The following is a 144,179-nucleotide window of genomic DNA, read 5'->3' on the forward strand; positions in this document are numbered from 1 at the left end:
GTTTCCAAACTAAACATTTTAAATCATGAATGCCAATAAAGTATTAGATGAGGCTCTTCTAAAATGCAAATAGTTTAAAGAGTAAAGTGTTGTATATATACAAACACTTATGATAAGAAAATTAATCTTCTTGCCTTAGGCTTGTTTGTATGTTTTACATTTACTTCTAGCAGCTGGTAAGTTATCCTTCTTAGTTACTGAATGACCAATACAAGGCTGGATTAATTTCACACAGATTTTATTCATGAGGCAAGGAATTCTGAGAGAGCAGCCAAAAACTTGAGAAATAACAAATTGATCAGGGTTCCTCATGTATTCTGGGTATGATAGTCTTCATTATTTTCCTTTCAATGGAATACTTAGTGTTTACTATAATACTTTTACCAACATAGTATGATATTAATGCATGCAGGATTTGACTAGCAGGCAAGTCCTAACAATGCAGTTTTATACAGGGCGAAAGGTATGTTCTGAATAATATCTTTGTTGTTACACCAAATTGCCAGGGACATTTTTGCTTTGCTGATGTATAACTACATGAATCATGATTCATTTTTTGTTGTTACACCACTACTTTGCCATTACCCTGTTAAGGTACATACCTTGTTAAATTAATAGTTTTAATTTATTTTATTTTATTTTATTTTAATTAATTAATTATTAATTAATTATGGTCCTGCTTTACTTTTGCTGAAATCATATGCCTCTGTGAATGTGATAATGATCTTTATCTACATGTAAGGAGAACAAACCCCATGTGCATAAGATTTTATACTCTATTAGTGGTGCATGAATAATGCATTTCCTTTTAGCTTCCTCTGACACTTTATCGATGCTGTTAATAATTAACTGCCTTCAAAGTTGCTTGAAAAATAGCTCATTATAGAAGGCGATGAAAGAACTTTAATAATTTGTGTCTAATTGAATTTCGTTGGCATAATTTTGACTCTGATCTACTTTTATTTGTAAGCTTGAAAATATATTTTCAGATGCATACTCTAATAGATAGTTTACACAAAATAAATAAAGTAATAATATAATGTTGATTAATGACTTGTTAAGCTGCTATTTTGTTATGGACTTATGGCACTGAGTGTTTTGAATTTTGAATTTGTGATAAGTAATTTGTGATTTGTGATTAGTGATTTTGTTATGCTGCTGGTTTGAATTAATTTAGGGGTGATTATTTGTTATGCTGCTATATAGAAAATTTTTTAAATCATGTATAGAAAATTCTTGTTATGCTGCTGGTTTGAATTAATTTAGGGGTGATTAATTCTTGTTCACTGGTGTTGATTACTTGATTTGTTTGATGGGCTGGAAGCTAATAATAGTATTTCGGTATTACCTTATTTTTTAAGCTTCTATTTTGGTTGTGGTTGTTTCTTTGTGCTGGATTTTTTTGAGTTTTAAGCTACTTCAACAGGGGAGTTGAAGTTCCACTCAAAGATAGATTAAAAACATATAAACATTACCAAATGGCTCAAAACCTTAGAAATGCTCCTTGTTATTTAGTGGTTGAAATTTTCATGTTTATTGACTTATTTAACTTGTGTTCCATATTCATTACTCAACTGTACTGCATGCATCATCAAAAACATTTTTGTTATCTTCTAACTTCTTTATTTCTTTTACTAAAAGGAGGACATGATGTGAAGAAAATATGTTCTATACAAATATAAGATGGGATGGGTCTTATAATGATTTTGGTTATCTACCTGTATTATTTTGATGTGTTCTTAACATTTTGAAAAGAGACTTTATCCAATATTACATGTAATGGATAAATTACACCCTATTTTGATTAGTATTGTAATGGATATCTAGTTTTTAATGAAAATTTTATGGTTTACATTTATTGAATTTCTCATTCTTAGATTTATTTTGTGATTATCATCATTTTGGAAAGTGATTATGATTTAACAAAAAATTTCATAAAATAAAACAGGTTACCATAGATAAGTTATGGCCACGGTGAAAACTGTGACCATAGATAAGGATATAGTCACGGCGAAAAACTGTAACCATAGATAAGGCTACGGTCACGGTTTTAAGGAAGGGTGACTATAGATAAGCTATGGCCACGGTGAAAACAGTGACTATAGATAAGGCTCACGGTTTTAAGGTGGGGTGACCATAGACGCTATGGTTATGGCAAAAAACCGTGACCATAGATAAGGCTATGGTCACGGTTTAAGGAGAGGTGACCATAGGGGCAATGGTCACGGCCAAAACTGTAACCATAGATAAGGCTATGGTCACGGTTTTTAGGTGGGGTGACAATAGAAGCTATGGTCACGGTCAAACCCGTGACCATAGATATGGCTATGGTCACGGTTTTTGGTGGGATGACTATAGAGGCTATGGTCACGGCCAAAACCGTGACCATAGATAAGGCTATGGTCACGGTTTTGGGAAGGGGTGACCATAGAGGCTATGGTCACGGTCAAAATCATGATCATAGCACTACAAGAAAAATGGCCTATGGCCACGCTTTTTTTTTGCCACGCTTTAAAAGCGTGGCCAAAAGTGGTCAATGGCCACGCTTTTGTGAGGGTGGCGATTGAATAGAGATTTGGCCACGTTTTTTCTCGCCACGCTTCAAAAGCGTGGCGAAAAGGGTCAATGGCCACGCTTTTGTGAGAGTGGCAATTGATTAGAGATACGGCCACACTTTTTTTCTGCCACGCTTCAAAAGCGTGGCGATAGAAAGAAACAGAAACGTTTTGAAAGCGTGGCAATAGGGTTTCATTTTGGTAGCGTTTATAAAGCGTGGCCAAAAGTTTTTTTATAAAAAAAAAAAAACCCCTAATTACCCACCCCCAACCCAATAACCCTCAAACTTGGCCATCCAAATGCTTCGATCCTGTTCCTGACTCTCTCACTCTCAACTCTTACCGTCACTCTCATCAATGCCAACCCAGGAAGAGCTCAGATCCCCGCCGTCACCGGCACCGCCCTCGCTGCGCCGTTAGCCTCCCCTCCGCCTCGTCTCCTCGTCGCCTCTGCCCTAGCATCCAACAGCGTCAGCGTCATTAGCCTCTTACCGTCTCCTCGTCGTTTACGCTATTAGCCTCTTACCGTCTCCTCCTCGACCATCTGCTCGCCGGAGGGCAGCAACATCTTCCCGACAGTGCGACTCCTTCTGCAGCTCTAGGGCGGCATGGGAGGGTTCGGATCGCTGCTTCGAGGGCGGCGATGTAGGCCGAAAAAAAAAAGACGAACAATTTTGACGCTTGCAGGGACATGAGTGGGAGAAGGCTGAGGCACGTGAACGCAGAGAGAGGCTGGAGGAGTGGAAGGCGGCGGAGGAGGAGCGGCGGCTGGAGAAGGTTGTGGAGGAGTTTCTGAAGAAGCAAATGAAGAAAGGTAAGAAGGTTGCTGGCGATGGAGAAGCTCACAAGTATGTTGCCAAGTATAGGGAAGAGTCTGAGCGCTGTGTCGCCGAGGTTGCAGAGTCTGTGAAGGAGGCTTTGAAGTCTCTCAATGGTAAGAGAAAGGGTTCTGAAGCTGCACTGGAGAAAGCTGATTCCAAGAAGTTGAAGATATGGTAAATTCCTACTTTCTTCTTTGGATCTTTTTTGTCTACTTGTTTATGTGTAGAATGATTGCGTGATAACTATGCTTGGATGTTTGAATTTGGATTTGGTTTTGATTTTGTATTCTGGTGATTTGGAAAAGGAAATTATTTATTGATAATCTGATATTTATATTTATGGTTTTTTGAATTTTCTAGAATGGGGAAGAGAAAATTGAATGAAAGTGATAGTGACTTAATTCATCAGCTCTAAATTCTTATTGATACTTTGATAATGTAGAAATTTTCATGGAACAGTTTGTTGTGTATAATTATATGCAGAGCTCATCCATAAAAATTTCAACCCGAACCAAACATACCCTGAGAATTAATTGGAAGTCAATCCTCGTTTGGTGAACTTACAATCATGTTTCAGGTTGGAGCAATGAGCATCTCAGTATTGCGAAGTGTGTGGCAAATGTTCTGGCTATGCGAGAACTGGGATGGCGAAGTTAGTGTCTGCAATCAACTTGCTAATAGCCTTATGCAATTGGAAGACAGGTTTGATGATTTCATTCAAAAGTTGAAAGAAGCTGGTTGCAACTTGCTCTTAGTGTGATTGAAGCACCCACTGGCAATGAGGAAGATAATGACCTTGAATTTGAAAACTTGTCCTCAAATGGATCAGATATGGGTAAGTTTACATTCCCAGCTACTGAACTGGTTACATTTTGCTCAATGCAGTTAGTTCACATGATTTATTGTTACATCATCTATAGTTTTAAGAATCATTCTCTCTTTTATGAACTCATTTTCCAAAGTATTCTAAACTTTTCAGCTTCTATGGGTTAAAGAAAACTTGCAAGAGTCTTGGTCTTTGGTTAAGAATCACCTTCTTCCTCCTACTCCATATTAATCAACCACACGAGAATACTCCTTTTTCAGCAATATAATCATGATTCATGAGTGCATAAAAAATGATCATTTCTGTAATTGTAGTAAGTTGTAGATAAGCTCGAATAACCTGCAATATTAAAGTAATAATTAAAGTGTGTTCAGCACTGTTGAAACAATGTAAAATCATCTAGCTAGCCCATATATCCGTACGGATCATTAGATCTTATCTTATATTTAGGCTGTTCTTATCTTAATTCCGCCTAATTGAAAGGAAAAAAACAGTTGAGGAGAGAAAAATTTAAAGTATAATCATGTATAATTGAGTGATTAGGTTCTGTTATTGTCAAAAGATTCTTTCCATTTATATGTTAAATTTTTTAAGACCAATGAAAATGTTGAGGCTTGACCTACACACATGTTTTTGGTCTCTAAATGCAAGTTCCAGGTTCTATCTACTCCAGTTTTCAGACATTGACATGTTCTGTCTACTTATTGTATTGGATTAACATACATGTGATATCTGAAGTTTGACCCAGGCCAACTATATATATAATATAGTAGAATAAGAAAGAAGATCTATTTGCCAGGCTGGATTGTCTCCATAGAAGTGGAATTTCGTTAGAATCACTCACTGAACCACTCTCTCTAATTCTGTGACCAATGCAAGTTTAACTGATTGCTTGCTTGCTCCTCTTGACATACATCATTAATTTTGATATCAGTCCTTTAATTTATCTTATGCATGGATCTAAACTTTGTTCTCACTTTTATCATCTCTACATGTATATATTCATTTCCTGTGATGCATGCAGAAGCAGCACTATACTCACCATACTCTCTTCTAAGGGTACCTAGCTTCATGGGGTTATTTTTTTATCGTTTTTTCTTCAACCTGCGATTATCCCTGGTAGGAGCAACATGGCCATGTTACTGTATAAATTGGTAGGGAAAAAAAGGAAGCATATGAATGGATTTATTACTATAGTTGAACATATTTGGATTTTTTTCTGTACCCAATTCTTATTCTAATGCCGGTACCTTTATCCAATATTTGTTTGGTGGATATATAGACTTTCATAAGAATAATTGAGTTGGTGAGATAGGTTGATTTTTAGCTATAATAGCTGAATGGCATCAATATCTTTAAACTTCATAGAATACTCTTGTAATAATCAATTTTTGTGTATTATTAAATATTAATTAGAAGCCATGTGATCTTGCACAGTTGCTATATCTGGACTAATTACAAAAGCATGGTGAGTTTCATGGGTCAGAAATGTAAATCCTAATGCCTAGTTGCCTACACATTGGTTGAATAGTAATCAACTAATCACTTAGTAAAGTGCTATTTAAACTTTAAAGCTGACAGAGTTAAAGGGTTACCTTTATGTGACATGATATCTAACTTTCATCACCTTGTTTTGGCAGAATTCGTTTTTACTGTTTTATTTTTGGCAGAATTTGTGTGTATATTGATTGTATAGAGTTAGTGTAGTTTGTGTTTTTGCACAATTTAGTGTAGTTAGTGTACTTATTGCTTGTAAATTGCAGTGGCATTATAACTTGTAGGCATTAATTAAAATTGAAGGGATGGGGGGCCATAAAGGTTGAAGTTAAAAGGAAAATAGAACTGGGTCCTAATGCATTTCCCCACCAGGTTCTTGGCCTCAAATCTTTTCTTGTTTCTTATTCTGTATTCAGTCCACCTTTCATGGTTGTTTGTTTGTTTGTTTATGCAGTTGTGCTGGACCTTAACTTGAGTTCTCAGCTTTTTTGATTGTAATCTTCACACAACAAACAAGGATTCAGTAATTGAGGAACCTGTTTCTAGCATGGGAGTTTGTCTGAGTGCCCAAGTTAAAGTTGAGAGCCCCTACAGCACTGGTATTCCTTCCTTAATTCTCTTCTTCTTTCCTATGACCCTTTTAAGTGGAAATGCCTTTTACAATAATTGAGTTTGGATATTTGTGCTTGCATGTATATCATCCAAGTTTGTCCCTTTATTCTCTTTCTAAGCTTTTGGGCAGAGCTTTGACAAAAAGGATCCAAACTGTATTGTGGAGATGCGTGGGAACACAAGAAAAGCGTGAATTTACAATTTCAAGAATTTTATTCTTTAATCTTTTTCTAAAGTTTTTTTACAAGATAACACATGTTTTGGTTTGCGACTTTGAGTAATAGGCTAAAAGAAAATAAAGCTAGTGTTGTCAAGAATGGAAAGTGAAGCTTCAAAATAATTTATCAATTTTGTATCTATTTTTGCCATCTTTTGCAGGTAAAAAATTCACAAATGTTTCCGAAACAACTATGTATGATTTAAAGGAAGGAAGTTTAAGAGGGCTAGAGGAAGGAGGAACAGCAAAGGACTTAGGATTTAAGTTATATTGTTTCTGTATTTTTTTTCAGTTTTTAGTTTTGGAATTTGAACTCGAGATTTATTTTGTATTTGAATATTAATTTTTTAATATATAAAACAATTATAGCAAAAATTTTGTATGTCACTAATTATTATTTGATTTGTCTTGTAATAAAAATTGCATACTATATTTATAAGTTTGGTAATAAAAAAGAACTGAAAAATTTATATTTTGTATCGATGAAGGTAAAAATCAGTAAAAGGATTTTTTTTTTATTTTTATAAGGCTATTGCCACGCTTTTAAAGCGTGGCCGTACTTCTGGATATGGACACGCTTTAAAAGCGTGGCCATATCTCTTTATCGCCACGCTTTGAAAGCGTGGCCATATCTATCTCTATCGCCACGCTTTGAAAGCGTGGCCATATCTCTCTCTATCGCCACGCTTCAAAAGCGTGGCCATATCTCCCATATGGCCACGCTTTAAAAGTGTGGCCATATGTCTCACATACAGCCACGCTTTAAAGGGTGACCATTTGTAAAAAGCGTGGCAAAAGAAAAAGCGTGGCGATAAGCCACCAAAAGCGTGGCGATAGAGCAACCGCCACCCTTTCATAGGTCACCCTTTCAAAAGCGTGGCAGTAGCTCAAAAAGCGTGGCGAAAAGCTATCGCCACGCTTTTTTCAGTTTTTCGCCACGCTTTAAAAGCATGGCAATAGAGCTGTTTTCTTGTAGTGTAGATATGGCTATGGTCACGGTCAAAACCGTGACCATAGATATGGCTATGGTCACGGTTTTGGGTGGAGTGACCATAGAGGATATGGTCACGGCCAAAATCGTGACCATAGATAAGGCTATGGTCACGGTTTTATCGCGTCACCATAGATTAACCTATGGTCACGGTAAAAAAACGTGGCCTAAAGTGCCAGAATTTGAACATTACAACTGTGACCATAGAAATTGTGACCATAGATAAAAAAACGGTGACCATAGGTCTATGGCCAGGAGACAATAGGCCTCGGTGAAAAAACCGTGACCTTTTTTTGTAGTGGAGAGATTGAATCACCAAGGGATTGGGGTTCAATCAATCATGATTGCCAAGAGGTCAATGAGTTGCATGATTGAAGATGATATGAACTGGATTTAATCCAAAGAGAACAACATCTCCTGATCTCAATGAATTCCCCTATTCCTATCTTCCACATTCTTTATAGCTTTCTTTATATTCTGCAAATCCCCATTCCCATTTACAATTAAGTCATTTATGTTATTTATGTTTCTGCATTTTACATTATTGTCATTTCTTTTTCTACACTTTACTGCTTTTCTTTACTTTTGAGTCATTTATAATTCTGCCCATTTACAATTCTACAATCACACTCTATTTTGCTAAGCTTGACTAATTCACCAATTGATTAAAATTGCTCAAATCTACTAATCTCTGTGGATACGATCCCACTCCACTATGGGTTATTACTTGACGATAATTTTGGTGCACTTGCCAAAAGAACGGATTCATCATTTTTATATGGGGAGTGAATTCCGGTCCATCAATGCTTTCTTTGGAAAACGTCTCTAGCCATTGAGATGCCTTATCCCTCAAAGAGAATGGAAATAACAGCAACTTGTAGATATTTGGATGCACACAATTTGTCTTGATTGTGTCACATATCCTCAGGAAGTCAGATAAGTGTTGATTCGGGTCTTCAAGAGGACCCCTTCCATAAGAACAATTATTTTGTACCAAAGTGATAAGTTAAGGCTTCAACTCAAGTTATTGGCGTGAACATTTGGAGTGAGTATACTGATCCCACAGTTTCTTGGGTTGGAGAAGGTGTAAGAGGCTAGAACTCTCCTTGGAGGTTGGCCATTGTTGTTGGCCACTTCCTCTGGTGGATTAGAGAGATTATCATCCATCTCTTGATCTCCCTCTTCTGACTCTTCTTCTCCAATCACTCCCTTCCCTCTTGCTTCTCTTCTTAATCTCAAGAAAGTTCTCTCTGGTTCTGAATCAAAATAGGTGGATGCACCTCTTCTTCCTCCTGGCATACAACACAAACAAACAAAAAGAAAAGAAAAACAAAAGTAGGACACTCTATTGCTAGATTGAAGTTGCTGTTAGCAGAAACAAAATCTCAAACAGTTACTGTGCTTAGTAAAAACAAAAAAATGCTTAATCTAGATTATCACTTACTTAATCATTGTCAATCTAAATTAATCATGTAACACCCTAATTAGCCTAAACTTTACCTCACGTCATAAAGCAAAGGTTAACCAGAGATTACGACAGTTCTAAAGCTCATACATATAATATATAAAAAAGAATAATATAATCTAGAAGCCCGATAAAAGATATAGCTCAAATTTTTTATTTGAAAAGGGCAAAACGTACTAACAAAGCTACTATCTTAAGGCACAAGAGACAGATAAGATATAACAAAAGATAAGTATATAATATCATAGGAAACTAGCCACGGCTCGCGGTGTTTAAGCCGGCTAGCCATATACAAGTATACAGAACCATACAGTGAAAATAGCTTATACAAGTTTTATTCTCTCAAATGTAAGCATCTAGGCAAAACAAAATACAAAAGGAGAGATGTATAAACAAATTAAACCAAAAAGACTCCAAAAAATCCAAGGTCCTCTGCTTCTGTCACCATCCAAAGCAACTCACCGAGGTGGGTTGCGACCTGCATCTGGAAAACACAAAAGAAATATGGTATGGGAACCGGAGGTTCTCAGTATGGTAACATTTCCCAGTGATGTAGGATAAAAGACCCCGGGACGCCAACGGCAATCCTAAGCTCCATATCCATCACAAGATTCAACTTAAAGCATTCTAAAACAAATAAGCATAATCATATCAACCTTAACTTAAATAAAGCCGATAATCTATCTTAGGGGATTTCTACTCTAACCAAGCAACGCTGTCCCACAGTCTTCACCAACCTATCGTCCATGCGATCCCATTGCCACTGCCTTCCGAACCTCCTCAATCCCAGTAGAAAACATAGGTAATATACAATGCAAGTAAAACACAAGTAGAAGCACATAAGGCAATAATTCAAATAAAAAATAGGCATGTTATACAAATAGGCAAACCATTTCAAATAGTCAAAGCATGCAAACAAATAGGAAATGCATTTGATGAATGCCTGCCCTACTGGCTGTGATATCACATTGTCGGTTCAACTGCCAACCCGACACATCTCCATGGAGACGTCGCCCTTTGGAATTCTCATATGGGAACCCCCGAGATATAGTGCTCAGATCACTGTCCAGGTACCGGCGCCTGCACGCTCTATAGATCCGAAGGGATGCGAGCGGGATACTCTTGCCACAGACCTCACATCTTAACGTAAAAGGGATGAACCACCGCCCTTACGCCGCCGCCGCTACCTCGACAGGCGGGATCCAATCGCCATCCCTACCCGGCGCATAGCGTCTCATAATCTCAATATAAAATAATGGTACAGTGGTTTTTAGAAAACATTTTCAGTATAAAGTGGATCCATCAATGTCACTCAGAGTCCTCGACTCATCTCAACCACCGTCAATCCGCAATTCAGTTTTCGAACATCAACAATTCATAATTTCTCATCTCATATATCAATCACCCTTCTCATGACATCAAACCATCCTCAGCCCACCAGAAACCTAGGACTCCGTTTTCTAAGTTTTCCAAATAATCATCAATTAAAACCTTTAGGTTATATCCCATGTTCTCATACTCAAAAACCAAGTCCAAAAGTCTTAAAATGGTGTTATTGTAGCTTACAACCTCGTTGGGAAGGTGGAATAGTTAAAAATAAAGTAAAATTTGAGAAAACAGGGCGTATGCGGCCGCACAGGGGTGTGTGCACGCGTACGCTCCGAAGAGTTTCTAAATGTGTGCGTACGCACAGGAGTGTGCGTACGCATGGTGCACGAAATTGTGATCTCTGGTAATGGCTCCAAAAACTTGGTGCTCTAATCTCAATTCATAATTTGTCATAACTTCGATACAACTAACCAGCAAGTGCACTGGGTCGTCCAAGTAATACCTTACGTAAGTAAGGTCGAATCCCACGGAGATTGTTGGTATGAAGCAAGCTATGGTCACCTTGTAAATCTCAGTCAGGCAGATATAAAATAGTTATGGAGTTTTCGAAAATAATAATAAAAGAAGGATAGAAATACTTATGTAAATCGTTGGTGAGAATTTCAGATAAGCGTATGGAGATGCATTCGTTCCTCTGAACCTCCACTTTCCTGCTGTCTTCATCCAATCAGTCTTACTCCTTTCCATGGCTGGCTTTATGTAAGGATGTCACCGGTGCCAATGGCTACTTTCAATTCTCTCGGGAAAATGGTCCAAATGCTCTGTCACAGCACGGCTAATCGTCTGGAGGCATCACCCTTGTCGTTGGTTGCATCCTATTCCTCTCTGTGAAAATGGTCCGATGCACTGTCACTGCATGGCTAATCATCTTGGAGGTTCTCGATCATACTGGAATAGAATTTACTATCCTTTTGCGTCTGTCACTACGCCCAGCACTCGCGAGTTTGGAGTTCGTCACAGTCATTCAATCCCAGAGTCCTACTCGGAATACCACGGACAAGGTTTAGACTTTCCGGACTCTCATGAATGCCGCCATCAATCTAGCTTATACCACGAAGATTCTGATTAAGAGATCTAAGAGATACTCATTCAATCTACTGTAGAACGGAAGTGGTTGTCAGGCACGCGTTCATAAGGAATGATGATGATTGTCACGTTCATCACATTCAGGTTGAAGTGCGAATGAATATCTTAGAAGCAAAATAAGATGAATTGAATAGAAAACAGTAGTACTTTGCATTAATCTTTGAGAAACAGCAGAGCTCCACACCTTAATCTATGGAGTGTAGAAACTCTACTGTTGAAAATACATAAGTAATGAAGGTCCAGGCATGGCCGAGAGGCCAGCCCTCAAACGTGATCTAAGATAGCATACAACTGATCAAAGATATCTAATACAATAGTAAAAGGTCATATTTATAATAAACTAGCTACTAGGGTTTACAGAAGTAAGTAATTGATGCATAAATCCACTTCCGGGGCCCACTTGGTGTGTGCTTGGGCTGAGCTTGAAGTTTACACGTGGAGAGGTCATTCTTGGAGTTGAACGCCAGCTTTTGTGCCATTTTGGGCGTTGAACTCCACTTTGCAACTTGTTTCTGGCGCTGGACACCTGAATTGGGCAGAGAGCTGGCGTTGAACGCCAGTTTGCGTCATCTTAACTTGGGCAAAGTATAAACTATTATATATTTCTGGAAAGCCCTGGATGTCTACTTTCCAACGAAATTGGAAGCGCGCCATTATGAGTTCTGTAGCTCCAGAAAATCCATTTTGAGTGCAGGGAGGTCAGAATCCAACAGCATCAGCAGTCCTTCTTCAACCTCTGAATCTGATTTTTGCTCAAGTCCCTCAATTTCAGCCAGAAAATACCTGAAATCACAGAAAAACACACAAACTCATATTAAAGTCTAGAAATGTGAATTTAACATAAAAACTAATGAAAACATCCCTAAAAGTAACCAGATTCTATTAAAAACATACTAAAAACAATGCCAAAAAGCATATAAATTATCCGCTCATCACAACACCAAACTTAAATTGTTGCTTGTCCCCAAGCAACTGAAAATCAAATAGGATAAAAAGAAGAGAATATACTATAAATTCCAAACTATCAATGAAACATAGCTTCAATTAGATGAGCGGGACTTGTAGCTTTTTGCCTCTTGAATAGTTTTGGCATCTCATTTTATCCATTGAGGTTCAGAATGATTGGCATCTATAGGAACTCAGAGTTCAGATAGTGTTATTGATTCTCCTAGTTCAGTATGATGATTCTTGAATACAGCTTCTTTATGAGTCTTGGCCGTGGCCCTAAGCACTTTGTTTTCCAGTATTACCACCGGATACATAAATGCCACAAACACATAATTGGGTGAACCTTTTCAGATTGTGACTCAGCTTTGCTAAAGTCCCCAATTAGAGGTGTCCAGGGTTCTTAAGCACACTCTTTTTTTTTGCTTTGGACCTTGACTTTAACCGCTTAGTCTCAAGTTTTCACTTGACACCTACACGCCACAAGCACATGGTTAGGGACAGCTTGGTTTAGCCGCTTAAACCAGGATTTTATTCCTTTAGGCCCTCCTATCCACTGATGCTCAAAGCCTTGGGATCGTTTTTATTTACCCTTGCCTTTTGGTTTTAAGGGTTACTGGCTTTTTGCTCTTGCCTCTTGGTTTTAAGAGCTTTTGGCTTTTTCTGCTTGTTTTTTCTTTTTCTCTTTTTTTTTTCTGCAAGCTTTGTTCTTTGCTACTTTTTTTTGCTTCAAGAATCATTTTTATGATTTTTCAGATTATCAAATAACATGTCTCCTTGTCATCATTCTTTCAAGAGCCAAAATATTTAACATTCTTAAACAACAACTTCAAAAGACATATGCACTGTTCAAGCATTCATTCAGAAAACAAGAAGCATTGTCACCACATCAATATAATTAAACTAAGTTCAAGGATAAATTCAAAACTCATGTACTTCTTGTTCTTTTGAATTAAAACATTTTTCATTTAAGAGAGGTGATGGATTCATAGGACATTCATAACTTTAAGACATAGTTACTAATTACTAATGATCATGTAATGAAGACACAAACATGGATAAGCACTTAACATAGAAAACGAAAAACAGAGAAAGTAAGAACAAGGAATGAGTCCACCTTAGTGATGGGTGCGTTTCTTTCTTGAGGAACCAATGATGTCCTTGAGCTCTTCTATGTCTCTTCCTTGTCTTTGTTGCTCCTCCCTCATTGCTTTTTGATCTTCTCTAATTTCATGAAGGATGATGGAGTGTTCTTGATGTTCCACCCTTAATTGTCCCATGTTGGAACTTAATTCTCCTAGGGAGGTGTTGATTTGCTCCCAAAAATTCTGTGGAGGCAAGTGCATCCCTTGATGTATCTCCGGGATTTCTTGATGATGAGCTTCTTCATGTGCCTGTTGAGATTCATGAATGTGCTCTCTTGTTTGCTCCATCCTTTTCTTAGTGATGGGCTTGTGAGATGAATGTTTCCATCTCCCATGGCTCAGAGGTGGAAGCATTTGTCTTCTCTTTCCTCTTTCTTGAGGTTTCTCTGGCCTTAGGTGCCATTAATGGTAATGGAAAACAAAAAGCTTATGCTTTTACCACACCAAACTTAGAATATTGCTCACCCTCGAGCAAGAGAAGAAAGAATAGATGAAGAAGAAGAAGATATGGAGGAGATAGAGGGATGTGTGTATGGATGTGAGTGGTGAATGGAAAATAGAAGGGATGACCATGAATGGAGAGAGAGAGGGTGAGGTGGGTGGGGATCCTGTGAGATTCACAGATCCTGAGATGATCCTGTGGGGTCTACAGATCCTGAGGTGTTCAAGAAATTACAACCTTGCACCAAATTAGGCATGTAAAAAGCCCTTGCACACAACTCTGGGCGTTCAGCGCCAGGTTGGTGCTCATTTTGGGCGTTCAATGCCCATTTGTTGCCCATTTCTGGCGTTGAACGCCAGAACCATGCTTGTTCTGGGCGTTCAGCGCCAGCTCTTCTCCAGGGTGCAATTCTGGCATTCAAACGCCCAGATGCTGCCCATTTCTGGCGTTCAGCGACAGAACCATGCTCTGTTCTGGCGTTAAACGCCCAAAACATACTTCTTACTGGCCTTTAAATGCCAGTAAGGTCTTCCTCCAGGGTGTGATTTTTCTTCTGCTGTTTTTGATTCCGTTTTCAATTTTTTTATTTATTTTGTGACTCCGCATGATCATGAACCTAATAAAACATGAAAAACACTAAAATTAGATAGATAAAAATTAGGTTGCCTCCCAACAAGCACTTCTTTAATGTCAATAGCTTGACAGTGGGCTCTCTTGGAGCCTCACAGATGTTCAGAGCATTGTTGAGACTCCCCAACACCAAACATAGAGTTTGGATATGGCAGTTCAACACCAAAATTAGAGTTTGGTTGTGGCCTCCCAACACCAAACTTAGAGTTTGACTGTGGGGGCTCTGGTTGACTCTATTTTGAGAGAAGCTTTTTATGCTTCCTCTCCATGTTTACAGAAGGATAACCTTGAGTTGTAAACACAAGGGAGTCCCCATTCAATTGAAGGACTAATTCACCTCTCTCAACATCAATCACAGCTCTTGCTGTGGCTAGGAAGGGTCTTCCAAGGATGATGGATTCATCCTCATTCTTCCCAGTATCTAGGACTATGAAATCAGCAGGGATGTAAAGACCTTCAACCTTTACTAACACGTCCCCTACTTGTCCATAAGCCTGTTTTCTTGAATTGTCTGCCATCTCTAATGAGATTTTAGTAGCTTGCACCCCATAGATTCCCAATTTCTCTATTACAGAGAGGGGCATGAGGTTTATCCCTGAACCAAGGTCACACAGAGCCTTAAAGATCATGGTGCCTATGGTACAAGGTATTATGAACTTTCCAGGATCCTGTTTCTTCTGAGGCAATGTCAGTTGATCCAGATCATTTAGTTTATTGGTGAACAAGGGAGGTTCATCTTCCCAAGTTTCAATACCAAATAATTTGGCATTCAGCTTCATGATTGCACCAAGAAACTTGGCAGCTTGCTCTTCAGTAACATCCTCATTCTCTTCAGAAGAGGAATACTCATCAGAGCTCACGAATGGCATAAGGAGGTTTAATGGAATCTCTATGGTCTCTAGATGAGTCTCAGATTCCTTTGGTTCCTCAAAGGGAAGCTCCTTATTGATCACTGGACGTCCCAGGAGGTCTTCCTCCTTGGAATTCACGTCCTCTCCTTCCTTCACAGGTTCGGCCATGGTGATTAATTCAATGGCCTTGCACTCTCCTTTTGGATTTTCTTCTGTATTGCTTGGGAGAGTACTAGGAGGAATTTCAGTGATCCTTTTACTCAGCTGGCCCACTTGTGCTTCCAAATTTCTAATGGAAGACCTTGTTTCATTCATGAAACTTATAGTGGCCTTGGACAGATCAGAGACTAAGTTTGCTAAATTAGAGGTATTTTGTCCAGAGTTCTCTGTCTGTTGCTGAGTGTATGATGGAAAAGGTTTACTACTGTTAAACCTATTTCTTCCACCATTATTAAAGCCTTGTTGAGGCTTTTGATCCTTCCATGAGAAATTTGGATGATTTCTCCATGATGGATTATAGGTGTTTCCATATGGTTCACCCATGTATTTTAACTCTGCTATTGCAGGGTTCTCAGGATCATAAGCTTCTTCCTCAGAAGATGCCTCTTGAGTACTGTTGGATGCAGCTTGCATTCCATTCAGACTCTGAGAAATCATATTAACTTGCTGAGTCAATATTTTATTCTGAGCCAATATGGCATTCAGAGTATCAATTTCAAGAACTCCCTTCTTCATAGGCGTCCCATTACTCACAGGATTCCTCTCAGAAGTGTACATAAACTGGTTATTAGTAACCATGTCAATGAGTTCTTGAGCTTCTGCAGGCGTTTTCTTTAGGTGAATGGATCCACCTACAGAAGTATCCAATGACATCTTTGATAGCTCAGATAAACCATCATAGAATATATCCAGGATGGTCCATTCTGAAAGCATGTCAGAAGGACACTTTTTGGTCAGCTGCTTGTATCTTTCCCAAGCTTCATAGAGGGATTCACCTTCTTTCTGTCTGAAGGTTTGAACATCAGCTCTAAGCTTGCTCAGCTTTTGAGGAGGAAAGAACTTGGCTAAGAAAGCCGTGACCAGCTTATCCCAAGAGTTCAGGCTGTCTTTGGGTTGAGAGTCCAACCATATTCTAGCTCTGTCTCTTACAGCAAAAGGGAAAAGCATGAGCCTGTAGACTTCAGGATCTACTCCATTAGTCTTAACAGTATCACAGATCTGCAAGAATTCAGTTAAGAACTGAAAAGGATCTACAGATGGAAGTCCATGAAACTTGTAGTTCTGCTGCATCAGAGAAACTAGCTGAGGTTTCAGCTCAAAATTGTTTACTCCAATGGTAGGAATGGAGATGCTTCTACCATGTAAATTGGAATTAGGTGCAGTGAAGTCACCAAGCATTCTCCTTGCATTATTGTTGTTGGGTTCGGCTGCCATCTCCTTTACTTGTTCGAAATTTTCAATAAGGTTGTCTCTGGATTGTTGTAATTTAGCTTCTCTTAGTTTTCTCTTCAGAGTCCTTTCAGGTTCTGGATCAGCTTCAACAAGAATGCCTTTTTCTTTGTCCCTGCTCATAAGAAAGAGAAGAGAAAAAGAAAAGAAGAGGAATCCTCTATGTCACAGTAAAGAGGTTCCTTATTGTTAGTAGAAGAAGAAAAGGAATAGGGGTGAAGAAGAATGAAGAATCCAAACACAAAGGTGATGATAGGAGCAGAGATGTGAGATAAAGAGAAGTGTTAGTAGATGAATAAATAAATAGAAGGGGATGAGAGGAGGAGAGAATTTTTGAAAATAATTTTTGAAAAAGAGTTAGTGATTTTCGAAAATAGTTTTTTTGAAAAAGGTTAGTAGTTTTTCGAAAATAAAAATAAAAAATAAAATAATTAGTCTAATTAAAAAGAAATTTTGAAAAAGAGGGAAGATTTTTTCGAAAATTAGACAGAGAGAGTTAGTTAGGTAGTTTTGAAAAAGGTAAGAAACAAACAAAAAGTTAGTTAGTTAGTTGAAACAAATTTTGAAAAGATAAAAAGTTAGAAGGTTAGAAAAGATATTTTGCAATCACTTTTTTTTGAAAAAGGTAAGATAAGAAGATATTTTTGAAAAGATATGATAGAAATTAGTTTTTGAAAAAGATTTGATTTTTAAAATCTCAATTAATGACTTGATTCACAAGAAATCACAAGATATGATTCTAGAACTTAAAGTTTGAATCTTTCTTAACAAGCAAGTAACAAACTTGAAATTTTTGAATCAAAACATTAATTGATGATGTTATTTTCGAAAATATGATGTAAAATTAAGAAAAAGATTTTTGAAAAATATTTTTGAAATTTTCGAAAATAACTAAAAAAAAATTGAAAAAAAGATTTGATTTTTGAAAAAGATTTTGAAAAAGATAAGATTTTTTTTAAATTGAAAATTTGATTTGACTCATAAAAACAACTAGATTTTAAAAATTTTTGAAAAAGTCAAATCTAATTTTCGAAATTTTAAGAGAGAAAAAGGGAAAGATATTTTTTTTTATTTTTGAATTTTTATGATGAGAGAGAAAAACAAGAAAAATGATACAATGCATGAAAGTTATGGATCAAAACAATGAATGCATGCAAGAATGCTATGAATGTCAAGATGAACACCAAGAACACTATGAAGATCATGATGAACATCAAGAACACATTTTTGAAAAAATTTTTAATGCAAAGAAAACATGCAAGACACCAAACTTAGAATTCTTTAATGCTTAGACATAAAGAATTCAGGAATGCATATGAAAACAAGAAAAGACACAAAACATGCAAATGCAAAGATCAAACAAGAAGACTTACCAAGAACAACTTGAAGATCATGAAGAACACTATGAATGCATGAATTTTCCAAAAATGCAAAATGGATATGCAATTGACACCAAACATATAACATGACACTTGACTCAAACAAGAAACATGAAAAATATTTTTGATTTTTATGATTTTATGATTTTTTTGTATTTTCTTTTAAATTTTTTTTTCGAAAATTATTTGAAAAACAAAAATAAGAATTCCAAAATTTTTAATATGAATTTCAGGAATCTTATGCTCTTTAGTCTAAAGCTCCAATCAAAGGGACAGGCATGGCTTAATAGCCAGCCAAGCTTTAGTATGTAACTCAGACATGACACGCCTAACATGCCCTACAGTCGTGGCTTTACAGCCAACCAGGCTTCAACATGCTTTATGAAACACTAGAATTCATTCTTAAAAATTCTGAAGAAAAAGATATTTTTGAAAACATTTTATTTTATTTATTTATTTTATTTTATTATTTTTTTTCGAAAACAAAGGAGAAAATTTCGAAAGATTTTTGAAAACCTTTTTGAAAAGAAAACAAAAAGAAAGTTACCTAAACTGAGCAACAAGATGAACCATCAGTTGTCCAAACTCGAAAAATCCCCGGCAACGGCGCCAAAAACTTGGTGCACGAAATTGTGATCTCTCGTAATGGCTCCAAAAACTTGGTGCTCTAATCTCAATTCATAATTTGTCACAACTTCAATACAACTAACCAGCAAGTGCACTGGGTCGTCCAAGTAATACCTTACGTGAGTAAGGGTCGAATCCCACAGAGATTGTTGGTATGAAGCAAGCTATGGTCACCTTGTAAATCTCAGTCAGGCGGATATAAAATAGTTATAGAGTTTTCGAAAATAATAATAAAAGAAGGATAGAAATACTTATGTAAATCGTTGGTGAGAATTTCAGATAAGCGTATGGAGATGCATTCGTTCCTCTGAACCTCCGCTTTCCTGCTGTCTTCATCCAATCAGTCTTACTCCTTTCCATGGCTGGCTTTATGTAAGGATGTCACCGGTGCCAATGGCTACTTTCAATCCTCTCGGGAAAATGGTCCAAATGCTCTGTCACAGCACGGCTAATCGTCTGGAGGCATCACCCTTGTCGTTGGTTGCATCCTATTCCTCTCTGTGAAAATGGTCTGATGCGCTGTCACTGCATGGCTAATCATCTTGGAGGTTCTCGATCATACTGGAATAGAATTTACTATCCTTTTGTGTCTATCACTACGCCCATCACTCGCGAGTTTGGAGTTCGTCACAGTTATTCAATGCCAGAGTCCTACTCGGAATACCACGGACACGGTTTAGACTTTCCGGACTCTCATGAATGCCGCCATCAATCTAGCTTATACCACGAAGATTTTGATTAAGAGATCTAAGAGATACTCATTCAATCTACTGTAGAACGGAAGTGGTTGTCAGGCACGCGTTCATAGGGAATGATGATGATTGTCACGTTCATCACATTCAGGTTGAAGTGCGAATGAATATCTTAGAAGCGAAATAAGATGAATTGAATAGAAAACAGTAGTACTTTGCATTAATCTTTAAGGAACAGCAGAGCTCCACACCTTAATCTATGGAGTGCAGAAACTCTACCGTTGAAAATACATAAGTAATGAAGGTCCAGGCATGGCCGAGAGGCCAGCCCTCAAACGTGATCTAAGATAGCATACAACTGATCAAGATATCTAATACAATAGTAAAAGGTCCTATTTATAATAAACTAGCTACTAGGGTTTACAGAAGTAAGTAATTGATGCATAAATCCACTTCCGGGGCCCACTTGGTGTGTGCTTGTGCTGAGCTTGAAGTCTACACGTGGTGAGGTCATTCTTGGAGTTGAACACCAGCTTTTGTGCCATTTTGGGCGTTGAACTCCACTTTGCAACTTGTTTCTGGCGCTGGACGCCAGAATTTGGCAGAGAGCTGGCGTTGAACGCCAGTTTGCGTCGTCTTAACTTGGGCAAAGTATGAACTATTATATATTGCTGGAAAGCTCTGGATGTCTACGTTCCAACGCAATTGGAAGCGCACCCTTATGAGTTCTGTAGCTCCAGAAAATCCATTTTGAGTGCAGGGAGGTCAGAATCCAACAGCATCAGCAGTCCTTCTTCAACATCTAAATCTGATTTTTGCTCAAGTCCCTCAATTTCAGCCAGAAAATATCTGAAATCACAGAAAAACACACAAACTCATAGTAAAGTCCAGAAATGTGAATTTAACATAAAAACTAATGAAAACATCCCTAAAAGTAACCAGATTCTACTAAAAACATACTAAAACAATGCCAAAAAGCGTATAAATTATCCGCTCATCAACGCACATGTGGTAAAACTTACAGAATCTGTTCACTTGCACAACCTGGGCCAGCTCCCTCAACAGACTGGCCTTCCCAACGTGTGTGTGTGCACAGGTGCGTGTGTGGATGCACAGGTTGTAATTCACCCTTAGATATGTGCGCGCCCAAGCTGTGCTAGCGCTGCAAACAGAACGCATTTCCCTGCCTGTGCGTGCGCACAGGTGTGTGCATCTGCACAGATCAAAATTTTTGCAGGGTGTGCGTCCGCACAAGGGTGTGTGCTCGCACATATCAGAAATCATGAAATTTTACAACTTAGCAAAATTTCAGATTTTTAACACAAACTTTGAATGATCATAACTTCCTCTACAAAATTCCAATTTTTTCAAAGTTTATATCATTTTAAAGGATTTTCAAAGATCTTTAATTTTAAACAAATCTCATCAAATTTTGAAAACTGAGGCAAAAGTTACGATCAAACGAAGTTCACCAAAAACCTAATTTTACCAAACTTCACAATTACCACCATTTCTTACCATACACATTCCAACCTATACCAAACCATTCAAAACCCCATTTCTCATCAAAATCCACACTCTAAGACATATTGCACCATTTTTACTACTCTTTCCTTTACATTTCAACATTCTCAACCTTGAATATCAATATCCCACACATCAAGCAATTTTCCACCAACACATTCACAATTTCTCATTTCATCAACATAAATCTTTCTCATCAACTCATTCATACTCCATATTAATGACTAACATACATATTCATACAAGTTCATTATACATCACATTCTAACCCCATTATCTCAATCAACATTTACAACATCAACAACGCAAACAATCATTAACAACATATAAATTCCAAACCTATCATATGGGTCACTAGCCTAAGTGTCCAACAGATTTAATAGCAAAAATTCAAGGCTAAGCAAGGATTACAGCAAACCTAAACATCCAAAATCACAAAAACTCACTTAATCACAAACCCAAAGAACCGAAATTTTGGAGAGAAGAATATAAAAGATTTTGTGGTTACCTCTCCAGTTTCTTATATGGGTTTTGTAGAGCTCTTCACGAGGAACGCGTAGCCGCAAACGGTGTGGCAATCGGAGCTCTCTAGCTCAAGATATGAGCTTCAGAAGATTGAAAAGAATAGTGCCAAGGGTTTCTCTTCTTCCTCTCTTCCCAGCTGTGTGAGTGTGTTTATGTGATTGTTATGGTGGGTTGGGTTCATTAAATGAACCTTTTATATGTTAGACTTGGGCCCAACTTGTGCCCAGTTCAACCCATAAGCATTTTTAGCCCGTTTGGCCCAACTTCGGGCCAAACCTTTAAAATTAACGCCCGGTTTTCCATTTCTAATGTTTTTCTAAGTTTTTTGACAGTTTTCACTTTTTCTTGTATGGTACCGAGCAGACTTGAACCGGTTCAACCGGTTCAAGTGCCGATTCATGGTTTTTCACGGTTTTTCGCAGAAGGCACATTTTCCGACTCAAAAAGACCCACTGAGTCCAAAAATTACCTTTAAATCCTCAAATTCTCACTCTAACTTTTTGGAATCTAATTTGGGTAATATTTTACTTAATTAACCGGTTGATTAGTTGCGGTTCTTATGAATCCCCGACAACGGCGCCAAAAACTTGATGGCAAAAAATTGAATTCCGCACAAACTAACCGACAAGTATACCGGGTCGCATCAAGTAGTAAAACTCACCAGAGGGAGGTCAATCCCACAGGAATTGATGGATCAAGCAATTTTAGTATGGTGATGAGTCTAGTTAAGCTAACAAGTGGTGATTTGAGTGAAATTGGACTAACAGTAAGAAAGTTGCATGAAATCTAAAGTGCTGAAAGTAAATTGGCAGAAACTTAAATGGTAAGAAAAGTAAATTACTGAAACTTATGGAGCAAGAAACTAAAAGAGCTTAATCTTAAATTGCAAGAAAAGTAAATAACTGAACTTTAGAATGCAAGAAAGTAAAATTGCAGAATCTAGATTGCAGGAAAACTTAAATTGCATGAATTATAAAGGGAATTGGGTGCAGGGAATCAAAACAACAATAAACAATTGAAATGGAAGTGAAATTAGAAGGATCTAAATTGAAGAAAATCAAAGGAGATGATTCATCAGGGACTGGAGATATCATAATCCATCATGAATCAATTGGGTCTCAACTCCTATCTCAATCATATGAGTAGATCTATGATGGATTGAAATTGATTGGATCCCAATTCCTTGGCAATCCAATCTCTCTAATCACAATCAATCTTGCCAATTCCTTGATCTAATTGTCATGAGAAGAGTTAGAGCGCATTCTCTCATCCATAAGCCACACAGATTCTCAAAACATCAATTCCTCCCGAATGGTGTTGGTTAGAAAAATTGTGAAGGATAGAGCTCCAATTCAAATGCAAGTGATTCCCCTTTTGAGGCTTACACAAGCATTCAGGTGAATTAAACCCCCTTCCGGAGTGAATAATTCACAATCAAAACAGAAGATATCCTATAGCTACACAAATGAATTGAGAAGAAGAAAAATTTCATTGATTCATTATGATTACAATAGAGCTCCTCCCCCTAATAAATTTGGGGTTTATTTCATCATTGCTCAAGCAAAACAAAAAACAGAAAATTGCAACAAAGTGCAGAAAAGAAAACACAAAAAAAATCAATGCAGGTTTCCCAATTTGGGTTCCTGACTCAGCCTTTCAGATCTGCTAGCCTCTTTCCTAAATCAAATTCTTCTCTATTTATACACTTTCCAATTCAGTCTTCAATTCCTTGGATTGGGCTTTTTGGCCTTGTTGAAGTAAGTTAGAATGGGTCTCAGTGATGTCGAAGAAGGGTAATTGGCAATTCACGTTTTTTATCTACATGAGTGCTTAATTTCACTAAAGCTGATGTCAACATTGGTGCTGAACGTTTGCCAGAAAATATTAACTCAAATGTTTGGCTTGAAAAAGGATTTTGAAAGGAATGAGCGTTGGCGCCAACGTTTGACTCAACGTTGGTGCACCAACGTTTTTCCATCCACGCGTGCGTGTCGCCCACGCGTATGCATCGAAATAGCATTTTGCGTGTGTGCGTCTGATAAACCCATATTTTATGATATATTTTGTACTCAATTTAGGTGATTTATTCAATCCTTCACTCACTTATTCATGTAAATTACATGGTTTTACTTTCCCTTCCTTATTATGTGATATATGTGAAAAACATGTTTCCTATGCTTTAAAAATAATTATTTTAATTACCTTTTATTACCATTCGATGCCGTGATTTGTGTGTTAAGTATTTTCAGATCTCCTAAGGCAGGAATGACTTAAAGGATGGAAAAGAAACATACAAAAATGGAAGGAAAGCACAAAATGGAGTTTTTAAAGAAACTGGCAGCGACACGAACGCATGGACGACGCAGCCGCGTGCCTAGCACGAAAAGGCGGTGACGCGAACGCGTGACTGACGCGGACATGTGCCTTGAGCAGAACACAGACGACGCGTACGCATGACCAAAGCGAACGTGTGACAAGGAAAACTCCCAGATGACGCGACCGCGTGACCCACGCGGACGCGTGACAGACGCCACGTGTAGAAACTGTAGAAAATGCTACCAGCGATTTCTGAAGCCCTTTTTGGCCCAGATCCAAGTCCAAAAAACACATATTAGAGGTTATAAAGTGGGGGAATGCATCCATTGAAAGAGAGGCCTCTAATTATTCACTTTTCATGATTTAGATGTAGTTTATAGAGAGAGGTTCTCTCCTCTCTCTTAGGTTTTAGAATTAGGATTTCTTACTATTTCAATTTATGATTTCAACTCTTTATCAGGTTCAATATTCCTTTTACTTTATATTCTCTTTTGCTTTCAGATACTTTAATGCTTTCCTTTAATTACTTTTGTTGCCAATTTGGCTTATGAACCATTCATGTTTAGATTTGAATATTCTATTTAATATAATTTGAGGTATTTCAGTTTATGATTCTTATTTGGTTTTTTTATATTCTTGGCTTTAATTGATTAACTGGAAGCTCTTGAGTTATCAACCTTATCGTGATTGATTGTTAATTAATTCCTCTAATTGACTGGAATTCCACTAACTCTAGTCTTTCCTTAGGAGTTGGCTAAGACTTGGGAATCTAACTAATTAGTTCACTTGACTTTCCCTTGCTTTCGTAAAGGTTAACTAAGTGGGATTAACTTCAATTCTCATAAGAATAACTAGGATATGGCTTCCAAATTTTCATACCTTGCCAAGAATTTTATTAGATATTAATTTATTAATTCCTACAATTTATTTTCCTTGTTCCTTACTTCCAAAACCCCCAATTTACAAAACTCATAACCAATAATAAGAACACCTCCCTGCAATTCCTTGAGAAGACGACCCGAGGTTTGAATACTTCGGTTATCAATTTTAAAGGGGTTTGTTACTTGTGACAACCAAAACGTTTGTAAGAAAGGATGATTGCTTGGTTTAGAAACTATACTTGCAACGGGAATTTATTCTGAATTCTAAACCGTCAATCATTCGTTCCTCAAAATGGCACCGTTGCCGGGGAATTGCAAACGCGTGCCTTATTATTGGTTATTGTAAATATTTTTCTTTTACTTGTTTATTTATTTTTGTTTTTGTTTTTCTCTTTTATTAGCTACTATGAATTCTCACCCCTCTCGCTTTGAGTTTGGTTCTGAATTTGTTAGAAGGAGTGGAAACTATAACAGGAATAGGCATCAAGGTCTAAGCGATAAAAGATGGATTGCGCCAAGAGGATCTGATCAACCCTTTATGCAACAACACCCTCCAAGATATCATGGGCAAGGACCACTCAACAATGCATACCAAGCTAATAGATATGGTGGACCCCCAAGTATTTACCAACAAGCCCCACCCTGTGCTTATAGACCACCCTCTCAATGTAGCTTTGAACCACCACACTCACAAGTTCCCTTTCACCATTCACCACCGTATGACCCTTATCCACCACAATCCCAATCCAATTACTCCCGAGAACCACCACATTCTTGTTTTGAACCCTCCTCCCCAACCAATGAACCCTCATACCCACCCCAACCTCCTATGGACAACAGACTTCGTGTTCTTCTTCAAGGGCAAGCGAAGATGCAAAGGAGCGTACTGGAACTCACTATTGCCGTAACTGAGGTAGTAAATTTAATAGCTTCCCGACATCTGAAAACTCAAAGTACTCCCAAGGCTGCATGTGGAGAATCAAAAGAAGAGCGTAGCATGAAGGAAACACTAGAAACTTTGGTGGACAATGAGGAGCATGGCTTTGTATTGGAACAAGTAGAGGAAGCCATGATAGTTGTAGAGGAAGAAGTGGTTAAAGATTTAGGAGATGCTGAACCTCCATGGGAATCAAGAACTGTACAGGATTCCGCTGAGAAGTCCGAATTTGATGCCAAGGAGGATAGTGCACAACCTCCAAAGCATATACCTTGTGAAAAATTGGACAGAATAGACCAAGAAGTTGATTCCATAGGCAGTGATGATCATGAATCAAGCTCTCCTGGTCATGAACTTACATCCGCAACTGAACTCCATGAGCCTGACGAACCTTATCCAAGTGAATACGAAGATGACGTCGAGGTAGATTTCTCTCAACCTCCAGCGTATGACTTGAGTGATGAGGAAGACATAGAAGACTTTGATCAGGACGCTGTTGCAGTTGAAGAATTTTGCAAAGAAGTGGAGAAATTCACAGAAGAATACAAGGGAGTAGAGCTTACAGAACCACTGGAAGCACCTATCCCAAGGCCATTACCACCTAATACAAGCTTCAAGTAGGTACAATACTTAACCTTTATCTTTACTTTTCCACTTGAATATGGTTTGCTTGAAACAGATGGCCAGCTTAGAGCTCTCTGCGGCTTTAAGAGTAAGAGGGAACTGGCTCATGCTCAGAGCTGGTGTGCAAGATTCAATAAGGTTCCGCGCTTCAATTCGAAGTGCAAGGATTGGTATCAAGTTCAATTGAATGGGTCTCGGAAGATGTTTGGTCATCTTGGTGAGAATACAATCTCTAAACCGCCCAGATAGAAGAATATAGATCAAGACGAAGGCGGATTTTAAAACAAAGTTTAAGATCCTGGAAAATATTCTGATATTCGTCACCCCGAGAGCCTGAGAATCTGTTTGAAGCTGCTCAAAAGCTTTACAAGCCTAGTTTGGGACCCCGGAGGCTGTTGGCATTCCAAACATTGGTAGAGATTTCTGGATGAATTTAAGCACAAGCCACCATAACAGGAAGTTCATCAAACGTCCAACTTAAGGACTTTAACTAAAAGTGCTAGGTGGGAGACAACCCACTATGGTATGATCGCTCCTGTTTCAGTTTTATTTGGTTTTGTTTATTTTTATATTGTTTTATTTTTATTGAACCTGGATATTATTCGTAGCATTTGCATTAGCGTTGCATACTGCATAATTGCATATATAAAAAAAAAGCACGCGACGCGTAAGCGTCGCTGACGCGTCCGTGTCACAAGTGCATTAGAAAGAGAAGGAAAGTGAACAGAAAGTCACGTGAAAGCGTGGCTAGAGGCGTGCCTTTGCCACGAATTGTTCCACGCGACCGCCACGTTAACGCATTCGTGTCAGTTGCGAAAGATACCTCCCACGCATCCGCGTCACTCACGCGGACGCGTGATCTGGAATCGGCGTAAAAATTCAATGCCCAAAAATCTGGGCTGGAATCGGGCGGCTAGTGTGCGTTTCGCACAAAACGGCCCATGCGTTCGCGTCCCTGACGCGAACACGTCACTTGCAAAACATTCATACCACGCGAAAGCGTGAGCGACGCGTCCGTGTCACGTGGATAAGCATGACACCCTAATGGAGATAGAGAGTTGCGCTGAAACGACGCTGGAACTGTGCATTTAGCACAATTTCCAGCAACGCGGCTACGTGCCTCACGCATCCGCGTCATCCATCTTTTACCCATTCCACGCGTTCACGTCAACCACGTGACCACGTCAACCTCATTTTACCCTAGCCACGCGATCGCGTGTCCTACGCGTTCGCGTAGATTTAAATCCACTAACCCCAAGTCACGTGAACCCTAACCCCATTACGCCCCCATACCCCCCTTCTCCTTCCATTCTCTGCAACTCCCTCCTCTCACCACCTCCGACCGCCGCACCACCCCCAACCACCCAGGCCCACCGCGACGTCCACCCCCCTCTCTTCCTTCTCCCCTCCTTCTCTTCCCGTCTCTTCTCTCCCCTAGGCCACTTCCCCCCACCACGGACCACCTCCAACCACCGCCTCTCACCACCGCCAACACCGCCCCTCCCACCGTCACAACCCCTCACCCAACCTCACCCTCCAACCCAACCTGTTCCACCACCCGCCGCCCTGTTTTGCCACCGCGGGCCATGCCCCCTCCCAGTACCACCACTTCACCACCGCCATCTCTCTGATCCCTACCTCGTTCATACGCATACCAGGTGCCGCCAAACGCCACTTTTCTTTCATTTGTAGTTAGTTGCATATTTTTCAGTTTATGTTCGAACTTAGGATAGTTAGAAATGCATGTTGTAGTGGATTCTAGGTGGTTAGGTAGCTAGGATGTGGTTAGTGGATTTAGGCCTGATAACTGCACTGTTCTTGCTACTTGTTTTATAAATTTTGTAATTCTGATGTTGCTTTGATGATCATATTGTTCATATGCTGTTCTTTCATATTTCATGCTGCTGATTGAGACTGTTCTTTACTGTTCCTATTATTGTGTCTATTTGCAACTTTATTTAAATTCATATGAAATGTTTTACATACTGTTTATTTCCCGGGAACATCCAATTTTAGCCAGAATGCTGCCCAATTTTCTGCAAATTATTTTATTTTTACATTCAGGAATTGGTTTTGGCAATTTTCAATTTTGCACTACTTAGCTACAACCAACCCAATTCATGAATGCACAGGGCTAGCATTCTTTTTCCTTTCAAATTTTTTGGTCAATAAATTGCATTATTGATGATTTGTTTTAATGTTTGCTATTTCTTTATCTATATGATTCATCATCAATAACCTAATTTCCTTGCTTGAATATGAGTTGATTATTCTTTAAATTTGTGAATTTCTTGTTACCTAGGACACATTTATCATGCCACTTACTTTAACTTTCTTTTTCCTAACTCACTGCTTTCCACTTTCTAACCTCTTTTTCCCTTTTCACCACTTTTAACTTTCTAACTTCTCCCTTTGCTTTTTAACTAACCCCTTCAACTTTTTTAACTCATGGCATGATTATTGTTTCTCCTAATTAACAGGTATTCTATTTATAATATATTTTGGATTGTGATTTCTCATCTCAGATTTTTAACTCCAAAACAATCCAAAATGTACATTTATTTAACTCATTATTCTACTGCTCTTTTACCACTATGTGCCTATATTGTTTTTCTTCTATTTGCCCACTTATTTTCCTGTTTTTGTTCTTTCATTATATCCTGCAATTTTTGCTTTTTAGGATGTCTGACCCTCAATGAAAAGGAAAAGGCAAAGCAACCACTGGTAAAAGAAAAAGAGGCGAATCCTCTATGTCTATCCTGGACATTATGCATGATGACTTCTGGTGGGGAAAGCACTTTACCCCGCAGGAGAAGGCTGACCAGCTCCTCACTACCACAGATCCCATAAAATTTGCAAACAGATACTGTGAGCTGAAATATCCGGTGTTTGCCACCTCCAGGAACCTGTACCTGGAGAGAACTCTGAAAATTCCAGAAGAACTACAGCAGTACAGCTCCGAACAGATAAAACAGAGAGGCTGGTTCTTCTTGGAGAGAAACCTGACAGAGGTCAATGCTTCCTGGGTCAGAGAGTTTTACTGCAACTATTTCAAGACTACTTGGATGCAGTGCACCTCAGAGGGAAACAGATATTGGTAACTGAGGAAGCCATTGAGGACATCCTCTACCTTCAGCCTAAATCAGACCAGCCTGACGGTTACCAAAAGGCTGAGGAGGATATGCGCTTTATGAGATTTGACTGGGATGTTGTCAAGCGGAGGATAGCCCTTGATCCTACTGTCCCATGGGTCATGGGAAAGAACACAACCATGCCTAAGGGAATCAAGCTAATGTACCTGAATGATGAGGCTCGGCTCTGGCACCAGATCTTGAGCAACTTTGTTATGCCGGGCACTCATGAGACGGAGCTGCCTGCTGCTATGATCACCCTCATCTGGTGTGTGCTGGAGGGTAAGGACCTGTATCTTCCATGTTTCATCAGGCATTACATGGCCAGGGTCCATGTCAGAGGCACTCTCCCTTTCCCTTATCTGGTCACCCAGCTAGGCCATCGAGCTGACGTGCCTTGGGTGCTTGCTGATGAGAAGCCACCTGCTGCGGACTGCAAAAAGATTATCCCTCACAGTAGAAAGTTTTTGGATTTAGGCCATAGACCTCCATTCCTCCTCGCTTTTGGTGAGGCTACCACATCTTCAGCTGCCCCTTCTTCATCCACTGCTGCACCAGCCCCACCCACTGCACCTCCACCTGCTCCTGAGCCCATTTATCATACACTCATACACTCATCCAGTCTGCAGACCCTCAGGCCACCACAGAGACACCAGCAGCCCATCCTTCCGGTGATGACACTCCTTCACACCCAGCTTGACTGAGCATCGGGGACGATGCTTTATTTTAAGTGTGGGGAGGTAGCCATCTCTGGCTTATCTTTTTGGTGAACCACTAAAGACCCTTTTTATCTTATTTTATTTATTTTTCTGTATTTTTATCTTTATTTTTATTTTTCAGTACTTATACATTGTTCTTTCATGTATTTTTACTTTATTTCTGCATTTTGCACTTTAGTTCATATTTTAGCCATTTAGTTTAGTTTGCAGTTCTAAACTTATTAGTTATAGAATATGTGGATTAATCAGTATAGTTTACTCCTTTTAGCATATAATAGTTTGGTTTAATTGAAAATAAAAAAGGAAGTAAACTAGAGACTTTAACATAATAAACAATCCACACACCTTGTATATATAGCATTACATGTTAGTTAGTTAATAACATTTCATCAAGGAACAACACTAAGATTTTAAGGGCCACCCTAAGAATTACAATGAGAATAATGGGAACTCTTAATTTTTACTTGCATGACATATATAACTGATATATAATTTTTGAGCTGGAGAATACACAGCCTGTGAGTTTTGAGCTTAATTGTATGGTTGTATTCAGACCATAAATTTTATTCCTCTGTGTTTTACCCTTCTTTTTCATTCTGATGTTCTTTACTTTGTTTTAATCTATATGTCCAATTATAGAATATAGATAAATACCAAAGAAATGATTGAGGCCATCATTTGAATTTTTCCTTACTTATCCCAAATTAGCCTACCTTTCACATCACCCTTGTTAGCCCTCTTGAGCTTTCTAAATCCCCTCTTGTTCTATAAACCACATTACTACCCTTAAGCAGAAAAATAAAATAAAAATCCCAAGTTGAATCCTTGGTTAGCTTAAGATAGAAATTGTGTATTATTTAAGTGTGGGGAATTTTATGGGAACATGGGATGATAGAAACAAAGTAGGAATTTAAAAAGAATAAGTTATTTCAAAAACAAAAAAATTTGGGAAGTATGCTCATGTAAAATCAAAACAATTGAATTACCATGTGCATTAATGATTCAAAATAAAAGGAGAGAGATTTTCAAGTATTTAAATAAAGGGGATACAAAAATCTCCCAATTGCAAAATAAAAAGAATCAATGCACATGGGACAAAATCAAAATTAATGCATAAGTTTGCAATAGAAAGTGGAAAAATTTGGGCAAATAGGTTAAAGAAACTTTTGATTTATAAAGTATGTATGTTAGGTGAGATCTTAGACTAAACAAGGATTCACTTATTAGCTCACTTAGCCCTATACATATACCCTTACTTTTACCTTGGGCCCATTACAACCTTGGAAAAGACCTCATGATTTTTGTATGTCTGTATTCTATGATTGTTGATTGGTTAGATGAAAAACAAAGTTATAGAAAGTAAGGATAGAAAAAGAATAGAGTGATTAACCCAATAAACACTAAGTGACTAGAGAGTAAACACAAAATCCAGTAAGGGTTCAATAGCTCATCACCATATATCTCTGCTTAATTGATAATTGTCTTGCAAGTTTGTGAAATATTTTTTTTACCCATCTCAATTGTAAAAGTGCTTTAACATTATCTAAGGTTTGGCTATGCATATATAGTTCCTTGAGGATATGAATTAATTTAACTACATGTAAACTTTATATACAAGTGAATAATAACTGGAATTGCATGATTCATTTAGGTAGTTGCATTTAGAATAAATTGCATTGCATAAGATTCCACCACTTTAACCTTACCTTACTCTTTATCTTGGATTTAGTATGAGCACATTGGTGCACGAAAATTACTTCACACTATGTAATTCCGCACAACTAACCAGCAAGTGCACTGGGTCGTCCAAGTAATACCTTACGTGAGTAAGGGTCGATCCCACAGAGATTGTTGGCTTGAAGCAAGCTATGGTTATCTTGCAACTCTTAGTCAGGATATTAATTAGTAGCTATCATTTGACTTGCAAATGAACAAGAGAGCATGAATTAAAGGTTACTTGTTATGCAGTAAATGAGAATATGTTGGAGTTTTGGAGATGCTTTGCCTTTTGAATCTCTGCTTTCTCTCTATCTTCTTCTTCACGCACGCACGTCCCTCCTATGGCAAGCTGTGTGTTGGAGGATCACCGTTGTCAATGGCTACCATCCTTCCTTTCAGTGAAAATGGTCCAGGTGCGCTGTCACCGCATGGCTAATCATCTGTAGGTTCTCGATCATACCGGAATAGGATTCGCTATCCTTTTGCGTATGTCACTACGCCCAGCACTCGCGAGTTTGAAGCTCGTCACAGTCATCCAATCCCAGAATCCTACTAAGAATACCACAGACAAGGTTTAGACTTTCCAGATTCTCAAGGATGCTGCCAATGGATTCTAGCTTATACCACGGAGATTCCGATTAAGGAATCTAAGAGATACTCATTCAATCTAATGTAGAACGGAGATGGTTGTCAGGCACACGTTCATAGGTTGAGAATGATGATGAGTGTCATGGATCATCACATTCATCATAATAAGGCGCAAATGAATATCTTAGATAGGAACAAACATGATTGAATAGAAAACAGAAATACTGGCATTAACTCATCGAGGCATAGCAGAGCTCCTCACCCCCAACAATGGAGTTTAGAGACTCATGCCGTCAAAAGGTACAAAGTTTAGATCTAAAATGTCATGAGACCCAAAATAAATCTCTAAAAGTTGTTTAAATATTAAACTGGTAACCTAGGTTTACAGAAAATGAGTAGACTATGACAGATAGTGCAGAAATCCACTTCTGGGGCCCACTTGGTGTGTGCTGGGGCTGAGACTAAAGCTTCTCACGTGCCTGGGCTGTTTTGGGCGTTCAACGCTAGGTTGTAACCTGTTTCTGGCGTTGAACTCCACTTTGTAACTTGTTTCTGGCGCTGGACGCCAGACAGCCGCATGGAACTGGCGTTGAACGCCAGTTTACGTCATCTATCCTTGAGCAAAGTATGGACTATTATATATTGCTGGAAAGCCCGGGATGTCTACTTTCCAACGCAATTAGAAGCGCGCCATTTGGACTTCTGTAGCTCCAAAAATTCCGTTTTGAGTGCAGAGAGGTTAGAATCCAACAGCATCAGCAGTCCTTTTTCAGCTTGAATCAGATTTTTGCTCAGCTCCCTCAATTTCAGCCAGAAAATACCTGAAATTACAGAAAAACACACAAACTCATAGTAAAGTCCAGAAATATGAATTTTGCCTAGAAACTAATGAGAATAAACAAAAAACTAACTAAAATATACTAAAATCTATATGAAATTGACCCCAAAAAGCGTATAAAATATCTGCTCATCACAACACCAAACTTGAACTGTTGCTTGTCCTCAAGCAACTAGACAAATAAAATAGAAGACTAATAAGTCAAGAAGCAATAATATCTCAGAGTTTTTGAGTGAAGCTCAGATTCTAATTAGATGAGCGGGACTAGTAGCTTTTTGCTTCCGAACAGTTTTGGCATCTCACTTTATCCATTGAAGCTCAGAGTGATTGGCATCTATAGGAACTTAGAATTCAGATAGTGTTATTGATTCTCCTATATCAGTATGATGATTCTTGAACACAACTACTTTATGAGTCTTGGCCGTGGCCCTAAGCACTTTGTTTTCCAATATTACCACCGGATACATAAATGCCACAGACACATAATTGGGTGAACCCTTTTAGATTGTGACTCAGCTTTGCTAAAGTCTCCAATTAGAGGTGTCCAGGGTTCTTAAGCACACTCTTCTTTTTGCTTTGGACCTTGACTTTAACCGCTCAGTCTCAAGTTTTCACTTGACACCTTCACGCCACAAGAACATGGCTAGGGACAGCCTGGTTTAGCCGCTTAGGCCAGGATTTTATTCCTTTAGGCCCTCCTATCCACTGATGCTCAAAGCCTTGGGATCCTTTTTATTTACCCTTGCCTTTTGGTTTTAAGAGCTTTTGGCTTTTTCTGCTTGCTTTTCTTTTTCTTTCTATTTTTTTTTTCGCTATTTTTTTTTTCTGCAAGCTTTGTTCTTTGCTGCTTTTTCTTGCTTCAAGAATCATTTTTATGATTTTTCAGATTATCAATAACATGTCTCATGTTCATCATTCTTTCAAGAGCCAACATATTTAACAGTCTTAAACAACAAATTTAAAAAGATATATGCACTGTTCAAGCATTCATTCAGAAGACAGAAAGCATTGCCACCACATGTTACTAATTAGAATTTTTCTTATTAAAACTCGAATTTTATTGCCTCTTATTCAAAAGATCTGCTATTTTATTCATGTTTGCTGATGATGAGAAAAATAGACTATAACTTAATTGGAGATAAAATAAAAATAGACACTAATTACTATTATATGACTCCTAAGGTAAACTCCTATAACGGCAACTATCACAGAGTTAAAGCAGAAATTGGAATTTAACAACCTTTGTTCTGGGAAGTGGATGTTCTTCGAATCTGTGGGGTGCTTGGTCCTTCAAGAGATAACTTCTGGCGCTTTAATTCCCTCAAGTCACGCCCTTGCTCTTCCTGTTCTTTAATCAAATAGCAAAGAATTTGACTTTGTTCCTTCTGTTCCTTTATTATTTGTTCCATAGCTTCTTGCATCTTGGTAACTGATGTTTCAAGATACTCCCAATATTCAGATTGAGGGATTTCTGGGAAAAATTCCTGTGTTTTCTTCTTGATGGGGTCATCCTGTGCTTGTTGTTTTTCCATTGATGCTTTGGTGATTGATTTCTCAATTGAGATATACTCATTTATTCCCATCCTTACTCCAGCGTCCTTGCAGAGCATAGAAATCAAGCTTGGGTAAGCCAATCTGGCCTCTTTAGAATTTTTGTTAGCAATTTTGTAGAATTCAGTTGAAATCAGTTGATGAACTTCCACTTCTTTTCCCATCATGATACAATGGATCATCACTGCTCTTTTAAAAGTGACTTTAGAACGGTTGCTAGTGGGCAGTAAGGAATGCCCAATGAAGTCCAGCCAGCCTCTGGCTACTGGTTTGAGATCTTCTCTTTTGAGTTGATTAGGAACACCCTTCGTGCTGGTGGTCCACCTGGCTCCAGGGATGCATATGTCCTCTAGAACCTTATCCAGGCTCTTGTTTGTTCTCATCATTCTCCTATTGAAGGAGTCTAGATCATCTTTCAACTGAGGTAGCTTTAAGATCTCTCTGATCTTGTCAGGGTGGGTATGAATAATCTTTCCTCTAACCATGGTTCGATAGTCATAGATATCAGATCCAGATAGTCTTTGCCTGTCTGTATGCCACATATTAGTGTAGAACTCCTGGACCATATTCCTTCCTACTTTCGTTTTAGGATTGGCTAGGATCTCCCAGTTCCTGATTCGGATTTGCTCCTGGATCTCCGGATATTCGTCTTCTTTCAGATCGAATCTAACTTCCGGGATCACTGATCTTAGACCCATTATTTTATAATAATGGTCCGAATGTTCTTTAGATAAGAACTTCCCTTGATTCCAAAGTGGTTTTGGAACGCTCTCTTTCTTGCCTCTTGAAGTGGGTTGTTTTCCCTTAGGAGCCATGATCTTAGTGATCACGGATAAACACACCAAACTTAGAGATTTGCTTGTCCTCAAGCAAAAGAAAAGAAAGGAGAGGGATAGAAGGAGAGCTAGGTGCAATTGTTGATGGAATGGGAGGGAGGCCGAACCCATATTTAAAGGGAGGGGGGTGGGTTCGAAAATTTAGATAAGATATGATAAAAAAGATTGATTTGGAAAAGATAAGATAGAAGATATGATAAGAGAGGATATAGTTTAAAATTGAAAAGATATGAAAGATTTTTAAAAAAGATAAATCTAATTTTTGAAAAAGATAATGTGAAGATTTGAAAAAGATATTAGTTGAGAAGCTTTTAGAGTAAAAAGATAGATTTGTTTTGAAAATTTGAAAAAGAGTTGAATTGGATTGAAAAAGAGGGTTGGTGCTTATGGATTAAGATACATTTGATATTTTTAAGTAGGATTTTTGGAAATTAGGAATTTTAGAAATCGGGGTTCTTGACATGTTTATGTTTGAAATCATGAATTGAAACATGAAAATCAAGATTAAAATGAAAAAAATATGAAAAAAATGATTTTACCTCTTTCCCACCATCCTGGCGTTTGAACGCTCAAACGCTGCATGTTTTGGGCGTTCAACGCCCAAATGCTGCCTTTCCTGGGCGTTCAACGCCCAGCTGCTGCTTCTTTCTGGCGTTGAACGCCAGGAAGTCCTTTGTTACTAGGCGTTTTTCTGAACGCCCAGAATGCTGTAAATCTGGCGTTAAAGTTCATTGAATCTAGCATTTAATCTGGCATCAAAGTTCAGGAATCTGGTTGCCCAGTAGGCTTTATGTTCCAGTTCCACGGGCAGGTGACATGCCTTACCATAGACCAGTTGGTATGGAGAGGTCCCTATAGGAGTCTTGAATGCTGTTCTGTATGCCCACAGAGCATCATCCAAGCTTCTTGCCCAATCCTTTCTACGGGTATTTACAGTCCGTTCTAGGATTCTTTTTAGCTCTCTGTTAGAGACTTCAGCTTGTCCATTAGTCTGTGGATGATATGGAGTCGCCACCTTGTGGCGAATCCCATACCGGACCATGGCAGAGTAAAGCTGTTTGTTGCAGAAGTGAGTGCCCCCATCACTGATTAGTACTCTAGGGACACCAAACCTGCTAAAGATATGTTTCTGGAGGAACTTCAGCACTGTTTTAGTATCATTGGTGGGTGTGGCAATGGCCTCTACCCATTTTGATACGTAGTCAACTGCCAGCAGAATATAAGTGTTTGAGTATGATGGTGGGAAAGGTCCCATGAAGTCAATTCCCCATACGTCAAACAGCTCAATCTCCAAGATTCCTTGTTGAGGCATGGCGTAACCATGGGGCAGATTACCAGCTCTTTGGCAACTGTCACAGTTACGTACAAACTCTCGGGAGTCTTTATAGAGTGTGGGCCAATAAAACCCACATTGGAGGACCTTGGTGGCTGTCCGCTCACCTCCGAAATGGCCTCCATATTGTGATCCATGGCAATGCCATAGGATCCTCTGTGCTTCTTCTCTAGGAACACATCTCCGGATTATTCCGTCTGCACATCTCTTAAAGAGATAGGGTTCATCCCACAAGTAGTACTTTGCATCAGTAATTAATTTTTTCTTTTGTTGCCTGTTGTACTCTTTGGGTATGAACCTTGCAGCCTTATAGTTTGCAATGTCTGCAAACCATGGTGCTTCCTGAATGGCAAATAAATGCTCATCCGGAAAAGTCTCAGAGATCTCAGGAGAGAGGAAGGACATCCCTTCTACTGGCTCTATCCGGGACAGATGATCAGCTACTTGGTTCTCTGTCCCTTTTCTGTCTCTTATTTCTATATCAAACTCTTGCAGAAGCAACACCCATCTGATGAGCCTGGGTTTTGAATCCTGCTTTGTGAGTAGATATTTAAGAGCAGCATGGTCAGTATACACAATCACTTTTGATCCTACTAAGTATGATCTGAACTTGTCAATGGCATAAACCACTGTAAGTAATTCTTTTTCTGTGGTTGTGTAATTTTTCTGGGCATCATTTAAAACGCGACTAGCATAATAAATGACGTGCAGAAGCTTGTCATGCCTCTGTCCCAATACTACACCAATGGCATGATCACTGGCATTACACATTAGCTCAAATGGTAATGTCCAGTCTGGTACAGAAATAACTGGTGCTGTGACCAGCTTAGCTTTCAGCGTTTCAAACGCCTGCAGACACTCTGTGTCAAACACAAATGGCGTGTAAGCAGCTAGCAGATTGCTTAGAGGTTTTGCGATTTTTGAAAAATCCTTTATAAACCTCCTATAGAATCCTGCATGCCCCAGAAAGCTTCTGATTGCCTTAACATTGGCAGGTGGTGGTAATTTTTCAATTACCTCTATTTTTGCTTGATCCACCTCTATTCCCTTGTTTGAGATTTTATGCCCAAAGACAATCCCTTCAGTTACCATGAAGTGACATTTTTCCCAGTTTAAGACTAGGTTGGTCTCTTGGCATCTCTTCAGGACAAGTTTCAGGTGATCAAGACAAGAGCTGAATGAGTCTCCATATACTGAGAAGTCATCCATGAAGACTTCCAGAAATTTTTCCACCATATCTGAGAAAATAGAGAGCATGCATCTCTGGAAGGTTGCAGGCGCATTACACAGCCCAAATGGCATCCTTCTATAAGCAAACACTCCAGATGGACATGTGAATGCTGTTTTCTCTTGATCCTGGGGATCTACTGCAATCTGGTTATAGCCTGAGTAGCCATCCAGAAAGCAGTAATAATCATGACCTGCCAGTCTTTCTAGCATCTGGTCTATGAATGGTAAAGGAAAATGATCCTTTCTGGTGGCTGTATTGAGCCTTCTGTAGTCAATAAACATGCGCCACCCTGTAACTGTTCTTGTAGGAACCAGTTCATTTTTTTCATTATGAATCACTGTCATGCCTCCCTTTTTTGGGACGACTTGGACAGGGCTCACCCAGGGGCTATCAGAAATAGGATAAATAATCCCAGCCTCTAGTAATTTGGTGACCTCTTTATGCACCACTTCCTTCATGGCTGGATTTAGCCGCCTCTGTGGTTGAACCACTGGTTTAGCATTATCCTCCAATAAGATTTTGTGCATGCATCTAGCTGGGCTTATGCCCTTAAGGTCACCTATGGACCACCCAAGAGCTATCTTGTGTGTCCTTAGCACTTGAATAAGTGCTTCCTCTTCCTGTGGATTTAAAGCAGAGCTTATGATCACTGGAAAAGTGTCACCTTCTCCCAGAAATACATATTTCAGGGATTGTGGTAATGGTTTGAGCTCGGGTTTAGGAGGTTTTTCCTCTTCCAGAGGAAATTTCAGAGGCTCTTTAATCTCCTCTGAATCTTCCAAATCAGGCTGAACATCTTTAAAGATGTCTTGCAACTCTGATTCGAGACTCTCAGCCATGTTGATCTCTTCTACCAAAGAGTCAATAAGATCAACTTTCATGCAGTCTTTTGATATGTCTGGATGCTGCATAGCTTTGACAGAATTCAACTTAAACTCATCATCATTGACTCTCAGGGTTATTTCCCCTTGTTGGACATCAATGAGGGTTCGTCCAGTTGCTAGGAAGGGTCTTCCTAGAATGAGAGTAGCACTCTAGTGCTCCTCCATTTCCAGCACTACAAAGTCAGTGGGAAAGGCGAATGGCCCAACTCTGACAATCATGTCTTCAATCACGCCTGATGGGTATTTAATGGAGCCATCAGGAAGTTGGAGACATATCCGGGTTGGTTTAACTTCCTCAGTTAAACTAAGCTTTCTGATAGTGGATGCAGGTATCAGGTTGATGCTTGCCCCAAGATCACATAAAGCTGTCTTGGTGTAATTACCTTCTAATGTGCATGGTATCAGAAAACTCCCAGGGTCTTTAAGCTTTTCAGGGAAGCTTTTCATAATGACTGCACTGCATTCTTCAGTGAGGAGAACTCTTTCTGTTTCTCTCCAATCCTTTTTATGACTCAAGATCTCTTTCATGAACTTGGCATAAGAAGGTATTTGCTCAAGTGCCTCTGCAAATGGGATCTTTATTTCAAGAGTCCTGAGATAATCTACAAAGCGAGGAAATTGCTTATCCTGCTCCTCTTTCCGGAGTTTTTGAGGATAAGGTATCTTGGCTTTATATTCCTCAACCTTAGTTGCTGTAGGTTTATTGCCTACAGAAGTGGTTGAAGAAGCCTTTTTAGAGGGGTTGTCATCAGTACTTGTGTGTATCTGATCCCTCTCTGGTAATTGAGTGCGAGAGTTAGAAGCTGGAGTGACGTTAGACTCCAACTCCTTGTCTGTTCCTGGCGTCTGAACGCCAGAACTGTGCCCCTTTTGGGCGTTCAATGCCAGATCCTTGTTTGTTTCTGGCATTGAATGCCAGTCTTGAGCATGGTCTGGGCGTTCAGCGCCAGCCTTTCACCCAACTTCTGGCGTTTTAGCGCCAGAATTAATTTTTCCTGGGCTCTTACTGTCCTCAGATGGATTTTGGGTGGTTTGCTCATTTCTTGGTTTCCTGCTGCCTTGAAGTGGGGCATTTAATGCTTTCCCACTTCTTAATTGAACTACTTGGCATTCTTCTGTTATTTGTTTTGACAGCTGCTGCTTTGTTTGCTTTAATTGTACTTTCATATTTAATGCTTTAATTGTACTTCTGAGCTACTTCTGCAAGCCCATAATAGAAGATGTCTAACTGAACCCACTCTGAAAATATTTCAGAGGGGCATTTTCGTAGCATCTCTCTGTATCTCTCCCAGGCATCATAAAGAGATTCATTATCTCCTTGTTTGAAGCCTTGGATGTCCAGCCTTAGCTGTGTCATCCGTTTTGGGGGAAAGTATTGATTTAGGAATTTTTCTGTCAGCTGTTTCCATGTCCTTATGCTGGCCTTAGGTTGGTTATTTAACCACCTCTTAGCTTGATCTTTTACAGCAAACAGAAACAGTAATAGTCTGTAGACATCCTGATCTATTTCCTTATCATGTACTGTGTCAGCAATTTGTAAAAATTGTGCCAGAAACTCTGTAGGTTCTTCCTGTGGAAGACCGGAATACTGGCAGCTTCGCTGTACCATGATAATGAGCTGAGGATTCAACTCAAAGCTACTGACTCCAATGGAGGGTATGCAGATACTACTCCCATATGAAGCAGTAGAGAGGTTAGCATATGACCCCAGAGTCCTCCTGGACTGTTCATTTCCACTTAGATCCATGATGGAGAAAGGGAGATGATGTCAAATAAAAAATTTATTTTTATTTATTTATTTATTTATTTACTTATTTAGAAAATAAATAAATTAAAATAAAGTAAAAAAAATAGGTGAATATTTTCGAAAAAATTGACGAGAGAGAAAGTGGTTAGGAAGTTTTGAAAAAGATATGATTTGGAAAAGATTTTAAATTTTGAAAAAAAATCTGAATTTTTAGAAAATAATTTTCGAAAATTTGTTTTAGAAATAGAGAGAAAAGATATTTTTGAATTTAGTGAGGAAAGAGAAAAACAATAAAATAGCACAAGATTTAAAATTTTTTTAGATCTAATGCTCCTAGTTTTTGAAAATTTTGGAGGGAAAACACCAAGGAACACCAAACTTAAAAATTTTAAGATCAAGACACAAGGAAAACTCAAGAACACTTTGAAGACTCACAAGAACACAAGAACATGAAGGAAGAACACCAAACTTAAAATTTTTTAGAAAAACAAACTAAAATTTTCGAAAAACACAGAAAAATCAACAAGAAAACACCAAACTTAAAGTTTGGCACAGAATTTAATAGAAAAATTATTTTTTTGAAAAAGATTTTTAATAAAACTGGTGCCCAATCATCAAGAACATAAACCAACACTCTAGCCAATTGGGCAATAAATGTAACACTTGTTTTGAAGAAGGATATTTTTTTCTTGAAAAGAAAATAAAAGACTCTGACCCAAAAAACAAAAATTTCCTAATCTAAGCAACAAGATTCACCGTCAGTTGTTCAAACTCAAACAATCCCCGGCAACGGCGCCAAAAACTTGGTGCACGAAAATTACTTCACACTATGTAATTCCGCACAACAAACCAGCAAGTGCACTGGGTCGTCCAAGTAATACCTTACGCGAGTAAGGGTCGATCCCACGAAGATTGTTGGCTTGAAGCAAGCTATGGTTATCTTGCAACTCTTAGTCAGGATATTAATTAGTGGCTATCAATTGACTTGCAAATGAACAAGAGAGCATGAATTAAAGGTTACTTGTTATGCAGTAAATGAGAATATGTTGGAGTTTTGGAGATGCTTTGCCTTTTGAATCTCTGCTTTCTCTCTATCTTCTTCTTCACGCACGCACGTCCCTCCTATGGCAAGCTGTGTGTTGGAGGATCACCGTTGTCAATGGCTACCATCCTTCCTTTCAGTGAAAATGGTCCAGGTGCACTGTCATCGCACGGCTAATCATCTGTAGGTTCTCGATCATACCGGAATAGGATTCGCTATCCTTTTGCGTCTGTCACTACGCCCAGCACTCGCGAGTTTGAAGCTCGTCACTGTCATCCAATCCAAGAATCCTACTAGGAATACCACAGACAAGGTTTAGACTTTTCGGATTCTCAAGGATGCTGCCAATGGATTCTAGCTTATACCACGGAGATTCCGATTAAGAAATCTAAGAGATACTCATTCAATCTAATGTAGAACGGAGATGGTTGTCAGGCACACGTTCATAGGTTGAGAATGGTGATGAGTGTTACGGATCATCACATTCATCATAATAAGGCGCAAATGAATATCTTAGATAGGAACAAACATGATTGAATAGAAAACAGAAATACTGGCATTAACTCATCGAGGCACAGCAGAGCTCCTCACCCCCAACAATGGAGTTTAGAGACTCATGCCATCAAAAGGTACAAAGTTTAGATCTAAAATGTCATGAGACCCAAAATAAATCTCTAAAAGTTGTTTAAATACTAAACTGGTAACCTAGGTTTACAGAAAATGAGTAGACTGTGACAGATAGTGCAGAAATCCACTTCTGGGGCCCACTTGGTGTGTGCTGGGGCTGAGACTAAAGCTTCTCATGTGCCTGGGCTGTTTTGGGCGTTCAACGCCAGGTTGTAACCTGTTTCTGGCGTTGAACTCCACTTTGTAACTTGTTTCTGGCGCTGGACGCCAGACAGCAGCATGGAACTGGCGTTGAACGCCAGTTTACGTCATCTATCCTTGAGAAAAGTATGGACTATTATATATTGCTGGAAAGCCCTGGATATCTACTTTCCAACGCAATTGGAAGTGCGCCATTTGGACTCATGTAGCTCCAGAAATTCCATTTTGAGTGCAGAGAGGTCAGAATCCAACAGCATCAGCAGTCCTTTTTCAGCCTGAATTAGATTTTTGCTCAGCTCCCTCAATTTCACCCAGAAAATACCTGAAATTACAGAAAAACACACAAACTCATAGTAAAGTCCAGAAATATGAATTTTGCCTAGAAACTAATGAGAATAAACTAAAAACTAACTAAAATATACTAAAATCTATATGAAATTGACCCCAAAAAGCGTATAAAATATCCGCTCATCACAACACCAAACTTGAACTGTTGCTTGTCCTCAAGCAACTAGACAAATAAAATAGAAGACTAATAAGTCAAGAAGCAATAATATCTCAGAGTTTTTGAGTGAAGCTCAGATTCTAATTAGATGAGCGGGACTAGTAGCTTTTTGCTTCCGAACAGTTTTGGCATCTCACTTTATCCATTGAAGCTCAGAGTGATTGGCATCTATAGGAACTTAGAATTCAGATAGTGTAATTGATTCTCCTATTTCAGTATGATGATTCTTGAACACAGCTACTTTATGAGTCTTGGGCGTGGCCCTAATGCTACCAGCGATTTCTGAAGCCCTTTTTGGCCCAGATCCAAGTCTAGAAAACACATATTAGAGGTTATAAAGTGGGAGAATGCATCTATTCAAAGAGAGGCCTCCAATTATTCACTTTTCATGATTTAGATGTAGTTTTTAGAGAGAGGTTCTCTCCTCTCTCTTAGGTTTTAGAATTAGGATTTCTTACTATTTCAATTTATGATTTCAACTCTTTATCAGGTTCAATATTCCTTTTACTTTATATTCTCTTTTTTCTTTCAGATACTTTAATGCTTTCCTTTAATTACTTTTGTTGCCAATTTGGCTTATGAACCATTCATGTTTAGATTTGAATATTCTATTTAATATAATTTAAGGTATTTCAGTTTATGATTCTTATTTGGTTTTTTTATATTCTTGGCTTTAATTGATTAACTGGAAGCTCTTGAGTTATCAACCTTATCATGATTGATTGTTAATTAATTCGTCTAATTGACTGGAATTCCACTAACTCTAGTCTTTCCTTATGAGTTGGCTAGGACTTGGGAATCTAACTAATTAGTTCACTTGACTTTCCTTTGCTTTTGTAAAGGTTAACTAAGTGAGATTAATTTTAATTCTCATAAGAATAACTAGGATAGGACTTTCGAATTTTCATACCTTGCCAAGAATTTTATTAGATATTAATTTATTAATTCCTGCAATTTATTTTCCTTGTTCCTTACTTCCAAAACCCCCAATTTACAAAATTCATAACCAATAATAAGAACACCTTCCTGCAATTCCTTGAGAAGACGACCCGAGATTTGAATACTTCGGTTATCAATTTTAAAGGGGTTTGTTACTTGTGACAACCAAAACGTTTGTAAGAAAGGATGATTGCTTGGTTTAGAAACTATAATTACAACGGGAATTTATTCTGAATTCTAAACCGTCAATCATTCTTTCTTCAGCGTCGCTCACGCGTTTGTATGTCTGGCCAAAATCTACATCCACGCGTGCGCGTCATAGACGCGTGTGCATCGATGTAAGTTTTTCAACTCCATGTTTATGGCTTCTTATCGCGTACGTTAGAGGTAGCCTTTGTCTACCAATGTTCCCTCCAACATTGGCTTGGTCACGCGTATGCGTGAATGGTAAATTTTGCCATTTCACGCGTGCGCGCAGCTCATGCATATGCGTGAAGCCTATGCGTCGCCCAAAATTTTCCCAGCTCCAGATTTTGAAAACTATGAAAGACGTTGGAGGTAACGTTAGTTCACCAACGTTCCCTCCAACGTTGGCACCCATTTTACCAGAACGTTTCCTACAACGTTGGTTGACCAACATTAGCCACCAACATTGCATACACCTTTCTCCTTCAACGTTTGAGGTAACGTTGGTGAGCCAACTTTGGCCACCAACGTTACTTCCTCTGCTTCCTTCCTCTGCTTCTTTCTTGCTTCTTTCTTGTTTCTTTTCTACCTATTATCAATCAAACCATTGCATCAAAGTTTGCCATAATCACAAGGTTCTGCATCATTCATAACACAAGTGTAATTTGTATAAAACCTTATGAAAAAGCACATAAACAACCTTGTTTAATTGAATCAAATGATGCATGGAATTCCAATCTAATTACTTACTTTTTGTGCAAGAAAGTGCATGAAACCTAATGAAAACAAATGAAAAATTCTTGTAAAACTAGCATAAGATGATTTGTCATTAGAAGGGACGAAATTGAAGGTATAGGAAGAGGTTAGTATGCCTAACATCAAAAGTTGACATATGAACTGTTGTCTGAAGCTTACGAGAGTGGACTGTTGATTCACCCTGTAATTACCGAAACGTGTCATGAATTCAAAGGAGACATTTTGGGTGGCTTGACGAAATGACATGGCGGCACGTGTGATTATGTAGTTGACATGTTAGGAAATAGAAAGTAACCAACAGAAGCCATTCGAAATGCTACAACCATTGACGGTTCTACACTTAAGGTGAGAAAGGATAGCCATTGATTTCGGAGTAGATTGCCGAGGTCTAGGACAGAAGGTGATGTTGTTAGATAATCGTAGAACAAGTGATCAAGTCCATTCCGTCCATCAGATCAAACTAATTATCGGAGATATTAACGAGACTATACACCAATGAGAAGGTGGGATTTCACAGTGCGCTAGACATCTTGTATTGATCTGAAACTGGAAGTATCAAGCATCGTAGTCCCTGAGTTTGATATTCGAGACAATAAAAAAGGTGATTTAAGATCCTCACAACAAAAAGCCGACATAAAAGTTATGCAGACTAACGGAGAGAGCCTAGAGAGTTTAAGAGAAAACGCTGTGTATTCTTAGAAACTGCTTCGGCAACCGGTAAGAGGAGAGTGATCGACCTAAAGGAGTTTATTTGGAGGACGATGGGCCGTCTAAGGTGCTAGAACAATTTGAACCAATTCAATTCAAAAAGGATATGAAGTTTCTAGTGACCCTAATTAGGATTGATGACGTAAACGTAAGGAACTCTGAGGAAAAGAAATCTTGTTAGAGAGATGACTTGGAAATTAAGTCAGAATGGGGAAACGCATTGAAGAGCTTGAATTAGAAATGGGGATAGACTACCCGCACCTATTTGCAGGTAACTGATTTCGAATTTTGTTGGCAAAATTGCCAATTAGGTGGGTAGAATGTAAAACCTGATTAATAAATGGCTAATTAACCCATAAATTAAAATTTATTCTAGAGAATTAAAAATGTGATTTTTATGGTTTAATGTGATAGAGAAAATTAAAATGAGAATTTTGACACCAATTTTCAAGAAATCGGCCCAAGATTGGGCCGAATGGACCAAACCGCTCGAACCGGACCCAAACCGGGGCCGTGGGCTCCACCCTCCCACTTAATAAAGTGGGTTTAGATCTTCTCTCTCCCTTCTTGCATGCTAAACACGCTGCTGGGCAGCCATGGAAGAGAGGAACACTTCCAAAAACATAAACCCTTGGTTAGTTTCAATCTTTGATGACTTTTGATCCGAAGCTCCGATTGACGCACCGTTTGTGGCCATGCGACCACGGCGTCAAGCTCTACAAATCGAATAACTTTCTTCAAGAGGTAAGGCATGATTTCAGTTTAGTTTCCTCAGCCCTTGAATTCAAATTTTTGGGTAAAAAGTGTTGACATTTTGGGCTCTTTGATGTTATAAGATCCAAATATCTTGAAGGGAAGGCTTAGTCTTGCCTCTTTGATCCTTGGGTAAGGTAAGAGATCTCAAACCCTAGTTAAATTCTAAATTTAAGGTATTGGGTATTGAGTTATTGTTATTGGGTATTATAATTGTGGTTTAGGAAGTGTGTATGTGCATATTGAAGCTTGAGTGATATCTTGGAATGCTTGGAAAGGAGCTTTGTGCTTGGAAATCTGACTGTTGGAAGCCTTGAGAACTTGAAAGTTGAATTGAACTGTTTCGAGTTAGACGAAAATCGGCCAAGGTATGGTTTCGGTTTCCTATATCTAAAATGTAATGTGGTGTGAAAACTTAGAATTGAACTTGAGAATTTGTGATGATGGTTGATTGGTTGTTGGAATTGTTGTATGATTATGTGATTATTGGTTTTTGGAGGGTATGATTGAGATTCTCGATTGATGATATATGTGAGTTTATATGACGATGATACTTGGTATATGCAAAGCTTGTATTGAAGTTGAAATTTGTGCTAGGTAATGATAATTGGTCTTGAATGTTGATCATTGTGGAAATTAGAAATCTTGGTGGTGGAGTTTGATTAAAATGGAAGGTTGGTATTTAATGATGCATATTGTGGATTGCGAACTTGGAATAGAGTTAAAATTGATGAAATAGAGAATTGATATATTGTGGGGTGAATATGGGAGTTGGAAATGTGGTTGAGGTTGAGATGGTAAGGTCTTGGCTGGTTTTAAAGAGGATTTGAAGGTTGTATGTTGTAAAAATTGAATCTTTTTTATTTTGGATGAAAATTGTCGTAAGTTGAGAATTTAGTGAACTTTTGTGTAAATAAATTTTTTTATGAATTTCAATGGATCATATCTCAAGCTATTGTTTTTGGAATTTGATTTTTTTATATCAAATGAAAAATGATTTTACAAGCTTTAAAATGGTCTAAATTTGGTGGAAATCTGAATTTTGTGAAAGGAGATATAATCGTTGAAGGTTGGGCTTGAAATCATAATTCTTTGAATCCTGTAGAATTTGTGATTTCTGGTTTGTGTGCGCACGCACAGCCCTGTGTGCACGCACACCTTGTGGATTTTTGAACCTGTGCACACGCACAGCCTTGTGCGTACGTACACATGGGGACAGGGCTGCTGCTGGGAGTGCTAGCACGCCCTGTGCACGCACACAAACAATAAGGTTTTTGCAAGTTGTGCGTGCGCACAGCTCTGTGCGTACGCACACGTTGGGAATGATGTTCTGTTGATGGCGCTAGCACGCCTTGTGCGCGCACTCAACAATAGAAATTTTTCTTTCTGTGTGTGCGCACAACTCTGTGCATATGTACACTTTCTGAAAACCCTTCTGGGCGTGCGTATGCACACCCTTGTGTGTACGCACAAGACCCTGTTCTTTTATAAAGCTTTTGTTTACAAGTCTTTCACTTTCCCAACAAGCTTGTAACCTTCCAAGACGTTGTCGCATGCTTATAAACCCCCATTTTTCATCCTTTAAATCTGAAACTAAAGTAAAATGCCTAGTGATTGAGAAGAAGCTAGGGAAGGGGGTAACTTGTGGATGAAGAAAAGGGATATAAAGAGGATTTATGACTAATGATGGTATTATAAATTGTTGAGGAGGATGGTGGAGTGCTGTGTATGATATGAGCCAAATGGCTGAGTATGATATGAGCCAAATGGCTGTGTGTGAAGGTGGGTTATGGCTGATAATGAATTATATAATAAATTTTATTTTTAAAGGTCATAGCGCCTTGCCACCTCTGTTTTGCATCCTAGGTGTAAAGCTCTGTGTGGTAGGGTGTTACATTATGGTATCAGAGCAGTTCGTTCCTATAGAGCCTGAGGGACGGACTGACTATGCTTCTGAGCATACTCTGAGTCATGTTTATGTGCTATTTAGGATATCTGCCTGATAGACATAGCATAAAGTTCATGAGCATGCATTTGGAACTTTGAAGTACTAGACCTGCGATATTGAGACTGATCACCTTGATATCACTTGTTTGGTGTGAATAGGAACCAAATGGCGACTCGTGGATGCAATCACGGTCGAGGGAGAGATAGGGCTAGTAATATGGAACCTAAGAATAATCCCACAAACTTTATGACTGCCCTAGAGAACATGGATGCTGCTATGCAGGCTACGGCTGCGGCGTTGGGGAATCAAGCCGGTAATGGGAATGGCGGTGACGGAGAGAAGGGGCCAATGACCTTAGCAACCTTGATGAAGGTAAACCCGCCCATCTTTAGAGAGATGACGGACCCCACAGAGGCAGATAACTGGTTTCAGGCAATGGAACGGGCTTTACAAGCACAACAAGTCTTTGAAAATCAACGTGTTGAATTTGCAACTTATTAGTTAACGACTGAAGCCCAGTATTGGTGGCAGGGTACACGACGCCTGCTGTAGCAAGACGATGTTGCAATACCTTGGAATGCCTCTCAATTGGAATTCTACAAAAAGTACTCCCCTAATTCAGTCAGGACAGCTAAGTAGATTGAATTGTTGCAATTGAAGCAGGGTCAAATGTCTATAGCCGAATATACAAACAATTTTGAGGAATTATGTCGATTTTCCAAGATTTGTCAAGGTGCTCTGGGGGACTTTAAGGAATGGAACTGCATCAAATATGAAGGAGGGCTCCAAAGTGATATACTGAGTTCAGTGGGTCCGATGGAGATTAGAGTTTTCTCATACTTGGTAAACAAGAGTAGGGTCGCAGAAGAGTGTTTAAAGAAGGTTGCTATGGAAAGAAATGATGGCCGGGAATTTCACCGAAGGGAACATAATCAGAACTTCGCACCAAGGGGCCAAGAATTCAAGAGAAAAGGAAAACGTTCAGCGGCTACTTCTGATGATTCAAATTGTCAGAATTGCGGAGGCTATCACCCGAATAGGCCGTGTCATTTTGGTTTGGGCTTATGCTATAAGTGCGGTTGTCCTGGGCATATGTCCTGGAATTGTCCACATGGGAGAACTTAGGGTGCCGATCGGTCACCACGAGGTAGAGGTAATCGCGAAACCGCTAATGTAATTTCAATCATGCTATAGAATATTGTGACATTGCATTTATTTGTACTTAAGATAGAAGTGACAAATTAGGATTTAAGGTAATTAACTTAGAACCAACGTAAGAGTGCTACGTGAGGTAGTGACACCAAATGATAAATTCTTGAAGACAAACAAATCAGAGTGACGCAACAGAAGTGGATTGGATGATATATAAGGGATCGGAAGATTGAGGAATGTGTGGGGTTATTGTTTGAAACCCAATGATAGTGAACTACGAGGATGAGGAACGGAACGGATTCAACCTTTAGTTGCTAATCATTTGAGAGGCGAGTGAAGATGAGACCAAATCACTATTGCGAGAGAGTTTCTGAGACAATCCTGAAAGTGTACCAGAACCTCCATCTCGAAGAGAAAGCGAGATTGCGATAGACTTAGTGTCGGAAGCCGGATCAGTTTTGATTGTACCGCAACTGAAGACACCATTATAATCGGTAGAACCTAGGATCGAGTTAAAAGGAGTATTAGAAGAGAAAACTGTCCGACTAAGTGTTTTCCTGTGAGGGGCACCTGTTATGCCAGTGAAGAAGGAAGATAACAACAGAATCTACGCAAACCGATCAAATCTTCTTTTAAGACCTGCATTGGAACTCTACATGGACTCCTTCTTAAACGACTTGAGCATCTTTCTAGTCTTACTCTTTACGCACATGAATCTTGTTTCTTCCAAGATGAGCTTGAGCTTGTCTTGGTATAACCACGTAATCCTTGAATTTTGGGAACTTGATGTGAGTATATTTGCTCTCATTTGCAAATCATATTCTTCAAAATCAGTTGAGACTTCTTTGAACTCTTTTCTTGAGATGCACCTTGATTCTTCTTCTTGTGCATTTAATTATTTTGGTATGACTCAGTTTGATCATATATAAAGCTTTCTTTTGGTTTCTTGTGTATATCCTTCGTGTGGCTCATTTGTCAATCAGAATGTAATATTTTTATTAAAAATTGACTCGTACTGAATTTTTCATTGCGCACAACTCTTAGATAAAACCATTAAAATGTTAATTCCCTAGAGCAAGACTTTTGAACCCCTGTGGCACTACGAAGAATTTTGGAGCCTTAATTCTTGACAACCATATTACCTGCGGTTAAGTTAATACTTTCGGATGTACCTTTTGTTGGACACCTAGATACGACGAAGGCTGTCAGACCTTGTAAGAAAGATTAAAATCTGTGCCAGAATTCATGATGCTGTTAGATAATCGTGGAACAAGTGACCAAGTCCATTTTGTCCATCAGAGCAAACTAATTATCGGAGATATTAAGGAGACTATTGATGCACGGAAAACTTGTCTCTCAACAAATCTCCCTTCGGCAAGTGTACCGAAGTTGTCGTCAAGTAAAAACTCACAATAGAGTGAGGTTGAATCCCACAGGGATTGATTGATCAAGCAACTTTAATTAGAAGAATGTTCTAGTTGAGCGAATCCAGGATTTGGGTTGAGAGTTGCAGAAAATAAAATGGCGGGAATATAAATAACAGAAAAATAAATGCTAGAATTAAAGGACTGGAAGTAAATGACTGAAAATAAATTGCAGAATTATAAATGGGAATGGGGGATTTGCTCATAAAAGTAAATGGCAGAAATTAAAGAGAATGGGTAAGATCAGAGATGGGGAGTTCATTGGGCTTAGGAGATGTTGCAATTCTCCGGATCAAGTTCATTTTCATCTCTTCCTCAATCAATGCACTCATTGATCTCCTTGGCAATCTTAAGTGATTGAATTACAATTTCTTGCAATTCAATCTCTCAAATCTTGATCAATAGCCAATTCCTTGGTCAATTGCTCATGAGAAGAGATGAAGTATGGTCACTGATTATACCACATGCATTTCCCAAACCAAGTATTGAGAGGGTTATAGTCACATACCCATCCAAACCCAATTTGGTCCAGCATGAGAAAGCATTTCTAGCTTGATCTCTTCATTCCTCTTCCAAGGTTCAAAAGAGATCCAAGTTTGAATAGCTTCTCTTCCAAGATAACTACTCAATTGGATGAAGATCGAAAGCTTTCAAGTAAAATCAAGAGGAAAGATAGAAGAAGAAGAATGAAAATTAGTATTGATCCATTAAATTACAACAGAGCTCCCTAACTCAATGTAAAGAGTTAGTTGATCATTGCTCTACAAAAATAGAAAAGAAAGAAAGTGCAGAAAAGTAAAGATGAAGATTGAAACTGAAAATTCAACATTCATAAATGAAAAGTACAAAGAAAGAAAAGGAAAAGTGTGTGAGGGAAGGGAGTCCGAAGACCCCTCTTCCATCCCCCAATTCCCCAATTTCCAGCCTCGTCTAGCCTAAGATCCTTTCAATGTAAAAACTAAGGCCTTTATATAGGCTCTCCTAAATTACAAAATGAAATTAAAAGTAAATTACAATTAAATGAAAATTCCTATTCTAGATGCTTCTTGTGGCCTTGATTGGTTGACAATTGTGGGCTTGCTTGCTTGAGCTTTGAAGTGGGCTTGAGAGAGAAGTGAGTTAAGTTGAGGTCCAGGTGCTAAAGTTAGTGCTAAAGTTAGCCACACTAACGCTGCAAGTGTGGCGTTAGTGCTAAAATTATTGTGGCTAACGTTGCACTTGCTGCCCAGTTGGTGTTTTTGGGGCTTAAAAGATGTCTCTTGTTTGTGCTCAAATTTCATGCCCACTATTAAGTATTATATATCGTTGAAAAGCTCTGAATGTCAGCTTTCTAACGCATTAGGAATCACCTCAATTGGACCTCTGTAGCTCAAGTTATGCTCCTTTGAAGGGGACATGGTTGCTGGCATATATGCCAACGTTACTGGAAATGTTGATTGCCAATAACGCTAGCGATTTCCCGTTTCTGAAGCTCAAAATTAGTGTCCACCCCATACTATTATATATCGTTGGAAAGCCCTGGATGTCTACGTTCCAATGCCTTTGGAAGCGCATCATTTGGAGCTCTACAACTCGAGTTATACTTCTTGGAAGGTGAAGAGGTCAGTTGGCCAAAATACAGGCTGATACCATGTTCATTATTGCACTTTTGGGGCAGGTTTTCTCCCTCAAATTTAGTGTCAACCACGTAGTTCCATATATGCTTGGAAAGCTCTGGAATCCTACTTTCCAATGCCACTGGAATCACCTCATTTGAAGTTTTGTGGCTCAAGTTATTCTTGTTTGAAGAAGGCATGGTCAGGCTGCCAGGTGGGACTTTTGCCCACGTTAACTACCACGTTAACTAAGTTAACCTGAGAGTTAACGTGGCTCTTTGTGGCTTGTTTTGGTAACGTTAGTGACAATGTTTGGTGTCACTAATGTTGTCGACAACTTTTTCTTCTTCACGTTAACTTCCACATTAACTAAGTTAACGTGGAAGTTAACGTGACTCCTTGGGGTTGTGTGGTTGCTTTCAACGTTAGTGACAATGTTGGGTGTCACTAACGTTGTCGACCACCCTTGCCTCTTCACGTTAGCTCCCACGTTAACCAAGTTAACGTGAGAGTTAATGTGGCATTGTGCACTTAGGCCAACGTTAGTGACAATGTTGAATGTCACTAACGTTTTCTTCCTTTCCCCGTTTTAACGTTAGAGGCCACGTTAACTAAGTTAACATGGACTCTAACGTGGCCACTTATGAGCATTGGCCAACGTTAGTGATAATGTTAAGTGTCACTAACGTTGGCTCCATTTCCTTTCTTCAAAGTTAATGCCACTAACTTTTCTCACTAACGTTGTGGCTTTCCTTCCTTCCACGCTAGTGCCCACGTTAGTGTAACTAACGTAGCCACTAACGTGGCTCTTCTCTTCTTCTTTTGGCCTGAAATCAATCAAACAAATTGCATCAAAGTCTTACTCTTAATCATGGGATCATGCATCATCCAATTTATCATATAATTCATGCAAAATTCTCATGAAATCATGTAAAGTGCACAATGTATGCTTGAATCAAGATGTAAGTGAATATCTACCCAAAACTAGCTTATTTCCTAAGAAAATACATGAAACTACCTTAAAAACAGTAAAGAAAAGGTCAGTGAAACTGGCCAAAATGCCCTGGCATCACAACACCAAACTTAAAGCTTGCTTGTCCCTAAGCAAGTACTGGAACAAGAGAATGATGAATGGAATGTCAAGAGAAATGAGTCATTCTTGTGGAAGTCATGTCGCTGGTTTTATGGTGGTTTCATGCATAGCAACATAGGTTCATTCCTGGCTTTCAGACCTTTATCATGTCCTAGAATACTCACCATGATTGCATCCTATGAGACTTTTATTCATTGATCCTTTTGTTGTCATTTCAGGGCTTATTTGTGTAATTCAAGCTAAGTGCTCTGTAAGGAGGCAACTCTTTAAAATAAGCTTTCAGCCAACACTCCCGAACCAGTTGGTTCAAGGTGCTAGGTGTTGAAGCACCCCTAAGGACTTACTTGCTCAAGTATCTCCCCCATACATACACACCACAAGCATATGGTTTATTTATTTTCTTTTCTTGAGACCTTGGTGTCCAGCACCTCTTTGGGTTACTAAATGCTCTATAGTGAGGGTTACTCTTGATAGTGGACTTTCAGCTGATAATCCCGAGTTAGTTAACCCAAGTTACCAAGTGATAAGGCACCCCAAAGAGCTTATTCATCCAAGTAGATCCCTCACACAGGAGCACCACAGACACATGCCTCAAGATTAAAACCATTGGTGCCTTGCCTTATTGCTTACACTTTTTCTTTTATTTTTCAACCTTTGTTGTTCTTTCCCTTTTTCTTATTAGGATCTTCTTATTTAGCTAGTCTCATGAGGTGTTTCTCAAGCACAGTATTCATGACAGATAGTTGTCTTCCCACCTTCTGGTTGAACCAACTTAGCTAAGTTATGACTATACCATAAACTCATGAACTTACTCCATAGTATGAACTCTACTCTGGTCTTTAAAAACACTCATTCTCTTTTCATTTGATTCAAAGGGACAAGCATACTAGTAAGCAAGGTAAGGATACAGTAATGACATTCAGACTAGAAAACACAACCTTAATCAATAAAAAGTTTAAAAGACAGAACTGACATGCTTATTCACAAGGAGAAAGCACACATACATACAAAGAACATAGAAGACAATCATGCAAATTAAAGTGCTGGAAATAAGTAAGAGGAGAAAGAAACTTTACCACCTTGTATTTTATCTTCATTGTTGTTGCCCTTTTCCTCCTATTCTTCCCCTTCCCACACCAGACATAGAATGATTTCTTATACTCAAGCAACAATTAAAACAGTGGTCATGGGGTTTATGATGGATCATGAAAGTCTTAAAATAAAGTGTGCGTATGCATGTGTTTCAGCAAGCAAGATTATGGATCACAACAAAAGCACAAGAAGTAAAACAGAGACAATGTGATTGCATTAATAAGTGGTGTTGGCATGGTACTTTGCATGAAAGTTAAGTGGCAACACCAAACTTAGTATGCCACTGTCAATTTAGAATGTTGCAAGTACCCAGTGAAGATTAGAAATCAAATTGTTGCATGGCAACACCAAACTTAGAGTGCAATCATATGCCAAATTATTGAAAGTAAACTAAGCAAAGCAAGAAAATGTTACCTACGATTGGGTTGCCTCCCAACAAGCGCTCTTTTAATGTCATTAGCTTGACATGTTGTTCACAACTTTCTTCCTCTTCTTCCAGTTTGTCAAGAGGAATGACCTCAAGAGAAAAGAGGAGCCAGTTAATGCCCCTTGTTTTGAGTGCCTCTCCCCAGCAAGCCTTCTTCTGTTGTTAGCTTGAGTAAACTTGCTTGTTGGGGTGGGGGTGGGATGGCTTTTGGTTGATCTTTTCTTCTTCATGAATATTGTCCTTCTTTTCTTGGTTACCATCCTTTTGTTAGTGTTCATGTTGATTGCCTTTACCACCTTGATTTCAGGATTTGGGTATTGTATGATGGTTGGAGCATCCTCTTCATCAAGAACTTCTTGAATTGGTGGTTCAATGAACTCACCCTCTATGCAACTCTCTGTTTCCCTGGAGTGTGGACTCCCTTGATTGACTTCCTCCATTGTTCTTGACCTTTGAATGAACTCCTCTGTTTCTGGAGAGAGTGAAGTGGTTTCTCTTTGTGCTCTCAGCTCTTCAATGCATTGTTCTTCAGAATAGAGTTGTGCATTCTGTCTCAATTTTTCTTCATGGTCCCTTCTTGCTATTTTCTCCTCTTTGTTTGTCTTTATTATTTCTTCAAGGAGGAGTTCTATCCTAGTGAGTCTCTCTTCTTCTCTACTTCTTTTGAGCTCTTCCATGAAGAGTTCCATCCTAGCAAGTCTATCTAAAGGTGGTTGGGTAGGTTGTAATGGTTGTGAATGGAATTGGTTGTTTTGTGGTTGTGTGTTCTGAAAGTGGTATGACTCTTGTGGGTAGTGGATTGAGTTTTGTGGATGGTGAAATGAATTGTATGGATTTTGGATAGACTTTTGTGCTGAGGCATACTCAAATGATGAAGGATTTAGGCATGTGAAACTTGGAGGTGAGGTTGTATAATTGAGAGGTGATGGCTCTTGATGAATGGGGTATGAATGAGTGAAATCTCTTTGACTTTGATCTTCCCAGCCACAACTTGAGTAGTGATCAAAGTCATCAAAATATGGACCATTTTGTGACCCTGGGAAGCACCCCATTTCATGTTCTTGATACTCCCACCTACCTTGAGCATAGTAGAGTGAATCATTCTGTGGTGGTGGAGAGTTTTCCATGAAATTTGATTGACTAAGATATGATGGATGCTCCTTTCTTTCCTGCAGAAAGCTCTATCTCAAACAATAATCACCAAAAGAAATTGGAATCTCCATTGTCACAGATGAGGAAATTCCTAGTGAGGCAATATCACAAACAGTTGGTTAGCAGACAGATTTGAAAATAACAAAGAAAAACAAAAGAGTAGAGGGGGAAGGGAAGAAGTTTAACTAAAACAAAAAGTAAATCACTCAAACAGAAAATGAAATTCATAAAATAAAAATGCTCAATCTAGTGATCTTCCAATTTAATCATTGTTGATGCACAATCAATCCCCGGCAACGGCGCCATAAACTTGATGCGCGGAAAACTTGTCTCTCAACAAATCTCCCTTCGGCAAGTGTACCGAAGTTGTCGTCAAGTAAAAACTCACAATAGAGTGAGGTCGAATCCCACAGGGATTGATTGATCAAGCAACTTTAATTAGAAGAATGTTCTAGTTGAGCGAATCCAGGATTTGGGTTGAGAGTTGCAGAAAATAAAATGGCGGGAATGTAAATAACAGAAAAGTAAATGCTAGAATTAAAGGACTAGAAGTAAATGACTGAAAATAAATTGCAGAATTGTAAATGGGAATGGGGGATTTGCTCATAAAAGTAAATGGCAGAAATTAAAGAGAATGGGTAAGATCAGAGATGGGGAGTTCATTGGGCTTAGGAGATGTTGCAATTCTCCGGATCAAGTTCATTTTCATCTCTTCCTCAATCAATGCACTCATTGATCTCCTTGGCAATCTTAAGTGATTGAATTACAATTTCTTGCAATTCAATCTCTCAAATCTTGATCAATAGCCAATTCCTTGGTCAATTGCTCATGAGAAGAGATGAAGTATGGTCACTGATTATACCACATGCATTTTCCAAACCAAGTATTGAGAGGGTTATAGTCACATACCCATCCAAACCCAATTTGGTCCAGCATGAGAAAGCATTTCTAGCTTGATCTCTTCATTCCTCTTCCAAGGTTCAAAAGAGATCCAAGTTTGAATAGCTTCTCTTCCAAGATAACTACTCAATTGGATGAAGATCGAAAGCTTTCAAGTAAAATCAAGAGGAAAGATAGAAGAAGAATAATGAAGATTAGTATTGATCCATCAAATTACAACAGAGCTCCCTAACCCAATGTAAACAGTTAGTTGATCATTGCTCTACAAAAATAGAAAAGAAAGAAAGTGCAGAAAAGTAAAGATGAAGATTGAAACTGAAAATTCAACATTCATAAATGAAAAGTACAAAGAAAGAAAAGGAAAAGTGTGTGAGGGAAGGGAGTCCGAAGACCCCTCTTCCATCCCCCAATTCCCCAATTTCCAGCCTCGTCTAGCCTAAGATCCTTTCAATGTAAAAACTAAGGCCTTTATATAGGCTCTCCTAAATTACAAAATGAAATTAAAAGTAAATTACAATTAAATGAAAATTCCTATTCTAGATGCTTCTTGTGGCCTTGATTGGTTGACAATTGTGGGCTTGCTTGCTTGAGCTTTGAAGTGGGCTTGAGAGAGAAGTGAGTTAAGTTAAGGTCCAGGTACTAAAGTTAGTGCTAAAGTTAGCCACACTAACGCTGCAAGTGTGGCGTTAGTGCTAAAGTTATTGTGGCTAACGTTGCACTTGCTGCCCAGTTAGTGTTTTTGGGGCTTAAAAGATGTCTCTTGTTTGTGCTCAAATTTCATGCCCACTATAGAGTATTATATGTCGTTGGAAAGCTCTGAATGTCAGCTTTCTAACGCAATTGGAATCACCTCAATTGGACCTCTGTAGCTCAAGTTATGCTCCTTTGAAGTGGACATGGTTGCTGGCATATATGCCAACGTTACTGGAAATGTTGATTGCCAATAATGCTAGCGATTTCCCATTTCTGAAGCTCAAACTTAGCGTCCACCCCATACTATTATATATCGTTGGAAAGACCTGGATGTCTACTTTCCAATTCCTTTGGAAGCGCATCATTTGGAGCTCTACAACTCGAGTTATACTTCTTGGAAGGTGAAGAGGTCAGTTGGCCAAAATACAGGCTGATACCTTGTTCATTATTGCACTTTCAGGGCAGGTTTTCTCCCTCAAATTTAGTGTCAACCATGTAGTGCCATATATGCTTGGAAATCTCTGGAATCCTACTTTCCAATGCCACTGGAATCACCTCATTTGAAGTTTTGTGGCTCAAGTTATTCTTATTTGAAGAAGGCATGGTTAGGCTGCCAGGTGGGACTTTTGCCCACGTTAACTACCACGTTAACTAAGTTAACGTGAGAGTTAACGTGGCTCTTTGTGGCTTGTGTTGGAAACGGTAGTGATAATGTTTGGTGTCACTAACGTTGTCGACAACTTCTTCTTCTTCACGTTAACTTCCACGTTAACTAAGTTAACGTGGAAGTTAACGTGACTCCTTGGGGTTGTGTGGTGGCTTTCAACGTTAGTGACAATGTTGGGTGTCACTAACGTTGTCGACCACCCTTGCCTCTTTACGTTAGCTCCCACGTTAACCAAGTTAACGTGGGAGTTAACGTGGCATTGTGCACTTAGGCCAACGTTAGTGACAATGTTGAATGCACTAACGTTTGCTACCTTTCCCCCTTTTAACGTTAGAGGCCACGTTAACTAAGTTAACGTGGACTCTAACGTGGCCACTTATGAGCATTGGCCAACGTTAGTGATAATGTTAAGTGTCACTAACGTTGGCTCCATTTCCTTTCTTCAAAGTTAATGCCACTAACTTTTCTCACTAACGTTGTGGCTTTCCTTCCTTCCACGTTAGTGCTCACGTTAGTGTAACTAACGTAGCCACTAACGTGGCTCTTCTCTTCTTCTTTTGGCCTGAAATCAATCAAACAAATTGCATCAAAGTCTTGCTCTTAATCATGGGATCATGCATCATCCAATTTATCATATAATTCATGCAAAATTCTCATGAAATCATGTAAAGTGCACAATGTATGCTTGAATCAAGATGTAAGTGAATATTTACCCAAAACTAGCTTATTTCCTAAGAAAATGCATGAAACTACCTTAAAAACAGTAAAGAAAAGGTCAGTGAAACTGGCCAAAATGCCCTGGCATCAACTATACACCAAGGAGAAGGTGGGATTTCACAGTGCGCTAGACGCCTTGTATTGATCTAAAACTGGAAGTATCCAGCATTGTAGTCCCTGAGTTTGATAGTCGAGACAATGAAAAAGGCAATTTAGGATTCTCACTACGAAAAGCCGACATAAAATTTATGCAGATTGAGAGAGTGAGCCTAGAGAGTTTAAGAGAGAACGCTGTGTATTCTTAGAAACTACTTCGGCGACCGGTAAGAGGAGAGCGATCAACTTAAAGGAGTTTATTTGGAGGACGATGGGCCGTCTAAGGGGCTAGAACAATTTGAACCAGTTCAATTAAAAAAGGATATGAAGTTTTGACTAACCCCAATCAGGATTGATGACGTAAACGTAAGGAACTCTGAGGAAAATAAATCTTATTAGAGAGGTGACTTGGAAATCAAGTCAGAATGGAGAAGCGCACCGAAGATCTTGAATTAGAAATGGGGACAGACTATCCGCACCTAGTTGCAGGTAACTGAATTCAAATTTTGTGGGCAAAATTCCCAATTAGGTGGGTAGAATGTAAAACTCGGTTAATTAATGAATAATTAACCCATAAATTAAAATTTATTTTCGAGAATTAAAAATGTGATTTTTATGGTTTAATGTGATAGAGAAAATTAAAACGAGAATTTTGACACAAATTTTCAAGAAATTGGCCCAAGATTGGGCCGAACGGACCAAATTGGTCGAACCGGACCCAAACCGGGCCCGTGGGCCCCACCCACTCACTTGATAAAGTGGGTTTAGATCTTCTCTCTCCCTTCTTGCATGCTAAACACGCTGCTGGGCAGCCATGGAAGAGAGGAACACTTCCAAAAACATAAACCCTTGGTTAGTTTCAATCTTTGATAACTTTTGATCCGGAGCTCCGATTGGCGCACCGTTTATCGCCACATGACCACGGCATCGAGCTCTACAAAGCCCATAACTTTATTCAAGAGGTAAGGAATGATTTCAGTTCAGTTTCCTCATCCCTTGAATTCAAATTTTTGGATAAAAAGTGTTAAGATTTTGGGCTCTTTGATGTTATAAGATCCAAATAGCTTGAAGCGAATGCTTAGTCGTGCCTCTTTGATCTTTGGGTAAGGTAAGAGATCTCAAACCCTAGTGAAATTCTGAATTTAAGGTATTGGGTATTGAGTTATTGTGTTTGGGTATGATAATTGTGGTTTAGGAAGTGTGTATGTGCATATTGAAGCTTGAGTGATATCTTGGAAAGCTTGGAAATGAGCTTTGTTGGAAGCCTTGAGACCTTGAAAGTTGAATTTGAAGTGTTCCAGGTTAGACAGGAATCGGCCAAGGAATGGTTTTGGTTTCTTGTATCTAAAATGTAATATAGTGTGAAAACTTAGGCTAGTGACCCATAACATAGGAATTGAATTTGTGATGATGGTTGATTGGTTGTTGAAATTATTGTATGATTATGTGATTATTGGTTTTTGGAGGGTATGATGGAGATTCTTGATTGATGATGTTTGTGAGTTTATATGATGATGATACTTAGTATATGCAAAGGCTGAATTGAAGTTGAAATTTGTGCTAGGTACGGATAATTGGTCTTGTATGTTGATCATTGTGGAAATTAAAAATCTTGGTGGTAGAGTTTGATGAAAATGGAAGGTTGGTATTTGATGATGCATAAACTACAAGAAAAAAGGCCTATCGGGACGCTTTTTTCTTGCCACGCTTTTAAAGTGTGCCCAAAAGTGGTCAATGGCCACGCTTTTGTGAGGGTGGCCACTTGTTTGTGATTTGGCCACACTTTTTTGCCACACTTAAAAGCGTGGCCATAGAGAGAACTCGGCACGCTTTTATGATGGTGGCCATTGAATTGTGATTTGGCCACGCTTTTTTTTACCACACTTGAAAAGCATGGCCATAGAAAGAAACCGGCACGCTTGAAAAGCGTGGCTAGTTAGTTTTTCAATTATCACCTTTTTAAAGCGTGCCCATATCCTATGTTTATTTGGGCACCCTACAAAAGCGTACCGATAGAGTTCCCTCCTTCCAAAATTTAGTTTCCCACCCATTTTTTCACACTTAACTTTTTTTTTTTTAATTTTATCTTTTAACCCTATACTAGAAGTGTTGGTTTCGAAAATCATTTTTAACCCTAGCTGGCCGTCACTCACCCTTCTCATCTCTCCCAACAATGCCGCTGTCTCCCTCTCTCAACCCGTCACAACCCATCCCTCTAACCCGTCGCAGCACCTACATCCATCCCTACCTCGATGCTTATGCCCTGCGCCGCCGTCTCCCTCTCTCACACGCGTCGCGCCAACCATCAGCAACACTCGTCAGCGCAACTCATCAGCGCCACTCGTTAGCGGAAACCCGTCATCACCAATAGTCATTCTGCTAGTGTTGACATCTCTGGTGTTTATCCATAAATCAGTGGCAGGATCCGAAAGGAAATGATCGGTGGCGCCTCCATCGAGCTTGGCGTTGGATGCAACGCTGGCGTCGGCGGTAAAGATTCAATTCCTAGTTTAGGGTTTCTCTGAAGTCGCTGCTTGAAAGATTCGATTCCTTGTCCCTCATCTTTCTTGAAACCATCGTCAAGAATTGCAAGAAGGCTTTCTCTGAAGTCACTGCTGAGAGGGTTATTGATGATATGGTTAGGTTAATTGACGATCCTCAAATTGTTGTTATTAACCGCAACAAGGCTTTGATCATGATTAAGGCTTGGGGCGAATCCAGTGGCGAGCTTCGCTATCTTCCTGTTTATGAAGAAACATACAAGGTACTACTACCTTTTTTTCTGATTTCATGCATATCTGCTTCATTGTTAAGTTGAAGTCAAGGGACAATTTCTGATAATCATATCATGCCTAGGAACTAGAAACGCAAAATCCTGGGCTAAATTAAATTGATTGGGTTGGTTACTAGCTCTAGCTATTGAATTTGCTAGCGTGGGTTATTGTTAGTGTTATTGTTGATTGCTTGTTTCCATTTTGTGGTTCAGAGTCTGAAATCAAGGTGTATTCAGTTCCCTGGCCATGACAACGAGAGCTTAGCGCATATTTTCACTCCTTCACATTCGGTGTCTGAGGCTGAACTTGATCTTACACGCCAGACTCAGCATGATGATATTCCTGTGTAGAGTTTTACTCTGAACAAACTAAGGATGCTTTTGATGTTGCTAGAAATAGCATTGAGCTTCTTTTTACTGTGTTGTCTTATTTTCCACAACAAGATGTCTTGCAGGTAAATTTTATATATTTAGTTTCGTGTAATATTTGTTAGTATATATAGAAATATGCGTGATAGTGGAAGAATATGTGCACACAGCAGGGTCCAAATTAATTAAAGGTTCCACTATGGAATTGAAGAAAAAGTAGTCTACTCACCAAGTGGGCCCCAGAAGTGGATCTCTGCACCATCTGTCATAGTCTACTCACTTTTTGTAAACCTAGGCTACTAGTTTAGTATTTAAACAACTTTTAGAAACTTATTTTAAGAGGATGACATTTTAGATCTGAACTTTGTACTCATTTACGGCATGAGTCTCTAAACACCATTGTTGGGGGTAAGGAGCTCTGCTGTGTCTCAATGAATTAATGCAAGTATTTATGTTTTCCATACAAACATGCTTGTTCCTATCTAAGATATCCATTCGCGCCTAACTATGGAGAAGGTGATGATCAGTGACACTCATCACCTTCCTCAATCCATGAACGTGTGTCTGACAATCACCTCCGTTCTACATCAGATTGAATGAATATCTCTTAGATTCCTTAATCAGAATCTCCGTGGTATAAGCTAGATTGATGGCGGCATTCATGAGAATCCGGAAAGTCTAAACCTTGTCTATGGTATTCCGAGTAGGATTCTGGGATTGGATGACTGTGACGAACTTCAAAATCGCGAGTGCTGGGCGTAGTGACAGACGCAAAAGGATAGTAAATCCTATTCCGGTACAACTGAGAACCTGCAGATGATTAGTCGTGCGGTGACAGTGCACCTGGACCCTTTTCACTGGAAGGATGGATGGTAGCCATTGACAACAGTGATCCACCTACACACAGCTTGCCATAGAAAGACGTGCGTGTGTGAATCAGAAGAAGAGGAAAGCAGAGATTCAGAAGACAAAGTATCTCCAAAACTCCAACATATTCTCCATTACTGCATAACAAGTAACCTTTAACCCATACTCTCGTGTTTATTCGCAATTCAACTGATAAATAAAATTGACTTCCTGACTAAGAATTGCAAGATAACCATAGATTGCTTCAAACCAACAATCTCCGTGGGATTCGACCCTTACTCACGTAAGGAATTACTTGGACGACCCAGTGCACTTGCTGGTTAGTGGTACGAGTTGTGAAAAGTGTGATTCACAATTCGTGCACCAAGTTTTTGGCGCCGTTGCCGGGGATTGTTTGAGTTTGAACAACTGACGGTTTATTTTGTTGCTTAGATTAGGAAAATTTTTCTTTTTGGTTTAGAGTTTCTTATTATTGTTCTTGGTTACAAATATCCTTCTTCAAAACAAGTGTTACATTTACTGCCCAATTGGTTAGAGCGTTGGTCTAAGTCTGTGGCAGTTTGGTACACTCTTTTTAAAATCTTTTTCAAAAATAATATTCTCTCTATTAAATTTTGTGCCAAACTTTAAGTTTGGTGTTTTCTTGTTGATTTCCCTTTGATTTTCGAAAATTTTAGTTGGTTTTCTAAAAATTTTAAGTTTGGTGTTCCTTGGTGTTTTCTCTCCAAAATTTTCGAAAACTAGGAACATTAGATCAAAAAATAAAATTTTAAATCTTGTGCTATTTTATTGTTTTTCTCTTTCCTCACAAAATTCAAAAATATCTTTTCTCTCTATTTATAAAACAAATTTTCGAAAATTATTTTCTAAAAATTCAGATTTTTTTTTAAAATTTAAAATCTTTTCCAAATCATACCTTTTTCAAAACTTCCTAACCACTTCCTCTCTCCTCAATTTTTTTGAAAATATTTACCTATTTTTTTTCTTTCTCTTTATTTTTTTTATTTATTTTCTAAATAAGTAAATAAATAAATAAATAAAAAGAAATTTTTTTTATTTGACATCATCTCCCTTTCTCCATCATGGATATAAGTGGAAATGAACAGTACAGGAGGACTCTGGGGTCATATGCTAACCCCTCTACTGCATCATATGGGAGTAGCATATGCATACCCTCCATTGGAGTCAGTAGCTTTGAGTTGAATCCTCAGCTCATTATCATGGTGCAGCAAAGCTGCCGGTATTCCGGTCTTCCACAGGAAGAACCTACAGAGTTTCTGGCACAATTTTTACAAATTGCTGACACAGTACATGATAAAGAAATAGATCAGGATGTCTACAGACTATTACTGTTTCCATTTGCTGTAAAAGATCAAGCTAAGAGGTGGTTAAATAACCAACCTAAGGCCAGCATAAGGACATGGAAACAGCTGACAGAAAAATTCCTGAATCAATACTTTCCCCCAAAACGGATGACACAGCTAAGGCTGGACATCCAAGGCTTCAAACAAGGAGATAATGAATCTCTTTATGATGCCTGGGAGAGATATAGAGAGATGCTACGAAAATGCCCCTCTGAAATGTTTTCAGAGTGGGTTCAGTTAGACATCTTCTATTATGGGCTTGCAGATGGAGCTCAGATGTCTCTAGATTACTCAGCTGGTGGATCTATCCACATGAGAAAGACAATTGAAGAGGCTCAAGAGCTCATTGATACAGTTGCCAGGAATCAGCATCTGTACCTAAGCAGTGACCCTTCCATGAAAGAAGAGGTTAAAACAGCAACTGCTGAACTCAGTCCTGTAAAACAAGCTACTGAATTCAATCAGCAATTGGACTTTCTAACAAAGCAGTTAGCCAAATTCAAAGATAGACTACAAGAGACAAGGATGGTTAATATAAATATGGAAGAACAATTAAAGCAAACAAAGCAGCAGCTGTCAAGACAAATAACAGAAGAATGCCAAGCAGTTCAATTAAGAATTGGAAAAACATTAAATACCCCACCTTAAGGCAGCAAAGAGCTAAGGAATGAGCAAACCACCCAAAATTTACCTGAGGACAATAGGAGCCCAGGGAAAAGTAATTCTGGCATTAAAACGCCAGAAATTTGGTGGAAAGCTGGCGCTGAACGCCGAGACCATGCCCAAGACTGGCATTCAACGCCAGTAACAAGCAAGGACTGGCGTTCAACGCCAGAAACAAGCAAGGATCTGGCGTTGAACGGCCAAAATGGGCAAGATCTGGCGCTGAATGCCCAAAATGGGCACAGTTCTGGCATTCAGACGCCAGGAACAGACAAGGAGTTGGCATCTCACGTCACTCCAGCTTCTAACTCTGGCACTCAATTGCTAGTAAGGGATCAGACACACACAAATGCTGATAGCAACCCCTCTAAAAAGGCTTCTTCAACCACTTCTGCAGGCAATAAACCTACAGCAACTAAGGTTGAAGAATATAAAGCCAAGATACCTTATCCTCAAAAACTCCGGAAAGAGGAGCAGGATAAGCAATTTACTCGCTTTGCAGATTATCTCAGGACTCTTGAAATAAAGATTCCATTTGCAGAAGCACTTGAGGAAATACCTTCTTATGCCAAGTTCATGAAAGAGATCTTGAGTCATAAAAAAGATTGGAGAGAAACAGAAAGAGTTCTCCTCACTGAAGAATGCAGTGCGGTCATTCTGAAGAGCTTCCCTGAAAAGCTTAAAGACCCTGGGAGTTTTCTGATACCATGTATATTAGAAGGTCAATGCACCAAGACAGCTTTATGCGATCTTGGGGCAAGCATCAACCTAATACCTGCATCCACTATCAGAAAGCTTGGCTTAACTGAAGAAGTTAAACCAACCCGGATATGTCTCCAACTTGCTGATGGCTCCACTAAATACCCATCATGCGTGATTGAAGACATGATTGTCAGAGTTGGGCCATTCGCCTTTCCTACTGACTTTGTTGTGCTGGAAATGGAGGAGCACAAGAGTGCTACTCTCATTCTAGGAAGACCCTTCCTAGCAACTGGATGATCCCTCATTGACGTCCAACAGGGGGAAATAACCCTGAGAGTCAATGATGATGAGTTTAAGTTGAACGCTGTTAAAGCCATGCAGCATCCTGACACATCAAAAGACTGCATGAAAGTTGATCTTATTGACTCTTTGGTAGAAGAGATCAACATGGCTGAGAGTCTCGAATCAGAGTTGGAAAACATCTTTAAAGATGTTCAGCCTGATTTAGAGGATTCAGAGGACATGAAAGAGCCTCTGAAATTTCTTCTGGAAGAAGAAAAACCTCCTAAACCCGAGCTCAAGCCATTACCACCATCCTTGAAATATGCATTTCTGGGAGAAGGTGACACTTTTCCAGTGATTATAAGCTTTGCTTTAAATCCACAGGAAGAGGAAGCACTTATTCAAGTGCTAAGGATACACAAGACAGCTCTTGGGTGGTCCATAGGTGACCTTAAGGGCATAAGCCCAGCTAGATGCATGCACAAAATCTTATTGGAGGATAATGCTAAACCAGTGGTTCAACCACAGAGACGGCTAAATCCAACCATGAAGGAAGTGGTGCAGAAAGAGGTCACCAAATTACTAGAGGCTGGGATTATTTATCCTATTTCTGATAGCCCCTGGGTGAGCCCTGTCCAAGTCGTCCCAAAAAAGGGAGGCATGACAGTGATTCATAATGAAAAAAATGAACTGGTTCCTACAAGAACAGTGATGAGCGGATAATTTATACGCTTTTTGGCATTGTTTTTAGTATGTTTTTAGTAGGATCTAGTTACTTTTAGGGACGTTTTCATTAGTTTTTATGTTAAATTCACATTTCTGGACTTTACTATGAGTTTGTGTGTTTTTCTGTTCAGGTATTTTCTGACTGAAATTGAGGGACTTGAGCAAAAATCAGATTCAGAGGTTGAAGAAGGACTACTGATGCTGTTGGATTTTGACCTCCCTGCACTCAAAGTGGATTTTCTGGAGATACCAAACTCGAAATGGCGCGCTTCCAATTGCGTTGGAAAGTAGACATCCAGGGCTTTCCAGCAATATATAATAGTCTATACTTTGGCCAAGAATAGACAACACAAACTGGCGTTCAACGTCAGCTCTCTGCCCAATTCTGGCGTCCAGCGCCAGAAAAGGATCCAAAACCAGAGTTGAACGCCCAAACTGGCACAAATGCTGGCGTTCAACTCCAGGAAGGACCTCTACACGTGCAACACTCAAGCTCAGCCCAAGCACACACCAAGTGGGCCCCGGAAGTGGATTTATGCATCAATTACTTATTTCTGTAAACCCTAGTGACTAGTTTATTATAAATAGGACCTTTTACGATTGTATTAGACATCTTTGGACACCTGGTTCTTAAATCAGAGGGGCTGGCCATTCGGCCATGCCTGGATCTTTCACTTATGTATTTTTAACGGTAGAGTTTCTACACTCCATAGATTAAGGTGTGGAGCTCTGCTGTTCCTCAAAGATTAATGCAAAGTACTACTGTTTTCTATTCAATTCATCTTATTTCGCTTCTAAGATATTCATTCGCACTTCAACCTGAATGTGATGAACGTGACAATCATCATCATTCCCTATGAACGCGTGCCTGACAACCACTTCCGTTCTACATCAGATTGAATGAGTATCTCTTAGATCTCTTAATCGGAGTCTTCGTGGTGTAAGCTAGAATGATGGCAGCATTCAAGAGAATCCGGAAGGTCTAAACCTTGTCTGTGGTATTCCGAGTAGGATTCAATGATTAAATAACTGTGACAAGCTTCAAACTCACGATTGCTGGGCGTAGTGACAGACGCAAAAGGATAGTAAATCCTATTCCAGCATGATCAAGAACCGACAGATGAATAGCCATGCCGTGACAGGGTGCGTTGACCATTTTCACTGAGAGGATAGGATGAAACCATTGACAAGGGTGATGCCTCCAGATGATTAGCCGTGCCGTGACAGGGCATTTGGATCATTTTCCCGAGAAAAGACCGAAAGTAGCCATTGACAGTGGTGATGTATCACATAAAGCCAGCCATGGAAAGTAGTAAGACTGATTGGATGAAGATAGCAGGAAAGCAGAGGTTCAGAGGAACAAAAGCATCTCTATTCGCTTATCTGAAATTCTCACCAGTGATTTACATAAGTATTTCTATCCCTATTTTATTAATTAATTTTGAAAACCTCATTACTATTTTATATCTGCCTGACTGAGATTTGCAAGGTGACCATAGCTTGCTTTATACCAACAATCTCCGTGGGATTCGACCCTTACTCACGTAAGGTATTACTTGGACGACCCAGTGCACTTGCTGGTTAGTTGTGCGAAGTTGTGAACCATGGTATTGGCATCATGTTTTTGGCGCCATTACCATGGAAAGAAAGAGCAATGAATTTTACATAATCAAAGTGTAATCACAATTTTTGCGCACTAAGTTTTTGGCGCCGTTGCCGGGGATTGTTCGAGTTTGGACAACTAACGGTTCATCCTGTTGCTCAGATTAGGTAATTTTCTTTTCGTTTTCTTTTCAAAAATTTTTTTCAAAAATTTTTCAAAAATTTTCTTTCAAAAATTTCTCCTTTGTTTTCGAAAAAAAATAAATAAAAAAAATGTTTTCAAAAATATATTTTTCTTCAGAATTTTTAAGAATGAATTCTAGTGTTTCATGAAGCATGTGAAGCCTGGCTGGCTGTAAAGCCATGTCTAAATTTATTTGGACTGAGGCTTCCAATTTATTATCAAAAGCAAGCTAGTTGGTGCTAATCCACCTACTGCTGATTCATGATCTACCTGTTACATGCTAAAGCTTGGCTGGCTCTTAAGCCATGCCTGACCCTTTGATTGGAGCTTTAGACTAAAGAGCACAAGTTTCCTGGAATTCATATTAAAGATTTTGAAATCCTTATTTTTGTTTTTCAAATAATTTTTGAAAAAAATACAAAAAAAAAATTAGAAAATCATAAAAATCAAAAATATTTTTTGTGTTCTTGTTTGAGTCTTGAGTCATGTTATAAGTTTGGTGTCAATTGTATATTCATCCTGCATTTTTCGAGAATTCATGCATTCATAAGTGTTCTTCATGATCTTCAAGTTGTTCTTGGTAAGTCTTCTTGTTTGATCTTTGCATTTGCATATTTTGTGTCTTTTCTTGTTTTTCATGTGCATTCCTGAATTCTTTATGTCTAAGCATTAAAGAATTCTAAGTTTGGTGTCTTGCATGTTTTCTTTGCATTAAAAATTTTTCAAAAATATGTTCTTGATGTTCATCATGATCTTCATAGTGTTCTTGGTGTTCATCTTGACATTCATAGCATTCTTGCATACATTCATTGTTTTTATCTAAAAATTTCATGCATTGCATCATTTTAGTGTTTTTCTCTCCATCATAAAAACTCAAAAATCAAAAAAATATCTTTCCCTTTTTCTCTCATCGAATTCGAAAATTTGAGTTGACTTTTTAAAAAATTTTTAAAATCTAGTTGTTTTTATGAGTCAAATCAAATTTTCAATTTAAAAATCTCATCTTTTTCAAAATCTTTTTCAAAAATCAAATCTTTTTCAAATTTCTTAGTTATTTTCGAAAATTCCAAAAATATTTTTCAAAAATCTTTTTCTTATTTTTATATCAAATTTTCGAAAATAACAATAACAATTAATGTTTTGATTCAAAAATTTCAAGTTTGTTACTTACTTGTTAAGAAAGATTCAAACTTTAAGTTCTAGAATCATATCTTGTGATTTCTTGTGAATCAAGTCATTAATTGAGATTTAAAAAAATCAAATCTTTTTCAAAAACTAATTTCAATCATATCTTTTCAAAAATATCTTCTTATCATATCTTTTTCAAAAAAACTTGATTTCAAAATATCTTCTCTAACTTCCCAACTCCTTATCTTTTCAAAATTTGTTTCAACTAACTAACTAACTTTTTGCTTGTTTCTTATCTTTTTCAAAACTACCTAACTAACTCTCTCTCTCTCTCTAATTTTCGAAAATATCTTCCCCCTTTTTCAAAATTTTTTTTAATTAACTAATTATTTTAACTTTTGATTTTAAAATTTTCGAAAAAAATTACTACATTTTTCAAAAACTATTTTCGAAAATCACTAACTCTTTTTCAAAAATTATTTTCGAAAATTCTCCATCTCTCTCATCTCCTTCTATTTATTTATTCATCTACTAACATCTCTTCCTCACATCACTCACCAAATTCGAACCCCCTCTTCTATCTGTGTTCGAATTTTTTCTTCTTCTCTTCTTCTACTAACAATAAGGAACCTCTTTACTGTGACATAGAGGATTCCTCTTCTTTTCTTTTTCTCTTCTCTTTCTTATGAGCAGGGATAAAGAAAAAGGCATTCTTGTTGAAGCTGATCCAGAACCTGAAAGGACTCTGAAGAGAAAACTAAGAGAAGCTAAATTACAACAATCCAGAGACAACCTTATTGAAAATTTTGAACAAGTAAAGGAGATGGCAGCCGAACCTAACAACAATAATGCAAGGAGAATACTTGGTGACTTTACTATACCTAATTCCAATTTACATGGAAGAAGCATCTCCATTCCTGCCATTGGAGCAAACAACTTTGAGCTGAAACCTCAATTAGTTTCTCTGATGCAGCAGAACTGCAAGTTTCATGGACTTCCATCTGAAGATCCTTTTCAGTTCTTAACTGAATTCTTGCAGATCTGTGATACTGTTAAGACTAATGGAGTAGATCCTGATGTCTACAGGCTCATGCTTTTCCCTTTTGCTGTAAGAGACAGAGCTAGAGTGTGGTTGGACTCTCAACTCAGAGATAGCCTGAACTCTTGGGATAAGCTGGTCAAGGCTCTCTTAGCCAAGTTCTTTCCTCCTCAAAAGCTGAGCAAGCTTAGAGTGGATATTCATACCTTCAAACAAAAAGATGGTGAATCCCTCTATGAAGCTTGGGAAAGATACAAACAGTTGACCAAAAAGTGTCCTTCTGACATGCTTTTAGAATGGACCATCCTGGATATATTCTATGATGGTTTATCTGAGCTATCAAAGATGTTATTGGACTCTTCTGCAGGTGGATCTTGATGACAAGTCATCTTAGCCTAGTTTCACTAGCCTTTTTCTTTTGTTTTCAATTGAATTATGCACTTTCTTGAGCCAAAAGCAAGCCAATTGGGTAGATTTTCATGTTTCCTTTGATTTAATCAACCATGTATGAATTCATGCTATTTCATGAGGTTTTATGCTATAATTGTCACATATTATGAAAGAATGAATATCTCGTGATTTTGAGCATAGCTTTGATGTGTTTGGTTGATTAATGATAGGTGAAGAAAGCTTGGAGAAAGGTTGAAGCAAGAAGGAATGGCTAGGAGGAAGAGAGGACAAAAAGTTTGAGCAAAAGTTTGCCTCAAACTTTAGCTCAAACTTTTGGAACAAGTGAAAATGAACCAGGGAGCAAAAAGCTGGACCAAAAGTTTGCCTCAAACTTTTGTGCAAACTTTTGGGCAAAAAGCTGGAGCACAAGTTAGCCTCAAACTTTTTGGCAAACCTTTGGCATCACAAATCAACACCCTGGAGAGCAAAAGTTTGCGCCAACGTTAGCCCCTAACTTTTTGGCAAACGTTGGCGCATGAACAACACACCCTGGAGAGCAAAAGTTTGCACCAACGTTAGCCTCTAACTTTTTGGCTAACGTTGGTGCCATGAGTGTGCAAGGGGAGGCCAACGTTGGAGCAAAAGTTTGACCCCAAACTTTTGCCCCAACGTTGGTATCAGCAAAAGAGGGTGGCTGATGTGAAAAGTTGGAGTAAAAGTTTGCCTCAAACTTTTACTCAAACTTTTACTCAAGCTTTCATGATTCCAAACCCGGTTCAATTCGGTTCTTCTCCAAACTCCAAGAGCAATCAACCAAGGCCTCTATCAACCCAATTCCATCAAGAGAAAAGGCCCAATTGAAGGCTTGAAGACCATTTAAAGAAAGTGTATAAATAGCATAGGATTTAAGTTTTTAGAAGAGCTTCCTTTTTAGAATTTTTCAATACTTGCAGCAGAGAGCTCATTTTACATTCTAGCATTGTTATTTTAATTCAAGAGAATTGGGGAGGAGAATTGATCTCTCTTCTTCCTTGTTCTTGCCCAGCACTCTTTAATTTTCTTGCTTCGGATCTTGGGTGGAGAATTGAAGAACTTCTGTTTCAATCTCACCTTGGGATCTTGTTTAATTCTCTACTTAATTGAATTTCAGTTTCTGTTACTTGCTCTCTCATCTACTTTCTCTGCAATTTACATTTCCTTTGCAATTACTCTTGTTGGATCTAGGAAGGCATTGAGATCTAGACTTGGTTATCTAGTCTTTTGAGTCCTGATATCTGAATTCCAATTTTACATCCTCTGTTTAATGTTTTTAAATCTCATTTACATTTTTGTTTTAAGATCCAGTTCGATTCAAGTCATCCTTTACTTCTCTGTTTGTTGCAATTTACTTTTTCTTGTTTAAATTCTGCAAATCCAATTCCCAATTCCCTTTACAATTCAAGCCATTTACATTTCTTGCACTTTAAGATTCTGCAATTTACATTTCTTGCGTTCTAAGTTTCTGCCATTTAATTTCTTGTTCTTTATGATTCAGCACTTTAAATTTCAGTTCTCTTTAATTTCATGCTAATTACCCATTCCCTTTACTTTCTATGCAATTTAAATTCTGCAAATCACAAATCTCTCAACCAAATCTTGATTCGCTTGACTAAATCAACCACTAAACTAAAATTGCTCAATCCTTCAATCCCTGTGGGATCGACCTCACTCCCGTGAGTTATTATTACTTGATGCGACCCGGTGCACTTGCCAGTTAGTTTTGGGTGTTTTGGAGAAATTCGTTTCTCCACAAAAAATATCCATCAGATCCATTCACCTAAAGAAAATGCCTGCAGAAGCTCAAGAACTCATTGACATGGTTGCTAATAACCAGTTCATGTACACTTCTGAGAGAAATCCTGTGAGTAATAGGACACCTATGAAGAAGGGAGTTCTTGAAATTGATACTCTGAATGCCATATTGGCTCAAAACAAAATATTGACTCAGCAAGTCAATATGATTTCTCAGAGTCTGAATGAAATGCAAGCTGCATCCAACAGTACTCAAGAGGCACCTTCTGAAGAAGAGGCCTATGATCCTGAAAACCCTGCAATAGCAGAGGTGAATTACTTAGGTGAACCTTATGGAAACACCTATAATCCATCATGGAGAAATCATCCAAATCTCTCATGGAAGGATCAACAAAAGCCTCAACAAGGCTTTAATAATGGTGGAAGATACAGGTTTCCCAACAGCAAGCCTTTTCCATCATCCACTCAGCAACAGACAGAGAACTCTGAACAAAATACCTCTAATTTAGCAAACTTAGTCTCTGATCTATCCAAGGCCACTGTAAGTTTCATGAATGAAACAAGGTCCTCCATTAGAAATTTGGAAGCACAAGTAGGCCAGCTGAGTAAAAGGATCACTGAAATCCCTCCTAGTACTCTCCCAAGCAATACAGAAGAAAATCCAAAAGGAGAGTGCAAGGCCATTGACATAACCAAAATGGCCGAACCCAAAGAGGGAGAGGAAGACGTGAATCCCAAGGAGGAAGACCTCCTGGGATGTCCAGTGATCAATAAGGAGCTTCCCTTTGAGGAACCAAAGGAATCTGAGGCTCATCTAGAGACCATAGAGATTCCATTGAACCTCCTTATGCCATTTATGAGCTCTGATAAGTACTCCTCTTCTGAAGAGAATGAGGATGTTACTGAAGAGCAAGCTGCCAAGTTCCTTGGTGCAATCATGAAGCTGAATGACAAATTATTTGGCATTGAAACTTGGAAAGATAAACCTCCCTTGTTCACCAATGAACTAAGTGATCTGGTTCAACTGATATTGCCTCAGAGGAGACAGAATCCTGGAAAGTTCATAATACCTTGTACCATAGGCACCATGATCTTTAAGGCTCTGTGTGACCTTGGTTCAGGGATAAACCTCATGCCCCTCTCTGTAATAGAGAAACTGGGAATCTTTGGGGTGCAAGCTACTAAAATCTCACTAGAGATGGCAGACAATTCAAGAAAATAGGCTTATGGACAAGTGGAGGACGTGTTAGTAAAGGTTGAAGGCCTTTACATCCCTGTTGATTTCATAGTCCTGGATACTAGAAAGGAAGAGGATGAATCCATCATCCTAGGAAGACCTTTCCTAGCCACAGCAAGAGTTGTGATTGATGTGGACAGAGGAGAATTGATCCTTCAATTAAATAAGGACAACCTTGTGTTTACAACTCAAGGATCTCTCTCTGCATCCATGGAGAGGAAGCAGAAAAAGCTTCTCTCAAAGCAGAGTCAACCAAAGCCCCCATAGTCAAACTCTAAGTTTGGTGTTGGGAGGCCACAACCAAACTCTATGTTTGGTGTCAAACCCCCATATCCAAACTCTAAGTTTGGTGTTGGGAGGTCTCAACAAAGCTCTGCACATCTGTGAGGCTCCATGAGAGCCCACTGTCAAGCTATTGACATTAAAGAAGCACTTGTTGGGAGGCAACCCAATGTTTATTTATCTAATTTTATTTTTGTTTTTCATGTTTTCTTAGGTTCATGATCATGTGGAGTCACAAAATAAACGAAAAATTTAAAAACAGAATCAAAAACAGCGGAAGAAAAATCACACCCTGGAGGAAGCACTGGCCTGGCGTTCAACGCCAGAACAGAGCATGGTTCTGGCGCTGAACGCCCAAAATGGGCAGTATCTGGGCGCTGAACGCCCAAAATGGGCATCATCTGGGCGCTGAACGCCAGAATTGCACCCTGGAGAGGAGCTGGCGCTGAACGCCCAGAACAAGCATGGTTCTGGCGTTCAACGCCAGAAATGGGCAACAAATGGGCGTTGAACGCCCAAAATGGGCACCAACCTGGCGCTGAATGTCCAGAGTTGTGTGCAAGGACATTTTACATGCCTAATTTGGTGCAAGGTTGTAAATCCTTGAACATCTTAGGATTTGTGGATCCCACAGGATCATCTCAGGATCTATGGACCCCACAGGATCATCTCAGGATCTGTGAATCTCACAGGATCCCCACCCACCTCACCCTCTCTCTCTCCATTCATGGTCGTCCCTTCTGTTTTCCATTCACCACTCACATCCATACACACATCCCTCTATCTCCTCCATATCTTCTTCTTCTTCATCTATTTTTTCTTCTCTTGCTCGAGGGCGAGCAAAATTCTAAGTTTGGTGTGGTAAAAGCATAAGCTTTTTGTTTTTCCATTACCATTGATGGCACCTAAGACCGGAGAATCCTCTAGAAAGGGGAAAGGGAAGATAAAAGCTTCCACATCCGAGTCATGGGAGATGGAAAGATTCATCTCCAAAGCTCATCAAGACCACTTCTATGATGTTGTGGCCAAGAAGAAGGTGATCCCTGAGGTCCCTTTCAAACTCAAAAGAAATGAGTATCCGGAGATCCGACATAAAATTCAAAGAAGAGGTTGGGAAGTTCTAACAAATCCCATCCAACAAGTCGGCATCCTAATGGTTCAAGAGTTCTATGCCAATGCATGGATCACCAAGAACCATGATCAAAGTAAGAACCCGGATCCAAAGAACTATGTTACAATGGTTTGGGGGAAATACTTAGATTTTAGTCCGGAAAATGTGAGGTTGGCGTTCAACTTGCCAAACATGGAAGAGAACGCACGCCCCTACACAAGGAGAGTCAACTTTGATCAAAGGTTGGACCAAGTCCTTATGGACATATGTGTAGAAGGAGTTCAATGGAAGATTGACTCCAAAGGCAAGCCGGTTCAACTAAGAAGATTGGACCTCAAGCCTGTAGCTAGAGGATGGTTGGAGTTCATTCAATGCTCAATCATTCTCACTAGCAACCGGTCTGAAGTTACTATAGACCGGGCCATCATGATCCATATCATCATGATTGGAGAATAGGTGGAAGTTCATGAGATTATACCTCAAGAACTCTACAAGGTGGCTGACAAGTCCTCCACTATGGCAAGGTTAGCCTTTCCTCACCTCATTTGCCACCTATGCAATTCGGCTGGGATTGACATAGAGGGAGATATCCTCATTAAAGAGGACAAGCCCATCACTAAGAAAAAGATGGAGCAAGCAAGAGAGCCCATTCATGGAGCTCAAGAGGCGTATGAAGCTCATCACCATGAGATCCCGGAGATGCCTCAAATGCACTTTCCTCCACGAAACTATTGGGAGCAAATCAACACCTCTCTAGGAGAATTGAGTTCCAATATGGGACAACTAAGGGTGGAACATCAACAGCACTCCATCATCCTTCATGAAATAAGAGAAGATCAAAAGGCAATGAGGGAGGAGCAACAAAAACAAGGAAGAGACATAGAAGAGCTCAAGGACATCATTGGTTCCTCAAGAAGGAAACACCACCATCACTAAGGTGGATCCATTCCTTCTTCTTATTTCTTCTGTTTTTTGTTTTCTATGTTATGTGCTTATCTATGTTTGTGTCTTCATTACATGATCATTAGAAGTTAGTAACTATGTCTAAAAGTTATGAATGTCCTATGAATCCATCACCTCTCTTAAATGAAAAATGTTTTAATTCAAAAGAACAAGAAGTACATGAGTTTCGAATTTATCCTTGAACTTAGTTTAATTATAGTGATGTGGTGACAATGCTTCTTGTTTTCTGAATGTATGCTTGAACAGTGCATATGTCTTTTGAAGTTGTTGTTCCTGAATGTTAAATATGTTGGCTCTTGAAAGAATGATGACTAGGAGACATGTTATTTGATAATCTGAAAAATCATAAAAATGATTCTTGAAGCAAGAAAAAGCAGCAAAGAACAAAGCTTGCAGAAAAAAAAAATATATATATATATATATATATATATATATATAGAAACAAAGAAAAAGAAAAAGCAAGCAGAAAAAGCCAAAAGCTCTTAAAACCAAGAGGCAAGAGCAAAAATCCAATAACCCTTAAAACCAAAAGGCAAGGGCAAATAAAAAGGATCCCAAGGCTTTGAGCATCAGCGGATAGGAGGGCCTAAAGGAATAAAATCCTGGTCTAAGCGGCTAAACCAAGCTGTCCCTAACCATATGCTTGTGGCGTGCAGGTGTCAAGTGAAAACTTGAGACTGAGCGGTTAAAGTCAAGGTCCAAAGTAAAAAAAAAGAGTGTGCTTAAGAACCCTGGACACCTCTAATTGGGGACTTTAGCAAAGCTGAGTCACAATCTGAAAAGGTTCACCCAATTATGTGTCTGTGGCATTTATGTATCCGGTGGTAATACTGGAAAACAAAGTGCTTAGGGCCACGGCCAAGACTCATAAAATAGCTGTGTTCAAGAATCATCATACTGAACTAGGAGAATCAATAACACTCTCTGAACTCTGAGTTCCTATAGATGCCAATCATTCTGAACCTCAATGGATAAAGTGAGATGCCAAAACTATTCAAGAGGCAAAAAGCTATAAGTCCCGCTCATTTGATTGGAGCTATGTTTCATTGATAGTTTGGAATTTATAGTATATTCTCTTCTTTTTATCCTATTTGATTTTCTGTTGCTTGGGGACAAGCAACAATTTAAGTTTGGTGTTGTGATGAGCGGATAATTTATACGCTTTTTGGCATTGTTTTTAGTATGTTTTTAGTAGGATCTAGTTACTTTTAGGGACATTTTCATTAGTTTTTATGTTAAATTCACATTTCTGGACTTTACTTTGAGTTTGTGTGTTTTTCTGTGATTTCAGGTATTTTCTGACTGAAATTGAGGGACTTGAGCAAAAATCAGATTCAGAGGTTGAAGAAGGACTGCTGATGTTGTTGGATTCTGACCTCCCTGCACTCAAAGTGGATTTTCTGGAGCTGCAGAACTTGAAATGGCGCGCTTCCATTTGCGTTGGAAAGTAGACATCCAGGGATTTCCAGAAATATATAATAGTCCATACTTTGGCCAAGAATAGACGACGCAAACTGGCGTTTAACGCCAGCTCTCTGCCCAATTCTGGCGTCTAGCGCCAGAAAAGGATCCAAAACCAGAGTTGAACGCCCAAACTGGCACAAATGCTGGCGTTCAACTCCAAGAAGGACCTCTACATGTGAAACACTCAGGCTCAGCCCAAGCACACACCAAGTGGGCCCCGGAAGTGGATTTATGCATCAATTACTTATTTCTATAAACCCTAGTGACTAGTTTATTATAAATAGGACCTTTTACGATTGTATTAGACATCTTTCGATGCCTGGTTCTTAGATCAGAGGGGCTGGCCATTCAGCCATGCCTGGAGCTTTCACTTATGTATTTTTAACGGTAGAGTTTCTACACTCCATAGATTAAGGTGTGGAGCTCTGCTGTTCCTCAAAGATTAATGCAAAGTACTACTGTTTTCTATTCAATTCATCTTATTTCGCTTCTAAGATATTCATTCGCACTTCAACGTGAATGTGATGAACGTGACAATCATCATCATTCCCTATGAACGCGTGCCTGACAACCACTTCCGTTCTACATCAGATTGAATGAGTATCTCTTAGATCTCTTAATCGGAGTCTTCGTGGTGTAAGCTAGAATGATGGCGGCATTCAAGAGAATCCAGAAGGTCTAAACCTTGTCTGTGGTATTCCGAGTAAGATTCCATGATTGAATGACTGTGATGAGCTTCAAACTCGCGATTGCTGGGCGTAGTGACAGACGCAAAAGGATAGTAAATCCTATTCCAGCATGATCGGGAACCGACAGATGAATAGCCGTGCCGTGACAGGGTGCGTTGACCATTTTCACTGAGAGGATAGGATGAAACCATTGACAAGGGTGATGCCTTCAGACGATTAGCCGTGCCGTGACAGGGCATTTGGATCAGTTTCCCGAGAGAAGACCGAAAGTAGCCATTGACAGTGGTGATGTATCACATAAAGCCAGCCATGGAAAGGAGTAAGACTGATTGGATGAAGATAGCAGGAAAGCAGAGGATCAGAGGAACGAAAGCATCTCTATTCGCTTATCTGAAATTCTCACCAGTGATTTACATAAGTATTTCTATCCCTATTTTATTAATTAATTTCGAAAACCTCATTACTATTTTATATTTGCCTGACTGAGATTTGCAAGGTGACCATAGCTTGCTTCATACCAACAATCTCCGTGGGATTCGACCCTTACTCACGTAAGGTATTACTTGGACGACCCAGTGCACTTGCTGGTTAGTCGTGCGAAGTTGTGAACCATGGTATTGGCATCATGTTTTTGGCGCCATTACCAGGGAAAGAAAGAGCGATGAATTTTACATAATCAAAGTGTAATCACAATTTCTGCGCACCAAACATTTACAGGGTGGCGCATGTGTATTGACTACAGAAGGCTCAATACAGCCACCAGAAAGGATCATTTTCCTTTACCATTCATATACCAGATGCTAGAAAGACTAGCAGGTCATGATTATTACTGCTTTTTGGATGGCTACTCAGGCTATAACCAGATTGCAGTAGATCCTCAGGATCAAGAGAAAACAGCATTCACATGTCCATCTAGAGTGTTTGCTTATAGAAGGATGCCATTTGGGCTGTGTAATGCGCCTGCAACCTTCCAGAGATGCATGCTCTCTATTTTCTCTGATATGGTGGAAAAATTTCTGGAAGTCTTCATGGATGACTTCTCAGTATATGGAGACTCATTCAGCTCCTGTCTTGATCACCTGAAACTTGTTCTGAAAAGATGCCAAGAGACCAACCTAGTTTTAAACTGGGAAAAATGGACTGAAGGGATTGTTCTTGGGCATAAAATCTCAAACAAGGGAATAGAGGTGGATCAAGCAAAAATAGAGGTAATTAAAAAATTACCACCACCTGCCAATGTTAAGGCAATCAGAAGCTTTCTGGGGCATGCAGGATTCTATAGGAGGTTTATAAAGGATTTTTCAAAAATTGCAAAACCTCTAAGCAATCTGCTAGCTGCTGACATGCCATTTGTGTTTGACACAGAGTGCCTGCAGGTGTTTGAAACGCTGAAAGCTAAGCTGGTCACAGCACCAGTTATTTCTGCACCAGACTGGACATTACCATTTGAGCTAATGTGTGATGCCAGTGATCATGCCATTGGTGCAGTGTTGGGTCAGAGGCATGACAAGCTTCTGCACGTCATTTATTACGCTAGTCAGGTTCTAAATGATGCCCAGAAGAATTACACAACCACAGAAAAAGAATTACTTGCAGTGGTTTACGCCATTGACAAGTTCAGATCATACTTAGTAGGATCAAAAGTGATTGTGTATACTGATCATGCTGCTCTTAAATATTTACTCACAAAGCAGGATTCAAAACCCAGGCTCATCAGATGGGTGTTGCTTCTGCAAGAGTTTGATATAGAAATAAGAGACAGAAAAGGGACAGAGAACCAAGTGGCTGATCATCTGTCCCGGATAGAGCCAGTAGAAGGGACGCCCCTCCCCTCTCTTGAGATCTCTGAGACTTTTCCGGATGAGCATTTATTTGCCATTCAGGAAACACCATGGTTCGCCGATATTGCAAACTATAAAGCTGCAAGGTTCATACCCAAGGAGTACAACAGGATACAAAAAAAGAAATTAATTACTGATGCAAAGTACTACTTGTGGGATGAACCCTATCTCTTTAAGAGATGTGCAGACGGAATAATCCGTAGGTGTGTGCCTAGAGAAGAAGCACAGAGGATCCTATGGCATTGCCATGGATCTCAATATGGAGGCCATTTCGGAGGTGAGCGAACAGCCACCAAGGTCCTCCAATGTGGCTTCTATTGGCCCACACTCTATAAAGATTCCCAAGAGTTTGTACGTAACTGTGACAGTTGCCAAAGAGCTGGTAATCTGCCTCATGGTTACGCCATGCCTCAACAAGGAATCTTGGAAATTGAGTTGTTTGATGTATGGGGAATTGACTTCATGGGACCTTTCCCACCATCATACTCAAACACTTATATTCTGGTTGCAGTTGACTATGTATCAAAATAGGTTGAGGCCATTGCCACACCCACCAATGATACTAAAACAGTGCTGAAGTTCCTCCAGAAACATATCTTTAGCAGGTTTGGTGTCCCTAGAGTACTAATCAGTGATGGGGGCACTCACTTCTGCAATAAACAGCTTTACTCTGCCATGGTTCGGTATGAAATTCGCCATAAGGTGGCTACTCCATATCATCCACAAACTAATGGGCAAGCTGAAGTCTCTAACAGAGAATTAAAGAGAATCCTAGAACGGACAGTAAGTACTTGGAGAAAGGATTGGGCACGGAGCTTGGATGATGCTCTGTGGGCTTACAGAACAGTATTCAAGACCCCTATAGGGACCTCTCCATACCAACTTGTGTATGGTAAGGCATGTCACCTGCCTGTGGAACTGGAACATAAAGCCTACTGGGCAACCAGATTCCTAAACTTTGATGCCAAATTAGCAGGAGAAAAAAGATTGCTCCAGCTAAATGAGCTAGAGGAATTCAGATTCACAGCTTTCGAAAATGCCAAGTTTTATAAAGAGAAATAAAAAAAGTGGCATGACAGAAAGCTGTCATCTAGAATCTTTGAACCAGAACAAAAGGTTCTATTTTTCAACTCTAGGCTCAGGCTATTCCCCAGGAAACTGAAATCCCGGTGGAGGGGACCATATGTGATTACAAGTGTATCACCATATAGTTATATGGAGCTTCAGGATATTGATTCTGATAAGAAGTTCATTGTCAATGGACAGAGAATCAAGCACTATCTTGAAGGCAACGTTGAGCAAGAGTGCCCAAGGCTGAAGCTAGATTAAAAGATCAGCAAGGTCCAGCTAAAGACAATAAAGAAGCGCTTTCTGGGAGGCAACCCAGCCATGGAGCATCAATCCTCTAAGCATTTTGCCCTATTTTTATTTTTATTTGTTTATATAGAGTTCATTGATAACAAGGTAAAGAATCAATTGCATAAGTTCACAGGGTTACAGAAGGAATCTGCACACAAAACAGAGAAAAAGAGCCCATTGGCAAGAAAACACCAGTAAGAGCCTATTTTGGGCGTTCAGCGCCCAAAAGGGGCAGCCAGTGGGCGCTGAACGCCAGTAAGGATAGCAATCTGGCGTTCAACGCCAGAAAAGGGCAACAACTGGGCGTTGAACGCCCAGGAGAGCAGCATTTGGGCGTTGAACGCCCAAAACAGGCAGTGTGTGGGCGTTCAAACGCCAGGATAGTGGGGAGGAGGTAAAAATCATTTTTCTTCATATTTTTTCATTCTAATTTTACAATTCCATGTTTTTAATTCATGATTTCTTGCATAAACATGTTAAGAACCTTGATTTCGAAAATCCCTCTTTAAAAATATCAAATGTATCTTAATCCATAAGCACCAAGCCTCTTTGCAAATTCAATCCAACTCTTTTCAAATCCTTTTTTAAAACAAATCTATCTTTTCAACTCATCAATATCTTTTTCAAAATCTCTACTTTATCTTTTTCAAAATCTAGATCTATCTTTTTCAAAAATCTTTCATATCTTTTCAATTTTAAACTATATCCTCTCTTATCATATCTTCTATCTTATCTTTTCCAAATCAATCTTTTTTATCATATCTTTATCTCTTTTTTCGAAAACCCAGCCTCCCTCCCTTTAAATTTGGGTTCGGCCTCCCTCCCCTTCCATCAACAATTGCACCTAGCTCTCCTTCTATCCCTCTCCCTTCTTTTCTTTTGCTTGAGGACAAGCAAACCTCTAAGTTTGGTGTGTTTATCCGCGATCACTAAGATCATGGCTCCTAAAGGAAAACAACCCACTCCAAGAGGCAAGAAAGAGAGCGTTCCAAAACCACTTTGGAATCAAGGGAAGTTCTTATCTAAAGAACATTCAGACCATTATAACAAAATAATGGGTCTGAGATCAGTGATCCCGGAAGTTAGATTCGATCTGAAAGAAAATGAATATCCGGAGATCCAGGAGCAAATTCGAATCAGGAACTGGAAAGTCCTAGCTAATCCTGAAACGAAAGTAGGGAGGAACATGGTTCAGGAGTTCTATGCTAATATGTGGCAAACTGACAAGTAGAAACTATCTGGGACTGCTTTCTATGACTATCAGACCGTGGTCAGAGGAAAGATTGTTCATACCCACCCTGACAGGATCAGGGAGATCTTAAAGCTACCTCAGCTGAAAGATGATCCAGACTCCTTCAACGGGAGAATGATGAGAACAGACAAGGGCCTGGATAAGATTCTAGAGGACATATGTATCCCTGGAGCCAGGTGGACCACCAACACAAACGGTATCCCAAATCAACACAAGAGAGAAGATCTCAAACCAGTCGCCAGAGGATGGCTGGACTTCATTGGGCATTCTCTGTTGCCCACTAGCAACCGTTCTGAAGTAACTGTTAAAAGAGCAGTGATGATCCATTGCATCATGATGGAAAAAGAAGTGGAAGTTCATCAGCAAATCTCAGCTGAACTCTACAAAATTGCTAACAAAAATTCTAAAGAGGCCAGGTTGGCTTATCCAAGCGTGATTTCTCTGCTCTGCAAGGATGCTGGAGTAAGGATGGGAATAACTGAGTATATCTCAGTTGAGAAACCAATCACCAAAGCATCAATGGAAAAACAACAAGCACAGGATGATCCCACCAAGAAGAAAACACAGGAATTTCTCCCAGAAATCCCTCAATCTAATTACTGGGAGTATCTTGAGACGTCTGTTACCAAGATACGGGAAGCTATGGAACAAATAATAAAAGAACAGAAGGAACACAGTCAAATTCTTACCTATATGTTTAAAGAACAAGAGGAGCAAGGGCGTGACTTAAGGGAATTGAAGCGCCAGAAGTTATCTCTTGAAGGACCAAGCACCCCACGGATCAGAGGAACATCCACTTCCTAGAACAAAGGTTGTTAAATTCCAATTTCTGCTTTAACTTTGTGATAGTGTCATTATAGAAGTTCACCTTAGGAGTCATATAGTAGTAATTAGTATCTATTTTGATTTTATCTCCAATTAAGCCATAGTTTATTTTTCTCATCATCAGCAAACATGAATAAAATAGTAGATCTTTTAAATAAGAGGCAATAAAATTTCGAGTTTTTAAAGAGAAATTCTAATTAGTTACATGTGGTGGCAATACTTTCTGTCTTCTGAATGAATGCTTGAATAGTGCATATGTCTTTTGAATTTGTTGTTTAAGACTGTTAAAAATGTTGGCTCTTGAAAGAATGATGAACATGAGACATGTTATTGATAATCTGAAAAATCATAAAAATGATTCTTGAAGCAAGAAAAAGCAGCAAAAAAAATAAAAAAAAAGCCAATAACCCTTAAAACCAAAAGGCAAGGGTAATAAAAAGGATCCCAAGGCTTTGAGCATCAGTGGATAGGAGGGCCTAAGCGAATAGAATCCTGGCCTAAGCGGCTAAACCAAGCTATCCCTAACCATGTGCTTGTGGCGTGAAGGTGTCAAGTGAAAACTTGAGACTGAGCGGTTAAAGTCAAGGTCCAAAGCAGAAAGAAGAGTGTGCTTAAGAACTCTGGACACCTCTAATTGGGGACTTTAGCAAAGCTGAGTCACAATCTAAAAGGTTCACCCAATTATGTGTCTGTGGCATTTATGTATCCGGTGGTAATACTGGAAAACAAAGTGCTTAGGGCCACGGCCAAGACTCATGAAATAGCTGTGTTCAAGAATCATCATACTGAAATAGGAGAATCAATAACACTATCTGAATTCTAAGTTCCTATAGATGCCAATCACTCTGAGCTTCAATGGATAAAGTGAGATGCCAAAACTGTTCGGAAGCAAAAAGCTACTAGTCCCGCTCATCTAATTAGAATCTGAGCTTCACTCAAAACTCTGAGATATTATTGCTTCTCAACCTATTAGTCTTCTATTTTATTTGTCTAGTTGCTTGAGGACAAGCAACAGTTTAAGTTTGGTGTTGTGATGAGCAGATATTTTATACTCTTTTTGGGGTTAATTTCATATAGTTTTTAGTATGTTTTAGTGAGTTTTTAGTTTTTTTCCATTAGTTTTTAGGAAAAATTCATATTTCTGGACTTTAATATGAGTTGTGTGTTTTTCTATAATTTCAGGTATTTTTCTGGCTGAAATTGAGGGAGTTGAGCAAAAATCTGATTCAGGCTGAAAAAGGACTGCTGATGCTGTTGGATTCTGACCTCCCAACACTCAAAGTGGATTTTCTGGAGCTACAGAACTCGAAATGGCGCGCTTCTAATTGCGTTGGAAAGTAGACATTCAGGGCTTTCCAGCAATATATAATAGTCCATACTTTGCTCAAGGATAGATGACGTAAACTGGCGTTCAATGCCAGTTCTCTGCCCAATTCTGGCGTCCAGCGCCAGAAAAGGATTAAAAGTTGGAGTTCAACGCCAGAAATGGATCCAAACCTGGCGTTGAACGCCCAAAACAGCCTTATGCACGTGAATTGTTTAAGTCTCAGCCCCAGCACACACCAAGTGGGCCCCAGAAGTGGATCTCTGCACCATCTGTCATAGTCTACTCACTTTTTGTAAACCTAGGCTACTAGTTTAGTATTTGAACAACTTTTAGAAACTTATTTTAAGAGGATGACATTTTAGATCTGAACTTTGTACTCTTTGACGGCATGAGTCTCTAAACTCCATTGTTGGGGGTGAGGAGCTCTGCTGTGTCTCAATGAATTAATGCAAGTATTTCTGTTTTCCATTCAAACATGTGTGTTCCTATCTAAGATATCCATTCGCGCCTAACTATGGAGAAGGTGATGATCAGTGACACTCATCACCTTCCTCAATCGATGAACGTGTGTCTGACAATCACCTCCGTTCTACATCAGATTGAATGAATATCTCTTAGATTCCTTAATCAGAATCTCCGTGGTATAAGCTAGATTGATGGCGGCATTCATGAGAATCCGGAAAGTCTAAACCTTGTCTGTGGTATTCCGAGTAGGATTCTGGGATTGGATGACTGTGACGAACTTCAAACTCACGAGTGCTGGGCGTAGTGACAGACGCAAAAGGATAGTAAATCCTATTTCGGTACAACTGAGAACCTGCAGATGATTAGCCGTGCGGTGACAGCGCACCTGGACCCTTTTCACTGGAAGGATGCATGGTAGCCATTGACAACGGTGATCCACCTACACACAGCTTGCCAGAGAAGGACGTGCGTGCGTGAATCAGAAGACAGAGGAAAGCAGAGATTCAAAAGATAAAGCATCTCCAAAACTCCAACATATTCTCCATTACTGCATAACAAGTAACCTTTAACCCATACTCTCTTGTTTATTCGCAATTCAACTGATAAATAAAATTGACTTCCTGACTAAGAATTGCAAGATAACCATAGATTGCTTCAAACCAACAATCTCCGTGGGATTCGACCCTTATTCACGTAAGGAATTACTTGGACGACCCAGTGCACTTGCTGGTTAGTGGTACGAGTTGTGAAAAGTGTGATTCACAATTCATGCACCAGAGGTTCTTAAGAATCTTGAATTTCAAGTAGGACATCTTTCACAACAATTTCCAAGGTCCACTAATAGTTTCCCAAGTGAAACAGAGAAAAATCCCAGAGGGGAAATGAAGAAGGTAAGGTGGAAAGAATGCAAGTCAATCAATCTAAGCATTGAAGAAGGTTTGAAGGAAGAATGCTCGATACACTCAGAGCATGATGAGGGAAAACCAAGGAATGATGTAAGGAAGATAGAAGAAATGGCTAGCCCTGAAAAGAGGAAGGAAAAAAAAGAGAAAGAATACATTGAGCCCTTTGAGCCACAAGCACCATTCCTACAGAGACTCAAGAGAAGTAAGGAAGACAGGTCATATTCAAGATTCCTAGACATTTTTGCAGCACTTAGTGTCAATATCCCCTTCATCAAAATTCTTCAACAGATGCCAACATACTTCAAGTGCATGAAAGAACTATTGACCAAGAAAGGAATCTTAAAAGGGGGACAAATAGTGACAATGAACAAGGAATGTAGTGCCCTCATCAAGAAAGACATACTCATGAAGAAAAAAGATCCAGGGAGCTTTCATATTCCATGTGCCATAGGAGAGACAAAAATTGACAGAGGATTCTGCGACTTAGGAGCTAGCATAAATGTGATGCCTCTATCTCTTATGAAGAAGTTGCAAATCAATGAGCTGAGATCCACGGATGTAATCATCCAATTGGCAGATAAAACATAGAAGAAGGCTGAAAGACTAATTGAAAATGTATTGGTGAAAGTAGGAAACTACTTCCTCCCCACTGACTTTGTTGTTCTGGACATAGAGGAAAGCTACCTCCATTCCATTATTATGGGGAGACCATTTCTAGCTACTGAAAAATCTCTCATTGATGTAGAACAAGGAGAATTGATATTGAGAATACATGATGAGCAGATCACTTTCCAGGCCTTCAAACCCGTGCAGGAATTTGAGCAAGAGAGCAAGGAATTAAAAGAAGAGCACATTGAGAGTCCCCTGAAGGAGAACATAAATGAACCACAAGGGCAGCATCTAGAGCTTTCCTTGATGGATAAACAAGAAACTCAAGAGAAGAAGTAACCAATGGAGTTCAAGGAAGAGCCGAAGCCACAAAAGTTGAGAGGAGCAGCTAGCAAGGGACTTTCTGACATAACACTCATGAGAGCACCACTGGAAGAAGAGGAAAGAGTTGTGAAGAAATTACCAAGGGGATGGAGAAATAAAAAGATTCCTACAGAGGGTTTTTCCCCTGGAGACAAAGTGGTATCAGCCCACCATCCACCAATCCCACCCCATCTTCCAACCATTCCATCTAAATTTCCTCAAGTGTTCACCATTAGAAAGGTCCTCTCCCTAGAGCATGTAGAAATCATTAATGAATCAAGTGGAGATTGCTTCACTGTAAGGGGAGAAGACCTAAGACACTACAATCTACCATGACAAAGACCAACTATCAAGCTAGTGACGCTAAAGAAGCACTCCATGGGAGGCAGCCCATGATTTAGTTTTCCTTGTTTTTAATACTTCATTATGAATAATGAGTGTTGCTCTAGCATGAATTCAAGACCATTTTGACAATTTTCCATGACATTGAGAAGCATATGATCCAATTCTAAGTTTGGTGTGCCTACAGGCACACTAGGATAACTTTTCAAAAATAATAATCATAATGCCCATTTGACATTTGTTTCTTGGAATTTAAAGCCAAACATTAAGTTTGGTGTTCTATATATTGCAAGAACAAGTCATGAGAGTCAAGTTTTCTTGAGCTTTGAAAGTCATGAAAGTGCAACCATGGTTATAATTTTTAGTTCATGTTTAGGAATAGCAAAATAAAGTTTTTCTCATGATGGTTTAACCAAAAAGTGACACTAATTTCGTTGAGATTTCAATGACAACATTTGGAGGAAGTAACACTTTGAACCATATGACCAAACACTAAGTTTGGTGTCCTCCAAGACTATATATGGTGGCACCAAAAAGTGTCACGGTTGGTTAAACAAGCATGAAGAATGATGGCCAAGGTTTTAATTTTAAAATATTAATTATTCTTTTACCATCACCTATTAGTACTCACTCATTTTGTCTTGTTATGATGGTTAGGTGCACATAGAACTATTTCATGAAAGGGACAAGACAAGGAAAGGAAAGGCTAGCATGAAGACAAAAGGGGATCACATGGCTTGAAGGGTGAATCTGAACATCCTTGGAAGAAGCACTTGGAAGACCGAAGAGATATGCTTCATGAAGAGGCAACTTTTGTCTTTATTCAACCTTGCATGTACAACGTTAATTTATCACTTGTCCAAATGAATCCTAGCCATCCATTTTTCATTGAAGCTTACTACAAATAGCCTCCTTTGAACTGTGCATGTGAACTAAAATCTCACATTCCTTGTACTCAGATATTCAACTCTTGTGTTTTCTCAAACCAAACCCTAGAAATCGTGTTCCTTGTGCAACAAAGTACCCTTGTTCACTTGCCTTCATAACACTACCTTAACTTCAAACACTTTCCCTCCTAGGGTGCGTCACACTAACCCATTCTCTTCATAAACCCTTAACCTCAACTCGGCCAACCATCAAGGAAAGCATGGCTTCTTCTTCAAGTTCTAAAAGAAGAAGAGGAAAGGAACCCATGGTTGAAGAGGGTGAAAATGAATATGATCGATGGAAGTTTAGATCATGGTACCATCAAATGCAACTTGGGTGGATGAATGACAAGAAGATATATCCTGAAGTCCCTTTCCAGCTACCTGATGACGGGTCCCTAGAAATGAAAGCAAAGATTAGAAAGAGAAAATGGGAAGAACTTACCTCACCAATCACCAGGATTAATGCAAACATCATAAGGGAGTTTTATACTAACACCCCAAGGCTTAATATGACTGAAGCCCCAACTTACAAGAGTTATGTACGGGGAGTGGAAGTGGACTTTAGTCCAAATACTATCATGAAGGTCTTAGGACTTAGGCCAGCACATTTTGATGGGCCGGGGTACCACGAAAGAGTAACTGGAAACCCAGATTATGATGAAATATCTAGTGATATCTGTGTGGTGAATGCTGACTAGGAGAGGGACAATCAAGGAAGGCACAAGTACTTGAAAAAGGGAGATCTCATCCCTGAAGCAAAATGATGGTATGAGCTGATAAAGAGATCAATTCTTGGCACAGTAAAGGTCCATGAGATCATTGCAAATGACATTCAAAGGGTTGCAGAGAAAAATTCTGCTAAAGCCTGGCTCTATTACCCAAGCACCATTATGAGGTTATGCATGAAGGCTAGAGTGCCATTAGAGGATGCACACCCAACGTGGCTATATCCAGGCATGCCCATAGCCCTCAAAAGAATGACGAATGTCACAGAGGCACAGCAAAGTCGAAGACCACAAAGGAGGAGAAGGAGAGAAGAACCACAGGAAGGAGAAAAGCAACAAGAAGAACAAGGAGAGGAGCAACAATTCCAACCACAAAATAATCTGGACATGGGGCGGATGTAAGAAACAATTGAAAGGCTTTCTGAACAGTACATGAGAGTGCAAGAAAAGCAAGAAGAGTTCCATTCACAGTACATGAGAGCTCAACAAAGACAAGAGGAGCTTCAGCTGAGAATGATGAGTCAACAGAGAGATTATGAATCAAGATCTCTAGTCATGCAAAGAGAACAAGATTCACATTTTCAAGAATCTCTCAACCAGCTGGCCCAACTTCAAGTTGATAACATGAGATCCTTCTAGGAGTTCACAACCCTTCAGGATGCAAGGTATAGAGTTCAAGCTGATTATAACATAAATAGCCAAATCAAGCTCAACTACATTGGGAAACATCTGCATAGCATGGACCCAGCATTTCCAATTTACGATGAATACTTCGAGGAAAGGAGTGCCAGAGAAATAAACAAAGCAATAGTCCTTGAAAACAGAGTAGAAGAGACAATGAAGAAAGCTGGATTCTGGCAAAAGCTAAAGGGCAAAGTCAAGGGAGAAAGTAGTAAGCAAGCAAGTGAGAAGAAGAAGAAAGACAAACAGGATAAAAAATGAAAGGTGGACTTGCTCCTTGGTTATTCCATTCAATAAAGAAAGAACATGTTTGTCTTAGTTGATATTCACTTATGGTTTTAGTCATCTTGCATTCTATGTGTTTAATTTTGAAATAAGTATGCTAGCCTAAGTGTTTTTGCTTTCATTTTCACTTGTTAAATGCCTGTCTTGTTCCCTAAGTCTTTTCAATTAAATAAAAGAAATTATTGAACATAGAAGTAGAAGAGTTCCTTTTTAGCAAGTAGTAAGATAACAGTAAGTGGTGGTGTATGTTTGATTGTGTAATAGCTCACTTAAAATGAATAAAAGGATAGCTTGCTCTATTTCTAAGTAAAAGTTAGCTTACTGTCTATAAATCTTAGTAAATAAAAGTCCTTGGTTGAAAAGGAAAACAAACAAAAAGAAAGAAAAGAAAAAGAAAAAGCCAAAAGTGGTAGCAAAAGCAAAAGAAAGCAATGAATAAGGCTAGACACCAATAGCTTGGACCTTAGGACATATGCCTGTGGTGTCTATGTACTAGGATCTGCTTGGATGATTAGGTTCTATGGAGTGCTTTAACACTTGGTAACTTGGGTTAACTAACCCGGGATTATCAACTGAAAGTCCATTATCAAGAGCAACCTAGCTACAAGACATTTAGTAACCCAAATAGGTGTTGGGCATCAATGTCTTAAGAAGATTTGTGAGCCAAGTGTCTGTAGTGGAAAATGTGTTGAGCACAAATAAACTAAGAAACTGCTATAACACATGACACTGAGCTACAGTCTACAGGAAAAGAAAATGAAGAAAAACAACTACCAAAGATGAATGAATAATAAGAGGTCATACCAGTATGATAATTGAAGCTTGAAGGAGACTTTTTATGCCTAAAGATCAATAAGAAGTGAGCTGTTGCATTTTTTTGCATAAAACCCCATTGACTAATAATAATGACTTGCTGATATGAACATTCCCTTCTGTTGCATTCTTTCTTCTTAATAAATTCAGTACTTTCTTAGGGACAAGCAAGATTTAAGTTTGGTGTTGTGATGTTAAGGCATCTTAGGCTAGTTTTACTATCCTTTTTCCTTGTTTTTAATAGGTTTTATGCACTTTCTTAAGCTATAAGTAAGCTATTTGGGTAGAAATTCATGTATACCTATATTCATTCAACCATGAGTAATTTGATGCAATTTCATGATGATTTATGCTATGATTACTTGTATGCTAAGAATGATAAGGATTCTCATGACTTTAGCAAGGCTTTGATGCATTCATTAGTTGATGAAAGGTGAAAGAAAGCATGGAGGAAGGTTGAAGAAGAAGCAGAGAAACGATGAAGAGGAAGCAACGTTGGTGGCCAAGTTGGACCACCAACGTTGCCTCAAACGTTGGGAGAGAAACAGAGCACTTCTCTGTAAACAATGCTGATGCTCACGTTTGAGGTAGCGTTAGACATCGAACGTTACCCCCAACGTGGTGATAAAAACTTCAATTCTGGAGCTAAGTGAATTTTGAGTGGCGTGTATGTGTCTATGACGCATACGCGTAAAAAAGTAAATTTTGATATCCGCGCGGAAGCGTGCAGTACACGTACGCGTAAATGAGCATTTTTGACACTTTTGCGCGGAGGTGCACGGTACGCATACGCGCCACAATCAAACATTAGAGGTCCAATGTTGCCTCAAACGTTGCCTCCAACGTCCGCGATGCCAAGCCCATAAATTGGAGTTGAGAATTTTGAATCAACGCTTACGCGTTAGTGACGCGTATGCGCGGATGAAAGAATGCCACTTTGCAAGGAAGCGCACAGTACGTGTACGTGTGAAAACGCTAACGTTGGAGGCAACATTGGAGGTCCAACACTGAGGCCAACATCCCCTTGCTTTGTTTTAAACTGAAAAACGAAAATCTTGCATCCACGCGCACGCGTGCAGTACGCGTACACGTGGATAAGCATTTTTGCCCCTTTTGCGCGGAAGCACACAGTACGCGTATGTGTGGGTTAGCTATCATTGTCCCTCCAACGTTGAGTCAAACACCAATGACAGCAAGCTTTCTGGTTTGCTGGTTTTGTTCTAAATGGCGTTTGGGTCAACGTTGGCCCTCAAACGTTGACTCAAACGTGAAGCATCAGGATTCAAAATTCACACAGATCTCTTCTCAACAACAAGGAAAACCAATTGGAGCCATTTTTAACCCAATTCTATCAAGGCCAAAAAGCCCAATTCAAAGCTTGAAGATCAATGGAAGAAAGTATATAAATAGATTAGAGTTTAAGTTAGATAGGACCATTTTTTTCCCTTTTCTTTTCATTTTTCAGTTACTGGCATTTTTACATCTTTTGTATTTTTCATTCTCTATTAGTTAATTTCCAGAATGCATCGTTCAATTCCATTTTTTCTATTTTGAGAGATATGAACAACTAAACCCCTTTCATTGGGTTAGGGAGCTCTGTGTAATTCAATGATCAATATTAGTTTTCATTCATCTTCTTCTTTCTTTTTCCTTGATTTTACTAGAAAGCTTTCGTTCTTCATCCAATTGGATAGTTATATTGGGAAAGAAGCTATTCATAATTGGATCTCCTCGAAACCTTGGAAGAGGAATGAGGAGATCATGCTAGAATTGCTTTCTCACATTGGATTAGATTGGGGTTTGGATGGATATAGTGACATGTAATCCTACCAACACTTTGATCTATGAATTTGTGTGGTATAATCAGTGACCAAACTTCATCTCTTCCCATGAGCACTTAAATCAAGGAATTGGACAATTGTTCATGCTTAGAGAGATTGGTGAGCCAAGGAATTGGGATCCAATCACTTAAGATTGCCAAGGAGATCAATGAATGCATTGATTGCTGAAAAGATGAAAATGAATTTAATCCGGAGAATTGTACATCTCCTGAACCCAATGAATCCCCCATTCTCTGATCTACCTATTCTACTTACTTTCTGCTCTTAAATTTCATGCTAATTCCCCCTTCCCATTTAATTTCTTGCAATTTAGTTTTCTGTTCCTTTAATTTCTTACAATTTAAGTTTCTCGCCAATTGTACTTTCTGCAATTCTCATCCAATTCCGATTTCTCTCAACTAGCATAATTCTCCAATTATAATTGATCGATCTACCAATTCCTGTAGGATTCAACCTCACTCATTTGTGAGTTTGTACTTGACGACAATCCGGTGCACTTGCCGGAAGGAAATTGTTGAGAGACAGTTTTCGTGTATCACTTCCTGTCTGAAATTTTTGGGTGGGGTTTAGAAAAAGGGGTGTAACATTTGCAGCTTATACAACTTTAATTAGTTATTTCCCGACTGATTATATAGAAAAATGATTTGAGGACTGAATAAATATAGAAATAACTATTGGGAGAATAAACTATTGGGAGAATTTGGACCTAGGTTATGTGCAAGTGTATTGACTGAGTGGTTGCTTATCATATGTAGTTCTTTCATTTAGATTTTAATATAAATGTTTCTTTCATTGAACATTCAGGTGCTTGTTTGCATATTTTCAGTTGTTGATGACACAAATCTTGTAACAAAGGTAGGTTTGGTTCTTCCTCTGATTTTACCTTTGGTTACAAAATTAGGACTTCTTTTAATATCAAGCACTAAAGCATTATTATTGTAGGTTATCATTCGTGAGCTTCAACCAACTCTAAGGGAGCTTATTTTCGATAAGGTCTCTTCTATTATACCTCAAATATGATGTATCAAACATTTAAATAGCTAAATACAGAATGTTAGCAGTTAGCATTTGGTTCTATCCTTACCTAGCTTTTTCCAACTCTTCTCAACAGGTAATGTAGAAATCTTATTCTATGTTTCTAACAAAATAGCCAAATGTTTCTGGTTTTAATTTTGTTGCTAACTTCTGTTTTCTATTGTGAATTTTTGCAGAATGGAAGACGTCCAATTCTTCAATTGTTACATCCTAATTGTTCACGCTATTTCAGTCCTGATGAACTTGTTTCCTTGAGTTTATCTATTCCTTCTCTGTCTCAGAAGGTTTTTTATTTTTTATTATTTATTTATATATTTTTTTACCAACCTTTTCATTATATGTACTTTAAAGCAACTCTATAACTCAGGTATTTGTTTTTTATTGTTGTCAGGATCAGTCAGAAACAAGCACTCAGATAGAGGCTTTGAAGGTATCAATTAATGACGAGAAGTCCAAGGAAGACACAGAAATGGTAGTGGATGAACGTAGTAAAGATGACACTCCTAAGGATGATTCTTATGTAGTTGAGAGTGGGAAAAAAGACCCATTTGTCAGAAGGCAAGAACAGTTGATCAAAAGTGGACTTACTGAGGTGGGTTGCTTTAGCTGTCCTTCTACTAATTTGATTTCTTTTCATGATTTCCTTAAGTTTTATTGCCTCTTTCCACTCAAATCTTATCCTCCTGATTAAAATTGTTTGAATCTAACAAAGTGATCATTTAAATGTTTCTTTATATTATATTTACATAATTATACTGGTTTTGGTAACATACTATGTTTTTTTTATTAGTTCAATTGCTTGTGATTTTGTGAATTGTTAAGTCTTGCTGAAAATGTGTTTGCTTGTAACTTACCATGCAGAGTCTTCTTGATAAATGTATTGAGAATGTAGGAGAACTGATACGATCAAATTTTGGCAGAGGTTTTATATGAGTTAGTAGATAAGTTGTGTATTATAATTTTACAAGTTTTGTAAATCTATTACCAAGCATTGCCTTATTGTAAATCTATTACCAAGCATTTTCCAACCCAATGTTTTTCTTTACTATTGGAGACTTGATGTTATGCTTTGGTTTGCTGTTTGTGAATCAAGGTAAGCATAGCATATCATTGGAGCCAGGTGGTCAGTTTGAGTGGAGCCCCTCTTGAAACCATGCATCACTTGTGCTGAAGTTAATTCACACCTCTATCAGGTTAACTGTGCATTCTTGTTATGGGATACATCTAAAGTAATCTGCTGTTATTTCATTGTTGAAATTGGCTTGATATTTTTTTTTGCTGTTGTCATCTTAACTATGCATTGTTTTTATTCTAACATAATTGACAGCCACATGTTTTGTTTAGTTCATTGTGTTTGATTTTCTTATAATCAGGTAAGCTTTCCATGTGGTTGCTTTATTCGAGGAAGGCCTAGTACAAGCTTGGGGTGATTCAATGACATTTCTTAATTCTCTTCTTAGAAATTCATTATTATTTATGTTTATAAATTTCATGTACACGTCGTTGCGTGTATAGAGATGACATGCTAATTTGCTTTGAATTTTATTAATGTAAATACTAATTTTTATTAACTTTTTAAATGACATTCACATATTTTTGTCAATGTCTTTTTATTATTTTTGGTGTGTATTAGAGTGCATGTAAAAGCAAATACCAATTTTTTTTAATTTAATAAGGATATAGCCACGCTTTAAAAGCGTGGCAATAGGTTCATTTCTAGGTACGTTTAAAAGCGTAGCCTTATCTTTCTCTATCAACACGTTTTTGAAGTGCACCCAAAACCAACCTTTTGGAAATGGTTCAAAAGCGTGTGATATGTGAACTTTTCGATACGCTTTTAAAGCGTAGATATAGGTTAGCACCTATGGCCACACTTTTAAGCGTGGCAAGAGATATAAGCGTGGCGAAAAAGAAAGTGTGCCGATAGATCTACAAAAGCGTGGCGATAGAGCAACAGGCACGCTGGCGGATGTGACCCTTTTAAAAGCGTACCGATAGCTCAAAAAGCATGGCGAAAAGCTATCGGCACGCTTTTTAGCACTTTTTTGCACGCTTTAAAGCGTGGCAGAAAGCTTATTTTCTTTTAGTGATATTGTGGATTGTGAACTTGGACTATTGAGTTAAAATTGATGAAATAGAGAATCGATATGTTGTGGAGTGAATATGGGAGTTGGAAATGTGGTTGAGGTTGAGATGGTAAAGTTTTAGCTAGTTTTAAAGAGGATTTGAAGGTTGTATGTTGTAAAAATTGAGGCTTTTGGTTTTGGTTGAAAATTGTGGTAAGTTGAGAATTTAGTGAACTTTTGTGAAAATGAATTTTTTTATAAATTTCAACAGATCATATCTCAGGCTATTATTTTTGGAATTTGATGCTTTTTATATCAAATGAAAGATGATTTTACAAGCTTTAAAATGGTTTAAATTTGGTGGAAATCTGAATTTTGTGGAAGGAGATATGATTGTTGAAATTTGGGGCTTGAAATCAGAATTCTGTGAATCCTGCAAAATTTATGATTTCTGGTTTGTATGTGCACGCACAGCCCTGTGCGCACGCACACCCTGTGGATTTTTGAACCTGTGCGCACGCACAACCTTTTGCGTACGCATACACAGGGACAGGGCTGGGAGCACTAGCACGCCGTGTGCACGTACGCAAACAATAAGGTTTTTGCAAGCTGTGCGTGCGCACAGGTCTATTCGTACGCACACGTTGGGAATGATGTTCTGTTGATGGTGCTGGCACGCCTTGTGCGCACACTCAAAAATGGAAATTTTTCTTTCTGTGCGTGCGCACAACTTTGTGTGTACGCACACTTTCTGAAAACCCTTCTGGGCATGCACACGCACACCCTATGCATACGCACATGACCCTTTTCTTTTATAAAGCTTTTGTTTTCAAGTCTTTCACTTTTCCAGCAAGCTTGTAATCTTCCAAGACGTTGTTACACGCTTATAAACCCCCATTTTTCATCCTTTCAATCTGAAATCAAAGTAAAATGCCTAGTGATTGAGAGGAAGCAAGGAAAGGGGGTAACTTATGGATGAAGAAAAGGGATATAAAGAGGATTTATGACTAATGATGGTGTTGTAAGTTGTTGAGGAGGATAGTGGAGTGCTATGTATGATATGAGCCAAATGGCTGAGTATGATATGAGGCAAATGGCTATGTGTGATGGTGGGTTATGGCTGATAATGAATTACATAATAAATTTTTAATTTAGAGGTTGTAGTGCCTTGCCACCTCTGTTTTGCATCCTAGGTGTAAAGCTCTGTGTGGTAGGGTGTTACAGGTGGTCTATTGTTGAACCTATTCTAGTTCCTACCAACTTGATTGTTATTGAAACCTTGCTGAGGTTTCTGTTGATCCTTTCATGAGAGGTTAGGATGGTTCCTCCATGAAGGGTTTTAGGTGTTTTCATAGGGTTCTCCCATTACCTCCTCCATGGTGGGTTGATTAGAATCATAAGCTTCTATGTCAGAAGAAGCTTCCTGATTACTGCCAACTGCAGTTTGCATTCTAGTCAGATGCTGGGAAATTAGGTTGACCTGTTGGGTCAAGATCCTGTTCTGAGCCAATATGGCATTCAGAGTATCAACTTCATAAACTCCTTTCTTCTAAGAGATTCCATGGTTTACAACATTCCTTTCAGAAGTGTACATGAACTAGTTATTAGCAACCATTTCAATGAGTTCTCTTGCTTCTGCAGGTGCTTTCTTTAACTGGAGTGATCCACCTGCAGAGCTATCCAATGAAATTTTGGACATCTCAGACAAGCCATCATAGAACAAGCATATGATGGACCATTCTGAGAGCATGGCAGGAGCACATCTCCTGATCAATTACTTGTATCTTTCCCAATCTTCATAGAGGGATTCACCTTCTCTTTCTCTAAAGGTTTGAACTTCCACTCCAATTTTGCTCATCCTTTGAGGAGGAAAGAATTTTGCCAGAAAAGTATTAACCAGCTTTTTCCAAGAGTCAAGACTCTCTTTAGGCTGGGCATCCAACCATATCTTAGCTCTGTCTTTTACAGCAAAGGGAAAGAGCATAAGCTGATAGACTTCAGGATCTACTCCATTAGTCTTTACAGTATCACAAATCTGTAAGAATTTAGCTAAGAACTGATGTGGATCTTCCAATGGAAGTCCATGGAATTTGCAGTTCTACTAGAGAAGAGAGACTAACTGAGGCTTAAGCTCAAAATTGTTAGCTCCAATGGCAGGTACATAGATACTTCTACCATAAAAGTCAGAGGTTGGCATGCTAAAGTCACCAAGAATCTTACTGGGCTCCTCTTGGGGTTCGTCCATGTCCTCTGTTTCTTATTCAAAACTTTCTGAAAGGTCTCTTTCGAAGTTTTGTGCTTTAGCCTGTTGTAAACGCCTCCTTAGAGTCTTCTCAGGTTCAGGATCAGGAGTCAAGAGGGGTTCTTTATCCCTGTTCCTGGTCATAAACAAGAAAGGAAAAGAAAGAAAAGAATAAAGCTTTTTGTACCACTTGGACAAAAGAGCTTCCAATGAGATGTGAAGAAAGAAAAGAGAAATAAAAGAGAAGATAAAAGATGAGAAGGAAGAATACAGAGGGGGAAGAAGAAGAATGATATGAATAGAGATGAGAAAAGAAGAAGTATAAAGAGAAAAAGTAAATAAGAATTAAAATATTTTTGTTTTTAATTTATTTATATATTATTTTTTGAAAATTAAGTTAATTAATTTAAAAAGAATTTGAAATTTAAATGTTTAATTTTCAAAAATAGAAGAGAGAAGAGACGTGGGAATTTACAAAAATTAAGTGAGAGAAGAGTCAGTTAGGTAGTTTTGAAAAAGAAGAGAAGTGGAGTTTTCAAAAAATTAAGAATAGATGAGAGTTAGTTAAGTAATTTTGAAATAGATGAGAGAGAAGAAGGAGAGAAGTTTTCGAAAATTAAGAAGAGATGAAAGTTAGTTACGTAGTTTTTAAATAGAAGAGAGAGAAGATAAGATATTAATTAAGAAAAGATTTTAATTTTAAAATAACATAAGCGATAAGATAAGAAAAGATTGAAATTTGAAATTAGAAAAAGATAAGATAAGAAATTTAATTTTGAAAAAGATTTGAATTTTAAAATTTGAAAAAGATAAGATAAGATTTTTAATTTTGAAATTTGAAATTTGAATTCTTAAAATTTGAAAATTGAAAAAGATAAGATAAGATTTTTGAAATTTCTTCAACTAAGATATGATAAGATAAAAATTTGAAATTGAAATCTAAATTTTTAATTAAAAATTTCGAAAATTATGTTAAAATTAAGTTAGAAAATATATTTTTTTTTATTTTTGAATTTAATGATGATAGAGAAAAACACACAAAAGACACAAGACTTAAAATTTTTAGATCTAGCATCCCAAATTTTCGAAATTTTTGTAGGGAAATACAAGGGGACACCAAACTTAAAAATTTTAAGATCAAAACACAAAAAAGACTCAAGAACACTTTGAAGACTCACAAAAACACAAAGAACAAAATTCAAAGACTCAAAGAACACAACAACATAAAAAGAACACCAAACTTAAAATTTTTAGAAAACTAAACATAAATTTTCGAAAATCAAAAGAAAAATAACAAGAAGACACCAAACTTAAAGACTTGACACAAGATTTAAACAAGAAAATATTTTTAAAAAATTTTTAGAAAAGAAGATACCAAAAAATCGAAAATGACTGTAATTAATAAAAACAAAGACTCAAAGAAACAAAAATTTACCAAGAACATAAACACAAGACTCTAACCAAAAACAAAAATTAAACAATGAAAATAAAAATATTTTTGAAAAGCTTTTTACTTTTTTCGAAAAAAATAGAGAAGAAGAAAATAAAAACAAAGGACTCAACAAGAACATAAACAAAAAGGCTAAAAAAAAATCAAAGATTAAACAAAAAAAAGAAAAATGTTTTTGAAAATTTTTTTAGTGATTTTCAAAAATTGAAGAAGAAGAGAATAAAATTAAAAGACCTAAATAAAAATAAAAAATTACCTGATCTAGGGAGCAAGACAATCCTTCAGTTTGTCCAAACTCAACAATCCCCGACAACGGCACCAAAAACTTGGTAGCACGAATCCCCACACCTTCGTACTGTTGTACCAGTAAGTGCACTGGGTCGTCCAAGTAATACCTGAGCGAGTCAGGGTCGATCCCACGAGGATCGTGGTTTGAAGCGAGCTATGGTTATCTTGCAGGTCTTAGTCAGGCAGATCAGAAGGTTGTTGAATTATGACGATCATGAAACTATGAAGACATATAATTAATAAAGATACTCTATAAATAAAATGGAATCAGTAATAGGAATAAGGTAAAGGATTGAAGTTTCTTTGTCTTTCTGAATTAACTCCGGTATTACTACTCTCTTTGCTTGTGAATAATTTCTTCAATGGCAGGCTGTATGTGATTGACACTGGTTTGAGTAGCTGCCAATACTCCTCCAGATCTGAACCCCAAGTTTAGTGCGGATCCATTCTGATTGAGGGTGAAGCTCGTACAGTTCATTCTCCTTAATGATCCTACTCAAAACGCCACAGACAAAGTCGGATCTTCCGGATCAGAGAATACTGCACCTTGGGATCTAGCCTCTACCACAAAGACCCTAATCGCCCCAAAAATTGGCTGAACTAATGTCTTGAGAAGTCCCCAACGAAGTCGTGGATTAGCCGTCTAAGAGATTTATAAACATAGCTGTTGGCTCATCATTGTCCGATGAAAGACGCATTCTGAACCCAAGTAGACGTGGGTGTTTGTCAGGCACGTTCATCTTAATTTGATGAACAGAGCTGATTGTCTGATCATCCTATTCACCACAACAAAGATCTACTATACATCTTAGAATTAATCAAACACGGATCGAAGAGAAACAGTAATACTTTTATTAATTCATAGGACTCAATAGGGCTGCTCCCCTCAACCTAGGAGGTTTAAAAACTCATAATGAAAGGAAAATACAATGTAAAATGAAAATAGGGCTGTAAAGTACGGGTTTCTCCCTTAATGATTATGAAAAATACACTTTAAATACTAAACAGATGACTACTAAGGGTAAAACAGTCTATCTAATGCTAAAATTCACTTATGTGTCCCACTTGGTGAGTGTTTGGGCTATGCTTTGATGAGATCTACGTGCTCTGAGGTCTCTGTGCATGGAATGCCAACTAGGGGGTCATCTTTGGGTGTTTGCACATTGGTCTCTGCTCTTTTAGGCGCTGGATGCCTGGAAGGGGCAGGAAGCTGGCGTTGGATGCCAGTTTTGGGCCTTCTAATCCAAAAAAAAATATAAACTATTATATATTGCTGGAAAGCTCTAGAAGTCCGCTTTCCATAGCCATTGAGAGCGCTCTATTTGGACTTCTATAGCTCCATAAAAGCTCTTCAGAATGTAAGAAGGTCAGATCCAGATAGCATCTAAACTGCTTTCTCTGTCTCTGAACCAGACTTCTGCTCCAGCTCCTAAATTTCAGCCAGAAAATACCTGAAATTGTCCAAAAACACAAAAACTCATAGTAGAATCCAAAAATGTGAATTTAACACTAAAATCTATAAAAACTAAATAAAATATACCAAAAACTATATGAAAATGATGTCAAAAAGCGTAAAAAATATCTGCTCATCAGCGGACACTATATCCCATGAGTGTTGTAGGCACTATATTCTAAGAGTGTGATGGGCACTATTCCAAGAGTGTGGAGCATGTCAGAGAGACGATATTCGAGTTAGCTACTGGGTGTGTCTGGTTCTAGCAAAGTAACCGACACATGAGCTCTCGGTCAGTAGGACAGGCATACATCATGTGCATTTGTATGTTTTGCTTGATTATGCATTGTATTGGTTTGCTTAACTGCTTATCCCTGCTTATCTGCTACTTGTTCTACTTGCTGTAACTGCTATATATACTTGTGCTTTCCTTGTCTATCTTGTATGTGTTTGTAACTGTGAGATCCCTTGTTTGGTGGAGGAGTGACGAGGGTTGTTCCACCAGAGATTTGGAGGGTTAGAGGAGACAAAAAGTGAAATGTTGAGTTGACATGAAGGGAATAATCTTTAAGTTTAAATATGAGTATCGAAGTCTTAGGATTGCCTCTGGCTATCCGGAGACCTTTTATATTAACTATGTGGGCACCTTTACCATGATGAGAACCCCCGGTTCTCATTCCATACATATGTTGTTGTTTTCAGATGCAGGACACGAGTCACCGCACTGAGCATTCTGGAGACTCTTGGAATCGAAGGACTATCTTGGCAATCGGTGTTTGTACTTTGTTTATGTTTATATATGTATATAGAATCTCCGCCTTGTATATCTTTTATTTTATCCCTCCTAGAGGATGACTTTGGAGAATTAGGATTTGTATTATGTCTATTGGATTACTGTTGGGTTGTATAGGTATATATTCTAGCCGGCCTTTGTTTTGCTAGTCATATCTAGATCTTAACTATATAAACTATCTTTTGGAACTCTACTTCTATATATTTGCCCTTGGTTTTCTGTATAAGCTTCCTCTCTTTTCGTTTCTCATGAGCGTTGTATCTTCAATTTTGTTTGATTGTACCCTTCTCTTTCAAGGCTCCTAGTTACAATTTCCTTCAATTATATTATATATGTAATTTTACTTTTAGAGGTCATAGCGCCTCACCACCTTTGATTTACGTCCTAGGTGTAAAGCTCTATGTGGTAGGGTGTTACAAAAGCCAAATGCCAATAAAGAGTATGCCAAAGGCTCTGAGCACCACTAGCTGGTAAAAATTCAAAAGAAAAATTAGAACTCAAAGAGTTCTCCAGTTTAGTGCTTATGGTGTTTTTGTGTCAAGTAAAGCTTGAGACAAAATATTTAGAGTCACGGCTAAGCTCAAGGTGTAAAGTACCAAAGGAAAGAAAAAAGGGGAAAAATGCTGTGTTCAAGGATTAATCAGAGGTTAAAAGGAAAAGAATTCATGATATTATCCGAATTCTAGTTCCGAAGGACATTAACATTCCTGAGCTTCAAATGATAGTGAGATGGCAAAATAGTTCAGGATCACAATGTGATTAACTCCACTCAAAGAAAGGACAGGAGCTTAATTGAAAAACAACTCCTAGGCGAACCCACTTCTCAGGTTCATACTGTTTTCAGTTACTTAAGGACAAGCCACAATTCAAGTTTGGTGTTGTGATACGTGAGCATCCTTTCTATATTTTCTTAGTAATTTAGATATAAATTTATTAAGTTTTTATGAGATTTTAGTGTTTTAGGCCTGTTTGAATGCTACTTTGATGCACATTGTGGTTTGCTTAATTTCAAAAAAGATTTGGACGAGTTTGACAGAGTTCGTGCAGAAGAAAAAGGAGGAAATTAGATGCTGTCAAGCTGGCGCTAAACGCCAAATGCCGCTACTTGGCGTTTAGTGCCAGGCACCTCATACTTCATGCAAGCTTGCTGTCAAGCTAGCGTTAATGCCATGACTTGATGTTTAGTGCCAGCTGCCTCGACATTTAGAGCGTATACATATCCGGTGAGGGTTCGATTGCTCAATCACATGTTTTCACCTATGATCATCCCTTATTTTGCAAGTTTATAAATTCTTTTCAATAACTCAATTCAATTGTGAATTTAATTTGATTGTGATTGCTTTAGCCCTTATGTTTATATTTGAATTCTTGGAATTTGATTTATTTTGACCAAGTAGTTACATGCATTTAGATAGATTGCATAAGGTAGTTTACTTGCATTGAATAAATATTAGTACTCCTTTCTTGTATCCTTATTGATATATAGCATGAGGACATGCTATTGTTTAAGTGTGGGGATGTGATGAATCCATATTTTATGGTATTTATTTGCTTAAATTGAGTGGATTTGGTGGACTTTTCTCACATTTATCCATTGAAAGAGCATAATTTGATGATTTCTTCCTAAATTATGCTTGAAAGTAAAAATATGCTTTTTAGGCCTTTTAATTGCTAAATTTTATTCACTTTAATTCTATTTGATACCTTGATATGTTTGTTAAGTGATTTGAGGCTTGTAGGCAATTATGAATTGAAGAAGTGAGGAAAAAAAGCATGCAAAAGTGGAGAATTCATGAAGAAATGGAGTTTGGAGCTTTTCAGCAAACGTGCGTATGCACGTTTGGCAGTTCGTGCAGTCATGCGTATGCACAGTGATGCGTGTGTACGCACGAGAAGAAAATCAGCAAGTGTGCATACTGATAAACCACTATTTTATGGTTTATTTTTTGTTGAATTGAGTGGATTTTATCTATTATTCTCACACTTATTCATATAATTCGCATGTTTTATATTTTCCTTCCTAATTTTGTGCTATGACTAAAAACATGCTTCTTTGGCCTTAAATTTGCTAATTTTAATCTTCTCTTATTACCATTCGATGCAGTGATATGTTTGTTAAGTGTTTTTAGGGTCTATAAGGCAGGAATGGCTTAGAAGATGGAAAAGAAGCTTGCAAAAGTGGAAGGAACACAAGAAATTAAGGATTTCAGAATCTGGTAGTGACGCGCACGCGTGGACGATGCGTACGCGTGATTGGTGCAGCAGACACTTGACGCGCATGCGTGGATGACGCATACGCATGACCAGGAATTCGTTCAGTAACACGTACGCGTGGCTGACGCGTACGCGTGACGAGAGTCACGTGTTGCAATTTACAGAAAATGCTGGGTGCGATTTCCGGGCTACTTTTGACCCAGTTTCAGTTCCGAAAATACAGATTAGAGGCTGCAGAATAGAGCAGGAAGGGGGGAATCATTCACTTCTCATTAATTCACACTTTAGGTTTAGATGTAGGTTTCTAGAGAGATGCTCTCTCCTCTCTCTAGGTTTTAGGGTTTTTTGTTTTATTTCTTCTCCAATTCAAGTTTCCATCTTGTTTTAATTTAGTTTCTCTTCTACACGATTATTTTAGCATCTTAGCTTATTTTCTCTTGTTGACGTCTTTACTTTCTGATGGCAGGGCATTTTGGCCAGTTTTAATGACCTTTTCTTTACTGTTTTTAGGGTAGTTTCATGCATTTCCTTAGGAAATAAGCTAGTTTTGGGTAGATATTCACTTACATCTTGATTCAAGCATACATTGTGCACTTTACATGATTTTATGAGGATTTTGCATGAATTTAAGGACAAATTGGATGTTGCATTTCCCATGACTTGGACTAGAACTTTGATGCACTTTATTGCTTGATTTCAGGACAAGGGAAGCAAAGAAGAACCACATTAGTGGCTACGTTAGTTACACTAACGTTAACACTAACGTGGAATGGGAGTAACTTGCAAAGTTAATGAGAAAAGTGATTGCCAATAACGTTCTCGAAGCCATCATTGCCCACGTTAAGAGTCACGTTAACTAAGTTAACGTGAACTCTAACGTGGAAGTAAAGAAATGAAGCCAACGTTAGTGACACTTAACATTATCACTAACATTGGACCAAGATCATGAGTGGCCACGTTAGAGTCCACGTTAACTTAGTTAGCGTGGCCTCTAATGTTAAGAAGAAAGGGAGGAAGCCAACGTTAATGACACTCAACATTGTCACTAACGTTGGCCAAAGCACATTAAGCCACGTTAACTCCCACGTTAACCTAGTTAACGTGGAAGCTAACGTGAAGAAACAAAGTGGTCGACAACGTTAGTGACACCCAACATTGTCACTAACGTTGGAAGCACACAAGCCCCCAATAAGCCACGTTGACTCCCACGTTAACCTAGTTAACGTGGAAGCTAACGTGAAGAAGGAAGGTGATCGCCAACGTTAGTGACACCCAACATTATCACTAACATTGGAAGGAGCCACACATGCCACCATGAGCCACGTTAACTCCCACGTTAACTTAGTTAATGTGGAAGCTAACGTGGATAAGGGAATGATGAGCCAACGTTAGTGACACTCAACTTTGTCACTAACGTTGGAAATGGCTAGCAAGGCCACGTTAGAAGCCACGTTAACCTAGTTAACGTGGACTCTAACGTGGAAAATAGGGGAAATTTGGAACTTTAGTGACAATGGTAAGTGTCACTAACATTCTCAAAGGATGGCAAGCCTACGTTAAAAGAGCCACGTTAACTAAGTTAACGTGGACTCTAACGTAGGGAAGGGGGAGGCTTCTCAACGTTATTGGGAAAGTTGAGTCCCAATAACGTGTGCGAAGGACATAGTGGAAACGTTAGTGGCAACGTTTGTGCCACTAACGTTGAGGTTAACGTGGCTTTTAACTTTGGTGAGGAACGTTAGTGAAAAAGGTGATTGTCACTAACGTTCTCGAACCCATATTTTCACTGAACATTAACACCGCTAACTTCCTGAGCCAAAGTCCCTACCCACTTCATACTTTCTCTCTGCAAGTAAAAGCTAAGCACAATGAAGAAGAGAACTGCTTCAAACTCAAGATCCAAAGGCCCAAGACTTGAAGAATCAACTAGAAGAACAGAAGAGTAGTATATATAGGAGTAGCTTTGAATTATTTAGAAGAAGAAAAAATAGAGGGAGCCTCTGGGCATAGAACTACTCTCTGTATTTTTACTTTCTCTGCACTTCTAGTTTTCATCATGTATTCTCCATCTTTGTTTTCATTTTCCAGAGCTATGAACAACTAAACCCCTTTCATTGGGTTAGGGAGCTCTGTTGTAATTTGATGGATCAATACTAGTTTTCATTATTCTTCTTCTATCTTTTCTCTTGATTTTACTTGAAAGCTTTCGATCTTCATCCAATTGGGTAGTTATCTTGGAAAAGAAGTTATTCATACTTGGATCTCTTCTGAACCTTGAAAGAGGAATGAAGAGATCAAGCTAGAAATGCTTTATCATGCTGGACCAAATTGGGTTTGGATGGATATGTGACTATAATCCTCTCAACACTTGATTTGGGAAATGCATGTGGTATAATCAGTGACCATACTTCATCTCTTCTCATGAGCAATTGACCAAGGAATTGGCTATTGATCAAGATTTGAGAGATTGAATTACAAGAAATTGTAATCCAATCACTTAAGATTGACAACGAGATCAATGAGTGCATTGATTGAGGAAGAGATGAAAATGAGATTGATCTGGAGAATACAACATCTCCTAAGCCCAATGAACTCCCCATTTCTGATCTTACCCATTCTCTTTAATTTCTGTCATTTACATTTATGAGCAAATCCCCCATTCCTATTTAAGATTCTGCAATTTACTTTCTGCTATTTACTTTTCCGCCATTTAATTTTCTGCAATTCTCAACTCAATTTCTGATTCGCTCAACTAGAACATTCCTCTAATTAAAGTTGCTTGATCAATCAATCCTTGTGGGATTCGACCTCACTCTATTGTGAGTTTTTACTTGACGACAAATTCGGTACACTTGCCGAAGGAAATTTGTTATGAGACAAGTTTTTCGTGCATCTAGTTTATGGCGCCGTTGCCGGGGATTGATTGTGCATCAACAATGATTAGATTGGAGGATAACTAGATTGAGCATTTTATTTTTGTTTGATTTAAATTTCTTTTTGAGTTATTTACTTCCTGTTTTAGTTAATTTCTTCCCTTCCCCCTACTTTTTCTTTGTTATTTACCATTCATTGCACTAACCCACTAACTGTTTGACATATTGCATCACTCACACTAACAGTAATTCTGACGGATATACTTTCTGCACCTATTCTCTTTGCTTGTACTTGTTGGTTGTATGACAGGGAGAAGAAGCGGGGCTTCAACTTCCTTTGATTCTGAACCTGAGAGAACCTTCCTTAGACTAAGGAGGGAGGCAAAAGACAAACGTGTAGTTGGTGCTGAAGAAGAGGAGGAACACTTTGAGGAATACTTTGAACCAAACATGGAAGAAAACATGGAAAATCATCATGAAGAAGAGGCTCACAACCATGGCAGAGGAGGTCGAGCAAATCATGCTGGGGAGGATAGAAGAGTTTTAGGCTCTTACATCAATCCAAACCCAAGAAATTATGGAAGTAGCATTCAAAAGCCGACCATCCTTGCCAACAATTTTGAACTGAAGCCACAGCTCATCACCCTTGTGCAGAACAACTGTTCGTTCGGAGGAAGTGTCCAAGAGGGCCCAAATCAACATTTAACCACCTTCCTGAGAATATGTGACACAGTGAAGTCTAATGGTGTTCATCCTGACGCCTATAGACTGCTTTTATTTCCATTCTCACTCAGGGATAAGGCAGCCAAGTGGCTGGAGTCTTTCCCAAGGGAAAGCTTGACAACTTGGGAAGACGTGGTGAACAAATTCTTAGCAAGATTTTACCCTCCTCAACGAATCAATAGGCTGAGAGCTGAGGTCCAAACTTTCAGGCAACAAGATGGTGAGACTCTATATGAAGCATGGGAGAAGTTTAAAGACTTAACAAGGAGGTGCCCACCAGATATGTTCAATGAATGGGTGCAGCTGCACAGTTTCTATGAGGGGCTCTCTTATGAGTCAAAGAAGGCCGTAGACCATTCATCTGGAGGATCTTTGATCAAGAAGAAGACTATTGAGGAAGCCATCGATGTCATTGAAACAGTAGTAGAGAACGACTACTTCTATGCTTCCGAAAGAGGGAACACAAGAGGAGTAATGGAGCTAAACAATGTAGATGCTCTGTTGGCCCAAAACAAGCTCATCACCCAGCAGCTGGCTGACCTCACCAAGAAGATGGAGAGGAACCAAGTAGCAGCAATCTCCACTTCATCAACAACCCAAGAAGGAGGGAATGAAGAAGCAGAGGGTAGCCAGGAGCAAGCCAACTATATTGGGAATTCACCAAGGCAAAACCATGATCCATACTCCAAGACCTACAACCCTAGATGGAGGAATCATACAAATTTTGGGTGGGGGAATCAACAAGACCAAAGCCTTGATCAAAGACGCCCAAATCCAAATAATGCAGCCACTCAACACTTCACATCTAGACCATATCAACCCCCCCATAACAACACCTCTCCACATTCATATCAAGGCCAGAATAACCCTCCTCAGCCTAACTTATCATCACTTGATGAAAGAATCTCAAGGATTGAGAATCTACTTGAAGGCATAAGCAAGGAGATTCAAGACAACAAGGTGTTCAAGGAGGAAGTGCGAGCCAGTTTCAAGAACTAGGGAGACACAATCAAGAGGTTCGAATCTCAAGTAGGGTATCTCTCTGAGCAAATTCTCAAACCCACAGATGGATTCCCAAGCGACATAGAGAAGAATCCGAGAGGTGAAACAAAGAAAGTAAGATGGGAAGTGATGGTGTATTTTTGGAAAACGAATTCCAAACACACAAATCTAACCGGCAAATGCACCGGGTCGCATCAAGTAATAATAACTCACGGGAGTGAGGTCGATCCCATAGGGATTGAAGGATTGAGCAATTTTAGTTTAGTGGTTGATTTAGTCAAGCGAATCAAGATTTGGTTGAGAGATTTGTGATTTGCAGAATTTAAATTGCATAGAAAGTAAAGGGAATGGGTAAATTTCATGAAATTAAAGAGAACTGAAATTTAAAGTGCTGAATCTTAAAGAACAAGAAATTAAATGGCAGAAACTTAGAACGCAAGAAATGTAAATTGCAGAATCTTAAAGTGCAAGAAATGTAAATGGCTTGAATTGTAAAGGGAATTGGGAATTGGATTTGCAGAAATTAAACAAGGAAAAGTAAAATTCAACAAACATAAGAGTGGACGATGAATTGGACTGAACCGGATCTTGAAACAGAAATGTAAATGAGCTTGAAAGCAGTAAACAGAGAATGTAAAATGATAATTCAGATCTCAGGACCCAAGAGACTAGATAACCAAGTCTAGATCTCAATGCCTTCCTAGATCCAACAAGAGCAATTGCAAAGAAATTAAAGAAATGTAAAGTGCAGAAAGAGTAGAAACAGAAGCAATTAATAGAAATGGAAATTCAATTGTGCAGTAAAATCAAACAGAGAGATCTTAGGATGAGATTGAAACAGAATTCCTTCAATTCTCCAACCCAAGATCCAAGATAATTGTAATTGAAATTGAAAGCAAGAAAACTAAGAGAAAGGGAATTCAATTCTCCTTCCCCGAGACTTAGAAATTAAAATTCACTCCACACCAAAAGCTCCCCGAAAACTCTCTATGAAAACTAAAAGGAAAGCTCCCCTAAAAACTTAAATCCTATGCTATTTATACACTTTCTTCAAATGGTCTTCAAGCCTTCAATTGGGGTTTTGCTCTTGATGGAATTGGGTTGATAGAGGCCTTGGTTGATTGCTCTTGGAGTTTGGAGAAGAACCGAAGTGAACCGGGTTTGGAATCATGTAAGCTTGAGTAAAAGTTTGAGTAAAAGTTTGAGGCAAACTTTTACTCCAACTTTTCACATCAGCCACCCCATTTTGCTGATACCAACGTTTGGGCAAAAGTTTGGGGTCAAACTTTTGCTCAAACGTTGGCCTCCCCTTGCACACTCATGGCGCCAACGTTTGCCAAAAAGTTAGAGGCAAACGTTGGCACAAACTTTTGCTCTCCAGGGTGTGTTGTTCATGTGCCAACGTTTGCCAAAAAGTTTGAGGCAAACGTTGGCACAAACTTTTGCTCTCCAGGGTGTTGATTTGTGATGCCAAAAGTTTGCCAAAAAGTTTGAGGCAAACTTTTGCTCAAGCTTTTTGCCCAAAAGTTTGCACAAAAGTTTGAGGCAAACTTTTGGTCCAGCTTTTTGCCCAAAAGTTTGCACAAAAGTTTGAGGCAAACTTTTGCTCAAGCTTTTTGCCCAAAAGTTTGTACAAAAGTTTGAGGCAAACTTTTGGTCAAGCTTTTTGCTCCCTGGTTCGTTTTCACTTATTCCAAAAGTTTGAGCTAAAGTTTGAGGCAAACTTTTGCTCAAACTTTTTGTCCTCTCTTCCTCCTAGCCAGTCCTTCTTGCTTCAAACTTTCTCCAAGCGTTCTTCACCTATCATTAATAAACCAAACACATCAAAGCTATGCTCAAAATCATGAGATATTCATTCTTTCATAATATGTGACAATTATAGCATAAAACCTCATGAAATTGCATTAATTCATCTATGGTTGATTAAATCAAAGGAAGCATGAAAATCTACCCAATTGGCTTGCTTATGGCTCAAGAAAGTGCATAAATCAATTGAAAATAAAAGAAAAAGGCTAGTGAAACTAGGCTAAGATGACTTGTCATCACAACACCAAACCTAAAGCTTGCTTGTCCCCAAGCAAGAAAAGATTTATTGAGAAGAAAGAATGAAATGGAAGAGGATGTTCATGCTAGTAGAGTGTTATTGGTAGTTCATGGGGTTTTATGTGGATATGTAAACACTCACTTCTTATTGACTCTTTAGCCTAGAAAGTCTCCTTCAAGCTTCAAGTAACATACTGCTATGACCTCTCATTATTCCTTTATCCTTGGCTATTATTTTGTTCATAAGCTTTATTTGAGTGTCATGTGTAGCAAGTTCATTTTCTTTTCTTTATACTTGACACATTATTCACTATAGACACTTGGCTCACATTCCTTCTTAAAACATTGATGCCCAGCACCTCTTTGGGTTACTAAATGCCTTGTAGTTAGGTTGCTCTTGATAGTGGACTTTCAGCTGATGATCCCAGGTTAGTTAACCCAAGTCACCAAGTGTTGATGCACTCCAAAGAACTTAATAATCCAAGCAGATCCTAGTACAAAGACACCACAGGCATATATTCTAAGGTTCAAGCTATTGGTGTCTAGCTTTGTTTCTTTTTTTCTTTTATTCTATTGCCCATTTTTGGCTTTTTCTTTTCTCTGTTTGTTTTTTTTCTTTTTAACCAAGGACTTTTATTTGATTGAGATTCATAGACAGTAGACCACTTTCTACTTAGAAGGAGACATCCTAGTTCTCTTATTCACTAAAAGTGAGCTATCGTACAATCACACATACATACCACCACTTACTTTTATTGTACTTCTATCTAACAAAGAACTATCTCACTTCACATTCCAAACATTTCTTTTATTAAAAAAAAGATGCAGGGGACAAAGCATGCTTTTAGTTAAGTGAAAGTAAACACACAAGCACACACTTAGACTAGCTTATTTATTGCAAAAAAAATTGATTCTAATTGTACTAGATGAACACTTTAGCAAGACATAAATCAAAGCATTTCTCAACAGCAGAAGTTAAGTATAGATACAACCTATTGGTTTGCAGTTCTTTTATCCCTCCTTCTGTTGTGCCCCCTTTTGAGTTATTATGCATACTGTCTTCAATTGGTGGTTAGTTCCCTGCACAATTCTCAAAAGTTGCTTGCTTCTCAAGCCCTTAGGTGACTGATTAGTACATATGAATTGAATGTGGCTTTTGGAGTTAGTTTGATATGGGAACACCAAACTTAATTCCTTGCCACTTCCTCTGATGCAACAGGTTAACAATATGTAATGTCTTGTGTCCTTGCCAAAGGTTATGGAGTTAAAACTAAAAAACAGTTAAATGGTTGACTAATCATGTTTGATTGCTTGGAGCTAGTGTTGTGCAGGAAGTGAAGGTGTGCTTTTAAATGAGGTTTTGGTGGAACACCAAACTTAGAATCCTTCATTCTCCCTATTATTTTGGTGTGCAACACCAAACTTAGCTCCTTGCAATGCATATCAATTATTCAACATTTTTATTGAAAAGGCTATGAAAAGAAAACTACCTCAGGTTGGGTTGCCTCCCAACAAGCGCTCTTTTATTGTCACTAGCTTGACATCGATCCTCTTAGATCATGGGGGTTGAAAATCATAGTGCCTCAGCTTTTCTCCTCTTACTGTGAACTTCCTTCCGATCTCCGTTTTGATGATCTCTAGGTGTTCAAGTGAAAGGACCCGGTTTACAGTGTAGTATTCAGATGATTGTGGGGACACCTTCATTGGTTGGGTGTTTAACATTACTTTATCCCCTGGTGAAAAGCCTTCAGTGGGGATTTTCTTGTTTTTCCACCCTTTTGGCCTCTTCTTCTTCTCTTCTTTCTTAAGAGATGATTCATGCCTTGGTGGTTCTTTATCTGGAATGTTGAGGTTCTCATCTGGGGGTTTTGGATCCAGTTCCTCCTTGATTTCTTTGGTCTGTTGTACCATCTCTACTTCTTTCAAGCATGGATGTAGAAGTCTTGGAGTTAACTCATTGAATGCCTCCTTCAAGCTTTGATCCTTGGCCTTATCCTTCATACAATCTTCTTCTTGAGTAGGCTCATGCAGGATTTTAAAAACATAGAATGCTAGGTGCTCATCATGCACTCTTAACAACAATTCTCCTTTTTCAACATCTATCAATGCTCTGCCCGTAGCCAGGAAAGGCCTCCCCAGGATGATGGGAGTGTTAGGGTCTTCATCCATATCCAGGATGACAAAATCAGCTGGGAGAAAGAATTTTCTCACTTTTACCAACACATTCTCCACAACTCCCAGTGCTTGCTTAATGGATTTGTCAGCCATTTGGAGAACTATTCGTGTGGACTTCAGCTCAGAAATTTGAAGTTTCCTCATTAGAGACAAAGGCATCAAGTTTATACCTGCACCGAGGTCACAAAATGACTTCTCAATTGTTATGTTTCCTATGGTGCAAGGTATGTAAAAACTCCCAGGATCATCTTTCTTCTCTGGCAACTCTCTTTGGAGGATAGCACTACATTCCTTTGTCATCTCAATAATCTGTCCTTCCTTCAGGGATCTTTTCTTTGTGAGTACTTCTTTCATAAATTTGGCATATAATGGCATCTGTTCAAGTGCTTCTAAGAAAGGAATATTGATGCTGAGAGTCTTGAATATATCCAGGAATTTTGAGTATTGCTTATCCTCGTTTTCTTTTTTGAACCTCTGAGGGTACGGAAGTTTGGGGACATCTGGCTTCACCCCTTCCTTCTTCTCTTGTAGCTGTGTTTCAAGGATGTCCACATCTTTCTTTGAGCTTTTTGCATTCTTGGTCTTTCTCTCCTCTTCACTTCTCTCTTCTGTCTCTTCTTGTGGAACTTCTCTGTTGTGTTCTTCTTGATTGATGGCTTCCTCCTCCCTAGTCTTTTCACTTCCCACTATGATTGCTTTGCACTCCTCCCACTTTGTAGCTTTTCCTTTGTCCTTTGGATTGGAGATTGTATCACTTGGGAGAACATTGGTTGGTCGTTCAGCTTGTTTGGCCAATTGTCCCACTTGTCGTTCAAGGCTCTTCATGGTAGCTTCATTTCTCTCTTGCATTTTGACCAAGCTTTGAGTGGACTGAGCAATTGCTTGTATGGCTGCCTCAAGACTTGAAATTCTACTTTCATGATGGTCTATTAGTGGTATGATGGGGGTGGAATGTGGTTGCTGGAAGTTATTTGTAGGGGTAGTGTGGTAGTTTTAGGGGTTAGATGTTGGTGCGGAAATGCTATTTTGATGAGTTTGTGGATTGTGGTGGGGTGGTTGATATGTATTTTGTGGTTTCTTGTATTGATTATTATTAGCGTTTTGCTGGTCGTGGTTTGAGTAAGTTGTGTTTCTTGAGTTGTTTTGGTTTGAGTTTTTCTGCCACGGTTGCTGGCTGTGGGTGTGGTTATCTCCCCATCTGAGATTTGGATGGTTCTTCCAGGATGGATTGTAGGTGTCACCATAAACCTCATTTTGGCCTGAGCCTTGGTTGTGCACATATTGAGGTTGTTCCTGCTGCTGATTTTCTTGGTTTTCTTCATTTTGTCCCCATGTGGTTGATGGTTGGCTTGTATTCACTGCTGCAACTTGTAAACTATCAATCTTCTTAGCCATCTGCTCAAATTGTTCTTGAATCTGCTGCTGCATTTTCTTGTTTTGAGCTAGGATGGTGTCCACCCCTTCCATTTCTAACACTCCTTTCCTTAGTGATGGTTGGCGTTGTCTCTGATGGCCAAAGAAATATTGGTTGTTAGCCACCATGTCAATGAGGTTCTAAGCTTCTTCAGCTGTCTTCATGAGTTGCATTGAGCCTCCTGCTGAATAGTCAAGTGCCTCTTGAGCTTTCATTGTCAGTCCTTCATAGAAATTTTGGAGTTTATCCCATTCATTAAACATCTCTGGTGGACACTTCCTGAGTAAAGCTTTGTATCTCTCCCATGCTTCATACAATGACTCTCCATCCATCTGAGTAAATGTTTGAATCTCTGTTTTGAGCCTGATGATCCTTTGAGGAGGATAAAACTTTGCTAAGAACTTTCTCACTAGATCCTCCCAATTGTTGATGCTTTCTCTTGGAAATGACTCCAACCATTGAGTAGCTTTGTCCCTCAGGGAAAATGGAAATAACAATAATTTGTAACTGTCAGGATGTACACCATTGGTCTTCACTGTGTTACATATCCTCAGGAAGGTGGATAGGTGCTGGTTTGGATCTTCCAAGGGGCCTCCTCCATAAGAACAGTTGTTCTGCACCAAGGTGATGAGTTGGGGCTTCAATTCAAAGTTATTTGCATCGACATTTGGGGTAAGGATGCTACTCCCACAATGCCTTGGATTAGCAAATGTATATGAAGCCAAGACTCTCCTCTGGGGTTGACCATTGTTGTTGGCCATTCTCACTGGTGGATTTGTTGGATTTGTTGAGTGTTCCTCTGATTCATGATATTCTTCATCTGATTCTTCCTCTCCAGCAACATTTTTTTCTCTTGCTTCTCTTCTTAGCCTTCGGAGGATTCTTTCATCAGTTTCATGAAAGGTAGGGATCTCTCTTCTTGTATCTGATATACAAGCAAAACACAAGAATCACACAATACCAGAAAAGCAATAACACTTCAATCCATGGCTGAAGTGAGATATTAGTTAGCTTAGGCAAAAATTCAAACAGTTAGCGTGTTAGTCAAAAGTTAAAGAAACAGAAAAGAAAAAGTGCTTGATCTAGATCTCCACTTCACTTAATCATTGTCAATCTAATCAATCCCCGGCAACGGCGCCAAAAACTTAATGGTGTATTTTTGGAAAACGAATTCCAAACACATAAATCTAACCGGCAAGTGCACCGGGTCGCATCAAGTAATAATAACTCATGGGAGTGAGGTCGATCCCACAGGGATTGAAGGATTGAGCAATTTTAGTTTAGTGGTTGATTTAGTCAAGCGAATCAAGATTTGGTTGAGAGATTTGTGATTTGTAGAATTTAAATTGCATAGAAAGTAAAGGGAATGGGTAAATTTCATGAAATTAAAGAGAACTGAAATTTAAAGTGCTGAATCTTAAAGAACAAGAAATTAAATGGCAGAAACTTAGAACGCAAGAAATGTAAATTGCAGAATCTTAAAGTGCAAGAAATGTAAATGGCTTGAATTGTAAAGGGAATTGGGAATTGGATTTGCAGAAATTAAACAAGGCAAAGTAAAATTCAACAAACATAAGAGTGGAAGATGAATTGGACTGAACCGGATCTTGAAACAGAAATGTAAATGAGCTTGAAAGCAGTAAACAGAGAATGTAAAATGATAATTCAGATCTCAGGACCCAAGAGACTAGATAACCAAGTCTAGATCTCAATGCCTTCCTAGATCCAACAAGAGCAATTGCAAAGAAATTCAAGAAATGTAAAGTGCAGAAAGAGTAGAAACAGAAGCAATTAATAGAAATGGAAATTCAATTGTGCAGTAAAATCAAACAGAGAGATCTTAGGATGAGATTGAAACAGAATTCCTTCAATTCTCCAACCCAAGATCCAAGACAATTGTAATTGAAATTGAAAGCAAGAAAACTAAGAGGAAGGGAATTCAATTCTCCTTCCCCGAGACTTAGAAATTAAAATTCACTCCACACCAAAAGCTCCCCGAAAACTCTCTATGAAAACTAAAAGGAAAGCTCCCCTAAAAACTTAAATCCTATGCTATTTATACACTTTCATCAAATGGTCTTCAAGCCTTCAATTAGGCCTTTGCTCTTGATGGAATTGGGTTGATAGAGGCCTTGGTTGATTGCTCTTGGAGTTTGGAGAATAACCGAAATGAACCGGGTTTGGAATCATGTAAGCTTGAGTAAAAGTTTGAGTAAAAGTTTGAGGCAAACTTTTACTCCAACTTTTCACATCAGCCACCCCATTTTGCTGATACCAACGTTTAGGCAAAAGTTTGGGGTCAAACTTTTGCTCAAACGTTGGCCTCCCCTTGCACACTCATGGCGCCAACGTTTGCCAAAAAGTTAGAGGCAAACGTTGGCACAAACTTTTGCTCTCCAGGGTGTGTTGTTCATGCGCCAACGTTTGCCAAAAAGTTTGAGGCAAACGTTGGCGCAAACTTTTGCTCTCCAGGGTGTTGATTTGTGATGCCAAAAGTTTGCCAAAAAGTTTGAGGCAAACTTTTGGTCCAGCTTTTTGCCCAAAAGTTTGCACAAAAGTTTGAGGCAAACTTTTGGTCAAGCTTTTTGCTCCCTGGTTCATTTTCACTTATTCCAAAAGTTTGAGCTAAAGTTTGAGGCAAACTTTTGCTCAAACCTTTTGTCCTCTCTTCCTCCTAGCCATTCCTTCTTGCTTCAACCTTTCTCCAAGCTTTCTTCACCTATCATTAATAAACCAAACACATCAAAGCTATGCTCAAAATCATGAGATATTCATTCTTTCATAATATGTGACAATTATAGCATAAAACCTCATGAAATTGCATTAATTCATCTATGGTTGATTAAATCAAAGGAAGCATGAAAATATACCCAATTGGCTTGCTTATGGCTCAAGAAAGTGCATAAATCAATTGAAAATAAAAGAAAAAGGCTAGTGAAACTAGGCTAAGATGACTTGTCATCAGGAAGATTGCAAGATGGTCACTATAAGTGATAAGGAGATTAAGGATAAGCGAAGCAAGCTGTCAGAACGACCTGAAGATACCTCAGTAGAGGAGGTGGAAAAAGATTACCAACAACCAGAAATCTCAAAACAGGAGTTGCTGAGACTCTATGCACCTTTTCCACAACTGCTCAAGGGTGCTGTAGAAAGGAGAATATACTCAAGATTTCTTGACTTATTTGCATCTCTGCATGTGAACATACCATTCATCAAGACTATCCAACAAATGCCTGCATTCATCAAGTACATGAAGGAGTTGCTTCCCAGGAAAAGCTCACTCAAGGGAGGGCAAACAATAGTAATGAACAAGGAGTGCAGTGCCCTCATTCAACCGCAGTTACCAACGAAAAGAAAAGATCCAGGGAGTTTTCATGTCCCCTGTGCCATAGGGGAAACAGTGTTTGATAGGGCACTATGCGATTTGGGAGCAAGCATCAATTTAATGCCCTCATCCCTAGTAAAGAGGCTGCAAATCAATGAGATATTGCCCACAGATGTAGTCATCAGGCTGGCTGACAAAACTCAAAAACAAGCAAAAGGAGTGGTGGAAAACGTGTTATTAAAGGTGGGGAAATACTTTCTTCCCACAGACTTTGTCATCTTGGACATGGAAGAGAGTCACACTCACCCAATCATATTGGGAAGACCATTTCTAGCTACAGCTAGAGCACTCATAGATGTGGAGCGAGGGGAGCTAATATTGAGGATCCATGATGAACAACTCAGCTTCAATGTCTTCAAACTCTCCCAAGAAGCTGACCAAGAAAATAAAGAACCAAGCAATGATCATAATGAGATGCTGACAGAGGAAACAAGCACTGAGGCACCACCAACACATCCGAGAACCCCACTGAATGATGAACGAGGCAAACAGCGATCGTCACAGCTCAAGGAGAAGTTGGAGGAATCTAAACCACCAGAGGCATGTGAAGACAACAACAAAATTCACTTAGAAGAAGAAGTCGCCAAGAGCAGGGAAGCATCAAAAGAGACGAAGAAGAAGGTACCAAGGGGGTGGAGGAACAAGAAGATCCCTACGGAAGACTTCTCTCCAGGAGATAAAGTGATCTCAGCTTACATTCCAGATATCCCCCCTAATCTCCCTACTGTACCATCTCAGTTACCTAAGGTCTTCACTATTAACAGAGTCCTCTCCTTGGAACATGTAGAGATCATTGTCACAACCAATGGATATAAGTCCAAGGCAAGAGAGGAGGACTTGAAGCATTATCAACCTCCCTGATGAAGGAGAAACGTCAAGCTAGGGACGCTAAAGAAGCGCTTCATGGGAGGTAACCCATGTTTTATTAGCTTTTACTAGTGAATAAATCAATATTCATAAATTCCAACCCAAACTTGGTGACGTCCTTATATTGCAGTATATAGTGAAGAACAAGTTTGGTGTTCAAAGCGTACCAAGAAAGCATGAATGCAACAGAGAGCATGCTAGTTTTGGAGCTTTGAACAGAACTGTTCATCACAGTGCTTCAAACTAAGTTTGGTGTCACCCCATGGTGCCACCAAAATGCATATAAGGATACACAGTTAGTTAGTTAGTTGGAGTTCATGAATAAACAATCTAATCTTTTCTTCTCTTTATTATTCTAGCCGTAAAATATAAATTGATTTTTTTTATGATATTTCTTACTTTTCTTATTTGATCCTTATAGGGAAAGGAAAGGAGAATTGAAGGAGATAGATTGGACAATTAAAGGAAGAAGGTTCGGACACCACAAAAGGAAGGACTATACACTTGTTCTAAAAAGGGGAGTCATTGGAAAATGTTGCCATGCAACATTAAAAAAATGGGACCCTTGAAGACCGAGCAATCTCCATCATAAAGTGATGATCCTTGTCCTTTCTACATGCACAACCCCAACCGTCCATCAAACAACTACTCCATCAATCCACACCCTCCATTCACTCACAACCTTTCTATAAAAGTGATCCTTGATCCGTACCCTAGCTCCACACTCCACACCCACTCTTCACACTTATTCATTTCGGAGCAAAGCATTTCCTAACCATTTAAACACATTCTCCCTCACCACCTTCATTGCACTCAACCCTAAACAACCAAAAGGCTCTACACCCTTGCTAACTCCATACATTAACCCTCAATCATGGCATCTTCAAGCTCTAAAAGAAGGAAGGGGAAGGAACCTATGGAGCAACACCCGTATGATGAAAAGAAATTCAGAAGCTTGCATCATGCATTGCAATACGGGTGGATGGTTGATAAGGAGATCATTTATGAGCTAGGATTTCAAGTTAGGAAAACTGAGTGTCCCGAAATTACAATGAAGGTAGAAAAGAGAAGATGGGAGCTCCTCACTGATCCGGTCGTTAAGGTGAATGCAAATCTTATAAGAGAGTTTTATGCAAATGCGGTCCATTATGATAAGGCAGATGAGTCATATACAAGCTTTGTGATAGAAAAGATTGTGGATTTTGGCCCAGTGAGTGTCATGAAGGCATTAAAACTGCGGTCCATACCGTTTGAAGAAGATAGTTATCATTCAAGGATGGACAACAACCCTAATCATGATCAGATTGTGCGAGACATTTGTGTACCAGGAGTTGACTGGGAAAGATATGCAGATAGGAGACCAAGGTTCATCAAGAGAGCAGATCTTACTCCGAAAGCAAAGGGGTGGTTTAAGATTGTAAGGAGGTCCATCCTCCCAGCAGCAAACAACTCGGAGGTGAATCTCAAGAGAGCCACACTGGTACACTGTATACTCAAAGGAGGAGAAATCAAGGTTCATGAGCTCATAGCAGAAGGCATTAGAAAAATGGCAGAGAAAAGCGACTCAAGAGGAACGTTAGGTTACCCCAGCACTATTTACCGACTGTGTAAGAAAGCTGGGGTGGTGTTTGAAGATGAGGACCCCGTGTGGATAAAAGAGGGCATTCCAATAACCGTTCAACGAATGCATGTGATGAGCGGATATTTTATACGCTTTTTGGGGTTAATTTCATATAGCTTTTAGTATGTTTTAGTTAGTTTTTAATTTATTTTCATTAGTTTTTAGGAAAAATTCATATTTCTGGACTTTACTATGAGTTGTGTGTTTTTCTATAATTTCAGGTATTTTTCTGGCTGAAATTGAGGGAGCTGAGCAAAAATCTGATTCAGGCTGAAAAAGGACTACTGATGCTATTGGATTCTGACCTCCCTGCACTCAAAGTAGATTTTCTGGAGCTACAGAACTCGACATGGCGTGCTTCCAATTGTGTTGGAAAGTAGACATCCAGGGCTTTTCAGCAATATATAATAGTCCATACTTTGCTCAAGGATAGACGTCGTAAACTGGCGTTCAACGCCAGTTCTCTGCCCAATTCTGGCGTCCAGCGCCAGAAAAGGATTAAAAGTTGGAGTTCAACGCCAGAAATGGATCTAAACCTGGCGTTGAACGCCCAAAATGGCCTTATGCACGTGAATTGCTTAAATCTCAGCCCCAGCACACACCAAGTGGGCCCCAGAAGTGGATCTCTATACCATCTGCTATAGTTTACTCATTTTCTGTAAACCTAGGCTACTAGTTTAGTATTTAAACAACTTTTAGAGACTTATTTTGTATCTGATAACATTTTAGATCTGAACTTTGTACTCCTTGACGGCATGAGTCTCTAAACTCCATTGTGGGGGGTGAGGAGCTCTGCTGTGCCTCGATGAATTAATGCAAGTATTTCTGTTTTCTATTCAACATGCGTATTCCTATCTAAGATATTCATTCGCACTTCAACCTGAATGTGATGAACGTGACAATCATCATCATTCCCTATGAACGCGTGCCTGACAACCACTTCCGTTCTACCTTAGATTGAATGAGTATCTCTTAGATCTCTTAACCAGAATCTTCGTGGTATAAGCTAGATTGATGGCGGCATTCATGAGAGTCCGGAAAGTCTAAACCTTGTCTGTGGTATTCCGAGTAGGACTCTGGGACTGAATGACTGTGACGTGCTTCAAACTCGTGAGTGCTGGGCGTAGTAACAGACGCAAAAGGATAGTAAATCCTATTCCGGTACGATTGAGAACCTGCAGATGATTAGCCGTGCGGTGACAGCGCACCCGGACCATTTTCACTAGAATGATGGATGGTAGCCATTGACAACGGTGATCCACCAACACACAGCTTGCCATAGGAGGACGTGCATGCTTGAATCAGAAGACAGAGGAAAGCAGAGATTCAGAACACAAATCATCTCCAAAACTCCAACATATTCTCCATTACTGCACAACAAGTAACCTTTAATCCATGCTCTCTTGTTTATTCGCAATTCAACTGATAAATATAATTGACTTCCTGACTAAGAATTACAAGATAACCATAGATTGCTTCAAACCAACAATCTCCGTGGGATTCGACCCTCCAAGTGCACTTGCTGGTTAGTGGTACGCGTTGTGAAAAGTGTGATTCACAATTCGTGCACCAAGTTTTTGGCGCCGTTACCGGGGATTATTCGTGTTTGAACAACTGACGGTTTATTTTGTTGCTTAGATTAGGAAAAATTTCTTTTTTTTTTTTGTTTAGAGTCTCTTATTATTGTCGTGTTAAAATTTTAGAATCCTTATTTTCTTTTTAAAATAGTTTTCAAAAATAATTTCTCTATTAAATCCTGTGCCAAACTTTAAGTTTGGTGTTTTCTTGTTGATTTTCCTTAAAATTTTCGAAAATTTATTCTGGTTCTCTAAAAATTTTAAGTTTGGTGTTCTTCCTTTGTGTTTTTTTGTCTTGTGAATCTTCAAAGTGTTCTTGAGTTTTCCTTGTGTCTTGATCTTAAAATTTTTAAGTTTGGTGTTCCTTGGTGTTTTTCCTCCAAAAATTTTCGAAAACAAGGAGCATTAGATCTAAAAATTTTAAATCTTGTGCTATCTTATTGTTTTTCTCTCTCTTCTTAAAATTCAAAAATATCTTTTCTCTCTATTTTAAAGCATCTTTTTCGAAATCTATTTCTAAAATTCAGATTTTTATTTAAAAATCTAAAACCTTTTTCAAAATTCATCATATCCTTTTCAAAATCTCCTAACCACTTTCTCTCTCCTCACTTTTTCGAAAATCTTTCACTCATTTTTATTTATTTTATTTTGATTTATTTTGATTTCGAAATAAATAAATAAATAAATAAATAAAAATAATTTTTATATCATCTCCCTTTCTCCATCATGGACCTAAGTGGAAATAAACAGTCCAGGAGGACTCTGGGGTCATATTCTAACCCCTCTACTGCTTCATATGGGAGTAGTATATGCATACCCTCCATTGGAGCCAGTAGCTTTGAGTTGAATCCTCAGCTCATTATCATGGTGCAGTAAAGTTGCCAGTATTCCGGTCTTTCATAGGAAGAACGTACAGAGTTTCTGGCACAGTTTCTACAGATTGCTGACACAGTACATGATAAAGAAATAGATCAGGATGTCTACAGACTATTACTGTTTCCATTTGCTGTAAAAGATCAAGCTAAGAGGTGGTTGAATAACCAACCTAAGGCCAGCATAAGGACATGGAAACAGCTGACAGAAAAATTCCATAATCAATACTTTCCCCCAAAACGGATGACACAGCTAAGGCTGGACATCCAAGGCTTTAAATAAGGAGATAATGAATCTCTTTATGATGCCTGGGAGAGATACAGAGAGATGCTAGGAAAATGCCCCTCTGAAATGTTTTCAGAGTGGGTTCAGTTAGACATCTTCTATTATGGGCTTGCAGAAGGAGCTCAGTTGTCTCTTGGTTACTCAGCTGGTGGATCTATCCACATGAGAAAGACAATTGAAGAGGCTCAAGAGCTCACTGATACAGTTGCCAGGAATCAGCATCTGTACCTAAGCAGTGACCCTTCCATGAAAGAAGAGGTTAAAACAGCAACTGCTGAACTCAGTCCTGTAAAACAAGCTGCTGAATTCAATCAGTAATTGGACTTTCTAACAATGCAGTTAGCCAAATTCAAAGATAGACTACATACAAGAGACAAGGATGGCTAATATACATATGGACGAACAGTTTAAGCAAACAAAGCAGCAGCTGTCAAGGCAAATAACAAAAGAATGCCAAGCAGTTCAACTAAGAAGTGGGAAAACATTAAATACCCCACCTCAAGGCAGCAAAAAGCCAAGAAATGAGCAAACCACCCAAGATTCACCTGAGGACAGTAAGAGCCCAGGGAAAAATAATTCTGGCGCTAAAACGCCAGAAAATTGGTGGAAGGCTGGCGCTGAACGCCCAGACCATGGCCAAAACTGGCGTTCAACGCCAGAAACAAAGCAGGATTGGCGTTCAACGCCAGAAATGGGCAAGGATCTGGCATTGAACACCCAAAATGGGCAGGATCTGGCGCTGAACGCCCAAAATGGGCACAATTCTGGCGTTCAGACGCCAGGAACAGAGAAGGAGTTAGCATCTAACGTCACTCCAGTTTCTAACTCTGGCACTCAATTGCCAGTGAGGGATCAGACACACACAAATGCTGATAACAACCCCTCTAAAAAGGCTTCTTCAACCACTTCTATAGGCAGTAAATCTACAGCAACTAAGGTTGAAGAATATAAAGCCAAGATACCTTATCCTCAAAAACTCCGGAAAGAGGAGCAGGATAAGCAATTTGCTCGCTTTGTAGATTATCTCAGGACTCTTGAAATAAAGATTCCATTTGCAGAAGCACTTGAGCAAATACCTTCTTATGCCAAGTTCATGAAAGAGATCTTGAGTCATAAAAAGGATTGGAGAGAAACAGAATGAGTTCTCCTCACTAAAGAATGCAGTGCAGTCATTCTGAAAAGCTTTCTTGAGAAGCGCAAAGATCCTGGGAGTTTTCTGATACCATGCATATTAGAAGGTCAATGCACCAAGACAGCTTTATGCGATCTTGGGGCAAGCATCAACCTAATACCTGCATCCACTATCAGAAAGCTTGGCTTAACTGAAGAAGTTAAACCAACCAGGATATGTCTCCAACTTGCTGATGGCTCCACTAAATACCCATCAGGCGTGATTGAAGACATGATTGTTGGAAATGAAGGAGCACAAGAGTGCTACTCTCATTCTAGGAAGACCCTTCCTAGCAACTGGACAATCCCTCATTGACGTCCAACAGGGGGAAATAACCCTGAGAGTCAATGATGATGAGTTTAAGTTGAACGCTGTCAAAGCCATGCAGCATCTAGACACATCAAAAGACTGCATGAAAGTTGATCTTATTGACTCTTTGGTAGAAGAGATCAACATGGCTGAGAGTCTTGAATCAGAGTTGGAAAACATCTTTAAAGATGTTCAGCTTGATTTAGAGGATTCAGAGGACATGAAAGAGCCTCTGAAATTTCTTCTGGAAGAGGAAAAACCTCTTAAACCCGAGCTCAAGCCATTACCAACCTCCTTGAAATATGTGTTTCTGGGAGAAGGTGACACTTTTCCAGTGATCATAAGCTCTGCTTTAAATTCACAGGAAGAGGAGGCACTTATTCAAGTGCTAAGGACACACAAGACAGCTCTTGGGTGGTCCATAGGTGACCTTAAGGGCATAAGCCCAGCTAGATGCATGCACAAAATCTTATTGGAGGATAATGCCAAACCAGTGGTTTAACCACAGAGGCGGCTAAATCCAGCCATGAAAGAAGTGGTGCAGAAAGAGGTCACCAAATTACTAAAGGCTGGGATTATTTATCCTATTTCTGATAGCCCCTGGGTGAGCCCTGTCCAAGTCGTCCCAAAAAAGGGAGGCATGACAGTGATTCATAATGAAAAAAATGAACTGGTTCCTACAAGAACAGTTACAGGGTGGTGCATGTGTATTGACTACAGAAGGCTCAATACAGCCACCAGAAAGGATTATTTTCCTTTACCATTCATAGACCAGATGCTAGAAAGACTAGCAGGTCATGATTATTACTGCTTTTTGGATGGCTACTCAGGCTATAACCAGATTGCAGTAGATCCCCAGGATCAAGAGAAAACAGCATTCACATGTCCATCTGGAGTGTTTGCTTATAGAAGGATGCCATTTGGGCTATGTAATGCGCCTGCAACCTTCCAGAGATGCATGCTCTCTATTTTCTCTGATATAGTAGAAAAATTTCTGGAAGTCTTCATGGATGACTTCTCAGTATATGGAGACTCATTCAGCTCCTGTCTTGATCACCTGAAACTTGTTCTGAAAAGATGCCAAGAGACCAACCTAGTTTTAAACTGGGAAAAATGTCACTTCATGGTGACTGAGGGGATTTTCCTTGGGCATAAAATCTCAAACAAGGGAATAGAGGTAGATCAAGCAAAAATAGAGGTAATTGAAAAATTACCACCACCTGCCAATGTTAAGGCAATCAGAAGCTTTATGGGGCATGCAGGATTCTATGCGAGGTTTATAAAGGATTTTTCAAAAATCGCAAAACCTCTAAGCAATCTGCTAGCTGCTGACACGCCATTTGTGTTTGACACAGAATGCCTGCAGGCGTTTGAAACGCTGAAAGCTAAGCTGGTCACAGCACCAGTCATTTCTGTGCCAGACTGGACGTTACCATTTGAGCTAATGTGTGATGCCAGTGATCACGCCATTGGTGCAGTATTAGGACAGAGGCATGACAAGCTTCTGCATGTCATTTATTATGCTAGTCGCGTTTTAAATGATGGCCAAAAAAACTACACAACCACAGAAAAAGAATTACTTGCAGTGGTTTACGCCATTGACAAGTTCAGATCATACTTAGTAGGATCAAAAGTGATTGTGTATACTGATTATGCTGCTCTTAAATATCTACTCACAAAGCAGGATTCAAAACCCAGGCTTATCAGATGGGTGTTGCTTCTGCAAGAGTTTGATATAGAAATAAGAGACAGAAAAGGGACAGAGAACCAAGTAGCTGATCATCTGTCCCGGATAGAGCCAGTAGAAGGGACACCCCTCCCCTCTCTTGAGATCTCTGAGACTTTTCCGGATGAGCATTTATTTGCCATTCAGGAAACACCATGGTTTGCCGATATTGCAAACTATAAAGCTGCAAGGTTCATACCCAAGGAGTACAACAGCATACAAAAGAAGAAATTAATTACTGATGCAAAGTACTACTTGTAGGATGAACCCTATCTCTTTAAGAGATGTGCAGACGGAATAATTCGTAGGTGTGTGCCTAGAGAAGAAGCACAGAGGATCCTATGGCATTGCCATGGATCACAATATGGAGGCCATTTCGGAGGTGAGTGAACAGCCACCAAGGTCCTCCAATGTGGCTTCTATTGGCCCACACTCTATAAAGATTCCCGAGAGTTTGTACGTAACTGTGACAGTTGCCAAAGAGCTGGCAATCTGCCTCATGGTTACGCCATGCCTCAACAAGGAATCTTGGAGATTGAGTTGTTTGACGTATGGGGAATTGACTTCATGGGACCTTTCCCACCATCATACTCAAACACTTATATTCCGGTGGCAGTTGATTATGTATCAAAATGGGATGAGGCCATTGCCACACCCACCAATGATACTAAAACGGTACTGAAGTTCCTCCAGAAACATATCTTTAGCAGGTTCGATGTCCCTAGAGTACTAATCAGTGATGGGGGCACCCAATTCTGCAATAAACAGCTTTACTCTGCCATGGTTCGGTATGGGATTCGCCACAAGGTGGCTACTCCATATCATCCACAAACTAATGGGCAAGCTGAAGTCTCTAATAGAGAATTAAAGAGAATCCTGGAACGGACAGTAAATACCCATAGAAAGGATTGGGCACGGAGCTTGGATGATGCTCTGTGGGCTTACAGAACAGCATTCAAGATCCCTATAGGGACCTCTCCATACCAACTCGTGTATTGTAAGGCATGTCACCTGCCCGTGGAACTGGAACATAAGGCCTACTGGGCAACCAGATTCCTAAGCTTTGATGCCAAGTTAGTAGGAGAAAAATGATTGCTCCAGCTAAATGAGCTAGAGGAATTCAGATTCACAGCTTTTGAAAACGCCAAGCTTTATAAAGAGAAATAAAAAAAGTGGCATGACAGAAAGTTGTCATCTAGAATCTTTGAACCAGGACAGAAGGTTCTGTTGTTTAACTCTAGACTCAGGCTATTCCCCGGGAAACTAAAATCCCGGTGGAGGGGACCATACGTGATTATAAGTGTATCACCATATGGTTATGTGGAACTTCAAGATATTGATTCTGATAAGAAGTTCATTGTCAATGGATAGAGAATCAAGCACTATCTTGAAGGCAACATTGAACAAGAATGCTCAAGGCTGAAGCTAGATTAAAAGCTCAGCAAGGTCCAGCTAAAGACAATAAAGAAGCGCTTGCTGGGAGGCAACCCAGCCATGGGGCAACAATCCTCTAAGCATTCTGCCCTATTTTTATTTTTATTTGTTTATATAAAGTTCACTGACACTAAGGTGAGGAATCATTTGTATAAGTCCACAGAGTTATAGAAGGACTCGGCACACAAAATAGAGAAAAAGAGCTGACTGGCAAGAAAACGCCAGTAAAAGTGTATTTTGGGCGTTCAACGCCCAAAATGGGCATCCACTGGGCGTTGAACGCCAGTAATGGTAGCAATCTGAGCGTTCAACGCCAGAAATGGGCACCCACTGGGCGTTGAACGCCAGTAATGGCAGCAGCTGGGCGTTGAACGCCCAGGAGAGCAGCATTTGGGCGTTGAATGCCCAAAACAGGCAGTGTTTGGGCGTTCAAACGCCAGGATGGCAGGGAGGAGACAAAACTCATTTTTATTCAAATTTTTTCATTCTAAATCTTGATTTTCATACTTCAATACATGATTTCTTGCATAAACATGTTAAGAACCTTGATTTCTAAATTCCATAATTTCTAAAAACCCTACCCTAAAAATATCAAATGTATTTTAATCCATAAGCACCAGGCCTCTTTGCAAATTCAATCCAACTCTTTTCAAAACTTTTTTTTTACAAATCTATCTTTTCAACTCATCAATATCTTTTTCAAAACCTCCACTTTATCTTTTTCAAAATCTAAATCTATCTTTTTCAAAAATCTTTCATATCCTCTCAATTTTAAACTATATCTTCTCTTATCTTATCTTTTCCAAATAAATCTTTTTATCATATCTTTATCTCTCCTTTTTCGAAAACCCACCCTCCCTCCCTATAAATTTGAGTTCGGCCTCCCTCCCCTCCCATCAACAATTGCACCTAGCTCTCCTTCTCTCCCTCTCCTTCCTTTTCTTTTGCTTGAGGACAAGCAAACCTCTAAGTTTGGTGTGTTTATCCGCGATCACTAAGATCATGGCTCCCAAAGGAAAACAACACACTCCAAAAGGCAAGAAAGAGAGCGTTCCAAAACCACTTTGGAATCAAGGGAAGTTCTTATCTAAAGAACATTCGGACCATTATAACAAAATAATGGGTCTGAGATCAGTGATCCCGGAAGTTAGATTCGATCTGAAAGAAGATGAATATCCGGAGATCCAGGAGTAAATTCGAATCAGGAACTGGGAAGTCCTAGCTAATCCTGAAACGAAAGTGGGAAGGAATATGGTCCAAGAGTTCTATGCTAATATGTGGCAGACTGACAAGCAAAAACTATCTGGAACTGCTTTCTATGAATATCGGACCATGGTTAGAGGAAAGATTGTTCATACCATCCCTGATAAGATCAGAGAGATCTTAAAGCTACCTCAGCTGAAAGATGATCCAGACTCCTTCAACAGGAGAATGATGAGAACAGACAAGGGTCTTGATAAGATTCTAGAGGACATATGTATCCCTGGAGCCAGGTGGACCACCAACACAAAGGGTGTCCCAAATCAACTCAAGAGAGAGGATCTCAAACCAGTCGCCAGAGGATGGCTGGACTTCATTGGGCATTCTCTGTTGCCTACTAGCAACCGTTCTAAAGTCATAGTTAAAAGAGCAGTGATGATCCATTGCATCATGATGGGAAAGGAAGTGGAGGTTCATCAGCTGATCTTAGCTGAATTCTACAAAATTGCTAACAAAAATTCTAAAGAGGCCAGGTTGGCTTATCCAAGCGTGATTTTTCTGCTCTGTAAGGACGCCGGAGTAAGAATGGGAATAACTGAGTATATCTCAGTTGAGAAACCAATCACCAAAGCATCAATGGAAAAACAACAAGCGCATGAGGATCCCACCAAGAAGAAAACACAGGAATTTCTCCCAGAAATCCCTCAATCTGAATACTGGGAGTATCTTGAGACGTCTGTCACCAAGATCCGAGAAGCTATGGAGCAAATAATAAAAGAACAGAAGGAACACAGTCAAATGCTGACCTATATGTTTAAAGAACAAGAGGAGCAAGGGCGTGACTTAAGGGAATTGAAGCGCCAGAAGTTTTCTCTTGAAGAATCAAGCACCCCACGGATCAGAGGAACACCCATTTCCCAGAACAAAGGTTGTTAAATTCCAATTTCTGCTTTAACTCTGTGATAGTGTCGTTATAGAAGTTCACCTTAGGAGTCATATAGTAGTAATTAGTATCTATTTTGATTTTATCTCTAATTAAGCCATAGTTTATTTTTCTCATCATCAGCAAACATGAATAAAATAGTAGATCTTTTGAATAAGAGGCAATAAAATTTCGAGTTTTAATAAGAGAAATTCTCATTAGTTACATGTGGTGGCAATACTTTCTGTCTTCTGAATGAATGCTTGAACAGTGCATATGTCTTTTGAATTTGTTGTTTAAGACTCTTAAATATGTTGGCTCTTGAAAGAATGGAGAACATGAGACATGTTATTGATAATCTGAAAAATCATAAAAAATGATTCTTGAAGCAAGAAAAAGCAGCAAAAAAAAAAAACGCCAATAGCCCTTAAAATCAAAAGGCAAGGGTAATAAAAAGGATCCCAAGGCTTTGAGCATCAGTGGATAGGAGGGCCTAAGGGAATAAAATCCTGGCCTAAGCGGCTAAATCAAGTTGTCCCTAACCATATGCTTGTGGCGTGAAGGTGTCAAGTGAAAATTTGAGACTGAGCGGTTAAAGTCAAGGTCCAAAGCAGAAAGAAGAGTGTGCTTAAGAACTCTGGACACCTCTAATTGGGGACTTTAGCAAAGCTAAGTCACAATCCAAAGGGTTCACCCAATTATGTGTCTGTGGCATTTATGTATCCGGTGGTAATACTGGAAAACAAAGTGCTTAGGGCCACGGCCAAGACTCATGAAATAGCTGTGTTCAAGAATCATCATACTGAAATAGGAGAATCAATAACACTATCTGAATTCTAAGTTCTTATAGATGCCAATCACTCTGAGCTTCAATGGATAAAGTGAGATGCCAAAACTGTTCGGAAGCAAAAAGCTACTAGTCCCGCTCATCTAATTAGGATCTGAGCTTCACTCAAAAACTCTGAGATATTATTGCTTCTCAACCTATTAGTCTTCTATTTTATTTGTCTAGTTGCTTGAGGACAAGCAACAGTTTAAGTTTGGTGTTGTGATGAGCGGATATTTTATACGCTTTTTGGGGTTAATTTCATATAGCTTTTAGTATGTTTTAGTTAGTTTTTAATTTATTTTCATTAGTTTTTAGGAAAAATTCATATTTCTGGACTTTACTATGAGTTGTGTGTTTTTCTGTAATTTCAGGTATTTTTCTGGCTGAAATTGAGGGAGCTGAGCAAAAATCTGATTCAGGCTGAAAAAGGACTACTGATGCTGTTGGATTCTGACCTCCCTGCACTCAAAGTGGATTTTCTGGAGCTACAGAACTCGAAATGGCGTGCTTCTAATTGCGTTGGAAAGTAGACATCCAGGGCTTTCCAGCAATATATAATAGTCCATACTTTACTCAAGGATAGATGACGTAAACTGGCGTTCAACACCAGTTCTCTGCCCAATTCTGGCATCCAGCGCCAGAAAAGGATTAAAAGTTGGAGTTCAACGCCAGAAATGGATCCAAACCTGGTGTTGAACGCCCAAAATGGCCTTATGCACGTGAATTGCTTAAATCTCAGCCCCAGCACATACCAAGTGGGTCCCAGAAGTGGATCTCTATACCATCTGCTATAGTTTACTCATTTTCTGTAAACCTAGGCTACTAGTTTAGTATTTAAACAACTTTTAGAGACTTATTTTGTATCTGATAACATTTTAGATCTGAACTTTGTACTCCTTGACGGCATGAGTCTCTAAACTCCATTGTTGCGGGTGAGGAGCTCTGTTGTGCCTCGATGAATTAATGCAAGTATTTCTGTTTTATATTCAACATGCGTATTCCTATCTAAGATATTCATTCGCACTTCAACCTGAATGTGATGAACGTGACAATCATCATCATTCCCTATGAACGCGTGCCTGACAACAACTTCCGTTCTACTTTAGATTGAATGAATATCTCTTAGATCTCTTAACCAGAATCTTCGTGGTATAAGCTAGATTGATGGCGGCATTCATGAGAGTCCGAAAAAGGATAGTAAATCCTATTCCGGTACGATTGAGAACTTGCAGATGATTAGCCGTGCGGTGACAGCGCATCCAGACCATTTTCACTGGAAGGATGGATGGTAGCCATTGACAACGGTGATCCACCAACACACAGCTTGCAATAGGAGGACGTGCATGCTTGAATCAGAAGACAGAGGAAAGCAGAGATTCAGAACACAAAGCATCTCCAAAACTCCAACATATTCTCCATTACTGCACAACAAGTAACCTTTAATCCATGCTCTCTTGTTTATTCGCAATTCAACTGATAAATATAATTGACTTCCTGACTAAGAATTACAAGATAACCATAGATTGCTTCAAACCAACAATCTCCGTGGGATTCAACCCTTACTCACGTAAGGTATTACTTTGACGACCCAGTGCACTTGCTGGTTAGTGGTACGCGTTGTGAAAAGTGTGATTCACAATTCGTGCACCAGCATGCCACTGCATCCCCCCTGCCTCAACGGAAGCAAAGGAAGAGGACAGCCCCTCAAGTAGTAGAAGGACAAGCCGTAGAAGGTCAAGCACCAACCACTTTGGATATGCATCAATTGCAGGAGGCCATTGGTGGACTATCTCAACAATATTTGGAGAGACAAGGAGCACAAAGAGAACTTCAACTACAGATGATGGGGCAGCAAGAGGAGTCACTCTCAAGATGGATGACTCAACAAGGGGATTGGCAAAAGCAAATGATGGATCAGCAACTGAGTCAAGGACAACAATGGAATGAAACACTTCACAGGATGGAACAAAGGCAAAATGAGCAACAAGAATCCATCCAGAGGCTAATCAACATCCAAGCACATCAAGGTGCACATATACATGAGATGCATCGAAGACAAATAGAACAGGCAGAACTATTGGACGAGCAAAGGACATTCGCAGAAGGAGTTTACATGAGTGAGACTGGGCATCATATAAATACTCAAGCCAGGCTCGGTTACTTGGTAGGACAACTGCCTATATTGCATCCAGGAATCACAAGGTATGAAGAAATGAGGGATGAATTAGCACGAGAAGAAAGACAAAGGGTGGAAGAGAGTCATGAATCAGTAAGGAAGGCACTTGAGGATTGGAAGCAAGCAAGATTAGCACGAATGAGAGGGAATGCAAGAGGACACAAAGAAGACAAACAAGGAGGAAAGCATGGACATCCACAAGAGTAAAAGGTACTGGATTTCCTTCTTTAGTCCATCTTTTTCTATGCTTTAAATAAGGAAGATCTTGTATGAAATAAAACTTTCTTCCATGTTAGTTTAAACCTTTTTAAATTCTTTTTTTTAGTTTATGTGTTGAAGAGGTCTCTGTGTGCTGGTCTCTATGTCACTGTACCCTTACTTTACTTATTTGTATGGTTGTTCCTTTTGAATCAAATGAAAAGAGAATGAGTGCTTTTAAAGACCAGAGAAGAGTTCATACTATGGAGTAAGTTCCTGAGTTTATGGTATAGTCATAAGATAGCTAAGTTGGTTCAACCATAAAGTGGGAAGACGACTATCTGTCATGAATACTATGGTTGAGACACACCCCATGAGACTAGATAAATAAGAAGATCCTAATAAGAAAAAGGGAAAGAACAATAAAAGTTGAGGAATAAAAGAAAAATGGTAAGCAATAAGGCTAGGCACCAATGGTTTTAATCCTGAGACATGTGTTTGTGGTACTCCTGTGTGAGGGATCTACTTGGATGAATAAGCTCTTAGGGGTGCCTTATCACTTGGTAACTTGGGTTAACTAACCCGGGATTATCAGCTGAAAGTCCACTATCAAGAGTAACCCTCACTACAGAGCATTTAGTGACCCAAAGAGGTGCTGGACACCAAGGTCTCAAGAAAAGAAAATACATACACTATGTTCCTGTGGTGTGTATGTTTGGGGGATAGACTTGAGCAAGTAAGTCCTTAGGGGTGCTTCAACACCTAGCACCTTGAACCAACTGGTTCGGGAGTGTTGGCTGAAAGCTTATTTTAAAGAGTTGCCCCCTTGCAGAACACTTAGCCTAAGGACACAAATAACCCCTAAAGTAACAACAAAAGGATCAATGAATAAAAGTCTCATGGGATGCAATCAAAGTGAGTGTTCTAGGACAAGATAAAGGTCTGAAAGCCAGGAATGAACCTAAGTTGCTATGCATGAAACCACCATAAAACCAGGGACATGACTTCCACAAGAATGACTCATTCCTCTTCGTATTCCATTCATCATTCTCTGGTTCCAGTACTTGCTTAGGGACAAGAAAGCTTTAAGTTTGGTGTTGTGATGCCAGGGCATTTTGGCCAGTTTCACTGACCTTTTCTTTACTGTTTTTAGGGTAGTTTCATGCATTTTCTTAGGAAATAAGCTAGTTTTGGGTAGATATTCACTTACATCTTGATTCAAGCATACATTGTGCACTTTACATGATTTTATGAGGATTTTGCATGAATTTAAGGACAAATTGGATGTTGTATTTCCCATGACTTGGACTAGAACTTTGATGCACTTTATTGCTTGATTTCAGGACAAGGGAAGCAAAGAAGAACCACATTAGTGGCTACGTTAGTTACACTAACGTTAACACTAATGTGGAATGGGAGTAACTTGCAAAGTTAATGAGAAAAGTGATTGCCAATAACGCTCTCGAAGCCATCATTGCCCATGTTAAGAGTCACGTTAACTAAGTTAACGTGAACTCTAACGTGGAAGTAAAGAAATGAAGCCAACGTTAGTGATACTTAACATTATCACTAACGTTGGACCAAGATCATGAGTGGCCACGTTAGAGTCCACGTTAACTTAGTTAACGTGGCCTCTATCGTTAAGAAGAAAGGGGGGAAGCCAACGTTAATGACACTCAACATTGTCACTAACGTTGGCCAAAGCACATTAAGTCACGTTAACTCCCACGTTAACCTAGTTAACGTGGAAGCTAACGTGAAGAAACAAAGTGGTCGACAACGTTAGTGACACCCAACATTGTCACTAACGTTGGAAGCACACAAGCCCCCAATAAGCCACGTTGACTCCCACGTTAACCTAGTTAACGTGGAAGCTAACGTGAAGAAGGAAGGTGATCGCCAATGTTAGTGACACCTAACATTATCCCTAACGTTGGAAGTAGCCACACATGGCACCATGAGCCACGTTAACTCCCACGTTAACTTAGTTAACGTAGAAGCTAACGTGGATAAGGGAATGATGAGCCAACGTTAGTGACACTCAACTTTGTCACTAACGTTGGAAATGGCTAGCAAGGCCACGTTAGAAGCCACGTTAACCTAGTTAACGTGGACTCTAACGTGGAAAATAGGGGCAATTTGGAACGTTAGTGACAATGGTAAGTGTCACTAACGTTCTCAAAGGATGGCAAGCCTACGTTAAAAGAGCCACGTTAACTAAGTTAACGTGGACTCTAACGTAGGGAAGGGGGAGGCTTCTCAACGTTATTGGGAAAGTTGAGTCCCAATAACGTGTGCGAAGGACATAGTGGAAACGTTAATGGCAACGTTTGTGCCACTAACGTTGAGGTTAACGTGGCTTTTAACTTTGGTGAGGAACGTTAGTGAAAAAGGTGATTGTCACTAACGTTCTCGAACCCATATTTTCACTGAACGTTAACACCACTAACTTCCTGACCCAAAGTCCCTACCCACTTCATACTTTCTCTCTGCAAGTAAAAGCTAAGCACAATGAAGAAGAGAACTGCTTCAAACTCAAGATCCAAAGGCCCAAGACTTGAAGAATCAACTAGAAGAACAGAAGAGTAGTATATATAGGAGTAGCTTTGAATTATTTAGAAGAAGAAAAAATAGAGGGAGCCTCTGGGCATAGAACTACTCTCTGTATTTTTACTTTCTCTGCACTTCTAGTTTTCATCATGTATTCTCCATCTTTGTTTTCATTTTCCAGAGCTATGAACAACTAAACCCCTTTCATTGGGTTAGGGAGCTCTGTTGTAATTTGATGGATCAATACTAGTTTTCATTATTCTTCTTCTATTTTTTCTCTTGATTTTACTTGAAAGCTTTCGATCTTCATCCAATTGAGTAGTTATCTTGGAAAAGAAGCTATTCATACTTGGATCTCTTCTGAACCTTGAAAGAGGAATGAAGAGATCAAGCTAGAAATGCTTTCTCATGCTGGACCAAATTAGGTTTGGATGGATATGTGACTATAATCCTCTCAACACTTGATTTGGAAAATGCATGTGGTATAATCAGTGACCATACTTCATCTCTTCTCATGAGCAATTGACCAAGGAATTGGCTATTGATCAAGATTTGAGAGATTAAATTACAAGAAATTGTAATCCAATCACTTAAGATTGCCAAGGAGATCAATGAGTGCATTGATTGAGGAAGAGATAAAAATGAGATTGATCCAGAGAATACAACATCTCCTAAGCCCAATGAACTCCCCATTTCTGATCTTACCCATTCTCTTTAATTTCTATCATTTACATTTATGAGCAAATCCCCCATTCCCATTTAAGATTCTGCAATTTACTTTCTGCTATTTACTTTTCCGCCATTTAATTTTCTGCAATTCTCAACTCAATTTTTGATTCGCTCAACTAGAACATTCCTCTAATTAAAGTTGCTTGATCAATCAATCCTTGTGGGATTCGACCTCACTCTATTGTGAGTTTTTACTTGACGACAAATTCGGTACACTTGCCGAAGGAAATTTTTTATGAGACAAGTTTTCCGTGCGTCACTTTCCCAATTTAATTTATGAACTCTTCAGGTTAGATTCAATTCCCCTTTTTAATGCAATTTGAGGTATTTCATGTTTTTTGCTTCTTTCTTCATTTGTTATTATTGATTCTTTGCAATTGTTGGTCTTAGATTTTACATTCTCTTATTACTTTTCTATGATTTTATTTTGCGCCTTCCAAGTGTTTGACAAAATGCTTGGTTGGATTTTAATTTAGATTTTTATGTTCTTGACTTGGATTGATTATTTAGATACTCTTGAGTTATCAAAAGTCTTTTGTTAAATGGTAATTGGAGATTGCCGGTTAGCTTGAACTTCACCAAAGCTAGTCTCTTACTGTGAGTTAACTTGGACTTGTGAACTCAAGTTAATTGTATGCACTTGACCTTCCTCCATTGGTTAGAGGTTAACTAAGTGAAGGCAATTCATATTTACCATCACAATTGATGATGATAATAAGGATAGGACTTCTAATTCTCAATCCTTGTTAAGAGCCTTCTTAGTTATTAGTTTATTTTTCTCGCAATCTATATTTTCTTGTTCCTCATTTCAAAAACCCAAAAACATACTTTCCTACAACCAATAATAAACAAACTTTCCTACAATTCCTTGAGAGATGACCCGAGGTTTAAATACTTCGGTTAATTTTATTAGGTTTGTATTTATGACAAATAATCTAAACGTTGATTGAGGTTTAATTGTCGGTTTAGAACTATACTTGCAACACGACATTTTTGTGAAAATCTTTACCGAAAATTTTCCTCCGTCACGTACGCATACACCTGTGCGTACGAACAAGTCCTGGCACGTGACCTCATTAAATGCAAAATGCTGGCAGCGATTTTTGGGCCTCCAGAATCCAGTCTAACTCATTTATGAAGCTATTTCAAGCCTAATTCAAGAGGAAACAAGGGGAGAGAAATTAGGTTTAGTTTTAGACATATTTTAGGTCATTTCTAGAGAGAGAAGCTCTCTCTTCTCTCTAGAATTTAGTGTAGATTAGTTAAATTTCCCTTAGATTGATTCTTTAATTCTTGTCTTGATTTAGTTTCTTTACTATTTCTTGTTCTAGCATCTTACTTCTTTTAGTTTTACTTGTTATTTCTTTTGTTTGGCTATTTTATTTTTAATAAACTCTTGTTATTATGATTTTCTTGCTTTTGGTAGCTTTAGAATTTATTATTATTGCAATTTAATGTGATTTTATTTTCATGCACACCAAGTGTTTGATAAAATGATTGGCTTAGTTTTAGTATAGTTTTCCATACTGTTGGCTTGGAATTGAAGACTTTGGTGATCTTGAGTCATTGATGTCCATTCTTGATTGATATATTTGGGTAGTTAGTTGATTTTATTTCCACTAATGCTAGTCTTTCACTAAGCTAATTAGTGAGTAGGCCAAGACTTGTAGATTGAGATCAATTATGCCTATTTGACTTATCCTCGATGTTAGGGTTGACTAAGTAGTATTCACTCTTTATAATCATCATATGTTTGTGGCCAATGGTTAGGATAGATAATAACCTTAACTCTCAATCCTTGCCAAGAGGTTTCTAGCATTTGAATTTTCCTTTTTCTTGATTAATTGCCTTGAGTTCGATTACCTTTGATATTTAGTTATTGTTTGTTTTTTTAATTACTTCTACTTACATTACTTGCCTCTTGCTATCAAATTCCCATTCCCTCAGAGCCAATAATTGAGTACTCTATTGCAATTCCTAGGGAGAACGACCTGGGATTTAAAACTCCTGGTTATTTTTGTGTTGATTGTGACATCTTTAAATTAAACTTTGATTTGGGGATTCCATTGCAGGTTTGGACTATGCTATCAACAAAATTCTATTTTGTGAAATTCTAGACCGGCACTAATCCACACATCAAGTTTTTTGCACCGTTGCCGGAGAATTGCAATGGTGTTATGTTATTGGCTATTGTGGATATGTTAATATGTAAATATCTTGCTTCTTTTTGGTTGAAGACGTTTGGTGGCATTAACATACTAACGCTACCTCCTTCTTCCTTGGGTAACATTGTCCATGGTGTTAGTGAGCTAACTTTGGCCACTAACGCTGCCTTCCTCTTGAGTAACATTAGCACTGGCGTTAGTGTGCTAACTTTGCCACTAACGCCAGCTTCTTCATTGGGCAGCATTGGCACTGGCATTAGTGGGCTAACTTTGCCACTAACGTCACCTTCTTTTTCTTCCTTGGCAATGTTAGCACTGGCATTAGTGGCCTAACTTTGCTACTAACTCCAGCACCTCCTTCATTGAGCATGTTGACACTGGCCTTAGTGGGATAACTTTGCCACTAATGCCAGCACCTTCTTGCCTTCCTCTGCTTCTTCTTTGCCTGTCATCAATCAAACAAATGCATCAAAGTTTTAGTATAATCACAAGATATTGCATCATTCAATGCATCATGTAGTTCTTGCATAAATTTCATGAAAATGGTTATAATTCACTAATGTTTGATGAATCAAGGCATGCATAGATAACTCATCCAAAGGCTTGCTTATTGATGAAGATAATGCATAAAAATAACCTAAAACATGTTTAAAATGGCTTGTGAAACTAGCCAAGATGCCCTGGCATCAGGTCTCAACCGTATACCTGATGAAAGGGACCAACTTATACTTATCCAAATAAGTAACTGCCTCTCCAAATCTCTCTAACTATCTCTATCTTCCTTGAAAGATAGACCCCAACAAACTCCCAAGATTAAGGACACGGTTGTCCATCAATAAAAGTGGAACTACTTCAATAGAGATGGTCAAACAACTCTACTATAAATACACTGACACCCCTCAAGTATATTCACATACCAATCTACTAAAAACCTACCTAAAACCATTGCTAACTTAAGTATCGGAGTCTCTTGAAGGTATCACCCCTTACCTCTTCACGTAGAACTCGGATAGCAGCACCTTGGTGCTAGAACAAGTTGGATGCCACCTCAGAAGGAGTTTCGGCCTTACGCTCAGGGCCAAATCAACGTTTCAGGTAACCCTCAGAGCACTTACCAAATGAACAATCATCTCCCATATCATAAGCACTATCATTATCACAATTTAAATCAATTACAAAAGACAGAGATGCTACCAATGCTAGTTTCAGTGTAACTACAAGCATTGAGTTCGAGGTAGCTACAGATATTTTAGGTAGAGGCTTTCGACATACCAAGATATTGAGAACTTCTAGTCGATCTTCTTGAACTAGCAACTACATCTCTAAACTTGACATCCAATTTGTTGATTCTGACCTCAAAAAAATTCTTACAACAATAAAACATAATTTGTAAATCTTTATCATTTTATATTACAAAAAAATTGTACTTTACAAAATCTACCACGACATAAATAGAAAATGTATTTAGTGAGCAAAAAATTATACAAATTAGAAATAGGACATACATGTATGCAAAATTTCTAACAGAATAATCTTGTAATCTCTCGTTTCATTTATTTCAAATAAATATGTTACGAATAAATAGTCAAATTAGTCTCTAAAAGAACACTCGTTCTTTAAATTGGTCCCCAAAAGATTTTTTAATCAAATTTGTCCTTTAAATATTTTAAATTAGTCATGTTAGTCCTTCCGTTACTTTGTTTGTTGATTGTGTCAAAATTTGTTAATGTGATACATTAAGTGACATTCCAACAATGACCTAAGAGTCTTAATTGACTATTAACATAATAAGTTTATGAAATTAGATCAAATCAAAACCTAATTGTGGGGAGAACTTGAGGCATTAGAATCCCTTAATTTGGGATTAATTTTATCTAATTTATAACACTAATCATATTAATAGTCAATTAAAATTTTTAAATGTGTATTGGGATATTACTTATCATGTCACATTAGCAAATTTTGACACTATTAACAAAGAAAGTGATGGAATGACTAATATGATTAATTTAAAATTTTTAAAGAACGAATTTGATTAAAAAAAACTTTCAAAAACCAATTTAAAAAATGAGTGATTTTTCAGGACTAATTTAACAATCTACTCCATATATTACCCTAAAATGCATGTTAAGAACAAAATTTGTAAACCGAACTTTTTCGTAAGTCCTATATATATGACAATGGATTCTTTACTCCTACATTTTTGTAGGTGTATCATTAACCATCATTAAAATAATTGCAATATAGACCATTTTTTAAAAAAAAAAATCACTAATTGGATTTTGATCCCTCAAATTATTGGTTTTTTAACTTTTTTCATTTTCCTTTCATTCCCGCATTAGAAGCATTCAGAGAAGAGAAGGTCTACTAGGGTTTTCACCCAATTTCAATTCCTGCATTTCTCTCTTCCTCTTCCTCTACTACAAATCTCATAAGCATATCCTCGCGGCCGCAACCTGCGACCGCCACCGCGCAAACTGCCGCCGCCGCGCAAGACACCACCGCCGCGCAAGACGCCGCTGCCGCACAAGACGCTGCCCCCCGCCGCGCAAGACGCTGCAGACGCTGCCCCCACCGCGCAAGACGCTCCCCCCACCGTACAAGACGCTTCCCCCGTCGCGCAAGATGCTTCTGCCTCCGTTGCTGCCTCAACGCTTGGAGGTTAGTTAATCATTATGCCTTTTCAATTCATAGATCCCTTTTTTTCCTCTCCATCTGTCATTAAAAAACCGAAATACTGGCTTGCATTATTTGCTACTATCCCGCCACTCGGTTTTAGCACTTACTATGTATCTAAAGCTAAACAAGCAGGTTAATCCTCATGGGTGATCTAATTCTCAGAACATGATGAGTCATGTTCATAAAAGCAACTAAGAAAAACTTTTTGTATGTGATAACTGATGAAATTATTGTTTTTACTGCTACTGCAGCTACTATTTCAGAGACATATACACCATACAAATCAAGGAATCAGAAGGATACAATTGGTTTTTGGTTCCATCAAATTCTGATTTTGGTCCACTCCCTGCGATTGTTAATCTTGTGATTGTGCCACTACTTGATTGTTAATTTTGCAGCCTTTCCCAATTAAATCTTGTTTAAAATATGTATGATGGACTGCTGAATCTTTATTGCTGTTTTTGGTATTTTATTTATTTAAAATTTTTCGTGGCTAGTCTTATAGGATGTCCTTAAAATTTGTACTATTTTAGGCTATCCCTGGAATTTAATAGATACCATAACTTCAGGATATCTTTTCAATATATTGTGGAATGAATTTGTCCAACACTTCCCAATATACATCATCATGACTTACCCTTTTAGATTGTTTCAGCACTTCCTTGTGTACTAATCATATTTTCATTTTCCATTTTAAAGGCTAAGTAGCACCTTGCCCTTCTATGTTTGGGAGAGATTGGTAGGAGGAAGGATCTTAGTGCACATTCATATAAAAAATTAGTTATGTGGGAGTATCATTAGCCAACATTAAAATAATTACAAAATATACTCCATTTTTTCTTTTGAAAAACTTACTAATTAGATTTTGATCCCACAAATTTTTGTTTTTTTTATTTTTTCTCTTTTCTTTTTAATTTCAGATTCAGAAGCATCCAGAGAAGAGAAGCAGCTAGGTTTTTCATCCAATTTCAATCCCTGACATTCTCATCCTCTTCCTCTACTGCAAATCTCGTTCGCATATCCTCGCCGCCACAACACGCCTCCGCTGCCGCCGCGACCTGCTGCCGCCGCCGCGCAACCTGCTTCCGCCGGCTCCGCGCAAGACTCTGCCTCAACGCTTAGAGGTTAGTTAATGATTATGTCTTTCCAATTCATGGATGCCTTTTCTCTTCCTCTCCCTCTGTTGTTTCTCTCGTCCGCTGATGAGCGGATAATTTATACCCTTTTGGCATTGTTTTTACATAGTTTTTAGTATTTTTAGTTATTTTTTATTATATTTTTATTAGTTTTATTCAAAAATCATATTTCTGGAATTTACTATGAGTTTGTGTATTTTTCTGTGATTTCAGGTATTTTCTGGCTGAAATTGAGGGACCTGAGCAAAAATCTGATTCAGAGGCTGAAAAAGGACTACAGATGCTGTTAGATTCTGATCTTCCTGCATTTGAAGTGGATTTTCTGGAGCTACAGAAGTCCAATTGGCGCGCTCTTAATTGCATTGGAAAGTAGACATCCTGGGCTTTCCAGAAATATATAATAGTTTATACTTTTCCTGAGATTTGATGGCCCAAACTGGCGTTCAAAGTCAGCATAAAACATCTTGGCGTAAAACGCCCAAACTGGCACTAGAATTGGAGTTAAACGCCCAAACTGGCACTAAAGCTGGCGTTTAACTCCAGAAACAGCCTAAGCACGAAAAAGCTTCAATGCTCAGCCCAAGCACACAACAAGTGGGCCCCGGAAGTGGATTTCTGCACTTTCTGCACTTAGTTACTCATTTTCTGTAAACCCTAGTTACTAGTTTAGTATAAAAACTAATTTTAGAGATTTACTTTTTTTTCTTTTTGA

At 38.8% G+C, this 144,179-nt stretch overlaps 1 protein-coding gene and 3 non-coding genes across 4 annotated transcripts; 2 read left to right on the top strand and 2 right to left on the bottom strand.

Moving 5' to 3' along the window:
- Positions 1 to 16,399: 16,399 nt before the first annotated feature.
- On the top strand, positions 16,400 to 16,507 carry LOC148577482 (small nucleolar RNA R71). Its single transcript, XR_015903560.1, has one exon. It is a non-coding gene; the product is annotated as a small nucleolar RNA R71 (small nucleolar RNA).
- Positions 16,508 to 60,101: 43,594 nt separating this feature from the next.
- LOC107609046 (TOM1-like protein 1) lies at positions 60,102 to 88,224 on the top strand. The gene is given in 7 exon segments (XM_016310870.1): positions 60,102 to 60,165; positions 60,731 to 60,779; positions 60,896 to 60,977; positions 62,204 to 62,440; positions 62,663 to 62,807; positions 62,810 to 62,904; positions 88,072 to 88,224. Coding segments are annotated over 7 exon segments (825 nt in total).
- Positions 71,559 to 71,666, bottom strand: LOC148577483 (small nucleolar RNA R71). The gene has a single exon (XR_015904042.1). It is a non-coding gene; the product is annotated as a small nucleolar RNA R71 (small nucleolar RNA).
- Positions 88,225 to 109,181: 20,957 nt separating the features above from the next.
- Positions 109,182 to 109,288, bottom strand: LOC148577484 (small nucleolar RNA R71). The gene has a single exon (XR_015903994.1). It is a non-coding gene; the product is annotated as a small nucleolar RNA R71 (small nucleolar RNA).
- Between the last annotated feature and the right edge of the window lie 34,891 nt (positions 109,289 to 144,179).

Source organism: Arachis ipaensis, chromosome B1 (genome assembly GCF_059453495.1).
Source record: "Arachis ipaensis isolate K30076 ecotype BB chromosome B1, ASM5945349v1, whole genome shotgun sequence".
NCBI lineage: Eukaryota > Viridiplantae > Streptophyta > Magnoliopsida > Fabales > Fabaceae > Arachis > Arachis ipaensis.